This window comes from Chelmon rostratus, chromosome 2 (assembly GCF_017976325.1).
Source record: "Chelmon rostratus isolate fCheRos1 chromosome 2, fCheRos1.pri, whole genome shotgun sequence".
NCBI lineage: Eukaryota > Metazoa > Chordata > Actinopteri > Chaetodontiformes > Chaetodontidae > Chelmon > Chelmon rostratus.
In genome coordinates, this window is record NC_055659.1 from 12,312,899 (window position 1) to 12,449,327 (window position 136,429).

Consider the following 136,429-nt stretch of genomic DNA (forward strand, 5'->3'; position numbering starts at 1 on the left):
TTTCAGTTCACCCTCTGTCTTTATTTCTATCTTCTTTTCCACTAAATTACCCCCCCTTCAACTCCTCCGTTCCTCTCCCTCTCATTACATCTGAAATCCTCTTTCATTTTCTTTGTCCAGCTCTCTGTTCCTCTCATTTTGTCTTGATATCCATTTCTCCATCCTCCCCCTCCCTCACCTGCACCTCCTCCCTCCAGCTGGTGTAACATGACTACAGACAGGGTGAGGGCGAGGTGCTCACCAGGCTAATAAAGTGCGCCGCATATCCGCTCGCCAGTTAAAGAGTAACAACAACAAGTAATTACCACACTACAGTCGGTCAGACCACAGTCCAGATTGTAGCAACACTGTCTGGGATATACATGACTGTTAAGTCAAGTGTGCACTTGAGCAACATGAGACAAATATCAGCTGAACAGCCTCAAAAAGAAACTGTACTTGTACAAGATATTTTATTATCTTTAAGCTCTGAAAAATGTCCCAGTGGCAGAAACATAAAAACAATGCTGTTAATGCATTTTACAAATGTAAGACAGTTGTGATATACTAACATTTCTGTGAATTCTACAGCTGATAAGATACAGAATAAGTTTCATGATTTGTCATTTGGTCCTGAGAGGACAAAAGCCAGCAACGCCTGTACAGTGAAATGAAATCTGATGATAAATACTCAGATAAAAATACGTTATTCAGGAGAAAAGTTATGTTAAAGGCCTTTATTCATTTAAAACTGGTTTCAACCCTCGCATTCGCATAAGTTTTGCTGAGATTCATCAAAGAAAACACGTCTGTACTGAATTTCGGTGGGATGCACTGCCTATATTAAAAAAAAAAAATTAAATCAGGAATAAAAGGAGGCACTGCAGTGGCAGAACAAGCTACTCATTAGTATCCACAACTTGTGATAAAATTAGATAAAACACTGCTGAAATCACAGTGCTCATTATTTAATATCGGAGCCCATCCTCACCACAAAACAACGACCATATTGGTTGACTTGAAGGAGGTAACTACAACTCACATTTAAGTCCACTTTTAGGCAGTGACCTCTAGTGGCCTTTAGAAGTCACTGGCAATTGACCTATTCAGTCGTTTAGGTTGTCGTGAAATTTCTGTTACTTTCTAAGGATCGTGCCAGTCTTTACTTATTATTGGTGATGTGTCTTGCTTAGAGGTTGGTTGAAAGGTGGCAATTCTACAACAGGCAATAGTCTTTGCATACGGGATGTTAATTAAGTCGTTAATTTCTTGCTGTGTTACTCCTTTTCGCCTCATGAAAACTTCAGCATGTTTATGTCAAGTTGACTTTCTCACCATTATTGGAAGTCCCTTCTGCGAAGAGTTTGATGTGATTTTCTGATGAAGTGCTTTGACAGAATGCTGGTCAAGTTTGAGGCCGAGGACAGGTGATTCTGACTTGTACACAATTTTTCAGTGATATTTTTTTATTTTATGTGACAGAAATACAACAACCGTTCATACTGCTCTGTCATTCTGGTCTTCACTTTTACAATGGTAGCCAAAACTCTGGCACGGTCTTCTCTTTTTTTGTCCAACCCTGTTTAAACCTGTATTACAGCGTTTGGCCATTTACATCTGCTCACTCATACTAACGGGATATATCCAATCATTTTTCAGCCAACAGGTAATATGGGCCCATAAAATAATCAGTGATTAGACATGCTCTCTACCCTGGCATTCATGAATGATGAATGAAACGCTGTGGTGGGCTCCCCAGAGCCAGATTAGTGCACCATTAGCACATTGACTCCTTTAAATTGCCTGACTGTCTCTGGAGCACCTGACTGGCGTTAGACCATCTCAGTGCTCGTCTCTTCACCCCGTCTGCTCCTCTGAGACAAACCGCTAGACCAGGCATTATCGCTGGATGTGAAGTCAGCAACAGACACCCACAGGGATGAGCGTATGCATCAGGATGATCTCCACCTCAAATATTCAGGTTTCACAGGAAACTATGCACTCAAGGACTGGGTTTAATTCAAGTCGGGTTAAACTGTTTCATTGCAGAACTCCTCGTCTTCTCAGCTTACGGTTTGTTTGGCTGCACTGTAAACAGAAGCTGTACACATGTTGCTCTTCTTCTGTTGCATTTCTAACGGAGAAGCTGCTCAAGATGTGTTCGCTGCCCCGAATGGATGATAAAAGTGTTAAATGCGATAAAATAGTTGTACCTGTTTTTTGTTAATTCATGTGCAGTTACCACCTGTAACCACAGGTGTCACTAACTCCACCAAGACAGCATAAGTCCAATGTTACTCACAGTCATTTCCTAACACAGCGGAGGATTCTAGTTTTAAGCAAACATTACTCAAGGAGGAGTAAGTAATGCACTTCTGTGGCACTATTTTCAGCAGTGGATTAATACACATTTAGTGCACGAGTAGGTGTTTACAAAAGCAGAACGGTTTATGTGGGACTGTCTCACTGACCTCAGCGCCCATGTTCATGGTACCCAACGCAACAGTGTGGCTCACTGACATGTTTTTAACAGTTCTTGGGCAACGATGGAGGGCTCAGGTGGATAAGACTCAGTATATCAGGCTTGTTAGTGGGATCAGTTCTTTGTTGGTTTGGTCTTCTCCTGGGATTTGTTGACAATGAGGACAATATCACTGACCTATCCCTTCAGCATTAAAACATTATCACATGACACCTTCGGATGATATTTTCAGTGATGCTTCTTTTGCATTATGTCTCTAATGTACTAATGTACTAATGTTTGGTGGCATTTTTACACAGAACAAAGACGCTGGGCCATTCATTGAAGAAACATCTCGTCGCTGCTTGAACACTGAGCTACAACACGTCGCCTTCCTGTCTGCAGGTTGTGTTACAGCTGCTCCTCTCACGCTCATCCTTTGCTCTGTGTGCGCCTCTGTTTATTTGCATCAGAAGCTTTGTTAAATATTTGCAAGCAACGAGCCTCCGATTGTCTTCGTGGTTTTATCTCGTTTCAACTCCTCTCACATTCTTTGAAACGGCTGCACACTCCAGCTGCAGTGTGAAACCCATGAGGACACTCAGTCCCCTGGTTATATGAGGCAGAGCGATGGGGAAGTGTAGATAAAAATAATTTCGCAGCCCAATCCATCTGATGATAACGGAGTTCTCCTTTACTGTTACCATGGTAACCAGGAACAGGAAGGAAGTGGAATTGTTGCAGAGCTCAGCAGGACCGGCTAAACCACTGACAGAAATCAGAAAAGTGATTACAGCCTGTGGAAGATCCTTATGTGTGTGTTCGTGGTATAATAAAACACACAACTTTTAAAGCCACGACCAGCAGAAAGTCTCTTCTTACTGGGTCTGCCTTATTAGCGTAGCAGCATGTTGTGGTAGTAGTGGTGAGCTCTTATCAGCGTGCTCTGGACTCTAGCCAGAGTCTTATCTGACCCCGTTAGATTATCTATTGGCTTGCATAATCAGCCTCTGCAAACTCCCGTTGACCTGAAGTGCCCCGTAGTGAACCCAAATCAGCTGAACTGAACTGTGTGCACGAGACTGCGCCCTGATTACTGAAGTGGTCAGCAGGGTGGCACAGCGATTCAGTGCCCCTTCACAGTAAAAGTGCGCCTTGCTGAAGTGTCCTTCAGCAGGAAAATGACTCTGTTTCCACTCAAACGGTGTGATTCAGTATCAGAGAGTGTACTTTGAGCTCGCTGTAGACAGGGCGAAACACACATTTCTCTTTCAGGGATCAACAGTGGAGCATGGAAATATCTATTTACTGTATTTACTTGGTAGAAAAGCCTGTACAATCACATTTACTGGAGATTAAGGGCCGTTATGGTATGTAACTCAGTATGTTTACTCAAGTACTGTGGTGTACAATTAAGGGAATTTTTGTACTTCTTACTCAAGTACACTTGTTTGACACTTGACTTTCTGATTGAAAACCAAGCTGTTCAACTTAGTGCTCCCCCTAAAGGCCTGTTGAACGGCCTACGTGTTGACTGGACATGCAGCCTTTTTCTGTTGTCAGAGTTTGTGTGTTTTAGACTTTGTATCTTTGCTGTATTTACAACACATTTCTGTTGTATTTGTTTTGGATTTTCGTGTGTGTTCTTGAATTGGCATCATTTCTGAAGCTGCAGCACGTTTCTCCGAATGAAAAAAGTTTAGCGTGTTGCAGCACATTTGCCCTCGTAGGCCACTGTAGCAATGGATCTATTAAACGCAACCATAGAGTCCACAAGAACAAAGAGTTCGACAGAAAATGCACGGAACGAAGAAAAACTGTGGATGTAACAATGTCAATTAAACTGCAATGGAGCTGCGCACTGTAGTGGTGGCTACTAGCAACAGAAAGTTTAACTGCAGTTTTGTCATAGTTTTACATTTTGGGAAAGGAATTTTGTTATAACAACAATCTGTGGTTTTATAGGGCCATATTGGAATTATTTCTAGCGACAGCCAGCCACAGTAACATGTGAGAGTTGTTATTAGCATGAACCATCTTTGCCAGATGGTTGTCCTCACTAGCCTGGTAACAGGTCCCGGCCACTTTGTGAGCCTTGGTGCTTTTTGTTTCTGCTGCTTTCGAGTTTGCCTGATTTGTCCGTCTGAAAAATGCTGTTTTAGTGTCAGAAAGTTTGGAAGATATGTGGCTTGTGAAAAATGGGTCCAATTCACTTTGGTGACGATGAGACGGCTATCTGCTCACACTCACTTCCCCCATTGGAGGAACAGACTCAGAACCCGCTGCTGGTCTCCCAAGGGGGCGGGCCTGTGGCAACACCCACGTGACACAGATACAGGAAATTACTCTTATGTGCGACATCTCGTTTCTGGACGTCTCTGGCTAGGCTAATCCATCTGACTTTAGTCCATTAACGTCATGTCATTAGCTATTTTAATGCACAGACATAGAGCGGTATCAATCTCTTCATCTAATTCATAACAAGAAAGCAAATAAGCTTATTTCCCAAAATGTGGAGCTATCCCTTCAGCCTCTGCTGAGGTGCTCTTGAGCAAAGAACTTATCACGACCTCTGTGAAAGGGTTTGCTCATTGACATTTAGAGAGTGTTAAATTAGCCTGGTTAGCTCCAGGTTGAAAAGAGTTCACAGCCTGTACTCAAGACCTGTTCCCTGAGTGAACGAAGATTTAAGAAGCTACTCTTTAATCCTCCAAAAAGCACTTCTCCCTAATGTGCTGCAGCCAAGAAACCATTCCTCCTCTGGCCTAAATTTCAAAATCCATGCTCTGTTGTTTGTATTGTATGAAGGCTTGAACTACATTGAGTTGTGTTATATAATGCTACAGGGTTTCCTGTAGAGCAGACTTCCAGCCAGGTCTGATTCCCACAGCGTCAAACGCCAATGCTTTGTCTCACCCCTCGGTGTCTCCACCCTCAGCGTCTGTATGATAACTAACTACACTGTGAGCCCACCCGCGGCAATATTAGACGCTCAGAACGAGGTGACGTCGTGTAAAAGAAGAAAGAGAAAGTCTGCAAATGGCGGAAGGGGGAGTGGATGGATGGATGAAACAATCACACAGCTTTCAGCCAGAAGACTGGGGTTCGTGTCAGGTGAGAAACCACAAGTGAAACCAAAAGCGAGCGATCTTTTCCTAAACCTAGCCAAGTGGTTCTGGCGCCTAAATGTGATTGAACTGCGACCGTTGAGCAACATTAATTACATGTTAGAAATTCTTGCGGGAAGGAAGACTTTATATGTCGCTGGGATGAGAACTCTGAGCCGTTACTTTAAGTATGTCATGTTGCTGCAGATGGGTTTTACAGTGGAGTTAGTTGAGAGGCTGCTGCGTCTCATACAGATCTTCTTTATGAGACAGTGAAGAGCGTGACAAAGCTTCAGTATCTGACCAACGTTGAGACTTCACACGAAGAATGCAAAAAATGCTAATTAGTACAACTTTCACTAATTATTCAGATTTTACATCTCAGTTTTGTCTGTTCCTCAAAGATTTAAACTGATTCATATCCAGGACTTTGAGTTTCATGCTGCTTGAATAAATGCGTTTCTACTCCAAACCAGGTTCTGCCTGTTGCAGCGAAACCTTTAGCTTTAAATATCATGTTTGACTGGAGTCAAGAACACGTTGACAGAAAGGCTGACCTCGAGCTGCGTCCTTCACAAAGACTCACTGAGGGCTGTTTATTCATAGTGCTGTTTTAAAATAGCAGCTCCGATGAAAAGACAGAAATGTAGTATTGCGCAACCATCTCGGCTCCACTCGCCAAAAAAGTCATACAATACGTAGATGGTTGTTTTTTAGATTTAACTCCAGGCTACGAGCAGCATGTGTGTTTGTCTGAAGCTCCTACAGGACGACAGGTGGAGGACATGCAAGTCTCAATATGACGAGCCTGTATGAAGGAGAAATAAGATTAATTTAAAGGGGCATGCCACCATTTTTACACATCAAAGTCTGTCTTTCTTGCAAAGTCTGAGACAATGATATCGCTTGGGTTTTTTGGCTTTGGCAGAAAGTTTAACAGAAAGTCTGGGTGTAGTGCAGGAGACTACAGAGCTGCATTATGGGAAGTGGGGGTTTTATCACTATATGAATGACTAAACTTCAGGACATCTTCGCATTAATCTTGTCTCACATGTCCACGGTCGGATTAACCTGCTAGCTGTGTACACATGACATCAATTGCATGTCTGTGCATCCTGGTAGAGGCAAATCTCCTCTGTCAACAAGTCATTGAGATCACAGCGTACGAGAGATGGTTTTTCATTTAGTGCCTAAACATAACCAGAAAAAACATTATTCAAAGTTACAAGACGACATAACAAGAGCATGCACGTACTGCTGGGGAAACAGAATACATTGTGAACATGTTGCAGATATTTTCAAGAAGATTGTGCAACTTTGTAGACACACCCCTCAAAAACACTTCCTCATCAGTCCGTGGCCAAATGGCGTAGCGAGGCGGCTTCATTTCATTTTTCACTTCTGTGAACACTGAGAGGCAAAAACGAGTGAAATGATGAGCGGGTATCAATTCCCTCCTTGTCTTAACTCTGTCTTTGTTGTTCAGACGAAGCAAATGTGCACAGACTGCATGTCAAGTGCTTTATTACTGAAGAGCGTACGCGCTTTGGTATCAACGGGGATGAGAGCTCTCTGGTGGATTCAAAATAATCATGAATGTTCTTTCCACATTGTAATCTCATTATGTGCTCACAGGGTGTTCTTGTTTCATTCAAATGCTCTTAATTGTCTCTGTGGCTAATTCATCCCATATCTCTTTTCTTTCATGTGGTTAATGCTTTCGTCCTCTCTCTCTCTCTGTCTCTATCTCTTTTTTCTTCTCTTCTGGTGTCCCTCTCTCTACTTGTCTCCCTGTGACGCTTTGCCTCTGTCTGTCTCACCTCATTAAGTGTCCATTATCTGTGGGGACAGCAAAAGATGCAGCGCTCAGAATCAGGATGTCAACAAGTAATTTCCTGCAGAAGACACCGTGTGTGTGTGTGTGTGTGTGTGTGTGTGTGTGTGTGTGTGTGCGTGCATGTGTGTGTCAGGGCTACTAATGATCTACAAATCCCCCTGGTCTTGTTGCGGCCCAGGCTCTGTGTCAGTGCTACTTATTCGCAAACATGAATCTGGGCTTTACAGCACAGCAGCTACTGTGTGCGCGCACACACACACACACACACACACAGAGAGAGACAGATAACTTTCTATCATCACGCCAAGTGGAATCCCTTTAAGTAGAAGAGGGAATCCTGGACTAATACTCAGTAAATTACACCTGCTAAATGGAAAAACTACATTTAACCATTGACCACAGTGTCTTAAAATGCAGTTAATAAGAATCCGTTTTTCATCATGAAAGAATTGCATGAAAAAAACTACAAACAGTCTGACATTGAACGCGGGTCAAAGTAATGGTGCTGTGGTCCAAGTGGTGAATGTACCCAAATATTTGTTTTCACCTCAGTTAACCTGCGTCCGCTCTCCAAGTCATGTCCACTGGCAGCATTGTCTTTATTTTTTTCATGCCATGACTGAAACAACCCACCCAGATGTTCCTAACCTGGGGCTTGTGGACTCAAAGGGATCCTAAGACTAATCTAGTGTAGGGGTACGAAAAGATAATTGAAGTGATAAAAAAAAAGGGAAAAAGATCTGCGACACAAAACGCGTCAATTTCTTCCCCTAATTTTTTTCTTGCATAATTCTGGAAATTCATCTGCATTTTATATATATATATATCTACAACTAGACATTGTTATAAGCCCCAAAAGGTTGGAAAGTACTCCACTAACCGTAAACTGTGTTTAGCTTGCCACCATCAATCAAAGTTTTGGTGACCAAATCTTAAACAAGCTTGTTTAATGTGTCAAAACATAATTATGTGAGTGTTCAGAGTTCACCGTAATGGTTAAAAAACTGGATGCTTATATACTTATAATCAATAACTGGCTTTTGTCCCTGTTTACCTTTCAATAACAGACAACAGATGCAGCTGACCAGTTCAACAAATAATCAGATGTCACTGTAAGTGACACCTGCATTTCCCACACTGTGTAATACATGTGGAGCAGTTTGGCTTTTTGATGCTGATTCAGCGCAACATGTGAATGTGAGTCTCTGCCTTCTCTCTCAGAGGGCCGATGGTCGTCATATCATCTCTGCCTCGCTGTGTTAGCGGCAGCATGTGACAGGGTCAAGTCAAATCTGCCCTGTCGCTCTCTCAGCTAACAAGCCACACACACACACACACACTGTTGACAGTGACACATGGTGTGCTCTTTGAGCTGGAAACAGATCATTATTGGAAGATTTTCTGCTGTGAGCAGGAGAGGAGGATCCATTTGTCACACCGTGCAACAGAATAGCTCTATTCTTGTGGTCATTTTTTGTCCTTGGTGCTTTTGTGCTTCATTTTGTATAGGTCTTGTCAATGTGTCTGTCCCTCTTCTGCTGTCACCCTGTCTCACCTATTCTCCTCTTCACTTCAGATGTCAAACTGACATTTCCTTTATTGGCATGAGCACAATCAAAGTGAAGATGAAATGAAAAATGCCTTTTTGCCCATTCTGGACATATTGTGAACCTATTTAACAATACATCCCAAAAAATACAAAAATCCATGTCTTTACTCTCACATCAGAATCCTAGAAGCCAATATGGCCAAGAAGTCTTTAAAATGTTCAGAAAATTGGAAACAAACAAACGTGTGATACAATCGAAAGCTTCAGAACAGCTGCTAATGGGCCTGGTGGTGATGCCGTTTTGCAGACTGCTGTTTGCCCAGTCAAAAATGAATCACGAATAATAGAAAATAATGAAAAAATAATATATATGTGGAGAGAAATGAGACATATGAAAAAATTCTGGTTTTATTTTGGTAAACAACGTGGTTTTTATGTCATGATACATGCTGCAGTGTAACAGGAAGTGCTACTGTCTCTACCTTGTGTTTTCGGCCAGAATGACTCTCTCTCCCTCTGTCTGTCTCTCTCTGACTAATTCTCTGACTGTGGGAAAGTCTTGGCCTGTCCTTGGCCCGGTGCGACAGATTCCACCATGTGATCAGAGGCGACAGATTCCCTACATATCAGACGACTCGGGTGTCCACGTCCGCTTCCTGCCCTCTCAGACACACACACACACACACGTACTGACACCTAAACCCCAGTGTCCAATCTGCCTTCCTGTTCTGTGCTCGTGGCTAGTGGCCCAGTCCGGGTCCACACAGCTGCCAGTCGTCTCAGGTTGCGGCACTCAGCCTGAAAATAGATGCTATGACCATTAACATCCAACATGCTAACCATCGAACTTCCTGTTAAAGCAATGATGGGCGCATAGGGTTACAAAGAGAGCAGAGGAGCCACTCGGTCAAACAGAGGAGAATACAAACAAATAGGACAGAATAAAAAAAGACGGATTTACACTTAAACAATCAGTGATTTTTCTCTTCTACTGAAATGCTGTGGCATAGAAACACTCCAGTTTTCCTCAAGCTTTCTTGATCACCTGAACTTCACATCCACATACAAACCTGCTCCCAATAGCCTCATCAATCCGCCTCTCACGCCCAGGCCACGTGCACATGGGTGTTTCTTAAAAAGAGGTTTTTCTTCCTTTGTTTGTCCGGCCATATGAAAACAGTTGTCAGGAGCACGCCAGACCAAAAGGCAGCGATGTAACCCTAACACCAAGCCATGTCGGCCAATCAGAAGCCAGAAACAGAGCTATTACTAGTAACCTTCCTGCAAATAAAGAGCCTTATTATTTTTGGGTCAGAGTTCAATCAGACTGAACCCTGAGTGAAGCAAATGAACTGGGGCCATATTTATTAATCTCTAAATGTGGAGCTCCATCAGTAAAAGTTTATATGATCAAAAAAGTTTTTCCACTTATTCATTTTTAAAACGTCACCTGTTTTTTATATATGTCCAAAATAAGTCTTAAAATTTTGTGAACACTTTAAATTCAGGAACCAAAAGAACAGAACAGAATAGAGCTAACTACACAAAATCATCATCATCATCATCCTCATTTTGCTGAGTATCTTTCTGAAAACAAGCACAAACCCTGAGTCCTATAGGCTTAATTTTAATGTGTGGCTCTGCATGCAAAAAAAAAAAAAAAAAAAAAAAAAAAGGCTTAGTTGAGTATTTTCTCCAAATCATAGTTAAAAAGTAAAAAAAAGTAGACAATAATTTCCAAAAGTTAGCAGCTCTCAGCTGGTTGATTCAGGGGAAGAAAATGAGTAATGTTTTAGTCAGAGTGGTTCGAGTGATTTTCAGTCTGGGGCTCAATGGAAAAGAGGCTCTTATCTGGTGAGTAGGTGTTCATAAGACCTATTTCTGGTCAGAGTGCCGACAGACGAGCTCAAGTGTTTCCTCTGTTTTGTCATTCACACACACACTCAAAGACACACATTAACTGACACACACACAAGCACACACACACACACACACAGTAGTGCTCTGGCAAAGCACTGATGAAATCCTCACAAATCAACACTCAACACGATCTCGGAGAGGGTGAAGTGTGACAAAACACGCACACATACACACACATAGAGCTCAATATTCTGTCACCCTGTCTCTATGGCAACTGGGGCACAGCAATAACTAGTGTGGTGAAGTGTGAGTGTGTTTATGTGTGAGACTGTAAGTACCTCGATGCATGTACACACTTGTTTGTGTGTATAAACATGTGCTTATCTGTTTAGGTGTTGGCGTATGTGTGGCAGCGATGGTGGGATTAACTGTTGTGGATATACAGTGACATCTCACCTCTCTTTAGGCCTGTGAGTGAGATATTCAAGGGGGGGTTTCATTAGATATTGCAGCAGCTACTGTGGGAATCCTTTGATCCCACATATAAAAAGATGAGAGTGTGCAACATCTGCTCTTCCTCACAGCTGATGTTGTCACGTGTGGCCGAGCTAGCCTGGTCCCGAAGGTGAACGAGGCTCTTATGTTAGGTAGCAAAGAGTTGGATTTTAACCAGGCCTTGAATTTTGACTAGCATGTCAAGGGCTCGAGTGGCGCCTGTTTTTTATCCAGCTCAGGAACATTATGAACAAGTCCCGTCGGATGGCTGGGGGCGAAACTCTGCGCAGTGATACAAGAGGAGATTTCCTGATATACAAAAATAAGGAAGGCGAAGTTTTAGATGAGGTCATTTTGGATTCACCATTGAGAGTGAACTAATAGCGCACTCAAGTAAGTGGAAGTCCTGTTGCTATGGTTACCTTCAATTTCATATACAGTAATCTGCACACTGATTTAGATCAGTGGTATGTTTGAGTTGACCTGTTATATGTGATTTTTTAGAGGAGGACCACTCTGCTAGTAGCAGCATGGATTATGTTCAGTCGCTCTGATGCACCTCCGTCACTGGATTTGATGTCGCTGTTGTGTGTGTCGCAAAAAGTTTTTTCTTTCGCTCAGATTTGAGCGGCCGGAGCTCTTTGTAACATCTCTTCTTGAAAGGTGCATTATAGATAATACAATATGCAGTCTGTCTGTCTGTCTGACTCTCTCTCAGCTCTGACAGTAAGGATATACAGCAGTTCGGACGTGCCTGGATCATTAAAGTTAAAGTGGGTGAGAAGGACTGGGTTACAAGGGGCTCTCCCTGCTTCATGAATAATCCATTGGAGACCAATTCACCTCCAGACGGCAGGAATACTAACCAACCTCTTCCTCTCCCCATTCACAGACTCTCCCTTTCTCAGTCTCTCTGTCTGTGCATGTGTGTGTCTCATATGTCTTTGGGTGTGTAGGTATGCGTGGACTACCTTTTGCATCTTTGTGTGTGTGTTTTTTTTTATAAGCGACCTCTAGACGAGACAACCTGTCCCGTCTAGAGGTCAGCTGGGCGAGTTAGAGGATGTCTCCTGTTTACCATCTAATAGCTTTGCTTAATTTAGCAGGTGGCTCCTGTTGTGTGGATCTTCCTCCATCTCTGTTGGTCATATGAAAAATATGGTATATCATTTAAAAAATGAGTTGTGCCACATTGATTGTGTTTCAGGCTCTGAGTGCTTCCAAAATGTGTGTGACCAACACTGTGCCTGAATGCATCCTGTGTAGGCAGATGGAGCACTGAAGCTGTGGAACAATAGCAACTGTAGCATTACACATAGCAGTGTAGTCATAGTCATAGTTGTACAACAGTTGGATACTATAGCACTGTTGGCAATCATATCTCCAGCATGGGGAAGTTACCTTTGACATGTAATATATTACACACGTAGTTCATTTCATTTTAAAGCAATGTGCTACTTTACAATATTACTGTCTGTGTAGAGTAATGCATTGCTGATTACACTACTTTTGCATTACTTTCACCAAAAAAACCACAGTACGCAAGTACAACTAGCATTGTATTTGGTTGTATATTCTGGCTATATTATGGTTTGTAATAATAACGCTACCCGCTGATAGCTAGCTTCGGCATAATCTGGTCCCTATGGCAACGTTGCCGAATGATTTTGCTGATAAGCTTCATCAGACGTGTTTTTCTTGCCGGCACGTCTCAAGCAACAGATGCGCTCTCATTTTAATCTCTGCCGCCGTCTGCACCGGCTCTGTGCAGGCTCGTGTTTCAGCTGGCTGTAATCGCCACCTGAAGAGTTCATTTACGCTTCAGTTTTAATTTTCAAAGATCAGACAATATGTTAAGTTTGCTGTTCTGTTTAACAACATGCAAATGTGACTTTGTAACATTGGTGTTTGTACAATAGTGTTTATGATGTTGCAGTTTTAACCACTGGCGAGGTGGTTACATTTCTTGACCCCAGATATATTTGTTGACCATGTTTTTGTCTCCTGTGTTGAATATCAATAATAGTTCGCATCACTGAGAGCTGTCGAACACCTCATTTGGAATGGAAATGCGCCACTTGGTAATGTAAATTATTAAATATAACAATATTACCAAAATCCTACTAGTAATGCACTTTGTTACTGCTAAAAGTAGTATTCTATGTGGTAATATTAGTACTAGTAAAAAATAGGAAGAGCTAATGTCATCACCTTCAACCTTGTCTCATAGGAATTATGTTTCTACATCTGTTCAGCCATTTTTGTGTTGACTGGAAACATAATAGTTGTCTTATTCTAGTGAGTTTTGCTTGATTGCAACGTGTCACAGGGAGTTGGTTGGAGGGGATGGGCGGGTGTACAAAGTGCAGGGCTGTGACTGCGTTTTGTGGTTGATTGACCATTTTCAGTAGTATTTTCAGCAGTAGTAGTAATGGTCTGTAGTGTACAGCTACGTGTTGTTGAGTGTGTTTTGCTCCATTTTTCGTAAATTAGTTCAACACAACAGCAGCGTTTGAAATGAGTTGTTGTTGTTGTTGTTGTTGACACGCTGCTTGGCTTGAAGGTGCCCTGGCCTGTAACATCAGACTGGACTGAACCAACGTAGAGGGGTGGATGAGAGGACCACATTAATGATTCATGGCCGGGGTCTGGCTGTTGTCGGTTACTGGCAGAGCGCCTGATGTCCCTCCAGACCGGCTAAACGATGATGTCATGCTTTAGAGTATCGATTAAACTCTCCCCTCTAACACATCACTCTGTCTCTCTCTTCTCGATTGTTCTCTCTGTTTTTCTCTTCTACCTCCCTCTTTCTTCCTCTCCTCTCCTCTCCCCCTTACTCTGACCTCATCAAGTCCATCATCAGAAACCAGATGCGGCCACTAAAACAATAAAGCTCCCATCCTGAGAGTCATAAAACACATCATAATCAGATGGTCCGTGCCAGGATCAATAATTTCCAGTTAGACCTGGTACCCTAGAAGGCAGTTTTGGACGCTGCAGTGGGATGCAGAGGGGGCTGAGAGGATTGATGGGGGCCGAGAGTTGGGTTACATCTAAAGTGCAGCAGAGAATCGATAGTTTGTGGAGGCCCTGGCACACAGTCAGAGTTATGGGCCGGTCTCTCGGGGGATCTGAAGCACACAGGCCTGCTCGACAGAACAGCCCTGACAAAAACAACAGACTGTGTTTCACTTTCAAAAAGCATGAAACACAGCAGCGTTAGTAATCAATAGTTCACTAGTTGGAAAAAATACATGCATCTGTTTTTAAAAAACTGTGAAAGGCTGTGTGATTTTTTTTTTTTTGGATATGATACAGTGAGGCTTTGTGATTCCAGGAGCCCGTATAGAGCAGCAGCTGCCATTCGTAAAATCCATCACCAAATTTAAAAGTTCTTTGCAACCTTTAGCTAGTTTCAAACAAGTCATTTAGGCTACTGGTAAAAAGTGATTTCTAATTCAGTTGCTAGGAAATATATATAAATATATATAATATATAAAAAAAACATATACTCACAAGCAGTTTTAAAGCGGCACTGTAGCATTACAAGCTGGAACAAAACAGCCAAAAAACAACCGTTTTAGGGCCAAACAATATTTTAAAGCTAACTACCAGTCCTTTATAAATATAGGTATCACTATGTCATATTTGTATCTGCATACATAGAGAAATATTTGTGTGGGATCAGGATGAGTGGGTAAGTGTCAGGTCAGACAAACATATTCCAAAACTTCAATATACACTCATATTTAGAATAAAGACAGTATGATGCAGTCCTTCAAGGTTGAGCTGACCAGAAATGAAAGAATTAAAAAAAGAAAATATATTATGCTGGATCTGTGTTTTTTCTTCCAGATGGACCATGGCCTCAGGAGAGGCTGCTGCTGCCTCCCTCACAATTTAACCCCCAAATAAACACACACAACCCTCTGCTTTGCAGTGCCTCATCTAGGACAGCAGAAAACAAGGTCAGCCGCCACCATATCACGTTTATTGTACAGCCCACTGTGGAGGCCTTGCAGACCTTGCTACTCATGCAACATGTCCCAAGGCTAAATAATTTAATCTGTTTGAGGTTTGAGTCACTTAGTCACTAATAACTAAGACACAATCAGCATCAGGATCCTTATTCTTCTACTTCTGTCTGGGTCTTGATTTTTAGGGTTCAAGCCCTCCTGAAAAAAGTCCAACTGACTTGAAATTCTACACACAGGTCCGTCTCAATGTGCTCTACAAAAAATCCCCTTGGATCACTAAAGTCCACCATGATGGATCTTCCTCCACTTTGGTTTTTTTGAAAGACAGTAACATAGAACTTGTTGGATTTTGACACCAAAATTAACATACAGCATCAAGGGACGGAGATATACATTTCCATTATAAATAATCAAGATCGGTCAAAAACATGGCCACTAAAAATGCAAAAAATTTGCTTAGCATGAAAACGGTCATAACTATTTGCAACTATAACGATTTGTCCAATGGGTCCATATCTTACCTCGTACCTCAAAACCCAGTGGACAGAATTTCATCAATGTAAGTGTACATGCTTTGGTAATAAGTTTAACCAGTAATCCCAATTAAACTCACTGGAGACATCCTGTGAAACCTCCTAAACATTACCACCGGGTTTTGTTCAAATCAGATGAAGAGGAGACAAATATGCTAAGATATTTCAGTCTGGACTAAAGCGTAGTATGCACTTTTTCAGCACCGTTCAAGTCACTTTTTCCATCACCTCTTATACTCCATCAAGTGTGTCATTGAAAGCAGTTTAGCTCCACATCAAACAGATTTGCAGCAGCAGTGACAAGCTAAATTCATGCAAATTTGCTCAGAATTCATTCATTCAAAAAAAAAAGCAGCAGCAGAAAACTGAGACTACTATGAGACTAATACAATAAAACTGCTATGGCAATAGGCAACTCATTTGTATATAAAGTACATATATATAGTTGATTTTGACAACTTAATTTCCCCGACATGGGATCAATAAAGTTTTAGTTTCTGTTTTTTTTTCAGTCCATGTCGGGTCTGTGCTGTTGCCTGTTACTGCCTGGAGACAGCGAAAGGCGACAGTACAAGCTCTTGTTCTCGTTGGTAAAATCCTTGTTGTTGACCTTGTTTTCTTTCAGCAGTTCCTGCTGGAGAACTGACTACTAGAGTGTGTGCTCCTCACAGCAGAACCGATCATGTGACTCCAGATCACTGTGCTTCAGTCAGGACATTTGGACACAGCTAGAGATCCGAACCGCACACACACACACACATACACACACACACACACACACACACACACAGAGTGAGTGCCCTGCATTTGCCTTGCTGAACTGCACTGCTGAGCTCCATTCATAGTTAATCAATGGAGAGGAAATGTAGATCCTAGATTCTAATTATCCTTTGCAGTGGCCTCTTTCTCCTGTTCTGTCTTTCTCTCTATCCAGTTACATCCCTCTCCCTCAACCTCCCCCCCCCCTTCCTTTATCTGCCCCTCTCATATCTTTATTCTTCCAAATTTGTCTCGTACCGCCTCGCTTCATCTCTGTCAGCGCCACTTTTCTGCCTTGATCCCCACAGTTCTCCTCGCTGCTCCCTCCCCTCCGCCAAGACTCATTTTTAGCTGAATGATATATCAAACAGTAGCTAGCTGCTGAATGAGAGGGATTTGCTTACACCCCCTCGCTCCTGCACTCTCTCTCTCTCACACACACACACATGCATAGCCATCCATGGTACTGAGTGATCCGCAAGAGGGGATCAAAGGGAGTATTAACTCCACCATACTCAAGACACACGCACATATGCAAGCACGCACACGCTCTGTGCTGAGAGCTATTCATTCATTAATGGAGTCACATGCTGCACATCTCGGTTTCACACATCACTGGCCTTTAGTTAGTGAAAGAGATGACTGAGATCGTCGGAGGGAGTGAGCAGGCTTGTGTGCATGCATGTCTGTGTACACTTTTCTAAATATGTTGCTCTTCCTCGTGCATGCACACGATTTTGTCTGCACATCCGCATCAGTGTGTCTGTATCAAGGAGTATGTGTTAGTAAACATGTTCGCTCTCATGCATGGAGAGATGCGTTAGCGTGTGCATGAAAGCATGCGTAATCGCGCGTGCACTCTCCTGTGCATTGTCGTCTATGCAGTTGCTCTCCGCCGCCGCCTGCTTGCTTGGATCTGCTGTCACATGGCCTCTGCTCAGAAACACATGAGGCAGTGCAGGGGAAACTGATCACATCTCACATTGTCAGGATTTTCTTAACTTCACCTGCACGTGGGAAGCATTTTGGTGGGAGAGGGGGCTTTTATTCATCAGCCTTGTTACAAATTGTCTTTGGCTATAAAAGTGAGATGCTATTAGTAATGTTAAGCATCACTGCTGTAATTAACCAAGTGAAAAACCCTCCACGGGGCCAGGCAGTGTTTTTATTTTCAATATTTCACACATTTTCACGCTCCCACCCACCCCCATGGAGATCCTGATCACTCCCACCCGCACCAGTGTTTTCTATTGGAAATCTGTCTACCTCGCCCTGCAAGAAAATAAGACACATGCAGCCCTTATGGATTCAACTTGAAGCTGCAAGACCTAAAATTGGATAAAAATGTTATGGATCAGGTCCCTGTTTCTCTGATAATTTGTGCTGTCTCCCATAGCAGCAGATACAAACCAGATGCTGGAATGCCCGATTTCCGAGAAGCAGAGATAGTGTAACTGTTTACAGATCAGATTCGGATAAGGGATGGCAATTTTCTCGATTATTGATGGTTTAATGAAGTGTATATTGTGAGTGCACATAGAGTGCCAGAGAGGTAGAGTGAAGGACAAACTAAACTTTATTTAGTGCATGTAGTGCATATTGTGGATGGTGTACTGGAAGGCCATGCATTTCAGACCAGTCATTACAGATGTCCATGTTGTCATATGTGTAATATTTCATATATAATGCTGATAATGATGCTGACTGTCTGCTGACTGAGGGATTTTGTACTTGATATGAAAGGATCTGTTGTTTTTATTCTAACTTGGGCCTTATTCTCAGTGTTACAGCCATCATACATCCTATTCTGTGTAACAAGGCATTATTACTGATGTTCTGAGTGTGCTCAGTTTTACCTCTAAATAAACTGGTGTGGAAAATGTATGCTTCTATTATGCTAGTTCTTCCCTTCCCTTACAGACATTACAAGCACACAGACATATGTTATCCTTGCAGAAATGACCGTATTTTCATATATTTTGTTTAAAAAACCAAATCTGTGAAATCCTACAGCGTAAGAAGATGAAACCATCTGATCAGCAGAGAGTCTTTGCACTTTGGACTTTTTTGACCTGAAAATCCCCTCACTGTAGAAATCCTCAGGCAGAGCTGCAGCTCTCTTATTCTGTTACCAGCGTGTTTAATCAACACCTTCATCTAGCAGCGAGCTGCATATGTGTGATTAACAAGATGAGAGACCTACTTTTTCCTCATCACACAGACAGCAGCAGGGCTCCAGCTGTAAGCACCGCTCTCCCTCTGCATCCTGTGCGTGTGGACATGTACAGTACAGGCCAAACACCAGAGCGCTTCCACTGTAATTATATACGCACCTTGACAGCAGATTAATTCTTGCTATGAATAAAAAGAGTGAGTGTAGAAGAAAAAGGAGAAAACAGAGAAGAAGGAATCAGGCAGAAAGGTGCGACTGTACCTCATCACTGATTTGTTTAAATGTGTTATTGTGAAGCCAAACATTGACCCACAATACTGGAGAACACCTGCCTTTAAAAGGCACCCTGTGGTGGCGCTGTACAGCAGATGAGATGGTCGCCATATTGTTTGTGTCACATGTTCAGCCAGCATGCGCTGCAGAGACGGAAGACGGAAGGAATGATTTGATGCACAATATTGTTGGCTGCAGAAGTGGTGACAGCAACGTGCTGTAAAATGCTATAATGTGGCAATAAACAAGAGGAAGAAGACTTGGAAGAGGAAGAAGATTGAGGGAATGCAGGTTTCAAAATATTTGATTTGCATATTTAGTTTCTCTTCTTTTTTCTTTTTTTTCCAGAACAAATATTTGATGTGTATGAATATATAGATTATTCATATGTACAGAATTAAAAAAAAATGTTACAAAATGCATTTCATTAGAATTCAGAAGGTGTCAAATATGATAGTTTGTTTGTTACAGAAGAGTAGTAGTACAGCTTATTATTGAAATCTGAGACTATTTTTTGTGAAACTGAAGGCAATTAAGATCTTACACAAGTCTCAGCTGATAAATTATTTGAAATGTATGAAGTGCCACAGCAAACCTTTTCTCAGAATAACTTTTTCTCAGGATTTACTCAAACCAAGTCACTGAGGTAAAGGTCCAATACTCTTAATTTGAAGGGGAATGTATGCACGCTGATCTGCTTTGAAAGCTGCAGCATGTTTCACCAGCTAAGCATAACTTCAAACACAGCATATGTCGTATATTAGGCTGTCACATAATCATGATGTCTTCTTGTTTGGTGATTAACGCCGTTTTTAGCCGTTCATTCTCTTTGCTATCACGTAGTAAGTTGTTAAATGACGATGGGGCACAACAGACAACAGAGCAATAAACACTGTGCCAAAAAAAGTTTTTTCATGACTGACCACAGGATGTGAAAACGTCATTTTCTGCAACACTATTTTGGTTAGTTTGGACTTAATGCCGGAGTAGTTAAGATGAATCTTACATTTCTGTGGTGCTTTAGCATCAAACTAACAAGTTTCAATGTGTCGTTTAGTGTGGAGTTCACTTTCTAACTTAAGAGAGTCTTTGTTTCTGGTTCTGCCGTCTACAAATGCTGCAAGATTCAAAACAAGAATTACATCTATTTATATTTTTGTACAGCTGGATTATTATTTTTCTCCCTGTTAAACACGCATGCTTTTCTTCACATAAACAAAGTTTTAGCACAGCTCTGATTTCACTGGTGATCTGAAACAGCCTGGATAACGTAACATTTCTTCGTGGCCTAAAAGCCAGGATAATTTTAGCCTTCAAAGCAGTTTGAATAAATTAATTAGAAAAATGGTCCAGTATGTGGGTCCTTAGACAAAGGGCTTGAAAACCACATCACTGAGTGAGACTGGCGAGTGGTTTTGTTCAGGCCTGAAGAAAAGATGCAGGATAATAATCAGAACAAACTAAGAGCCAAACAAACCCATCAATAAACATGACTCAACTCTCCAAGGAGCCTGTCCTTGTTAGATACTCTGTGGATTTCTTTTACATTTTACACTGTATCTCTTCACAGTTCAATTCAAAGAATACTGAAGGTCAAAAACACACCCAGGCATGGCCATCAATGGACTTTTTGGAAAACAGCTTCATATAATAGTGCTCTTATAATTTGTTTTTTAAACCAGAAAGGTAAGAGACGGTGTCCAGAGAGAAATCCAAACATACGGCATTTGCAGTAATTGACAGTGATTCATGAGACTGAACTCATCTCGGAGCAAAAACATTTTTCATTTTATTTATTTTGGGCAATCCGGCTTCAGAGGAGCTAACGAGACGCAGCCACATTATTATCAAACAAACAAAAATTAATAATTATTAAGTCAGAGACTCTTAAGACTTCAGCCACCTTTAGGCTTCTCATATGTGGACTATATGCTGCTTTCACTAACAATGAATTAACAATTAAACAGTTTCAGCAGAGTGAAACCTCAAATACACATCTATTTTATCATATAACTTTGTGTAAATGTAAGAATACGCACACTTTTCTCAAAAAATCTTACCAAAAATATACAAAAGTGTCTTGATTCCACCTGAGCTGCTTATACAGTATGTCTCATCAGAACTGCTCATCAGGTGGTTGAACAGCTTCGCCCCTGAGGCAATAGCACGCCGGTGTTTGTTGTGTTATAACTTGCGTACGATAACTTGATAGAATACAATCATTGTAAGCCTCCGGTCTAACAGTTTAGCATATCTCAAGTTCTTCTTTTTCATTTTTCTGTCACTTTCTAAGTGAACAGCTGAATACAACACGATGAAGATCGTACAGGATCCTCATATTTGAACAATATCACATTTCACCTGTCTCTATGACGCCAGCTCTTCACTCTGTTTTCTAGCTTGGTCTTTTGGAACAACTATAAACTTTCAGTTTGTACAAACTGCTTCACTGTAACCGAACCCTCAGGCTTCATCATCTGGAAACCATGAAGAGATTTTTCAGTCTGGACCAGAGTGGTAGACTGACAATTTAAATGATTTCAGCAGACTCAAAACACAAATGCACATCCATTCATTTCTTTTCTTTCCTTGATAATAATAACAAGATCTTATGAAATGACAACTTATTGACATTAAGTCCCATTCATGTCAAATCTCAGAGGCCCATTCATATAACGAAGCTGCGAAAGTAAAATTAGCAGCAATGAAAAGTGTCAGGAGCGGCGTTACGTAGACTCTGGCTCACTGAGGGTTTAGTAGCTTTATTGTATGGACGAGTTCAGAAAGTGGGCCATGGTGTGAATTGGTGTTTAAGTGACGCACATGCTTGCTTGTCACACAATTCCTCTGCTAATCACATATGCTTATTTTGTAACAGTGTCACTTTATGCCTTTGAACGTTAGCAGATCACCCACATTATGTAAAGCATGAAAAAATGACTTATTGTTGCGTTATGTATGTACGTATTTAGTCAATGTCAGAATGCCCAGAGGCCATGTTTGTAATTAACTCACATAATAACACATAGGACAGGTGAGAAAGAGTGTCTGTTATCTAAAAAATGTGAAAATGGTTGAAATGATTGACAGAACTGGCACAGCCAGTGAAGAGGTCACAAACAGGTTGTTATATGACTATTATACATCCAGACCACAGTTTAAATATGTGATGTGACTGATACGATGGTGTTTCATAAGTGATTACATACTATAAAATAGCTGTGGTACTTCACTTTGTTTGCATTTAATAACTCCCATTCCTGAAGCTTTTGCTCAAACATCCTTTGTTCGCTCTCCATCACCGCTGCAATAGTTTCCTTTTCTTGTGATGAAGCAGCAACATTTTGTCTACACTGAGCCAGAATGAACTGATGCAAAGGGACACTGAGGGACTATTTTCTTATTGGGGGTGTCATTGTTCTGGTATCAGGCAATTGGATCTAAATGCAGATACGACAGCAGGTTTGGAGAGTAAATATTGTAAGAACTGCTAAGACAGCTGATCCCTACCCCACAGGTTTAACTAGTTCATATGAGATTTAGAATAACTTCAAATTGATGCAGATTCTGTTAGATAAAACTTATACCCAGCTGGTAAATTTGGCTTTGTGTCAGTTCTTTCAGCAGCTGGGATCGTTCCCTTGAAATGACTGACAATGTCCTCACTGCTGTATATTTCCAACAGGTTACTGCTGTTTCTGAAAGGTCTTTCCCTTCTCACTGCTCATTTCACTTTTTAAAATTTTTTTGTCCGTTGGCTACGCCGATCACCAGGCGTCACTGAATGTTAATCAGAAAGCATAGCTCTCTGCTAGCCTGAGGGAAGGTTGGCTGACTTTAAAGGCTCAAAATAAGTTGGCCTTTATTTTTGTGAAACTATCTAATGAACTTAAAGACTGACCCAACAGTATGAACCAGTCTTAAATATCCACTACGGCCCTTGTCTATACTTTTTCCAACGTTAGACGTTCTGTTTAATTACTACAAAGTGGGCTTGTAATGCAATCAGTTTATCATCATGTGCTGAGCCTGACAAACAAGAAGCAAAAAGCTGTTTTTTTAGAAAGGGAATGAGGAACTGCTGAACAGGTCAGATAAATTCCAGAAGAAACTCACTGAGGACGCCTAGAGGGCAGGTAGGGCATGACAGCATGTGGAAACTGCAGAACAAGTTCTCAGATGCTGTGTTGGAAATGACTTACTTGCAGCCTGGCACACTTTATCCTCTTTGTGTCATTTTAATGCCTGCAGCAAAATAATGATTAATAATTTATTTCCTAATTTAATGCTCACTATGTATGTATGCAGGAAATACACATAATGAAGACAGCAACTTAAAAATAGCATAATACATGTTGTATTCCAGCAATAATAACATCAACTCAATATGTTATTTAATTCAAAACCTCTTTTTCGAGAGCATCAACACTTTAAAATTACATTTTCAAATCAAATGCACCTCACATCACAACACCCCCTCATGTTGTCTCTCTGCAGTTGCTAATTTTCTGTTTGTTCTCGTCTCTTGTGAGTATAAATCAGTGAAAATGCCCCGTGGCGGGGATGATAACTTTTCATCTTCATCCCTCTGTCTTTCCCTCTCTGTCTGGAAGGACAATAGTGAGTCGTGCCTGTTTGTGAGGCCAGTCTCTTCCCACTGAGACAGAAAACAGGTCAGAGTAAGACTGGCTGTCCCTGAGACACATATTGTATAACAGGCTACCCAACAACACTGTGTTCAAAAATACCCAACGCTGAGCTGCGCTGTGTGCGAGTGTGTGAGTGGGTGTGTTGTGAAAACACATATATGTGTGTGTACTGTATGTGCAATAAATGTGTGTGCCGTGTGAATGTGAGCGAGTGTGGCGGTGATACGAGTGAGTCACCAGAATATGATTAATACACTTTGTTTGCTTCAGTTTTTTGGTCAGTTATTTAAAGCTGGAGTTGGTAACCAGCAAGAGAAAGATAGATTTTAAAAGCATACAACTGAAAAATCCCGTCCCCTCACTTCACACCTCCCTACAAAGCCACTCCCCCTAAAAACAGGGATGCTCACTGCCTGACTGCTGCTGGAGTCCATGAGAGATAGCTGAACAAAAACTCTTACTAGTCACTCTTTTCCAGCAACTTGTGGCACTTTTGACCAACTGGTTCCGGCAGAGGCCTCACTAGTACCGCCCTGCCCAGCACTTGTAGCACCGAAGGCCCAAGTTCTCATCTTTTCCAAGCACTTGTGGCTCTCGGGGCCATGGTGGTACTAGTTTGGTACTTGTTTGCAGGCTTCTGTTGGAACTAGCCCAACAGAACAGCATAATAAAGTTATGTCTCATCTTATCTTATCTCGTCTCTCCTGATCGAACTGCACTTATAATAATGCTGAGTCTAACTAGAATAAACACAGAAAAAATCCTAAACTTCAAAGTATTTATTGACTTTCGCTTAAACATCTAGAGAGCAAGCCAATGTGTCTGTGCAGCATGCTGATACAAGTTCCACCTGGATTTCAGTTTGAGGTAGAGGTTTGATATGCTGCTGCTAATGTCTCGGACGTCAGGCGACTGTGGTAAGGAAAAACTCCCTTTCGGAGGAAGAAACCTTGGGAGGAACCCGGCTCTCTGGGGTGGCCCATCCTCCTGAGGGCTGGGGGACCAGCTGTTGCTCCTGGCTGTGGGACATGCTCATCGTCCATCCTCTGCTGGACGTGGTCTTCATCCATCCTTTGCTAGGTATGCAAGTACGCTATCTCAGAACTCCATGTTCATCACGGGCCTGTAGTAACGACAAAAAAACACTTACCTTTTCCGTCCGCTGGGATGGTCCTTTGAGCTCCTCCGTGTTATGAAGCTTGCCACATCATTTGTTCAGCCCAGCTGGAACAGAAAGTTCATTGTTTTTATTTTCTTTCTGAATTTCTCTTTTCAGGGCTACCTGAGGAAATGAAAGAACATCAGTGTTTGTACTGTGTGTGTCTCTCTCTGCCACATTTCCTGGATGTGTTTCATGTCAGTGCACATGTGCCTGGTGTTTTCCACTTACGTGTCTTTTGTAAAACAGGATGCAGGAGCTTTTATTCCGCTGCTCACACGCAGAGGCACCAGTTGTGTCGGTGACCTGAGCATCGTTGTTTGTCAACCAGCAGTCATTCGGGTCAGTCTGTCCAACATCTCGATCCAGCCCATCAGAGACGTAGTGGCCTAACGGGAGAGGAATCAGTGTTAGGTGGGCTGTCACAAGACTCATTGGGTGGGATGTACGTTAACTGACTTTAACTGATGCCAGACTACAGTAATTCAGTGGAAATAAAAAAAAGAAAAGGTTCATATTTGTGTCTGACTTTCTCAATGGAAAAGAACAGATGGTAAACAAAAAAAAAATCTAAATTAAATAAATATAAGAACAAATTAAAAAATCTTTTTTTTATGCTCAATGTGAGTGTAAGTAAAATAATACGTTAGCTTACCTCTTTCTGTGCTGGAGCCGAGATGACTGACGATGCTGACCAGACTGTAGCAGCCACCACCCTGAGACGGAGCACAGTTCATCAGAGTCAGTACACACAGTCCACATACTGACTAACAGCCACCACAGTCTGGTAATTATTTTCTTTTTTGCTCTCAAGGTCATTTAGTTTTTCCATAGCTGGTTAGAGGAGATCACAAGGTCTCTGCACAGGACGGTGGACCTTTTGGAGCTGGAACTTCTACGTGTACCTGAAGAGCTTCAGGTGCAAGACGAGCACCCTGTAAAGAGAAAGAAGATGTACGGGCACCAGATGATGGAGAAAAATGACAGAATACACCATGACTAACTCCTTCTATTTCAATAAATCACAATTCAGCCTGAGGGCCAGTGAAGTTTGACACCACTAGGTTAACTCGTATTAACACTGTGCACTGTGGTTGGGAATTTGGCCATTTGTGATGGATGTGATGATACTCACTTAGGCAGGTTCACAAATGCTGAGCAGAGGTCGTGACAAAGCTTTCAGTTCCATTCAGTGATGAGACCTAATTCAGTATTTAAAGATCTCCTTGCTATCTGCAGTGGTGGAATGTAACCAAGCACATTTACTGAAGTACCTTACTTATGTACAAATTTGAGGTACTTGTAATTTGAGTATTGTCTTCTCGTGCTGCTTTAGGCTTCTATCCACTACGATTCAGAGAGCAATATTGTACTTTCTACTTCACTACATTTATGTGACCGCTTGAGTTAGTGGTATAATGATCTGAATGCCTTCTCCACCTCTGCACATGAATGTGTGCTTGATGTGTTGGACTGTGTTGGCATACCTCTTGCAGGTCCTGGTTTTCTGTATTTTAAACACCAGCTGATCTTCCACTGGACATCTGTAGCTCATGTCCATGCTGGCTGCCATCACCTGAAGCTCCGTGCCCAGAGATCTTATCTGGTCCAGCACGGAGGTGAGGAACTCATGAGCACCCTGCAGAGGTACACACACAATCATACAAAGAGGTTGTGGAAATGCTGAAACAACAAACCATTAAACTAAGCTTACGTACTTTCTGTTGGAAATCGTAGAACTCCAGACAGAGACCACCTCTTGAAGTTCACGAGGAGGCTCAATTTCTGACGCAAATCACTGGAGAAGTGAGACGCTTTGATGTTCATGAATGCCCTGGAAAAAGGGGATAAAAGGGACAAAGGCTTTGTGTCCTTTGTTTGTTTGTTCATGGTACAACTTGAGAATAAACTGAGTGTCTGTTTGTGAATGGTGCTGTACCTCATGAGTTCAGCCTCAGGGAACAGACTCCACACCTGCTCCTGAGAGCTGATGGCTGTAACGAAGTCCTCAAGTCAAACACTTCTCAGTATGTTTGTGTGTGTGTGTGTGTGTGTGTGTGTGTGTGTGTGTGTGTGTGTGTGTGTGTGTGTGTGCGCGCACATGCGGATGTACTTGCCCAAGACTTGCGAAGCTGACAGGCTTTACAGTGAGGACGCTACCTGGGTTCTTGGCCTCATCTTGAAGAACCTCCTTGTCTTCCGGTGCGTCACCCTGCTTGTCCTGGTGAGGAGGGGGTTTACTCTGGCTACTTCATTTTAGACAAATACATACATAAAAGTAATAGAGATGAATAAATAATCTAGATGTTAAAAAGCATTTCTATAAAATCAGTAAAGTTAAATGTTGCAGTCCAGAGTGAATTTAAAAAAAAACTATAAACAGATAAATCAATCCACAGTCCACAGTGTCCACAGTGAACACATGAGAAACATGGTCAGCTCACAGTGGATAAGGTTGTCTGTCATGATCTTCCACATTAGCATGCTAGGTATATTAGCACATATCTCCATGGGGTAGCAACTAATGTTGCTTTGTGTGGGCAGTGTGTGGTGATGATATAAAATAATTTAAAGCTCAGACAAGCTCAGAATGAGTAAGAAGGTTTATTATGAGTAACTGTGAGCGTTTTTAGTGGAAACATACTGAATGTGCTTCATGGACAAACAGAAATCTTCCCAAAATAAGAAAACTGTCTCCTGTAAATAGTTTGTTTGGTTGCAATCACTCATGTTCAAAGAGTCAAAATCAGACATTGTGCACTGGCTGACTTTCAAAGCAGATACTCTGCTTCTAATGTGGATGTTAAAACATGAGTGTTGTCCAAAGCTCGGTTTTGAGTATTTGATTTGTGACATGAGTTCAGTCAACATCCAATGCAGCTTTAGACCGAATGACTGTTTTAATTGCTCACAGTTGAAATGAAATAAACACAGTTGCCATGACGTAAAAAAGCATAATTGCAGACAGCTGGGGTACATATTGTTTGAGCTAATAACACTGGTGAAGCCGAACTTTTTATCCATTTCATTTGTAATGTGTAATTTACTCAACAAGACTTCTGCACCTGTTACATTGAGTCTAAACTATAGTACTACTAGTGACGTAAGATACTCTAGCAGAAGTTTAGTTTAGCTTTTTCTTATACAATCCCGCATTCTCTCTTGCGATTTGATAAAATTTCACTAGTTAACATGTGTAACAGTTGCAGCACTTTTCTAGTTAACTAGTTGCACACACATGTCAACTAATGAGCAGTTTTGTTGAATTAGTTAGATGAACGTGGGTCCTTTCCTTGTTGCCACTCTCCCTCACCGTTGTGACGGGGGGGTAGAGGATGTTGAATGTTTTCCAGACTGTAAAACCACTTTAAGCAAATCTGTGATAATAGGCTGTACAAATAAAGATGGAAAGATTGCATGGAAAGATTTGCTGCTTAGTATTATTAGCATTAGTATAGTGTGTGTGTGTGTGTGTGTGTGTGTGTGTGTGTGTTTGTGTGTGTGTGTATAGTATATTTGAATATTGCAAATGCACAGAAACACTGCTCTATATTTGTATATACATTTATGTGTATTGTATTTATTACAATATTTTGCACAGTTTATACACATAGTTTCTTGTCAATATCCAGTATGTTGCAGCAGTGGACTCTTTATTTTTTCCCATGTATATTCACACAAATATTTATACAATTCATTTATACAGTATACAGTTCTGTAATGTAAATACTGTATAAGGCTTTTGTTTGAACAGCATGTTTTGAATTTCTCATTTTATTCGTTTCATCAAGAAAGTTCTTAATGTTTCCCTTGTAGTCTGTCTCTTGTGCTGCTGTAACATGTGACTTTCCCCACTGGGGATCAATAAAGTTTTATTTCATCTCGGGGGGGATGTTCTGACAGCCAGAAGAAGGAGAAATTCGGAGAAACACTTGAGGCAAAGAACAAGAAAAAGCACAGTTGGTGCGGAGAGAGCTCAGGTAACCTTTAGGCTGCAGATAGTGAAATGCTGTTGAGTCTAGACCGAGTCTCCAATAATGAGACAGCGTCTGATCCCCTGATACTGTCAAGAAGCTACAGTAGAAGGTTCTGCCCCGAGCTGTCTCTTTTAAAAATAACAATGAACATGTATCGTTAGCAGAACTGCACTCATATCGCACAGCCTGGCAGTGTAATGCTTTGGTAGCTAGAAACAGAACTTTATAATCAATATGTGCATTCACAATGAGCCAATGAACAGAGACTGAGATAATGTAATCATATTTACTGGCTCACATTCATTTTCTGGCTGCTGAGGTTTAAATTAGTTTGATTGAGAGCGGAGCGGGGACGCCGGAGACGAGTACATTACAGTAATTAATACTGGAAGAAATAACAGCATGTCTCAGTTTTTCTAGGTCATACCGTGTAAGTAAAATAAAAGCTGCAGCTTGGGTTTATTTCTAAGAATAGTGGAAGTGCTGGAGATCAAGATTTTTGTTAGCCGTGTTTTGATATTTAAGTGTTTCATATTTTGTGTTTCATTCGTTTTATTTTCATTTTCAGTTGTTTAGCAGCATTATTGTGCAAGAAAATTAACATACACCCGAGCAAAATATGAAGAGCAGCCATAAAATACATCAAATGACAAAGGAGGATTTAGGATCTAGTGGTGAAGTATGAACAAAACCAGTGAACCCAATGTTCATGCCAGATGCGTGTTGTGTCAGTGATGTTGGATTTTATGGCCTTTAGCATGTTGTTTTTCATGTTTCCATGCCTCCTCGCTGGTGACTTTGCACATCTCTTCTGTTTGGTGTCTATGACGTTCTGTTTGTGTTGTTGCACAAATTGCTGTATTAAGTGGCCTTTACATCTGTCAGATGTCCTCATTGACTGTTTAATGTGGACTGACGTCTGTTGTTGTTTCCATTTGCCTGAAGGAAATGGACACACAAAGTCAGATATGATGGGAAAAGTCAACCAGCAAAGACTGATATGCAAAGTCAAGCAAAAAACAACGACAAGTGTAAACAAATGTGAAATCCAAGACTGATACGTGCTGTTCTGTAGAAAAACGTGTCAGGTAGTTACAGTGGTGTTGACAATCATTTGATATCAACTCAAATGTTGTAGCATTGAAAATTGTTGATTAGCGAGTTGTGAGAATTGGACTCAATGTTTAGTCACATACAGTAAAAGAAACATTTTGTAGAAAGATGTGTATATTTCTCAAAGTGTACAGTATTGTTTTATTACACTACATTAATATTACACTGAAAAAAATGTAATCAAGGCTTGATGATGTCAGATTAAAGATGTTGTTTAATTCGAGCTTGATAAGATGGAAACTTTTAATCATACAGTAATTACCAGAGTTAATTTAAACACAAGATACTTGTGCTCAAAAAGAGGATTCATTCTCAGTGAAGAACCTTGGAGCTCTAATCTGCCTCTATACCTGCCAAAGAGCAGTGATTCCTAACACGTCTCTGGGGGTCATCAGGTGGAAACCTCCCTTCAACAGTGTTTCGCCTACTTAGTCCCACTACACCTCCAGGAGGTTAGGCAGTGAACTCCGGCGTCCCAGAGTCACCCCCCCTAGTGCCAGTTCACACTGCTCCTACACAATCCAAATAGCACCGCCACGTTCAACTGACCCAGAGATGCTCCAGGTAGTGGCCAGTACCGATGCTACCATTTAACTATTGCTAATGCTACTGCTAACCGCTAGGAAGAACAGAAGAAGACAATACAGTTCCGATGCTACCATTTAGCTAATGTTATGTGCTAACCGCTACCTGCTAAGAGGAACAGAAGAAGACAATAACGCTAGATTCACCTATACTGTTAATGTTAATTGCTAGCTACCAATACTAACTGCTAAGATACTATCATACTCTCACCGCTTTAGCTATTGTTAGCTGCTACAATGCTACCACAGGCCTAGATGCCACATGTAACTGCCGATTGCCACACTACCATCATCTACCCCTGCCTCTCACCAACTGCACCAAGAAAAAAGCGGGGTGGGAATACAAACCCTGGTTCGGGTAGGGGATAGAAAATAAAGAGGTAGAGTCAAAAGATGAAAGTAGGGATTGGATACAGACCCTTGTTCGGGTAGGGGGTGGAAAATTTAGAAGGTGCTGAAGGTGGAGGCCTAAACCACAGACTAGATTTAACAGCCTCTTCTAACATTTCCTTCAAGAAGCAGCAAACCCTACCATTTCCTTCAAAAAGCAAACAGAGCAGGAAAACAAACCCTAACATTTCCTTCAAGAAGCAGACAAAACAGGAAAACAACCAAAAAGATCAAAAAACAAGCCAACTCTGTGTCTTACCACGCAAACTCACCTGAACAGGCCGCATGGTCCCAAAGAGAGACTCTAGCTGGCCACACCCCCCACCTTATCTAAACTTCCTGGTTCTCTTCCTATTGGCAGAGCGAGAAGATGGGGCGGGGAAAGCAGAGCAGAGGAGAGGTGTCTTGTTCAGACTTTAACCTCTTCTCTTGCCGGGTTAGGCATGCATGTCCTCTGCCTGCCCCCCCACTGTCCCTATTTCACCCCCCAACTACTATTATTTCTCCTGATCCATATCCACTGACTAGACCTAGCAGCCTCATCTGACATCTCCCTCACTGTCTTTCTTAAATTTTGCCCATGCACTCCCAGCTCCCTCAACAGTGAAACAGCTGACCCTGCAACAAAACCTCTACACCCCACTTCAACCGGACAGACCCTGGTCTTCCATCCCCTCTGCTCAGATTCTGTCTTTAAATCTGCATACTTAGTCTTCTTCCTTTCATAAGCTGCCTCCACTGAATTTTCCCAAGGGACTGTTAACTCAATAAAATACACAGTCTTTTTACTCATGGACCATAAGACAATGTCTGGCCTCAGATTACTATAAACTATTTCCTGGGGCACAACTAGCTGTCCTCCCAAGTCGACCTGCATTTGCCAATCATCAGCCCCTACCAGGCAGCCACCTCCCTGCTTTCTCCCTGACTTAGCAGCTTTATTTTTCTCCCCCTCTCGAACAAACTGCACATCTAACCTCTCCTTTCTAGAACTTCCAGAATTCACCTGCTTCCTTCTCTCCTCAATGCCTGCGGCTAAGCTTCTCAGCACCTGATTATGCCGCCATGTATACCGGCCTTGTGATAAGCTAATTCTACAACCTGACAAAATGTGCTTTAAACTTGCTGTACCTGAGCAGAGTGGGCACGATTGATCGCCCTGTACCCAGAGACTTAGGTTCTGCGGGGTTGGCAACACATCGTATGTCGCCCCTATCAGAAATTTAATACGGCCTTCCTCCATATTCCACAGGTCCCTCCAACTAAGTTTCCTCTTCTCAACACCTTCCCAATTCAACCATTGTCCCTGTTTGGCTTGACCAACTGCTTTTGCCCCTCTTAACAACTCCTCCTGCCTACGCACCTGTTCCACTACAAGCTTTCTTTTCTCCTTTAGACCTGCTTTATTCCACACTGGTTTGCCTGGGCCAAGCCCCAAGCCTCCCCGGCCAAATTGAACATTTCCTACTATTTCTGCATGCCTAAGAGCTGCCTCTGCCTCCTGCACTGCTGCCCTTGGGTTCCATTTCCTCCCCCCAGAAGGATTCGGAACCACATTGCTAACTAACATGTCCTTACTCCCAGATAATAAAAGTTCTGTCCTAACCTTAGTGCATTTAAACTCCTCTGTTAGACTGGATACTGGCAGCTGAAGCATTCCTTTCCCATACAAAGCTACATTGCTTAAGCACCTGGGAGCACCCAACCATTTTCTAATATAAGAGCTAACTAGCCTTTCCATTCTCTCTGCTACAGATAATGGGACTTCATATACTGACATTGGCCACATTAACCTAGGATACAAGCCAAACTGCAAGCACCACAACCTCAGTTTTCCTGGGAGCCCTGATTTATCTATTCTCTCCAGCCCTTCTGCAACATCCTTTCTAAATTGCACAACCTGTTCAACATCATTCAGGTCCACATTGTACCACCGTCCTAGACTCTTAACTGCTTTCTCCCTAATTGTTGGGATTTCCTCACCATCTATCGCAAACTTTCTATCACTTACTTTCCCTCTGTATATTGAAATACTCCTTGACTTACTAGGCTTAATCTTCATACTAGCCCACTTGAGATTCTGATTGACTTTATCTAACAACCTCCTTGTACATGGCACTGTTGAAGTTAGCAGTGTCATATCATCCATATAAGCCCTAATTGGTGGAAGACGCATTCCATTCTGCCGTCTCTCTCCACCTACGACCCACTTGGAAGCCCTAATAATTACCTCCATAGCCATTGTGAAAGCTAGCGGGGACACTGTACATCCTGCCATAATACCAACCTCCAATCTTTGCCAGCCTGTTGTGAGCTCTGCGATACTTGCACACAGTCTGATGTCTTGGAAATATGCTTTCACCAAGTTAACAACTATCTCCGGCACTTTAAAGTAGTCAAAGGAACTCCAAATAAGGTTATGTGGCACTGACCCAAACGCATTAGCCAGATCTAAAAATACAACATTCAAGTCTCTTTTCTCCCTCTTAGCTGTCTGAATCTGATGCCAAATCATGCTAGTATGCTCTAAGCATCCCGCAAATCCTGGTATCCCTGCTTTTTGCACTGTCGTATCTATCATACCATTCCTTTCTAAGTATTTAGCCAGCCTCTGTGCTACGATACTAAAGAAAATCTTTCCCTCAACATTTAGGAGAGAAATCATCCGAAACTGGCTAAGGTCCGATGACTCCTTCTCCTTAGGGATGAAGACACCTCCTGCCCTGCGCCATGCTCTTGGAATACTTTGTTTCTCCCAAACTATTCTCAGGTATCTCCATAGTGTCCTTAAGATGCCAGGTGCACTCTTATAGACACGGTAGGGGACTCCATTAGGCCCTGGGGCCGAAGAAGCCTTTGCACGCCTAACCACCTCCACCACTTCTCTCCACCTAGGTGGGCTCACATCCATCTCCTGCTCCACTTCCCCTAATGGTGGCATGTCAGGTGGAAGACCTATGTTCCTATTCTCCTTTGAATCTGAATACGTCGACTTCAAATACTGTTCAATCTCTGATTTCGTTGCCTTAAGTTGCCCTCCTTTTTCTTGATTAAACAAGCCTTTCACAAAATTAAAGGGGTTCCTAAAAAATGCTGACCTTGCACGTTCCTTCTTCTTTCTCTTCTCCCTAAGGTGTTCTGCCCTTCTGAGTACTGCTAACCTGCTTCTCAGTTCCTCCTGCAACACCTTAATTCCCTCCCTTTCTTCTTCTGTCGCCTTCCTCCACTGCTTTCTTAACTGCCTCCTTTCCTTTACTAACTTCTCTATTTCTCTTTGCCGCCTAGACTTGCCGACCTGCACCCTCTCGCCTTTCCTTTTGACAAGCACCCCAAATCTCTCTCGACCATAGGAGTAGATCACATCTCCAATTTTATCCAATTTCTCCACTACATCTCCTCTAAGCCTGCTTAATATGACTGATAAATCTCTATCAACTGCCTCCCACTCTTTGCTATCATTAGCCCTCGGCCACTTAACTCTAGCTTTCTGCTCCATGCTTCTCTCCTTGGCTGGCCTGTTGCCCTCAACACCAACTGCATCCCCTCTCCGTACCTCCTCCTCTCCAGGGATAGTGTTACTGATATCCTGCGAACTGTGGTTTTCTACCTGTCGCTGGACTTCATCCGACTGATTCGACTGACTTCTCAAGAAATACTGGTCGATGCGGCCACTCTGCCCTTCCACCGCTAAACACTTCCTCCTTCCCTGATGAGTTCTAAGGCCTCGGATTGATGTTATTTTCTGCCAGCCACATGGGCAAACTTGAAGCTTCTTATCCTCTGCTGCACAACTTTTGCTCTCCTTAGTTGCCTTCCCTGTCACCTGAGTACTGCTACCTCTGGCCCTAAGAGATGGGTCCGTGCCCCCATCCCTCACTGAGTCATGTATCCAAGGCATAGTCATATCCGTTATCCTGTTCGTTACCATGCAATCCACCTGTGAGTCATCTTCCACCCCTGCTCTCGCTGACTCTTGGGGTATTTTCCTTATATTGGTTGTAGCTAAGTCTGGTTGTAGCAAGGTTAAGGCTTGCCACTGCTGCCATGGGTTGCTAGCCCATACCAGCACCTGTGGGGTCTTTTCCCTCCTGTCAGCTGTCTTTCCAAGCAGTCACATGGTCTTTCCCATGTTGTCAGCTGCTCTATTCACAACAGTCACTAGCCAAGCTAGTTGTGAGTTAATTTAAACACAAGATACTTGTGCTCAAAAAGAGGATTCATTCTCAGTGAAGAACCTTGGAGCTCTAATCTGCCTCTATACCTGCCAAAGAGCAGTGATTCCTAACACGTCTCTGGGGGTCATCAGGTGGAAACCTCCCTTCAACAGTGTTTCGCCTACTTAGTCCCACTACACCTCCAGGAGGTTAGGCAGTGAACTCCGGCGTCCCAGAGTCACCCCCCCTAGTGCCAGTTCACACTGCTCCTACACAATCCAAACAGCACCGCCACGTTCAACTGACCCAGAGATGCTCCAGGTAGTGGCCAGTACCGATGCTACCATTTAACTATTGCTAATGCTACTGCTAACCGCTAGGAAGAACAGAAGAAGACAATACAGTTCCGATGCTACCATTTAGCTAATGTTATGTGCTAACCGCTACCTGCTAAGAGGAACAGAAGAAGACAATAACGCTAGATTCACCTATACTGTTAATGTTAATTGCTAGCTACCAATACTAACTGCTAAGATACTATCATACTCTCACCGCTTTAGCTATTGTTAGCTGCTACAATGCTACCACAGGCCTAGATGCCACATGTAACTGCCGATTGCCACACTACCATCATCTACCCCTGCCTCTCACCAACTGCACCAAGAAAAAAGCGGGGTGGGAATACAAACCCTGGTTCGGGTAGGGGATAGAAAATAAAGAGGTAGAGTCAAAAGATGAAAGTAGGGATTGGATACAGACCCTTGTTCGGGTAGGGGGTGGAAAATTTAGAAGGTGCTGAAGGTGGAGGCCTAAACCACAGACTAGATTTAACAGCCTCTTCTAACATTTCCTTCAAGAAGCAGCAAACCCTACCATTTCCTTCAAAAAGCAAACAGAGCAGGAAAACAAACCCTAACATTTCCTTCAAGAAGCAGACAAAACAGGAAAACAACCAAAAGATCAAAAAACAAGCCAACTCTGTGTCTTACCACGCAAACTCACCTGAACAGGCCGCATGGTCCCAAAGAGAGACTCTAGCTGGCCACACCCCCCACCTTATCTAAACTTCCTGGTTCTCTTCCTATTGGCAGAGCGAGAAGATGGGGCGGGGAAAGCAGAGCAGAGGAGAGGTGTCTTGTTCAGACTTTAACCTCTTCTCTTGCCGGGTTAGGCATGCATGTCCTCTGCCTGCCCCCCCACTGTCCCTATTTCACCCCCCAACTACTATTATTTCTCCTGATCCATATCCACTGACTAGACCTAGCAGCCTCATCTGACATCTCCCTCACTGTCTTTCTTAAATTTTGCCCATGCACTCCCAGCTCCCTCAACAGTGAAACAGCTGACCCTGCAACAAAACCTCTACACCCCACTTCAACCGGACAGACCCTGGTCTTCCATCCCCTCTGCTCAGATTCTGTCTTTAAATCTGCATACTTAGTCTTCTTCCTTTCATAAGCTGCCTCCACTGAATTTTCCCAAGGGACTGTTAACTCAATAAAATACACAGTCTTTTTACTCATGGACCATAAGACAATGTCTGGCCTCAGATTACTATAAACTATTTCCTGGGGCACAACTAGCTGTCCTCCCAAGTCGACCTGCATTTGCCAATCATCAGCCCCTACCAGGCAGCCACCTCCCTGCTTTCTCCCTGACTTAGCAGCTTTATTTTTCTCCCCCCTCTCAAACAATCGAGTTACCATTGAAGAAAATTAGGTCAAGTCTTCTGAACTTGTCTGGGAATTATGGGGCCTTAGAAATCTGTTGCTTTGTGAGTTACATTTAATCAAAAAATGAACATTTGCTGAGTGGTTCACAGGCTGATTTCAGTCATTTTCAATATATTTAAATGAGATTGCTTTTAGGCCAATATGTAAATAAATAAAGGATTCAGTATTTCTTCACCAGAATGTTAGTACTGGCAGTGTGGACTAACAATCAGCTGAGGAGGATGAATGATTCATCGTTCCCTCAGCTCAGTGCAGCTTGTCAGCATCTTTCAGCTCATTGTTTTAGTTTTTCAGCAACATTACTGTTTTGTCTCACTCTCACCACTCTCACACTGCCTTTTGGTTGTTGAAAACACTATAAAAACACCTGCTGTACACTGCCTGCCCAACACCAGGACGATGACAGACAGAGTAAGCAGCTTGCTGGTGAGCAGAGTTTGGCAGTTCATGCCCCTCAGGAGTGAGTGGAGAGTAAACCAGAGATAATTTATCAGGCTGCCAGAAACACAACTCCCAACGATGCTAATGTTGCTGCCTGCTGGTTCACCAGATCAGCTTTTACAGGTAATAAATGTCATTGGGAGTTTTCAGCTTGTTTACGCTGCCCCTGAGTGGCCAAAAACATCTGTTATTGCAGGTTTAATATTCAAATAATAATAACAGTAATGACTTCGTTTTCAGTGTCTGCCTACATTTTTTGGGGGGGTTGCTGCTTGTAGTGGGAGGACTTGGATTCATGAGTTCAGTATTTCTAGATTCAATACGACCTCAGGTTTACCTCTAATAAAATAAAATGACTTTATTGCAACAATTTGTCTTTTTAACTCTATTTTTTCATTTTGAATGCATCTGTCTGAATCTGTCTGTCTGTCTCTGTTGTTCTGTACTGCAGCTTGTACTGATGTGTGCGCCAGCTGAGCCACAGTGAGGATGGAGGGACGAGAGACGAATTGACAGACAGACAGACAGACAGACAGACAGACAGTAGGACAAAGAGAGGGAGAGAATGACTCATACTTCTGCCTCCTCCCTCCATCTCTCTTCCCTCCCTCCTGTCATCCCAGCGGTGCTTCGTATCCTGATGGCTTTAATTCAAATCAGCATCCCTCCATTCATCCCCTCCCATCAACCAATGGGAAAAGTCGATCTTCACGAAGGCCGCCCACTCGTCTTCTCCCGACACCAGTGCACACTCTGCTGCCTTTCATTCTCGAATCCTGATCCCCGTCCTTCCACCACAATGAATGAAGTCAGTGCAGCAGGGCCAGTGAGGTGTCAGTGCCATCATACATAGAGATGTGGACGTACAGTGCAGGAGAGAGACTTTGTGCATTGGATCATTGCCCACGCTGCAGGTCGGAATAACAGAAATCTCAGACACTGTATCTGCCTTGGTGCATTCAGGACACTGTGTACATCCAGGACAAAACACAAGCTCGCACGCACACATGCACACAGCAAGAGAGAGAAAAATCACTCAGTGAACAACTGTCAGTCTTGAAGAGGAAGTGGGGAGGTTTTAAAAGTGTGATTGTCTGTGATGGAGGACAATCAGTGTTTTGTTGTGCACTAGCCTGCACTGCAAACTAACAAAAATGAGGGCATTACAGCGGTAGTCATTTTTCATTTTAAGCAGGCAGGAACACATTCATCAAATGTGCAGCATCTGGTGAGGGAGGATTTGCACAAATACACACCACAACTGCTGCATATTCCCCCTGCTAAACAGCTAAACTGGGCGATCAGTGATTCACCATGTTGCTCAAGGGCACTACTGCGAGAAGGGCACATTATTCTCACGTCCGCTATTTTAGAAGGCTGTGCAAATGTTCTAGTTTTGCACCTACATTTATCTGTTTACTGACATCTTGATGGCTCCCTGTGACGAGAAGTAGCTTCTTCCTAAAACCAGGGGCGTTCCCAGGAGTGGACAAGGCAAAGCCCAGACCATCTGGGGCTGAGGTCAGTGCACAGAGCACGCACCACATTTTCTTGGGTGGTGTCTGCGACTCTCATCTCATTCACTGCATTGTTTGAATATTACAAACTTTCCCTTTTGTTTGAAATCTATTTTTTAACAGTGATGTTGGGACACTGGAAAAAAACCCTAAAACAGATGAGGATTCTCAAACTTATGGCACCATAGGTTTACTTTTTTATTTTGTTTTTACATTTTAATTTGACTGCTGTAATGTTTGTGTTGTGTTGTACAAATATAATAAAGCAGCAGCCTGTTGACAGTGGACTAAATTGAAATAGTGGCGTGGACAGCGGGTTTGTCTGAGCTTTTTTGCTGAAAACACAACAACCTTGGATGGAAACAACCCCGATGAGTTCATGCATGGAAAACTTTTAATCAATTGTATCAGGCCTTTAAAGAGCGGGTTTGATTAATCGCACAAAAAAGACGGCATTCGTTAAGCAGTTAGATTTGCCATGGCCCCCCTCATTAGCTCTCATTCAGGGTACTAAGCAGAGTTTATGGTAAACAAAATCATACAAACATACAAACCATTTATGAGCTTACAAAACTTCAGCTCTTAATTTAAAGCCAAACAAAGAACACATCACATATTCCTAACTCCTTCAACTCTTCAAGTCTTCAATATCCTTGTGGGTTTATTTTTTTTAGCCTAATACATATTAATTTGCACTTTGTATGTGACACTTAATGGATCTTCCATTCTGTTTGGAGGTGCCTGCCTATAAAGCCTCCATAATCCAGAGACATAATAAGCAGCCTCTTTCATGTGTTGAGGTGAAGTGAGTCCCTGAGGGATTGACTCTGTGCCGCTCAAAGACGAGATTTCCTCTCGTAGATGAAAAGGAAACGAAAGTGGGTGGGGAGCAGCGCAAAAGAGACAGCAGGAGAGTAAGAGAGGGAGTTCAGGGGTAAAACTGAGAGAGAAATGCAACGAGAGGAAAGAGCAAAAGACTGAGCTGGACTCGGTGAAAGAGAGCAGGAGGAGGTGGAAGTGAATGCAGCAGAGTACAGCAGAGCAAAGGTTAGGAAGATAATTGGTGAGCGATAACAACAATGGCGCAAGTAAAAGTCCTGCATTCATACATTTAAAGTAAAAGCCGCAATAAAAGCATTATCAGCAGATATACTTTATTTACATGCCTGTAAATGTGTTCATTATGCTGAATAGCTCCTTGCACCCCTTAGACCAGTCTGATGGATTTTTTTATAACCTGACAACCCAAGAGGTCGAGTTGGGCCAGTCTTGGAACCCATTTTGTCTGATGATGGTTCAGCCTCTGGGGGCAGCGGCCGTTGTCTTGGGACTTCCGCAGCCATCGGATATCCAGGCCAAGACTTCTTTTGTGTGCAGGTCATTATTGACAAATTCAACATTTTGGTTAATCTTTCTAAACAGATGTCAATACAATCAACAGCTTTCAATACAATCAATACAATACAATACAAGCTTTCGCTCTCCACACAGTTTACCTTTATGCCACCATAGCCCATTCAAATGTGATCGGTCAGCACCACTTGGACAACAAACGATTACAAATGGCAGCTAGAACACTTCCAATACCAAAATCTTGTCCCTTGCCTACAGATTCTGTGTTCATATGCAGGTATGTGTTCATAGAGATAAGCGGTTGAGGTGATTTATGGTGAACAGGAGGGGTTAATACTGTAAGAGTCCCAACGTAGTTCCACCATGTCAAATTTCTCCAACTGACAGCAGCACCACAACAGTCGACGGATGTATTGTACGTCATCTGTCCGTGACTGGCTTTAACCATACATCCCACAGTAACAATCTGTCATTCACGTTGTGATAGGAGCGATGGTGGGAAGGTCCACATTGTTTCATTAATAAATATCAATGAAACAACTAAAATACTAGACCATGCAGTGCCATAATTGCATTGGAGTGCAGAGATTGTGGTGAGCAGCAGATTTGCGGTGGAAAAGGCATTTCAAGATGTGCGTTACCAAAAAGGAGAAGATACTGGAACGTTTTTAAACCAAACAATCACAGTTCTTTATCACACAGTCAGTGATTACATTATTATGTACACCTGTATAGTTTAATGCAACCCAATACAACTGCTCTGGGAAGGACAAAAAAATACCTCTCAATATAAGAAGAAGTTAGCGTAATTTATTTTACATATTTTTGCACTTTGCAGAGATAGATGTCATGGCGGTGCTGTTGCATTGGATTGCATTAGATATTATAGGTGTACCTAACAAAGGGGCCACTGATTGTATGTTGTAAAGTGAGTAAACATATCTCCTTGTATCTACTTGAGTATTTCACTTTCCATCACTGGGTAACAGCAGAGACACGAGTGCTCAGAGTGAAACAAATAACAGTGTGAGAGCGAAAGAAAGAATGACACAGAGAGGATGTCAGACACAGAAACAAAGCCGCACAGAGCCCAGCAGCAGTGACAGCAGCATGTGATGTCTTCTGTTCTCCCAGAGGGAAACGGTTAAGTAACAAGGCAGCACTGGTGGTTTATTATAGGAGGGATTTCAAGTACAGCATCTCTGAAGATGCTCACTGTGCAAAACCATCATTACTCGGTATATACTGTAGCTATGTGATGTTAAATGATGCCTTCAGGTCATACTTTACCTTTCTAACCTGAGAAAAAAAGCCAATTACAACAAACTCATCATGACATCAAACAAAGACGCAAAAGTAATTGAATTTCTCTGTGATATGAAATGGGCAATGCAATGTCAGGGAAGCAATAAAGAAAAATGTTTAATAAACAGAAACAATTATGGATGTGCAATTGTGCATGTGTGTTGAGTTTTTTTTTTCTCATATGGAAAATCTGAAAATCCGAATCTCAGATAAGATCTTATATCAAAGATCAGTTTAGCTGGCACGCAAGACCTTCATATTCTGCAATTCAATTAGAGTCGGTCTTGGGAGAACTGAAAGTGTGTGTGTGTGTGTGTGTGTGTGTGTGTGTGTGTGTGTGTGTGTCTATGTTTGTCTGTATGTGTATTACTCATTGTAATACACATACAGATGTGACTGTGTTTACACAGTCACATTGCGGGGACTCACAAACCAGCCACTCAGTAACTGCTATAGCTATCACACTGTATATCTGTAACTGTAACTTAACCACCCCAACAGCATTTTAACGCACCTTTTTAAAGAGGGGCGCTCAGAGAAATGATGTGGTCTTGCTGATTGGAGTTTGGGATAAGAAAACACTTTATTTGTCGTTGTAGAGGGCCTGGACAGGCAAAGTGTTTTATCATTTAATTTGGAGGATGTTCAAAAGTTAACTTTGTTGTTTATAAGAAGATTGGTATCATTTTTGTGTATGTGTGTTAAATATGAAGTAACAGCACAAGGACTGGAAAAAACCTCCTAATGGAAACTTTATGAGCATCAACGTTGAATATCACATGAGCTGTCGGATCAGTTTGTGTTAGCTGTGTAGCAGTGTTTTGTTTGTTTGTTTGTTGTTTTTTAATGAAAAATACTGTTTTAAAACACTTCGGATTAAATGTAACTTCTCCAAGGATTTTTTCTTGTCTTCTTTGCTTCACTGTGATGTACCAAGCTGTAATAACCTCATTACTGCCCCCTCAGGCTGTAGAGCATAAAACACCCACTGGTACCTGACGGTTGGTGAGAACCGCGAGAAACTGCACTGCTGCACCACCACCTGCAGAGCCAGAGAGCCCCCGCAGTTCTACACGCAGTAGGTCCAGACCATTATTAGGAATAATGATTCAGGTGTGGCTCTTGTTTTGGGATCAGCTCAGTAAACCCATTGCGTATTGTTGATAATAAATTTTAAAAACAAAAAAAAACAAAAAACAAATGCATGCTTAGGTCTAAACCTGTGGGTCTTGGCGGGGACATGGCGTTCCTGCAGGTCGATGATTTTTTGAACCACATTCATAGTGGATGTTTTTCCCCCAGCGACCACAGGGGGCAACAATGAGCCCATTCAGCTCTCAAAACAAGTTTCTTTCATCCAGTTCTGCTTGTTTTCAGCAATTTTCTAACATTGTCGCTTGTTATGTGAGAGCTATGATTATTGTGAATTTCAGTGAACCATGTGAAACGATCTTGCTTCATTAATAAAGTCTTCACACAGATAATACTGAGAAAATATTCACAGAGGTGTGTTTGTTTTGCGGCATAAAGTCACACTCCCACACCATCAAAAGTACCATGTGTGAAAAATCTCACAGGAAATCAAAAGCAGTCCTCACTAGACCACTATCAGATCAAGGAGAATGTATAAAGAAAAAAACACATGTACCCAAATCTGTAATTGACTGAGCAGAGCCGAGTGCTGCAGAGCGGAGAGGCTCGGACGATCAAACGGGGGTCTAAATATAGGACGCTGCTGCATGATTTCTTCTGCTTGAGCAGGGAATCACCCAACCTCAGCTGAGAATGAGGGGAGAGATTCAAGGAAAGGATAGGAAGAGAGAGGAAGACGAGAAGTTAGGGCCATGTTTAGAAAAATCTTCTGGTTCTGTCAGTGTGTGATGAAGTGTGTGTGTGTGTGTGGGAGAGAGAGAGAGACAGACAGAGATGTAAGCTCAGTCACATGCCTGTACATCCTTTCACATCCATCACAGCACAGGGGAGGGCCAGCAGCCCTGTAATCTCTGTGGATCTCTCTATAAATGCTGGCTGCTTTACAACATGTCCATCATCTCACTGTGCTGGCTGCTGTGGCCTCGCTGAAAAGTGGCTAAAAGAAGCAGTCGGTCCATCTTTGATCAGCATCTTTGACAAGCGTGTCTGAATGAAATCTCATATCATCTCCACCAGACTTCATTCAGATTTTTGACAACTAAACCCACTCCATTATACTGTCGTTCTTTATCATCCAAAGAAATTACATGCAAGCTTATGATGTGAGTGTTTTGCTTTAATAATCACACGTACACAGAGAAATGCAAAGAAACCAATTTCTATTCAGAAAAAGAGAAGAAATTGATTAAATATTGGACAATACTCACAGTAAATCTAAATGATTGCTTATCGCATCAAGTAAACAATATCAGATATGAAGTTGAACGTTAATTAAATTAATTAGTCAATAATACTTTACTGTAAGCGGTTCTCTTAGGGTGTACTTAGACACAGTGATGCTTTGAGCGAAACGCTAACATCAGCCTGCTAACATGCTCACAATGGCACTGCTAACATGCTAATGTTTAGCACAGTGGAGGCAGTGCTACTGCCCAATGTTTCGATTAAAATGAAACATTATGATTATAATTTAGCTAGTTATTTTTATATCTGCATGTGCAGATAAACAATGTCGGTCACGACACATCATCAGGTCGAGAGAAATGTGTTTTGACGTGCTCTCGGATGCTGCGATACAGAATGGATCAGTCTGCCAGCTGCTGTCAATCAAACACAGAGGACAAGAAAGGACCATCCTGATATTTCCGCAAAAACTTTTTCTTCCTTTCAACAATAAAAGGCAATTAACAATACATATAAAGGACATTATTTTTCTGAGAAATAAGGATTACTGAGAGTGATTTCAGTGGGAAGCTTCATTTTAACATCTGTTAGAATTTTAACATTTCCTAATTATGCTAAACATGAGTTTGTGTACCAAATTTTATGACAAATCAGTTATTGAGATATTTCACAGAGAAGTACACATGTGAATGTCATGGTGGAGCCAGAAGAAAAGGACATGAGGAAACATTTTATGGAAACTGTGAATATCTGGACAAAATTTGTGGCAATCCATCAAATAGCTGTCGAAATATTTTAGTCTGGACCAGAGCAGTGGACTGACAGAGTGACATCACCATCAATAGAGTCACGCTGCTAGTGTGACTGATGAGACTTACAAAGGCAAAATCAAGAGATGTCCAAATTCTAATTGAAACACGGTGAATTCTGACTCACCGTGACCATTTTTTATACATTCCTGCTATTTTTTTTATTATCAATCAATTATTAGCAATTGTAGCCAAGAGATGACAGTGTTGATGCATGTTTTGTTCCTCACGGTATGTCATGAAATGACCACATTTGCAATTACCTCACACTGCATTCAGAGCTCAGATATCAGTACTGTGTGCTGTCTTCTTAGAGGCAAACCTGCGTTCATTGCTAACACTGGGCCACAGACACATGTTTCTTGTTCATGGGGCTCATGATTTTCAAATGATTCCAAATGCAAGCTCTGTTGCGATCAAAAGCTAATGATTTTTGTTCCAAACGTCACAAATCGTGCTAAACGGTGTCTGAAGCACATGTAATCACTTGAGGTGAAGAGGGTAACATTACACTGCTGATGAGACATTAACAGGAGTAATTTATGCAATAGAACAAATTATGAAACCCTTTTCATCTTATGCGTAACCACAGACCTCATTCAACTGGGAATAATTAGAAGCGGCTGCTGATAACACAGTAAACTGGTCAAATAGATCATAGTTGGGTAGTCGTGTTGAGGAGGCAGAATGACAGAGAGGTAAAAGGTATTAGAGAAAGAAAAATAAGATACTTTTTTTTTTATTTAGGTCCAGTGGTTCATAACCTAGAGGGTTGCTTATTTATTTATTTTGCAAAACACAGTCTTAATCTGCAAAGTAAATAATAGTACAGATGTGAAATAAATGTAGTGGATTAGAAAATACAATATGAGGTGATGTGAAGTATAAAGTGGCAGAAAATAGACATAAAGTACAACGCTTGTGTCAATAAACTTAGATCACTTTCCACCTCTGCAGAAAAGAAAATAAATGAACACAATGCAAAAGATAGAAAGAGAAAATAGTTTGGTAGGTAAATGAACGTATGCTCCGGACAGGAAGCTGTGTATTTTCCACACTTTTTATTCTAATGAAAATTTCACTTATGGCTGTCATAAACTGAAGGGGTGTCATATTATACCAGAGGGGATGATGTTATGTTCCCTATTCTCACCAACAGGCCTCAGGTGGTGAGAATATAGGGAACATAACATCATCCCCTCTGGTCCTCAGCACGGGCATGCCACAGGGTTGTGTGCTCAGCCCAGCCCTCTTCACCATGTTTACTCACGACTGTGCTGCCATCCACCCCACCAACACAGTCGTGAAGTTTGCGGACGACACTACAGTAGTGGGTCTCATCTCAGATAACAACGAGACCCACGACAGAGAGGAGATACACCAGCTCACCCAGTGGTGTTCAGCCAACAACCTGGTGCTGAACACAGGGAAGACCAAGGAGGTCATTGTGGACTTCAGGAGGTCCAGAAAGACAGATCACGTCCCCCTCCTCATGGATAGAGAAGTGGTGGAGCGTGTGGACAACATCATGTTCCTGGGCCTCCACATCTCATCTGATCTCTCCTGGTCCATGAACACCTCCATCCTGGTGAAGAAGGCACAACAAAGGCTCTTCTTCCTCAGGAAACTGAAACGGGCTGGACTCTCCTCTCAGTTGCTTATCAACTTCTACAGGGCCACAAGTGAAAGTATCCTCTGCCTTAGTGTGACAGTGTGGTATGGCAGCTGCACGGCACAGGAGAGGAAACAACTGGCACGGGTGGTTAAAACTGCACAGGGCATCGTGGGCTGCCCCCTTCCTGACCTAGACTCTATATATGAAGGCCGGGTCAGAAAGAGGGCAAGATCCATCGCCACAGACCCCAGCCATCCGGGCCACAGACTGTTTGTACCGCTTTCATCAGGAAAGCGGTACAGGAACATCCGCACCACCACCAACAGACTGAGGGACAGCTTCTTCCCCAAAGCTGTCAGAGCTATCACCCCCAGCAGCCCCTCACTGCAGTGAGAGACTGTGAGAACTGTGAACCACTGCACACCGCACTTTTACACCTACACCTCCACCTGCACCTTCTGTGTACTTAACATTTAAGTACACACACACACACACACTTAACTAAATTATTTACATTTTAGTATATTGGCACATTTCATTTTCATTGGTATTTCATTTCATTGGTATATTTTATTGTTTGCTGTTTATATACATTTTAGTATATTTCAGCTGCTGTCGGTACATTTTACTGATATATTTTATTCTGTTGGTACATTTCACTGGTATATTTTATTGTTTAGTGTATTTTTATTGCCTTAGTATATTTTCATTATTTTATTGTAGTTATCTTAATTTTATTCTTTCTAATCTTTCTTATCTTTCTTATTATCTTGTTTCTAACATGGGGGTTGCAATGCAAATTTCATTGACATGTCATGCTCAATGACAATAAAGAATCTTGAATCTTGAATCTTGAATATGAACAGAGGGCGACATCATGTGGCCAGCGGCCACCTGTCATGTCAGACGCCACCAACAGGGGGCAGTGTCATTAGATCGACCAGTCTTTCCCCACTGGCTTCCTCTCTTGACCCGACTCGTCTTCTTGTGTGCTGGGTTTGATTTTCTTTCTCTTCCGGTTGTCGTCTGTTCGTGTGGCAGGTACCCCGTTTTTCTACCTAAGAGGACTTTTAATATCCTAATCAATCTTCGTATATTTTACATTCCCGCACATATATAGCATCTAATTGTGGTTAATCACATTACTGAGCATGTTTCCAGTGCAGTATATTTTAGATGTGATCCTCATTGAAAGCAGAAAATTACGTTTGAAAAATGCTAACGCCGCCCTGAGTAGAATTAGCTTCATATCAGCTAGCAAACATACAGTTGTTCCTGTTATAGCCATAACCTTTTCACTTTATTCAATAAAGTTGTCTAAATCTCTGGTCCGACATGAAATTTAGGTTGATATATGGCTGCTACTGTCTAATTACAAGGTTTCGTTTTAAACGTAGCAGTGTTTACATTGTACAAAGCTTCCCAGGCTGCCGGTTAGCAACCCAAACCTTGGCTAACATGGAAGTGGATAGCAGTAAAAGTGATGCTAAATTAAGATTGCCGTCTAATTTTTTATTACATTTTTCTTTCCAGATTAACCAGTGTCGAAATGGCCAAGTCCAAGAACCACACAACCCACAACCAGTGTGAGTACGACTGCCGTGATTAGTCGCAGCTTAAGTTTACTCATTGTGGAGCTAACTTTAAAACTGGAAGCTATTAAGATAAAAGTTTGTGGCACATTGTCAGGAATATTTTAATGTCAGCTGTTAGATTTGCATGCTTGTTCATTAAGAATGTGTTTAGGTGTACTTTCCAAGGACTTGGCCGAACCGATAAAGTGATGTGTTGTTTCGCCTCTTGTCTGAACAGCTCGTAAAGCCCACAGGAATGGCATCAAGAAGCCCAGATCTAATCGTTACGAGTCACTGAAGGGGGTATGTACAGCCAGTTCTGTGTTTTTGGATGCTATGTTTGTATGTGCACAAGATACCAAGTAACTGAGATCAGGCAGATAGTTCGACAACGTGTGTGGTAGTATCTTGCTTCGAAATCGCGTGTTTACTTGCAGCAGGTCAGTAACCACACTTCTCCTCAGCTGTGAGCTTAATTGATCTATAGCTTCTCAATTTAGGTGATAGGCCTCAACCTGGATTTTTGTGTGTGTCAGAGCACTTGGGTTATTAGTGCATTGAGGGAAGGTTTTGTGAGCACAACTATCTGAGATGATGTGCCTGTAAAAAGCAGAGTAGAACACTTAGGGCCAAGTCAAGATGTGTTTTCTTGTTTCTTTAAAAATGCACTGAATGAGAGGGAGATCCTGAGTTGCATTCCTGCTTTTGTGGAGACACTTGAATGAAAGGCAAGCCTCACCTTACATTTAGACTAGCAGTGGGTTTTTAAGAGATTATTCAGAGCTGTTCGACCTGCTGCTTAATCCAAACATCGTTTCTTTCTTTCTTTCCTTTTTATTAAGCTCTTGCTACATGGGCAGCTGATATTTTGAGTAAGAGAGACAGAATAAAAAACGCTGGAAGCATCATTGGCCCTGCGGTTCATTGTATTGTGGGAGGGTGGCCTTATTTGGGTTGTAAATGTGTCAGCAGGTTTGACAGTTGCAGCTGGTTCTTGTCAATGTGAAATGCAGTTTTGGTCAGTTGACGCTAGATCATTGCCTCCACTAGAACAATACTAAACACATTCCCTCAAGATATTATGTAATCTGTATAGAGACACATTATGAGAATTGTAGAAAGCTAATCTGGTTTTGATAAACTGCATTCACTGACAGGGAACTGATTTATTTTCATGCAAAGTACATACAAGCGGAGACAAACCAACTGCTGAGTCTGTGGATAGGAGTTTGTCGTACCTTGGCCACTGGTTACTGTCATAGTTCAACTGTGGCAACAACGGCATGTTTCTGATTTGTATAGGGTGGGTGCCGGTGTATTACTTCTGTTATCATCTGGTGTTTTTTTTTTTTTCCCTAGTTAAACCAAATACCCAGATATGTAACTTCACTACTAATAAGTGTTTGGTTTGCAATCCCCCCCCCCCCCCCCATTTTGAACCCATGTATGTCTTTTTCCTTTATTATGTTATTGCTTTAAAGAGTAGCTCTTAGAAATGCACCACCTCACTTCACTTTGTTTTCTTTCTTTGCTGCAGGTGGACCCTAAATTCCTGAGGAACATGCGCTTTGCTAAGAAGCACAACAAGAGGGGCATGAAGGCGGCACAGAAAGCAGCTCAGGCGAAATAAGCCATTGTGCAGTCACCTCCATGTCTGTCAGCGTTCCACGTTTCCAACCTCACAATAAAGCTATGCTTTGTTAACAAACCCATATCAGATTTTTTTTTTCCCTTTTATTGAAACTTCCCCACTCTGATCATATGGAAAAAAAAAACACTTGATTAGGTGCCTAGGGTTTTCTCCAAGGTGATGTTGACTGTCATGTTCATTCATCAAAATCATAAATGGGAATAAGGATTCAATTTTAAAGTTTCACAGAGCAGCTGAGTGTCAAACATCTTTATAACAAAAAACATTTGAAGGTTCACATTGAAAGTAAGTAAATTTAGTTTCTGACATTGCTTTGTGTTTTTCAGCATGAGATGGAAATACACTTTTCCACTGTCTTTGTTTCATTGAGCCAGTTAAATCTTAATTATAAAGTTAGATAAAAACATAAGGTTTGGTTTAGAAATCCCAGTCTGTCAGTCTTGGATAGTATATCGGATGCAAGATGACATATCTGACAAACACCGTCACTGACCAGGAGAGAGCTATTAAAAGTGCTTTTATGAGTGGGAGAGTATATAATTTCTCTAACATCCTCAGACGGCAATTTACATTCCAGTGTTGTCTGAATGTATTTGATGCATTCAGCAATCAGTCGAACTTTAGTCCATTCTACCCACCTGTATGGTGGGTAGTTAGACCTAATCTTAGGCCTTTCTGGCCAAACAATACAAAATTCAGTGATTGTCTGGTCTGCTGACTTTTGAATTGCTTTCTAGATTTTTAATCTAATTACATACTTTGGACACAAATCTACTGGTTAACTACACACACACGCATTACTGGGGTTTTCTGTCACTGCATCTGGCATGAAAAGACAGCCCTCTCATTCATTTGAGTTAATTTTTAGATCTTCTCAGTTTTCAAATTATTTGTCTATTTGCATGGACAAAGGTTAAGACAATAAAAAAGAAAAAATACAACTATGTAGACAAGTGGGCTTAAAAAGCATCCCTGGATAAGTGCAACATTTATTTTTATAAAAACAGTTGTGATTTCTATATGTCCAAAAAGTGAAAAGTATAAATACTGTAGAAATAACATTAGATTAAAACAAAGTATTGCAAATGAAACACTGATGAAAAAGCATAAGTTTACAGCGTGAATACAGAATGTGGCTTGATGCACTTCATTTGCATTTAGGCTTGGTTTCCTCTTCATCTCACTTGATGTTCACAGTTTTCTCCATGTGCCGTTTGTACTGTAGGCTTAACTCATGTATTGTGCAGTGATAGATAACAGTGAAACAGCCTTGTGAAAAATGAAAGAATTAAGGACTAAACTGAAAGTACTGGGGTGGAGATGGGGGCCGAATCTTACATTTCAGTTTATTTTAAAAAGCGAGACCCTCTGCAGCCTTATTTATATTTTGATTGGTATTTCCAAGTAAGAATAATACAACCAAAATACTGCAAAAATGACAATGAAAGAAAAAGTCTTTAAATAAATAAATGAAACAAAAATACAAAATTCAATAATGAATAGATAAATAAAGTGCACAGTTTCCATGTGTGTCAGAAACCTTTCACTGCTATCAAGGAATGAATCAGTGATTTTTGCGTGTGCTTTCTCAGCGATATCAAATAAATTATATCTTTGAGTGGGGGGATCATAAAGGTAATCAACAATGTCCATGTTACTCAAATGTACGCTAAACGTGTCCCTGTCTTTTATTTTGATGGTCATTCAGATTTAAACGTCCGCATTTTATTTTCATACATCAGATCAGCGTCCGTTAGTCGTCACTTCCGCTCACGCTGACTCCAGCTTGCATCATTTCTTGTCTCGGCGGCCGGGGGCAGACAACATGTGAGTATATCCATTCAAACTGAGAAATCACAAGCTAAAGATTTGATTACAGTCACACTTCACTGTACATCTGCTGTTATATGTGAGCGTTCAAACGCTGCCTTTAACAAACTTTGTTGTCTGTTCAGCTAGAAGCTAACTAGCTGGAGCATTGAGAGGCTAGCTCAGCCTGCTAGCTAACAACAAGGAGGCGTCATTTTAGTGAAGTGACTGCAGTGGAAAAGTGACTTACTGGATGTAATTAAGGAGTTTGGGAAAAGTTTCTGCGGTTGCTTCTTCGACGTGGAAATACTATGTTAGATAGACTTGACTTTACCATGAAAATGTTGAAAGAGACTATGTTCCGCTGACAAATAATCGACAACTGACATGTTTTGACAGTTTTGCTATAATTAAGATACAAAGTGACCTGTGGAGTGTGGGAGACATCCAATGAGGAAGATTTATCATGCGAACTTCGTGACATGAACTCTTAATTTTCTTGTCTTTCAGCACCAGTCTGTCTGTTGAGTACAGATGAATACAGTTTTATTTTCCATGTTTTGACAGACACCATGGTGGAGCCAGTCCCTGAGTCCATCAACTTTCCCTCTGAAGAGGAGAAGATCATGCAGTTCTGGCAAGAAAAGGACTGCTTCCAGGAGTGTCTCAAACAGTCCAAGAACAGGCCCAGGTACATCCAGCTGTTTCTGCCTTATCATTATTCAGCAAAGCTAAGAAAGAAAAAAAGAAAAAACTTTTCAGTCAAGACAGGTGGAATTAGTTTGGCTTTGTTTGAGATGTGTTTTATGGGATGAAATTGGAAAACAGTTTAATATGACACCGTCACATCAACACGAGTCTTTTTAACCCACTTGCTAAACTAGTCTTTAAAAGATAATCTGTGTTAAAATATGCTTTACATGGTTGTTCAGAAAATGTGTGCTGATATTTTTTGTTTAGAAATGATTGTGAATTGATCGTGGTTTAGAACAGCAGCATTGTGATCTTGTTGAAGCTGAAAATGCTGGCAGTTGATTACTGATTGTCATTCCAGTTGTTGCACTGCCAAGTAAAGAAGTTGCATTTCCTGGTTAACCAGTTGTTAGACTCCATTGTATCGTGTCATTATTTGATCTCAGTGAGTGTCAGTACTGGCATCTGTTTAATGCATTAATAGCAATATTATCATGTGTTAAGTCAGTCAGCACAAACATTTAATGTTAGGTAACAGGAAAATCCTGCAGTTCAGAGTGACTTTGGTCACAAGCAGACCCTCACCAACACTGACTAATTATTTGTACCACCAAACAGTACACTAAGGCAGTCAGTTGGGAACCCATGGGTTTATGCATATTTCTCCTTATTGCATTTAATGCTGCTTGAAATATGACCAGTGCGTTTAGACTGTAGCTGAAGTTAAGTACCTTAAATACAACCACAGTTCCTGTTGTCCCATGTGCTTGTGTTCCAGGATAGAAAACGGCTAATTTTCTGGAAAAATCCCTCGTGTTCAAGTATCTGTTATCTTGCACGCCTGGTTGAGAAAATGTTTTTTCCAGATCTCATGGTCATCTTGTATATCCAATTATTTTTTGTATCAGTGAGAAAATGCTGTCCAGACCTTTTAAAAGATTTTGTTACCCATTTCCCAACCAGGTACACTTTCTACGATGGTCCTCCTTTTGCCACGGGCCTACCCCACTATGGACACATCCTGGCCGGTACCATCAAGGACATCGTTACTCGCTTTGCCCACCAGAGCGGCTTCCATGTGGACCGGCGCTTTGGCTGGGACTGTCACGGCCTGCCTGTGGTAAGAATCTGTCATCCTGACTGCTGTTAAGATTTTACTAAAAGCAAAAGATTTACAGATTAATTTGTCTTGTGTTTTGTGTGTTTTTGTAGGAGTATGAGATTGATAAGACCTTGGGGATCAAAGGGCCTGAAGATGTGGCCAAGATGGGCATCGCTGAGTACAACAAGCAGTGCAGAAACATTGTCATGAGATACTCCAACGAGTGGGAGGTGAGCATAGAGGACAGAATAATATCTCCATGTGAGATCATTTTGAAGCCGTACCTGTGAGACCAGTTTGTACGTCTGCTTAGGGCTGTGCATTGACCCTGGTCTAATGCATAGTGAGGCTGCGTCATACGTATATCTCACATGTGCAATGTGTTTCATTCACAATGAAATGATTCAAATTGTTTCATTGAATCTGAATGAATGAATGAATGAATCTTAAACTGGAAACAAAATCTTAAACTGGAAACGGACACATTTTTTTTGCCTTAGTTTAACAGTATGAAGTAGATGTTCATTGCAGAATATAATGATTATTGAATAATGACACCATCTGTATTTCGATTGGTGCCTCGCTTTCACTCAGTCGATTGGCTTTCCAGTCAGGCTGCCATGTTGGCATCTGCTTTCATGTTTCCGTTATAGACTAAATAATTGAACTCACGCTTTTTTCTCCTAATATTTTCTTTTCCTTTCCTCTCCACCCCGATGCCATTCCCTGCTGTAGTCACTTGTTTGTGTGAAGCAATACTCAAACTGTGTTATTACTCCATATAGAATAATGACATTCACACTTTACCTCTTCAGAGAACGTGCTTCTCTCTTCTCTCTCATTTCCAAAGTGGTGTTGATTGTTTTTTCATGGAAATGTGGAAACAAAAACTGTGTCCTGTGTTGTTTTTAGTTGTTGAGGTCTGAGGAAAATGGAAAGGAATCCACTTATCTTTGTGACAGTGGCGCCAACACTAATACAACTTAGAAGTGCTGGAGGGGCGTTGAGAAGTTGTTGATTCCACTTCATACCGATCTAAAGATAATAGTTTATAAGGATAAGCCCTGCAGGATTTTGGCATATGATTATTATGTTTCTTTGATTTGTTATGTTTTTCTTTTTGTTCCTAGACTTCAGTGAAGCGAATGGGAAGGTGGATTGACTTCAAGAATGACTACAAGACTCTCTACCCATGGTTCATGGAGACTGTGTGGTATGAATGTAAAATTTTCCACGTTATGTGTACACATTTAGCTAAAGGACGCGTAATTTGCATGTTACATGTATTAAGAGAATTCGGCTAGGATGCTATTTGATGTAGTAATAGCACAAAGTCCTTTTCACCAGAGATTTAAAGGATTTTAGGTATCTGCTCCACTTAAGAAGTTCTTCAAGTTCAACTTGAACTTTATTATCATCCTGATGGAAGTTCAGTTTGCAGCCAGCCAGGCTTTGAACATTTAGGTCACAGGAGTACACAGATGACAATGAATAACCACAGTCGACTTAGAGAAAAACACTTAAAGCTATATACAATAAAAAATGCAATACAAACCAGACTTAATCCTTGTTTGGAGTCTGTCCTCCTGTGTGCAGTGTGCAGTGCAGTCTCATTCCCTCCTAAAGTTTTTTCATGCGTCCTCTGTTGATTCAGGTGGGTGTTCAAACAGCTCTACGACAAGGGTCTGGTGTACCGAGGTGTCAAAGTCATGCCTTTCTCCACTGCCTGCAACACCCCCCTGTCCAACTTTGAGTCCCACCAGAACTACAAGGTCAGCTGAACTCACAGCCCTCTCACGCTTCTACTGGTCTCATGTAACTACATATTCTGTTTAGACATAAATACTGCATTGACTTAACATCTTGTTTCATTTTTGTCTCCAGGATGTTCAGGATCCATCTGTGATCGTTAACTTCCCATTGGTTGAGAATGAGGAAGTGGCTTTGATTGCCTGGACGACCACACCCTGGACACTGCCAAGCAACCTGGCCCTCTGTGTTAACCCCGAGTTCTTGTATGTCAAGGTCAAAGGTGAGAGACAAAGCTTGACAGTAGTGCTGCATATACTAATTATATGCTAATCTTTGTACTATACAGTTTTTGGAGTTAGTCTGCAAGAAGTCAGCATATTTGACCATTTTATGCTAACGGGACATTACATAATACTGTGGTCGCACGATAGTCGTTCAGACTAGTCGGTACCTAATGAAGAACTAGTGGCAGCTACTGGCTAGCTGCGTGGTAGAGGTGTGACGACAGCATGAGTGTTCTTTCGAAAACAACAATGGTGGTTCCTGAGGTGGTTAGCTTAGTTGCTGCTGTAGCATTTGTTATATCAGAACTGGAGAGTCGGAGACTCCTCAGTGACGTCATGTGGTTGGTTGATATGATTGGTTGAAGTTAGCCAATGACAGATGGCGATAGACAGATGGTTCATCCAGTCACCTGTGAAGTACTTGTTGGAGGTGCCTGCCCTTTTCCAAACTGTTTCCATTGACAAGTCTCAGTGTTATCCCCTGGACACTTTCAGATTATTGTCAAGAAGCACCATTGTTTTGTTACTGTCGCCTGCAATTTTTTCATTACATTGTAGGGAAAAAAGGGAAATCTGCTCACATATGTTGCCCACAAACATGTTTGTGTTGTTGGTTACTTGAATTATCAGGATTGGTAGCTTTGTTGATGACGTTGGTTAAATGTTACAGCCTGAGGCCAAAGTTGTCTGACTGAAAATACTGTTTCCCTTGTGGGTTTAGTGTTCTGGACCACAGTATTGGCTGATGGGTGTTTTTATTCAGAAAGAACAAACAAGAACAAATTAACAGAGGAGGACTGCTGCCTTGGCAATTTGCACCCAGAGGAAGGGACGTCTGGAGCATAATGTGTAAGTGGACTTTCTAGCCTTTGGCTATGTGTTGGCTGATGAAATAAGGGATTCTCTGTGAGAGGAATTTGTTTTTATCTACAACTAACCAGACGCTTCACATTCATGAGCAGTAACTTGATGCTAAGGCATAGCTGATGTTCATGTGGGCTCATTAAAAACATTATCTGTCCTCCAAGTGCCTGTAAACTCACCCACGTAAAATGGCCCCATCAGATTTAAACAAACTACCATTGAATAAAGCTATGTATTTATTTTGCTAATGGTTCCTGTACAGATTGCACCCAGAAGTGTTTTTGTAATGTTAAATGCAGGCTTCTTAATGGTGCAACTCAGAATGTATGTTATGTGCTTGTAAGACTAATATAACCTGAAACCTGCTGTCTCTCTTAAATAGAACGGTCTTTAATACAAGAGAACACACCAACAAAACAAAACAAATTAAGTTAAGGATCACTCTGCTGTCACTTAGTTTATTAGATACATCCAGCTAAAACTAGTGCAGTCTAATACAACAGACCTGCAGTCTTACCTTCATTAAGGTTATAATCGGTTATTATTGAAACTGTGCTAGAGAGGTGTTGATTTAACTTTCTGTTCATTTTGGAAACTGTCATTTGTGGTTCTCTAGAATTACATTTTAATCTTTATAACATCGTTCAATGGCCAGACCAAATTATTGAACACATATATCACACTAAGCAGCTGGTTGCCCAGGTTTGGGCCAGTCAGTCTTGAGTGGAACTGATTCTTTGCAAGAAGAAGAACTGCTAGTTTGTTGCTTTGTAGCTCAATAATTTCATGTTGTAGGTTGTCGGGCACATCAGCTGTCTCCATATTAAATGATGTCACAAATATGTTCAGTTCCTTTTGTTAACTTTTCATGTCCTGAAACCTCTCACCAAATGCCTGAGGAGTTTTCACACTCACCAGCATATTCACTTGAATTGATTTCACATTTGAAAGCAGAGAGCTGAGAAGCTGCTGGAGCTTGAGGTTCAACAAAAGGTTTTCCTTAATCTCTTTGAATTATTCCAGACAAACTGACACTTTGGAGCAATTACTTTGTCTCCTTCTGAATGAGGTTTCAGCTTCTTAGCTATTAGCATGCTCACCACAAAACCTGCCAGAATGTGGTCTTGTTAAAGCTGCTTGTTGTGCACCCAAACTCTGTAGAAGAGCATTGACACACATTTGTCATTACATTTGTCCTTGCAGCTCATCCAGTTAAGCATGTTTGTAGCTGTAATGACACTTGATATTAGCCTTTTTCGTGACTGCGAGCAATGTCAAAATGTCTTCTGTGAAAAAGGCCTGTCGCTGTATCTTAAAGCAGCAGTTTGTGTGTGTGTGTGTGTGTGTGTGTGTACGCACGTACGTTTGTGTGTGTGTGTGTGCACGTTTGTGTGTGTATCATGTGCGTTTGTGTGTAGTTCAGACCTGAGAAATGTAGATGAACCTCAAATCAGGTCACTTAAAAAAGTGTTGTCCTTGTTCAAATATATAAAAAAAGATTCTCCAGAGAGGTGGCTACTGTTTTTCTGTTACCCTCCTGCTGTAGCTTTTGGTTCCCTGTGAGAGAAACTGGTGGGTTTTAAAAGGGTGACCTAGATTCATACCAGTCTGTCATAGCCTCTTTGATCCTGCAGGGGGCACTGTTGAAGCACAGTCTGTCATGCTTACTGCACCTCCTGTGCTGTGCTGCATGGGAGACCGCCTTGGAATACCAATGAATGTTTTTTTTTTTTTTTCTTCTTCTTTTTTTTGTATCAGCTCAGTCTTTCTTTTTATCTCCTGTCCTCTCTCTCACTCCATCTTCATCCAAATTTTTGTTCCCCCTCATTTTCTTATCGCTCTCTCTGCCTCCACGTCCACCTGTTTTTGTCCTTCGTTGTTCTTATTTTCTGTCAGTCTGTCTCATTTTGCGTCTGTCTCTCTCCCTCGCTGCCTTTGTCGCTGTTTGAGTTGAGGGCTGTCAGCAGCAGCAGGTCTGAGCTGTGCAGTCATTTGTCACACCACTGAGGGAGAAGAAACATCTTTTATTGATGCTGCCCCCCTCTCCCTCTTTTTTGTGTCAGGCCATTTGGTTTTTGCCCTCTTCACCGCTGTCGTCCCTGCTGTTCTCAGCCTCTGTTATTTTTCCTAAAATCCCCGTTTGGCCAGTTTTCCAGGAGGGTTCACTTTCCCAAAATGTCATGCAGTTATCGCACATGAGGCGGCAACTTCTCAATAAGCTGAGGCCCTGGTTGAAAGGTTGTAGCCACATGATGGATTCCTTACCTGACCTTGACTTTATGGCTGACTGTATTATTATAAAGGGGGACTTGAGGTTCAGTAGACTTGCATGTAGCACGGCTATTAGATACCTTGATTTGAACCAGGCCTGATGAGTTGCTGTTTATCATACATGAAATTCAGGTCAATAGACATAAGTCATTCTGCAGGGGCTATTTATCTGACAGACTTTAAAAAATGCGCCCCCCCCAAACAAAATAATTTCACATCGCATCGATCAGTGTCTTCATTCCTGTGCGGTATGAAAGCTTTTCAGTTCGGAGTCAGTCTTCAGCTATGCCACAGTCATGTGATGAAGACTTACCTCATATTTATATTGTTAGACTACATCATAAATGTTGCATTTGGAAAATGTTACTGCACTGTAGCTTTTCTGTTATGCTATTCAGCAAATATTGTCATCTTTATTCTGCCAGTGCTATGCCTTGACTTTCCTTTTGGCCTCCCCTGTACATGTACTGTATCTAAATGTTTGCTATGTCATCTTATTTTCATTCATTTTAATCCTACTTGCCTTTTTATGCTTTATGGAACAATTAACATGCACATAACAGCCATGACATTACAGTTCTTGGTATGTTTCTGTGAGTTGTAAAAAAAACAAACAAACAATAAACACACATAATAAAAAATATAATGGTAAATAAATTAAAAACACATAAGCTGGTCCATCAATGAGGAATCAATTTCTAAAATATTGCACATCTTAACAGTTATTTTATGATTTTTAAATCGACACCTTTCAGAGCTTTGCAGTACAACTGGAATTTGCTCTAAAAAATATTAAAATCATTAAAAATCTTTCATGAATTATCTTAATGTCATTGCTCTGCTGTATGCATCCTGAAATGGGATGTGTTCTTGTTTTAAGTGCATATAATCCATAAAACAGCAGCACAGGATTTAATATACTGTATTTTTATATATATATATATATATATATATATATACAGTATTTAATATGTAGGAGCCTTGGGTTTATGGTAAGTCCAAATTTATTCCATACATAGGCCTGGCAATAAAGTGTGAAAACCTTCGTCAACAAATGCATTCACACGTGTTTCTTTGTTCATATCTCAGATAACACCACAAACAAGATCTACATCATGATGGAGGCCAGGCTGGTAGCTCTGTTCAAGTCTGAGAGCGAGTACACTGTCCTGGACAAGTAAGTCCTAACAAATACTTCAAGAGTGCAAATGACTAATACCAATCCGACAAATCTGTTCTGTTTTTGTGTGTGTTCATGGTTTTTCTGTCAAATGCGTAATACGTGTCAGAAATGTTTTTGAGTATCTCTGTAAAAGAATGCCTCTTTTGTCTTTTTGTAAAACAGAAATATTTTTAATGACTCATCTTGAACTCTGAAGCGGTTACATAAATTATCCAATCAATTGTGGTTTTGGGGTGACTAGCTAAACCCACCTGTCATATAAAACTGCACTTGAGCATTAGCGAGGGGGAAGCATGCAGAGAAACACCATAGTAGGAGGTGTGTGTTTGGATTCAGCTTGCAAAAACTTGGTTCACATTTCCAAAGAATGTGGCTGAGTTCTGATTTATCAGGCTTCATCTCTGGGCCCACACAGCCTCATATCTTTACAGAAGACATTTAAGACACACACAAATTGTAGATACTTCAGCCTGCAGGTGCCAAAGTAGAACAGTCCTTTGCTGAGCTGCAGGGGAACAGTACTGGACAAAACAGTGAAGTCTTGTCTCATTACTGTTAAATCTTCAGGGCAACCACACAAAATGCAACCCTGATTCCAGAAAAGTTGCAATGCTGTGTAAAACATGACTAAAAGTCCAATCATTTGCAAAGGAAAATGAAAAGTGTTGCTGGCATCAAATTCACAATAGAATTTTAAATTTACAAAAATCAATGAAGTTGATGAGGTAAAACATTTGAGTACATGTCAAAAAGGATGAGCAAGTTATCACGTTTTGTTTTATTTAGTCTTATAAAGTGTCCCAACTTTTTTGGACTAGGGGTTGTAAGGCCGACTCCTGCAATAGCGTTGTAAGTGTTAAAATACTTTTTCCATCAGGTGTTTGGTCACCCACTGTCTCTATGCTTTAATATTAGTTGAAATAAAAGTTGTGAAACTTGAAACCTTAATAAGTCTAGAAAAGCAGGCGGGCAGCAGTGGACTTGTTTCACATTCATTGTGAATGATGATTATGAGTTATAACTTGTCTTCTGGAGTTAAAAGACGAGAATAAAGTTATTCACAGGAGAATTAGTAGATATGTATTTTACCAGCTGTGTGTTGTTTTATGCAGAGTTTCCCTATTCTCAATTTCCCAGTTCAGTGGATGATTGTGGAGCAAAGGGAAAGTGCAGAATGGAAAAATATGTGTGGGGAAATAAAGGAAACGTCTGAGTGAATAAATGACACATAATGTACTGAAACCTGATGGAGGACATTTCCAGGCAGGATTTATACCCACTCATCTCATATACTGGACAAATTAGCTGCCAATAAAGACAGCATGTTGGAAAAATGTCTTGACTGGCTGGAACCTTTTCTTTTACAGGGACACAGTTGTCATATTCAGGGACTTAATTTGAATGATAATTACGAAAACAGTGTATGATGACTGACTGCAACACAAACTTAAAGCAAACATTGAGATCTGAGGAGATCCTCAGGCAGTTGTTGTCCTCTCCAAAGAAAAACAACAAAAGTGTGGATGGTCAAGGAGGAATTGTGTCATAGTCTAGAAATTCTCTATTTTCTTACGTTCTGTGGTTGATTGAAGCTGTTCTGGTTGGCTCTTGGTTACGTAGCATCACAAGGTGGAAGCTTTGGTTTCAGAAGTGGGAGTTAGGGGTGCAACAGTATGAGGTTTTCATGGTATGATAACCGGCGCTGAAAATAATTGACGGGCACAATGACCCTTAAAGGAACAAACAATTATTATTTCCCAAAATATTATGTCCTGACATACAGGAAACCTGTGTATAAACTTGGAATATTTTTTAAGTAACACTGATATGGTAGAATTCAATAACGTAGATACTTAAGTGTAAAAAAAAGTCTACCATTGCAGCCCAAGTGGGAGGTCACATGAAGTCTGAGTTTCTTTCACAAAAGAAAATCTAAATAAAATTAAACTCTCTAAATGCTGCATTTGACATATTTACCTCAACTGTGAGAATGACACATTAATGGTTCTCATTCTTTCCAAACAGTAGTATAATAAAATAAATTTGAAATGCCATGTAAACTGTTTTATTTTTGATACGCTAACCTTTACTCTTCTTCTTTATTCTTTTCTACTTTATGTAGTATTTGTATAGTTCAATTATTTTCAACTCTTATCTTTTCAGGAGAGAAGTGACTCTATATGCAAAGATAGATTTTAAGATTTTTTAGCCACATTTTCAACCAGCATCATTCATGAAATAACAATATGACAATAGCTCAACAGCTACTGGATAGACTGTCATGAATTCATGGTTTCCAGGGGATGAATCTTACTGACTTTACTCTAGCACCACCACGAGGTTGACATTAGTTGAATGAGATATCTCAGCAATGGTTGGAAGGATTGCCTCGACATTTGACAGCCTTCCTCGGATGGAATTGTTTGGCGATCTAACTTTTTATCCAGCATGCATCTGGTTAAAATTATAATTTATCCAGCATTTTGCTGTACGACCAAATTTCCATCATTCATCAGCTGTACTTGTGTGCAAATGTTAGCATGACTAATAGTAAAGATGCATTTTTGTCAGTGTTTTCTGTGTTTGAATGTTGTCTGAAGGTTGTTGGTTGTTTTCTGCAGCTTTGCCGATGCATAGAAGGTGAATTACAGATATTGAATGAACTTTGTGTTTTATGTGTTATAGATTTCCTGGAAAGGTCCTGAAAGGGAAAAAATACAAGCCTCTTTTCCAGTACTTTGCCAAGGTTTGTAGACTCTGCGCTCTTGTCCCTGGCTGTTATGCAGTTTTATGTATTGTTTGTCACAAAGTGAAGACAGACCTATGTCTCACTTTAATTACCTGTCTGACCACAAATTGGCATCTTAGCTTATGTTCTCTAAATCTGTCTCTTAATCTCTCTCTTACTATCTGTGGCTCTATTTGTTTTGTTTCTTCACCACTCGCTCCTCCCTTCATCGAATTCTCCTCATCCTCATTTATTTCAGTGTGGGGAGAAAGGAGCGTTCCAGGTGGTGATGGATAACTACGTCAAGGAGGAAGATGGTACAGGAGTGGTCCACCAGGCGCCTTACTTTGGAGCTGTGAGTGAGCCGTTTTCTTGCTTTTTGCTTTGTCTCTGTTGTAGCGACAGCGTTACCTTGTTATCTGTTTTTTAATGCAGAGAATAATCATTTGGTTTATAAAATCTTAGTAAAAAATACCCATTGCAATTCTCAAGATTACCCTGAGAAACCCAAAGACATTCGAGTTACATTGATTTGAAACAGAAAGCAGCGCATTCTCACATTTGAGACAGTCAGCAAATTTGTATAATTTTGACTTAATAAATCACTCTGTAATTGTCAGTAATAAGTTAATCGACTAATTGTTTAAGCATTACCACTGTAGTTTACCAAGAGCACATGTCTGCAAGAGGTGTGAAATTAGCACCTATTAGCAAGTGTTTTCAAATACTGAAGAGTAATGGATGTACTTTGACAGCTGATGAGAGTCACGGGCATTGGCCTGGAAGTCAGAACTCTGTATCAAGTCAAGACCCAGAATTGAAACTTTTAAAGCTTTAGACAAGACAGAGATGAACGGAGTATAAGATATACATGAAGCTCTTTCAAAGTGTAAGCTTGCATAGGTATATTGTACTATGGTAGCTGAGAGCATGGAGGGAGAAGATGGGGTCCTGTGTGCAGCCCTGAGCTCCCTTCTGTCACTGGGCTCCACCTTCCTCCGTCGGGCTCCACTATGCACACCATCCTCCTTTTAATTAGAAATGTACTTCACTTCCTTGAGTTATTTGGAAAATCAGAAGCTGACAAATGTTGCTTTCAGTTAACTTGATTGTCTGGTGCTGCAGATTCTGGTTCTGGAGGAAAACTCTGTGGAACCTGGGGTAAAAAGACTCCATCCAGAACTGCTCAGTCTTTCATGTCCCGACTAGAGGCATTCCCTTTAGTGTTATAAGTCAATTCTATTATGTTCTGTTATGTTTTCTGAATTTGTGCAGGAGTTTTTTATTCGTGTCGCCATTGCTTGCGGTCTCTTTTGTTGCATTGCTTTGAGTGCCTTTAGCCATCGTAAGTGTAGCTTCTGCATACTGGGATTAACACATGCAGACATTGGTCAATATATAATATATTTATACGGTATGTCTTGCTGTACAAGAGGGCGTAGCGCTAAATTTCATCCTAAACGTGTTTTTTTATTAAACATTAATTCATTTGGTGGTTCAAAATTTGAGCTCAAGACCAACACATTTTTCAAACAATACAGGGCCCACTTGAGAAATATGACCCATTTAGTTAAGAATCTTGTAATGATCTTGTTTCCTTATCATGTTCACATGTTTAATAAAGGTAGAGTAATGTCTCGCATGTGAAATACTTTGAGCCTTGAAATACCATGTTGCTTTGTGTACTCACTGCTTGCTGAAGATAATTTGTATTGTATTGAGTGCTACAGTATAAAGGTAATCCTACAGTCTAGAAGCCAATGTTGCAGTGCTATCAGAGGTATTGGGTCAATGCTAATAGGTTAGATGCCCTTGTCAAGGGCAGATGGATGCTCCTGTGGCTGTAGCCAGCTGTGGACACTCTCTGGAGCTCAGTCCCCGTGGGGCTGTTGAGTAAACACTCCACATCAACACCTCACTTACATTTGCTTTTAACGTTTTGATTTTTTTCTGTGGCGGTCGTGTTATTTAGCGATCACATTCACATTGATTAGTTGCTAAAAATCTGAAACAAATGCATTTGCTTTGAAGATGTACAGTGAGGAGAAATGCCTCGCTGAAGTACATTTTTCAAATTTAATGTTGTTATGACTAGATGTGAAATGACCCTGTGAGCCATCCATCTTGGATCTTGACAGGGTGTTTGAATACAAAATACATCTACAGCTGGACAGGACTCAGATCTTTCATGCATAGCTGTCACATACCAGTAGTGCTTGTTTCAACACTGCAAAAAGTATCCAGCTCAACAGGAATTTAATACAGAGTCATAACATACCTTTAAACTAGTGAAACTGGCTACCAAAGGGGTGATATAATTACTTATTTTCATATACAGTTTGATCTATTTGGAGAAACCTGTTGAGACAACTGAGCTTGAAATAAATGGATCACTGTATCAAGGCTGTATAAAATAGTGATACTTTAATAATGACGCATTTTAAGACGTAGTAATCGGCTACCCTACATGATGCTGGAATTGGGGCTCCAGCGAACAGTTATTTTTGTTATTGATTAATCCGACTATTAGAGGCCATGATAAGAGAGATCATGTTTACTATCATAAATGACTAATGAAAGTATTTATATATGAGAAGCTGCAACCACTTGTTTCTCTGGGCATGTTTCCTTAAAAAGTGAAACAATTAATAGATTAGCAATCAATTTTCTGTCTGTCAACTAATTGATTTATTGACTAATCATTTCAGCTGTAGTTAAAATGTTTTTTTTTGCTGTGTATTACATTAGGAATAAATATAGATAACACCTTCACCCACTGCACCCTGTAAACTGTGGATTATGCTCTCTGCAGGATGATTACAGGGTGTGCACGGAATTCAACATCATCCAGAGGGACCAGGCTCCTATCTGCCCCGTGGACGCCTCGGGCTGCTTCACTTCAGAGGTCACTGACTTTGCGGGACAGTATGTCAAAGTGAGTGACACATCAGACGTTTACATGTAGATTAGGCTAGCAGACATTTAAGGCACTCTACCCCTTGTGACAGCCACTGGTATGATACTGGTTTAATTTAGCATTCTGGTCACCCACTCTCCTATTCCTCCCTTTTTCCTCCGTTTATATCTGTAAATACATCTTTCTGTAATGACTTTTTCCTCTTTCATTCTCAGCAGTATGTGCCCTTTCCTCTTGGTCCAGGTTTTATGCTTTTTAGAATTGTGTTATGTGGCAACTGAAATGAGAATATTAAGTATTTTTTAATATTTGTCCAAATAGATTATTCCTTAGATACACAACTTGTTCATTGACGTGACAGGAGTTGAGGGGACCCACGTCAGAGCAGTTTGAGAAAGTTAAATAGGAAAACCTGCTGCCAAAGCATATTATCTCTGTTTACCAGTGTACTGGGTGCCCTCTTCCTCCCTGTCACACCCAACTTCACTACCATCCTAAGTGAGTGAGTGCAAAATAACCGCCATACATGATCTGATCACTATTTCACATCCTTGTGCAAAGGCCTGGGAGTGGACTTGACCCGCCTGGCCACTAACAGTACAGCGTTAGCTAATAAAGAGCATGCAGCCACAGTTCACTCAGAGTCTGGCATAGTTCACGTTTGAAATATGTTAAATCCAAGCGTGAGTTTCAAGACTGTCTGAGACATTCTTTATTGCCATATAAAAACTCACAGTTGATCTGGGGGAGTGTCAGTCACAACACGAGCGAGAGAAATTGAGAGAGCAGCTGTTCCTCCGTTAACTGCAAAACAAACCCAGTATTTTACGCAACATGAGAGCCGCATCTTACACCCAGAAGAGCCTGCAGGTTAGTGGCTCCAGCGGCAGAGTAAGGGTTCAAAGCCCTTCGCCCTCCCGGTGCCGTGGATCCTCATATGACAACCGTGGGCGCTCAGGTTATCGCGGCACTGCCATCGAGTTGGGCACAGAGATACACCAGCACCATGCCAACGAGAAAGAGGAGATGCAAGAACTCAACGTCAAGTTTGCAGGATACATCGAGAAGGTCCAGGCACTAGAGCAGAGAAATGCTTCTCTCCAAGCTCAGCTGGCTGAACTGCAGAGCCGCTACAAAGGAGGCCCCGCAGGCATCGGAGAAGAATATGAGCTCAAGTTTAAGGAGGTGCGGGAGCTGATTGAGACACTGACTAATGAGAAGGGAGCAGCTGATATTGAACGAGGCTACATCGAAGAAGAGGTTGAAGTGTGGAGACTAAAGCTGGAGGAGGAGCTGGCCCTCAAAGAAGAGGCAGAGATCATACTGAGGGAGTTCCGCCAGGATGTTGATAATGCCACACTGCAGAAGGCTGAACTAGAGAAGCGTATAGAGCAACTGGTGGCCGAGATAGAGTTCCTCAAGAAGCTGCATGATGAAGAGGTGGCTGACCTCATGAAGCAGATTGAGGACTCAAAGATCACCGGAGAGCTGGACGGCGATCGGCCTGACCTGGCTGCTTATCTGCGCAGCATGCGTACAGAGATAGAAGCTGTCGCTGCCCGCAACGTCCAGGAAGCTGAGAAGTGGTACAAGACCAAGTTTGACACCCTCAAGGAGCACGCTGGCAAACATGAGCAGCAAATGAAGACCATGAAGGACGAGATCACAACTTTCCACAACCAAGTGACAGACCTGCAGAACCAGATTGACGGGCTGAGGTCTAGCAACGCGGCCCTGGAGCAGCAGCTGGAGGACATGGAGATCGCCCACATGGATAAGGTGGGGAGCCTCGAGGGTGTCATTGCTCAGTTGGAGGCCCAGCTCTGCGAAACCAAACTGGAGATGACCAAGTATCTCCAAGACTACCAAGAACTGCTGCACATTAAGCTCAAGCTGGATGCGGAGATCGCCACCTACAGGAAGCTGCTAGAAGGGGAGGAGCACAGGCTTGGAATTGCCAAAGATGTCTAAATATCTGGGATGAGAGGAGGCCACAGAGAAGACCAGAGCATCATGGAGTGGAGAGATCAGCTCATTCTAGTTGAAAAGACTCTCCCGTCACACCCATTCTTTCCCTGTTTTCCCCTCCTTACTCCAAGGGCTGGGTGTTGTTTGAAATATTTCGATACTAGTGCTGATTTGACACCCAAATTTCAGTGTGGATACCAAAAAGACTTTTCATGAGACCTTGCCAATTTTCTTTCACAAGAACTTTGTCTTAACAGAATAATTTTCCGAATTTTGATTCAAATTCACCTGAAAATATGAAACAAGATAACAAATCTGACCAAACATTTGATGTCAGCTTTCTGTACTTGAGAATTTTGTGCGCCTGGTGCTACAGAAACATTTCACCCCATTTGAGTTTCAATACCCAGCCCTACTTATCTTACCACACCCTGACCCCATTATCCTTACATCTGCTTGCTTCCCAATTCTTCCCAGTCTGCTGTACTTCAAATTTTACATCTTTTTCTCCAAACAGCCTTCCTGCCTCTTCCCTTGCCTTTTCCTAACCAGCTCTGTCACTCTGTCACCTCCAGTTCTTGTTTTATGGCAGCCCTCAGGTCTCCTCAGTCAAACATCTTTCCTTTACTCCCTTTTTTCCTGCCGAATCCCCCCTGCTGTTAAACCTCTCTCACCATTTCTGTCACCTCCCTTTGCTACATCTGCTCACTTTTCACCGCCACTGCTTCTCGTGATCCAACTTTAGGATCCCACCTTCTTCAGAAAAACGCACGTTTGTCCTGCTGTGGTGTGTCACATCTCATCTGAAACAAAGCAGAACAAACATCATTAGTGTTCTCACCCGTCCTTACAATGCCTCCTGATTATTATTAAATGTTATATTGATCATTTACACTAATGTTGACCAACTATTACTTAATAAAGATTGAAGTGAGTGCATACAAAATAATGCATTGATCATTTTTCCTTTCTCCTGTGAGTTGCCTGTTAATCCCGTTAATGTCTTTTCTTACTGATCCACTTTATCTCTTTCTGTGATAACTATATTGTTGTCTATCCATCTCTTCACCTTCTGCTACCATCATGTCAACCTACAACCTGCCAGTTAGCTTTTTGCTTTATCCTATAAAGAAATTCCAAATGTGTCACTAAGAAATAGATCAGCAGCCTTGGGTTGCTGTTTTCTACAGCTGGCAGGCTGGGTCTGGTACCTGGGCTAGTTCAAATTATTTAACAACAGAAAGATGGCTGTATTGGAACCAGTAACTGTGATCAGTTATGCTGTGTACAGAGAGATTCTAAAGGACTCACAAATATGTGTAAGTAATCTAATAATATATCTAGTAGCCCTTGTTTATACTCAAGTGGCCAGGTGGTGAAATGGATTTATTCATATACTCAGTGGGTTGGAGGCAGAGTTCCAATGAGTCTCCACATCACAGGTGTACTTTCATGTTTTAATGAGCCTGGGTCAGGGCATAACAAAATTTACTCCTGGCTGAGAAAGTTTAAAACCCCTCTCTCTACAAAGAGGTCACGACCAACAGTCTGCCAAACACCTCGCTGAAAAGTCATATTTATGGGCTTCCTGTGTATTGCACTGTGAGCCTGGTTAGAGGGAGGTGAAATAGTGTGCGATAAGGCACAGGGCTGATTGCATATTAGATTGTTCGCCATAAACAGGGAGCTGAATGACAAAACAGACAATTTCTCCCTACCTGTATGATGGTATTTATCATAGCTGCACGAGCACACCATGACCTTGGCTGTGAATTTACCTGTTTTTTTTTTCTTAAAGGGAAGCATAAAGCCAAGGTGTGTTCAAGGATCCAAAGTTTTTCAACCTGAAGGAGAAAATTCATATACCGTATATATACATTTATATATAAAAGTGAATAAGGACACGTAGGAGGAAGGTTTTGCCTTAACTGTAACCATGGCTGGGGAAACACAGTGCCAGTGATGCAGTGTAACCATGCTATACAAGAAATAAATAAAGTAAAAGTATAAGAAAATGTTGCTGTTTTGTAGAACGTGTACTCGGGAAAAACAGTTTTATATAGAATATATTGTAATATACTGCCTATATACAGTAACATCATGAAATACAATGCAATATATTCCAACTAATACTATAATAATAAGTTCAGCTTCAGTTGAGCTACTACACATTAGAAATACACAATATTGTCTTAATTGGAAGAGCTTAACAATATGTTGCATGACAAATGTTTAAGTTCACAATTAAAGACAAATGTTTTATCATGTTCTTAATGAAGCACTGTTAAATTCTGTTCACTTCTGAGATGCATAAAATATGTGCAGTGTCATCCAGAAGTTATTTTTCTCCACTGCGGTGTTAAATACTGCATGATTAATACGATATTAATATTGAGCTAAAAATATCATGAGCAATGGATGAAGAGGCAGAAAATACATCATAAAAAACAAATTGTGTATTTAAGGAGAAGATTTGCTGCATGAAGAATTGCTTCACTGCAGGTTACAGAACACAGGATCCACTTGTGGTGAGGACGGCTCGAAGCTTCCATTCTAAAGTGGTGAGAAAAATACAGTGAGATGCAAAAGAGCCTTATGATTATGTGGCAAATAAGCCACTAAAAAAAGACTGAGAGCAGTGAAACGCTGTTTCAGCCTAGTATTGTTGCTCTTTGTGTCTCTTTTCTCATTGTGTGAATCATTTTTTAAATTGTTTTGGTGTTTTTTTATAGGATGCTGACAAGAATATCATCAAGTGGCTGAAGGAGAATGGTCGCCTCGTCAATGCCAGCAGTTTCAAGCATAGCTACCCCTTCTGCTGGAGGTGAGACATGCACAGAATTCAAACTGTGAACGGATGTTAGCTCTGCGCCATGTTAGCGTGGCTCCTTCAAACTCACTTTAACTAACGGCTTCACTTTGAGTCTTCCACTGCTGACCCTTAAAACAACGGTTATAGAATAACCCCACCTGCCGAAGATCAGGGTTAGAGGTCTCAGATGTTAGGCCTGTACAAATAAATATTATATTTTCTACTTGTACCGTTCAGCGTTCAGTACAGTGTGTGCTCATGCCTCCCTCAGGAGCATCAGTGCAGGACATCAATAGAGGTTTTGTGGTCTCTGCCACAAACAACCTCTCAAGGTCTGACATTATCACATAACTGACACACGCACACACACAAACTTACTCTCTGAGCAGACTAACCCTCTCTCACGTGGAGCAGCTGCAGGCTAACCTGAGCAGGATTAATTAACCCAGTAAATATATGCAGAGATGTGCTCTCTAAGCCATGAGGAGACACGCTCGAAGAGATGAAATTGTTGTGTTATTAACCACTCAGCACCTGTAAGGTTGAACTCAGTCATGGTGGAGGAAGCTTTAGACAAAACTTAAAAAAAAAAACTTGGTGGTTGAGATAAAAAAAAGTGCAACACTATTAATACATGAGGTAGCAAGGAGTTAAGCAAGTCAATAGAATTACGATAGTGAAAACCGAGGCTTACATTTTTAGCACATGTACGTTGACAACACATTTTTCAACTTTATTGGCCTTGCTTTTATTTTCCTCTACTTTTCTGTGGTTGGGAAAGAGCAGATTTTTCTCAAGATGGAGTCTACAGTCGTGCTAACAGCTCAGTGGGGTTGTACTTTGGCACAGAAGAGCTATCAGCTAAATATTAATGTTCACATGCTCACAATGACGATGCTAACAAGAAGACCTTATGTTTTATGTAATGTCTTTATGTACTTTTAGGTCTGACACGCCCCTGATCTACAAAGCTGTCCCCAGCTGGTTTGTTCGAGTGGAGCACATGGTGGAGAAACTACTGGACAACAATGACAAATGCTACTGGTAAGCTGTGTTCTGAAACAAGTGATAACTAGCTTGGTGTAAAGTGGCAGCAAATTGGCAGCTATGAGCGTCATGCCAAACAAGTGGTCTAAAATCCTCCCAGACAGTCCCAAAACAATTACAGCTACGACTTTGCAGGACCACATGAAGTTGTTTGTCGCAGTCAAGGGCCTATCCCTGCAGGACAGCTACTGTATGTGTCACTGGGCAAAAGTAATTTTAAATGTGATGTTGTTGCATGAATTTTCTTCATTTGTCGTTAAATTGGGTTCAAATCTTCTCCAAAACATTTTATTATGACACGCTCAGCACTAATGTTTTGTAGAAAACATTAGCATGATGCTAATTCTAATGGTGAAAGAGTAAGTGTCAGTATGATGGCTTTGCTAAGTGGTATTACCCCTGGTGCTCCCACTGCTCTTTTCTGAGCCACAGTAGCTGCCTCTGGTAATGGGACTGTCAAACTGAGATGAATGACTAGCTGCTGGGGAGGTGAAGACTCGCGGACACACATGTACACTGAGACCAGCTCAAACGCACACACCACTTTAAAGACTATATTCCTTATCTGAGCGGTACTACTGTTGCAGGTAATACAAGGCAACTGCATCCGTGTGTATGTTAAAGCAATTTACTGTATGTGATGGTGTGTTTTGCAATATTGGAAGCAGAAAAGGGCTCCAACTAACCATCATTTTCACTATCAGTTAATCTGTAGATTATTATTTATCATGAACCAATCACTTGGTCTATGAAATGTCAGAAAATACCCAAATATATTAAATTTACTCTCATAGAAAACTAAGAAACCTAGCAAAGACTCACATTTGAGAAGCTTGAACTAGCGAATATTCGTTTTAGCTCTAAAGTTGATTGCAGAGAGATGTGCAATATTTAAAGACATGATGGAATAATTGTGTTACTGTGCTGTGTGTGTCTAAAGAATTATGATTTTTAATGATACATTCGGCTGTTACGCTCGCATGTCTCCACACATATTTCCTCCCTGCGTCTGTGTGGCTGCACACTGAGGGTGATGCTCTTATGCAGCTTTCTAATTAAGCTCATTCTCCAGCCCTAATTATTTGATTTCGTGAAAAGAAGATTTTTTTTTTCACTTTCTGATTAGACTCCACTTTCATACTTGAGTTCTAGTCTCTGGACGATTGTCTGTCTGCCAGTGAGGGTTGCCAGCTCATCAGCATCTTTAAAAGTGAAATCCTTGCAGAGTTCAGTACCTCTATATGAAGTTCATGTTAGCTGATGAGAGACTTAAAAGAATCCTTCAGAAAGCAAAGTGCTAGTTACCATACTCTCAAAGTGATTTGTTCATTTTATCTGTCTTTACTCACATGGTGCAGTGCATAGGCTCAGGATAAGTGTCTGTTGAGAAAGTTCAGGCTGATTTCTCCAGATGTATGTCTGTCTGAATAAATTAAGGACAGAATTAATGAGTGCTCTCAAGGGGAGCTGGTCTCTTTTGAGGCTCAAGGTGCAGGAAGCTCGGTCACTAGGCGCCTGATCTCAGAACGTAGTGTCTTGGCCACGAGGAAGAAGACAATGTGGTGTTGATGGACTGCAATCAGACATGTTTTTCTCGTCCATTTCTTCCCTTCGTCTTTCTGTCTGTCATTGGAAATGCTTTGTAAAATTTGAAACAATGAGTCAGACACTGGTAGACAAATGCAGGCTTCTCACCTCGAGTCGGCATCTGTGGCTTTTGTCATATGAAATGACAGCAGTTGGTAGCAGCTCATTTCACTTTATTATTTCAGGTTTAACTTTACATCAGAAAAGGCTCTTATGAGGACTAATCAACGAGTTTGGCTGAGGTTGCTGAAGTGTAAACTTCAGAGCTGCTGATGTTGGCCTGCACTGTAATACAGCAGCAACCAGGAGAACCACACTGCCTCAGCATATGGATAAATCCAAAGCCTGGCAGACCTGCTGTACATAGTTACAGTTGCTAAGCCGTGATTGGACAATCACTGTTCAGGAGGAGGGTTTGGCAGACGGTCAATTGCCTGATTAGCTGCATTTTGTCCTTTAACACAGTTTCTGTTTTTCTCATTTTCTCACCTTCCTTACCTTTTCTTTTTCTCCATCCCGAACACACTCAGCTGGTCCCCAAGCCGCCACAACCTCTGTCCCTCTGTGTCGTATCCATCCCCAGCGTCTCTGCCTTATAATAGAAGCCTGCACATATTAAATGACTCTTCTTGGTGTCTTGAGCATAAGACAGCACACTTTAAATTCTACATTTAGCATGAAGCAAAAGGAGGGTGAAGGGTGGAGGAGTGTTGAAGTGGGGTTGGTGAGCAGCAGCAGCAAGAAAAAAAAATCATTAAATTGATATATTAGGGGCCTAAATAGAAATGCCTCCTACAAATGGGAATTGATGAACTCGTTGCTTAGCGCGTGGATCCTGACGACGATTTATACCCCCCTGCACTATTCTCCTGAGAAACACAGCCCGGCACAGCAAGAGAGCGAGGACAGGAAAAATGAGAGGAAGAGGAAGAGATTGTGAGATAGTGGATTAAAGCTAGAAATCGGTCAAGGCAAAATAGGGAAAAGAGAGAGCAGGAAAGGGGTACAGAGGAGGAAGATGCCTTGAAGGGAATGTTAACCTTTGCAGTTGAGTTTCATGAAGAGAGCAGTGGAGTTTATTTTTAGGGCTAAAATGAGCAAGTAGAGGAAATATAATAATAATTCAAGATTTCAAGATTTCTTTCTTGTCATTGAGCATGACATGTCAATGAAATTTGCATTTCAACCCCCATGTTAGAAACAAGATAATAAGAAAGATAAAGATTATAAAATAAAAATAAGATACTAGAATAAAATAAATCAACATGCAGTAACAATATTCCTAAATGCAATAAAAATATACCAGAAATAAAAATATACTAAACAATAAACAATAAAATATACCAGTGAAATGTGCCAACAGCATCTGAAATATACTAAAATGTACATACTGAATGCAAATGGCTCACAGTTAGTTGGACATGATGACGGTGCTTGCTATTGTTGTGATAAAATGTAGCACGTTAAATTAAAGGGACTCTGCAGCTCTTGAAAGTCATGAAAAACATTGAATTCAGTCTCCTACAAATAGAAAAGCCTTAAGACAGGCATGTCCAAACTATTCCATAAAGGGCCGTGTGGCTGCAGGTTTTTGTTCCAACCAAGGAGGAGCACACCAGGCCAACCAATCAACATCAAGGGATCATTAGTTATCAGCTGAAGACTGAGATCAGCTGATTAATTGATTCCAGCCTGGTGTGCTCCTCCTTGGTTGGAACGAAAACCTGCAGCCACACGGCCCTTTATGGAATAGTTTGGACATGGCTGCCTTAAGAGGTATTAAAAAATCTTTTATCTAATTGCAGGCTATTGAAAAATATTATGCATTGTAAAATAAAAAGAGCCTATGAAGCTCATCAACTCATAAGGGGCATGTGTCGAATTTAGCAAAAACTAAATAAATTAATTAGTTTTATATATCTTTATGTATTAATTTTGGGCTGTTTTTCCATCTCCAGGTTGCATTAATTTAAATAGTTATACTGTATCATTATTATTTTTCTATTATTATTATTTTTATATACTCCTGGGAAATACTAAAAAAGTGTGATACAATATTCCTCTTCTTCTTAGTATTAGTGCTAGTACTAGTATTAGTATTACTAATATTATTATAGGTCATATAGTCCCTACTTGTTTTCTATTGTGTTTGCATACTTTAGGTCAACCAGGTATTTAATTGCCTTTTATGTGGTATTAAAAAGATATTAAAAAGTCTTAACTTTAACTTTAACCCTGCAGAAACTCTGGTTAATGGTTTCAAGGACAATCGATGATTTAAAAAAGCTGTTAAATAAGGTTTGAACATGAGTGTGACAGCAGTTTTCCTGTTGTGTTGTCATTTCAAGCAAAAGTAGACTTCTATCTTACATGCAGACGCGGTTGTCCTTGTGGTTGAAATCATGCTTTATATTTTGAAAGAAAAACTGAAACCAGAGCATGCATCATAATCTCTCTGTCTCTGCAGGGTTCCAGAGTTTGTGCGTGAGAAGCGTTTCGGGAACTGGCTGAGAGACGCACGAGACTGGGCGATTTCCAGGAACCGTTACTGGGGCACGCCAATCCCTCTCTGGGTCAGCGACGACTTTGAGGAGGTCAGGAAAACACAAAACACACAAATTCGCACTTGTTATGCTTTAATAGAGTACTTAATGCTTTTAATGTGTCTTTGTACTCTGCAGAGATCACACAATTTGTCTGTGTCATGACCAAATACCAAGTCAGTTCCTCTTTTCTCAGGGAGCTGATTGCAGCCTTGGCAGCACTCACAAATCAATCCGGGCTAAGCATGAGAGGGCATAATTGAAAAGTTGAACTCTCCATAACTCTCACTTTTATTTACCATATAAATGAGTGCGGGGGGAGGGGGGTGGATTCTTGTGTCTCACCAAAGGCAAATAGGTCCGCTGCGAGGGTACAGAAATCCAGCTCTTCTCATAAATTGGCAGGGTGAAAATTTTTCTCGCTGACCTCTTTTTGACACTCACATAATTGAGCATATCTGGCCCTTTGTGTGTGTGCGTGTGACAGTGTGTGTGTGAGAGTGTGAGTGATGTGACCATGGTGTCACAGCAGAGAGTGTAGTGTGACTCTGTACCACGGTCAAAGTCGGCTCCCCTCAGGCAACATTACAGAGTGCCTGCGTACACTCAGCACATGAATGATTCATTAATGTAAACAGCAAATAAACACAAAACCAAAATGTGTTTGGTTGCTCTTCATGCCGGTTAAGGCAACTTCAAAGGTCCTTGAGACAAACAGCGAATGGAGGGGGGAGGAAGGAAGACACGGAAAATAAGGGAAGGGGGAGGATGGGTATAGAATAAATTCTCTGGTGAAGAAAATGAGGAAGTGAAAGATGTGAGAAGGAGGGGAAAAATAAGAGATGAAAAGAGGAGGAGGAAAATAAATGGAAGCGGAATAAGAGACAGACGGCGTAGAAGCCAGCCAAACTGTAAATGTTCGTCTGGTTGTGGATATTCTTCGCCAAAGCTGTCTGACTACGTGGAGTAGACTGAGCTGAATAGAGATGTCAGAATTGGGTTGTTTGAGCGTTTGAAAAATGAAGCGTCGGTCCCCTGGCTGAAAGAGGGACAGCCAGCGACCTGCTTGCTGGAAATAGCGTTGTGACTGTTTCCAGAGCACTCGCGCTCCCTGGTGCCTCCCTCACACACCCCTCAGCGGCAAATCACACACCCAAAACTAAACGCGTGTGTCTGTCTGTGTGTGTGCTTCTCTGTGTGTGGCAGTACAGTGTCTATCTCCCACTATCTTTTCTTTTTGTTCTTCTCTCTGTCCCTGTCTTTTGTGCATGTGTTTCTTTTGCTCTGCCTTCTTTTGCGTATGACGGTGGTGTTTCAGGCTGTATCTGGGCCATGTTACCTGGTGCTTTGGTAAAACTAGAGCAGAGCCTACAGGTTAACTCTCTGAGGAGACCAGATAACACACTTTAGCATACTTTCTTAGGTAAAGTTACTCAGGAAGTGTGTTGAAGTAGGCCTACTTTTAAGTTGTGTTGTAGTGTGATAATACAAAAACAGGCAGAAAAACACATCAGAATGAGGAGGTTTGACACGGATAGTCCTTTGCAGGCTTTAAACAAATAACTTCACATTAGGGTAAATACAACTGGCTTCAATTTCTGTGGATTAAAGGAATAGTTTGACATAATTGGGAATACGCTGAAGAGCTAGATCAAAAGCTCAGTGCCACTCTTCAGCTACAGCCAGCAGCTAGTTAGCTTAGCTTAGCTTAGCATCGGAAATGGCTAGCCCGGCTCTGTCCAAAGGTAACAAAATCCTCCGACCAGCACTTCTAAAGCTCACTAATTAACATGCTGTATCTTGTTTAATTCAATGGATTTTTTTCCTCATTGGCTCAAAAGCTTGCTTTGCTTGCATCAAATGAGAGCATTTCTGTTTAATGTTGTACATAGTCCCAAACAATTAGAATAAATACAAAAAAAAAAAAAAAAATTCTGCAAGAAAGTAGCAGATCCTCATGTTACCGTCAAATGTCAGATATTTTTACTTGATGATCTAAACTGTTAATTGATGGTCATTCATTTTCTTTTAGATCAACTAATTAATTCAATGTATCATTTCAGCAATATTTAGAGAATTAGTTACTGTGAATGCTGTTTTGTGATATTTCTCACTCAGGCTGAACTGTGTGTGTGTGTGTGCATGTGCATGCGTGTGTGTGTGTTTGTGTGTTCGTCAGGTGGTGTGTGTCGGGTCCATGGCTGAACTGGAGGAACTGGCTGGAGTCAAAGTAACTGATCTGCATCGGGAGAGGTGAGTCACTGATCAAACACAGAGATTATCAGCATCTACCTGTACTTGTACTTATTGGTGTGTGTCTGCTGTGATAGTGTGACACCCTCAGATTCACAGAGTGTGCGTGTGCGTGTGCGTGTTCGTGCGTGCGTGCATGTGCGTGCGTGTGTGTCCCTGTTAAATCTGCCCTCTGCCTGTCTAACGTGACCTGTCTGCCTGAACCAGACGGGTGTTGTGGAACACAGATCACTTTATACTCTTCCGCTCTTCATCCGCTAATTATCTTTAATCACTTCCATGGGGTTGGCCATATTTAATTGAGGGGGGAGGAAGAGGTCGCCTTCATTGTGCATCTGTGTTTGGGTTGCACAGAACAAGCTCCTGAGCAGGTCTGGAAGACTTGGAGAAGTAATGAAGATTGCTAAACTCAATTTTGAGATTAAAAGAAACTCATCTAATTAAAGAATAACTCATTAGCTATGTAACAGTTTATCAGATTTTGAGAAATTTGCTGGTGTGACCTGACCCGAGCAAAACCAGGCACAGGAAAGACTGTTCTTTTCTAAATCCGAAGACGTAAGAATCTCTAACAATTAAAGTCACAGCCTGTTATCAGTTCACATTATAAGGTAATAAGTGGCCAGCTGTTAGCAATAATGGCTCTGCCCAAGTTGTAGGAAAGCACATTTTAGCAAAGTCTTATGCGTGACACACCACAAAAATATATTAAACTACTCAAAATGCACTCAGCAGAGCACTTCTTTTTGGAAAATGCCTGCTTACCACTCTGCCTTTCCTCAATAGGCCCAGGAGCAGAGCTCTGCAGAGTACTGCAGCGAAGCAACTTAGCACGTTACTAAAGGTGTAATCTGCAGTTTATTGGCCTGAGTGCTAATGATTGTGGAGATGTTTGCCAGGTTGTTGCTGGAGGGAAAAATAAATGACATGTGCTTAATCAGCTTTCTGTGGTTATATAATATTGACATTTTGTTGTTGTTTGATGTTTGTTTCCCCAGAATACATACATGTAAATTTAACCTGGTACCTCACACAGGCTCTGACACTACTACATAACCCTGGTTCATCTGTTTTCCTCAGTTTAAGCAACTTCACCGAAGAAACAGTGATTTTGTTCATGGCCTGAATCTGAGTGAGTTGATATATGGAGTAAATGAATCCATATCCTTGAAGCATAAAGCAATAACTGACCTTATTGTAGTGGGTGTCAGCACAACATGAGCGCCACTGTTCTTTTCTTAAACCTCCCTCCCTGGAGTGAAAGATTATAAAATCGCTGTTTTGAACTGCAGCCAAAAACCTTATAGACCTGTGGATCCACATGGTATACAAATGTTTAAGAAGTTCCTCATGGCAGTAATAACCTAAAGTAAAACAGAACTGGCCAAGTTATTATTGCTGCCATTTGCCTTAACAGTTGTACCGGCTCTCTCTTTCCTTCCCTCCCTCTATCCACTCTTTCTCTGCCCAGCATTGACGGCCTGACCATCCCGTCTCGGTGCGGCAAGGGCACTCTGCGGCGGGTCACAGAGGTGTTTGACTGCTGGTTTGAGAGTGGCAGCATGCCTTACGCCCAGGTCCACTACCCCTTCGAAAACAGGAAGGAGTTTGAGGACACTTTCCCAGCAGACTTCATCGCTGAAGGCATTGACCAGACGAGGGGATGGTAAGCTGTGAGTGAATGGATAGATGGAATGAGGTTGACAGATGAGGAATAAAAACCTTCCCTGCTGCGTTCATTGAGGGAAGAAGCAGAGCATGAAGGGATGGATCAGGCAGACCGGCGTGGTCCTAAAACACTTGATAATGAATAGTTTTGAATTGATGGGATGAGTAGTAAATAATGGCAAATGGCTGAAGAAAAAATGATTAAATTACTACATTTGTTTTTCGTAATCCTACTGCAGAGAAGGAATGAACTGAGTGTTTCAGTCCTACTTCTTACCCTGACCTTGTGTTCAATGTGTTTGTGTCCTACTGTAGGTTCTACACCCTGTTGGTACTCTCCACAGCGCTGTTTGGCAAGCCGCCCTTCAAGAATGTCATTGTTAATGGATTGGTACTTGCAAGGTGAGACCATTGACTGATTAACAAACTGCTCCTCCACATGTTCCTTTAATTTGCAAATAAAATTCATGGTCGTTAAAGATTAATGCTGGTGTTAATCTATATTTCTCTCATTGTCACCAAATAAAAAGATTGAAGCCAACTATTTTCTGTTTTCCCTTCAGTGGCTAGTGGCTCAGCCCCCGAGCCCACTCGTTTTAACAGAAAGCAGAAGTCTTTACAAACTGATCAGAAATATAACGTTATTTAAAAAGAGGAGAAAATGGTTAAATTCTTTGAGATGATTTTCAGCCATGGATTTGGTGCGTAGCGAGTACAACCCTCATTCCAAAAAAGTTGGGACTCTGTGTAAAACATCAATAAAACAGAATGTGATAGTTTACTAATCCTTTTTGACATATACTCAATTGAAAACAGTTCAGACAATGCATTTAATGTTCTATCTCATTAACTTCATTGATTTTTGTAAATATCTGCTTATTCTGAATTTGATGCCATCAGCACATTTCAAACAAGTTGGGACAGGAGCAACAAAAGACTGGGAAAGTTGTGGAACGCTCCAAAAACACCTGTTTGATCATTCCACAGGTAAACAGGTTGATTTGTAACAGGTGATAGCATCATGATTGGGTATGACAGGAGCATCCTGGAAAGGCTCAGTCGTTCACAAGTGAGGATGGAGCAGGGTTCACCACTTTGTGAACACATGATTGTATAAAGAATGTTACTACATGGGTTCAGGAACACTTTGCAAAACCGTTGTCGGTAAACACAGTCCATTTGCAAATGACTGCAATCTGTTGCTACATACGTTTTTCACATTGTCCCAACTTTTCTGGACTCAGGGTTGTATGTACAGCTGCAGGATGGTGTATGTGGAACTCTAAGTAAACTACAGTGCGAGTGCACCCCGGCATCACATGGTAGACCACGTACCATGTATGAAGCCTGAGTCCTTACCGCAGCGGCTTGGATTTGAGTCCAGCCCACGTCAAACGCTGCATGTCGTCCTTCTCACCCACCACTGCCTTTCCTTTCTCTCGCCAGCTGTAAATATCTAGATAAAAGAAATTCCCCAAAAAAAAACGTTAAAGACAAAAAACTTACAGTGCCCATGTTCATAACGATGAAAGAACTTGTGTGCCAGTGCAACGGTGTGGCTCACTCGTGCTTTTAATAGTTTGTGGACAGCAGTGGAGGTCTGTGGCACATTTGAATAAGCTACTGTATATCAGGCTTTCAGAAGCAGCATCTATTTTTGGTTTCGTCTTTAATGGGATTTGTTGACAGTAAGAAAAATACAGGATGTTGCCAACCTTATCCTTTCAGTCAATTTCAGATGAATTTCTAAGCTATTTTCTGCAGACATAATTTTTTCTTGTCTGCCTCCACTAATTGACTCCTTGCCCTCCCCTTTACTTCCATTTTATATTCTGTTTCTTCTCCATTCTTCACCTGCTCATTCATCGCCTTGTTTTTCTGCTGCTTCCCACGATCAGTGTGGTTATGTGTGCTGCTCAACATTTAGCCCTTAGAGCTGCTCTACAATAGGTCTGCTTGTCCTCAGCCCCGGGGTCTAAATGCAGCACTGTGCTCACTGGCCTGCTGACCTGGAAGGACTAATTTGAATACCAAGTGCATGGTTCCTAACATGCACTTTTGTGCATGCGTGCATGTGTATATGCATTAATTCCTTTGCCTGTCTCATTCCTGCAGCGATGGACAGAAGATGAGCAAGCGCAAGAAGAACTACCCAGATCCAGGATTGATAGTGCAGAACTATGGAGCTGATGCCCTCAGGTCAGATCTGTGCTTGAATGTGAAGGAGTGTGAGTGTGTGTTTCTGCAGCATGAATGCCTGTGTGCCGGTGGCAGAATTCTGTGTGTTAACCTACCTTATGTTATTAGCGGCTTGGTATTAAAAGGTTTGAATCACTATACACGCTTAACTAGGCAGGTTCTGTGTCTCTCATACAGTATACACACACTCACGCATACTGTACATACACATGCATACACACGTCGTTTCCCCTCATACATTCGCTCCTTTGCCCGGAGCAGTGAGAGTGCCATGGCCATATGGCCTAATGAATAAAGCACTATGCAGTTGCGCCATATGCTCACATATAGACTGATGAAGAGTGAGTTGCTGAGATAAAGAAAGAGAAGCTGTGGTCTGTTTCTTTTTAAGGCTTTGATTTACAACAGAATATGCCTTTTTGGTGCCTCAAAACTTTAAAGTATAGCCACTTCTCTACATCAGACATTACATTATATGTAAACAACCAGTGAGAGACTGAAGTATACACTGTGAGGGGTTTTTTTGTTTAAGTATCAGTTTCAGTCAGAGTAGAATGAACAGAAGTGACAACCGTCTGTCTTCATGTTGGCTCATTTTAAGGTGCCAGAAAGTTATTTGGCCAACTGGTAGTTTTGTCTATTTTGCATTTTATGTCTTAGAGTTGCTGCTATTCAAGTCACTCGTGGCCTATTGCATGAAGTTGCATCACATTAGCTTGCTTCCAGAATCATCATCAAAACCTTTTCTAACCAGTCTACGCTGTGTGCTGATGCCTGCCACAGACTATTATATTGATGTGGATAATTCTGATTTTCTGTCGTTGTCCTGTCAACAGTGTGTTTATTTGGCTTTAATGAAGAGATTAATTTGTACCGAGATGCTGATGGTAAAATTAGGCTTTGGCCCAGAAATATGTGCAGAACATATTCAAGGTGGACATTTAGCCTAATTGGTTATGCTAATCCAATCCAGACATGTTTGACATCTGAATGGTTTTGCATTAAGAAAATGCAGCCTGCCTCACAGCTTTGCTTTAATGTCCAATAAGTGTCCTGTAGATGTTGAAAAATGACCTAGATACTAATCTTGCAAAGTGGCTTGGGACATCTCTATCATTGTTAGAGAAATCAGGATAAATTGAATTGTTATTTGTTACATTGCAAAATGTTGCCACTTATTAGACTAGACTACTGCTTTCCATGTATAAGACTTGGCCTGATCGTGCCACTGGAAACATGCACAGACTGTTAACATCTCATTCCAAATCTTTGATTTATTGTGCATGCTCTTGATGTACAAACCTGTCACTCTTACTCTTTAATTAGCAAGGAAACAGCAAATATTAATGCATCTATGGCACCATGGTGTTTGATGTATTTCCTTTCACTTTAAGTTATATGTTGCTGTCTCTTCCAGAATGAGCGATTTTGTTATACTTGATTTTAAACTAGCTGTCTGGGTGCAGACTTTTTGTTTTTCCGCAACACTCTTCTTATGGTGCCTTGTTCCTTCTTGTATAGTGCAGTCAAAGTGATTTTGGTGAATGTGTAACTGGGGCAACGCCGTTCAGTTTATTCTGACTGTCACTTTGTTTTTACATCTCTCTGTCTTCACCACAAACACACAGACTTCATTTATGTCGATCCACTTACACATACAGCCCCACTCCTATAGCCCCATTCCTACAGCCCCAATCCTACATCCCCGAACCTACAGCCCCACTCCTACAGCCCCACACATACAGCCCCACTCAAACACATCCAATGCATGCCTTCAACTTGTTACCTGTGTACACACTGTATGCTCTTGCTCACTCATAGTTAATCTTCTTGCGCTGTCTCCCTTTGTAGACTGTACCTCATCAACTCTCCCGTAGTGAGAGCAGAGAACCTGCGTTTCAAAGAGGAGGGAGTGCGAGACGTGTTGAAGGATGTCTTCCTGCCGTGGTATAATGCCTATCGCTTCCTGGTGCAGAACGTACAAAGGTTACAGAAGGTACATGTGTAATGAACAGAATGAAAGGTCATTACCTCCACAACTCCTGCAATATTCCTTCAGGTAGTCCCTGTCTGAAATAACACATCACCACATGATAGTACAGCAGTTGCTATTATTAAACAATGATTATTAGGTAATCATTGGTACAAAAAGGGAACTGGTTAACTGACGGCTGGTCCAAGTGTCCCTCTATAAACTGTCCTGCAAGAACATTTTTAAAAAAGAAGTCAGAAACTTGCTTTAGCTGGCTGATTCTCCACAACGAGTAGCTTTTCAGCTATGAGCTTTTAATATCAGCAGTTTAGATCTGAAAATGTAAACACGTTGATGTTGCCACCTATAGTCAAAGAGGGTAACATACTGCTGCAGCGTGAGCTACTTCCATCTCCTGCAGACAATCAGTGTTGCAGCTGTAGTTCATTCAACTTGTGGCTGCAAAATACCAAATGTTGGAACGCCCTTGTGGCCTAGAGGTTTAAGGCAACAACCGTGAAACCGCAACATATCCAGTTTGAGTCCAGCTGGAGAACTTTCTTGGATGTCATGTTCATCTCCTCTCATTTCTTGTCGTCTCTCTACTTTCAAGTCATACTTTAAAAATAATAAAAGAACAGATTTCTGAATGAATTCACCATTTATTTTCCATTCTTTAGTTATTTATTTTCACTGAATGTTTATGACCTCTCTTAACATCAAGCTGTTTCAGGCACTTGACCAACATGGGAGCCTCAGTGATAATCATCTTGCTAAGCAGTCACCTGTTTAATAACTGCATCACTAACTTCTTTTCCAGTGAACAACAGATATGTAAGGGTAAATCAACACAAAAGTTTAGAATTTACAATATTTCAAACATTACTCACACTGACACTCACAGCAACTACGAAAATAGAACGAACTGCAGTTGTAACTGTTTGCCTGTAGGTGGCAAAATTGCTGCAGAGCTTGTTTTCCTTGCCTGCAGATGGCTCCCATCAGCAATGCTTCATATGAAGGTTCAAACTGCTATTTTGCGACTATTTTTCTTATATTCTTGCTGATATGTGGTTCACATTTCCCATTTCAGCTACTTCACATCAAGATATTTTGTGTCCAATCAATTCATCAGAGGAGTGAAAAAAGGTTGTTTGTGTTAATGCTGTGTTTGTGTACTTTTGTGTGTGTTTGTGTATTTATGTGTTAGGAGGATGACATTCAGTTCCAGTACAATGAAAACACAGCGAAGCAGAGTGACAACATCATGGACAAATGGATTCAGTCCTTCACACAGTCCCTCATCCAGTTCTTCAAGGCTGAGATGGATGGTGAGACAGACCCAAACTCCCACACTGATCATTTTCTGAACAGTGGCTGAGAAGATAACCACTTCATATCTTAAAATCCATCCCATCGGGCAACTTCTTCATGTCGTTTCTATTTTTGGTGTAAACAAACTGACAGCAGTTTTTTGTTGCAGCTTACCGCCTGTACACCGTCGTACCTCGCCTGGTCAAGTTTGTGGACATGCTCACCAACTGGTATGTCAGGACCAATAGACGCCGCCTGAAGGTGAGATAGCACCTCTGAATCAGTGCTTGTTTCTAGAGTTAATGTTGTTTTTATGTAAGGAAGAGGCAAGGTGCAGGTGTTTGACAGCAGCTGAAAGCCAATGACTAAAAGGTATCCAGTCCCAGGAGTGACAGTCACTAGTAGTACTGGGTCCAATGAGTCAAAGTAGAATTGTATACAGCACATAAGTGAATAAAAACAGATGATGCTACTCTTTACCGTTTATGTCCTGCATCTTTCTTTTTTGTTGTTGTGCAGCACATGAATTATTCATTCAGTTAATGGAAACAGTGATTTAAGCTATTGTTAAGTCTCTTAATCGTGGCCTCCATCTGTGGAGCAATCAGTTTCTTGCACTCCTGGTCAGCATTAGATTGTCGTGGATTGGGGATGATGTCTGCTGGAGCACATTTATCTTTTCACTGTTCCGAGGGGGACTGACTGTATTGATGCATGTGTGAACTTTGCAGGGAGAGAATGGCACAGAGGACTGCCTGTGGGCGCTGGAAACCCTCTTCAGCGTTCTGTTCTCCATGTGCAGGCTGATGGTGAGTCATACTGTTTCTGTGTGTGAGTGTGTGTGTGAGACTGAAAAGAGGCTGCATGGAGGAAATTTCTTGTGGTGAGGGTTTACTTTTGTGCATGCAAGACACAAAGAAATAATGCTGGTTTGGAAGAGGTGTGTGTGTATGGTTGCATGGCTATGAATAATGCATGAGCAGTAGGAGTTTTTATTTATAACACACTGAAGATGTTTGCATGTGAGGCAAGAGGCACGCTAAGAGCTAGTTAGCCTAACCCAGATCAATACAGATCAGCTGCAAGCTACACAAATTAATTAGCCGTGGTTGAAATAGACGAGAATCACATTAGAAGTAACCTCGCTCTGGCACAATGCTGTTTGAACTTTTGCACCATTTGAAGGGGGAGGGGGGGGGGCTACGATGAAAATGTGGTTTTTTTTTATGCAGATTTTATAGCTGCCTCTGACTTTAAGACCTTTATGCCAGAAAATGTAAATTAACTACAGTACAGAGCATCTAATAATCTTCTGCTCTTTTTTTCTCTCATGTCTACTTACTTACTTCTTCCTCTCAGGCTCCCTTCACACCCTTCATTACAGAGATGATGTACCAAAATCTGCGTCACCTCATCGATCCCGCTTCTGTCGAAGAGAAGGATGCCAGCAGCATCCACTATCTCATGCTGCCCCAAGTCAGGTTGGAAAAAATCTTTCAGTAAAGCTCAATTTTTATAGACATTGACTGCTTCATGCCACTTTCATTAAAGAGGGATTTTGAATGAGGGGTCCTCCACTTCATATTATCACTCAGTGGCAGAAAAGCCTTGGATAGTCGCTATCCATGTTAGCTAAATGTGGCTGATGTGATGTATAATGCATCTGTATACCTCTTTAGCCTCTGGCCACCCCCGACATAAATATTCTGGGATCAGCCAGGCAGAAATCAGTGAGGATGTACGTATTCCTTAAAGGTCCAGTGTGTAGGATTTAGTGGCATCTATCAGTGAGTTGTAGATTGCAACCAATTGGATACCCCTCGCCTCATCCCTCCCTCTCCAAGAGAACCTGTGGTGGCCACAAAAGGGTCTCGCTACAATCAGTACTTGGTTTGTCCCTTCTGGCTTACTGTAGAAACATGTTGGTCTAACATGGCGGACTCCATGAAAGTGGACCTGCTCCCTCTGTAGATATAAACAGCTCATTCTAAGGCAGTGAAAACCTGACAATTCCTATTTTCAGATTTTCCAATTATGCGCTACTGAAAACATTCTAATGAATATTATATTCCATTTCTACCAGTAGAGCCCCCTAAATCTTACACACTGACCTTTAAACAGAGCTTCCTGCTGTGTTCCATAGTGGAGGCCTGATGCCATGGCTAAAATATAGGAATAGAAAGTAAATTGATCATGAAACGACAAGCATCAGGATGCATCTGACTTAGCTCACAAGGTGACATTGATTAATCATCTCAGGGTATTTTCACTCTGCAGTAATTATTTAGAGCAGCACGTCATAATAACATACCCAACAGTTGGGGAAGGTAGCACAAATTTCTTGGAGGAAACCATCTTTTAGTAATAATGATAGCTTTAATTTGAGTTTTTCTCTGCAGGGAAATCCTCTTTTTTAATTGTCCCCTCTTCAGAACAACATCAGCTACAGAGCAGGATCTGCCCCTGGATCAGTGAGGATGTCTTGTTCAAGAACTCTTGAACTGTGCAGACACTCACTAAAACTGGATTTCAACCAAATGAATGTAACTGAGGTCAACTGCTGCCACACAGTCACCCTGCAGCTCACACAGTAAACCCCCCCCCCCCCTTCTGTTCGCCCCTTTTCTCATAGGATATAAGCAGTTTCAGCCAGTGTGCGCGGCCTTACTTTACCCCAACCATATCACAGTCTGAACTCCTCAGAGTACAAGCTTTTCTAACTCGAGAGTTCACAGTAGTTTGTAGCTAACTGTGAGGCTGCAGCAGCAGCTGTTCTCTTTGTGTCTTAATCATTTTCCTACCGCTGTTCACTACTTCATCTTCGACCACTCTGATGAAATTTTCCAGTTGAATATTTATTATTATACGTGTTATTTTGTGGGATCAATTTGTTCTTTACAAAATCCACTCAGAACTATTCAAAAGTCTTTGTCTGCACATGAGCCAAATGCAAGGTTTTTTGTTTCTGTGTGATAACAGTGAAGCAAATATGATGCATTTTCCACAGCGGTATAAAGTCAGCTCCAATCAACAGCCTGGTTCAAGACACTGAAATCCTTGTGCACAGCCCCCCTCAAGTTCATTAATATGTTCTCTAATATCTAACCCGGTAAAACTATTGATACCTTCTTTAGAGAGTGATAGGAGTTTGTGCACTTTGAGCAGAGACCTAGAAATACCCAACAGAACAGCACAGGGACTCTCTTGATTTTCAGCCCCGAAAATGAGTGTTGCTCACAAAATATGATCTTCTCATTCGTTTCTCTTCAATTACTTCAGAAAGTAAAATTTGTGCCTTGGTGGCTGATCAGTTTTGTAATGCCTGGGAGGAATTTCTAATTGCCCAAACTTAATTGCATCATCTTTAACTATAAAAAGTTCTGACATGATTAAATATCCATTTGATTTAGCAAAAGGAAAATAGTTTGTGTAATGGTTCATATAATCTCCCCCGTCACTTAGGCAGCACTCAGTTCTGCTGCTTTATTAGCCGCTTGTCCTTCCTGCTGTCGAATGGGACCACTTCACCCCCCTCCCAAAGGTCAGCCACCAATCAGGCGGTGGGAACAGCTGCTCCTCAATCAGCTCATTAAATGATTGGCTGTCCCTGGTGTCCTCTCCTCTCTCATTTTACTCCACTGTTGTGTGCACACACAGAGGAACACACCGCAGGAGTAAATGAACAAGCACTGTGCACATACACACGGATGCAGTCTATGTTCCTGCACACAGCTGGGGCTAATATCCTTATTATGCGTGATTATCAGTGGCTGTGCAGCTCTAATTTGGATTCAGAGGTGGAAGTCTTAGCGTACCTTATTAGTGGATGTTCCTGAGTTAAACTCTAGCGCTGATGGTTCTGAACTCTGTCTTTATTTGGATGTGTGCTGCTAACCTTGTCACGCTCTATTATTCATTTTCCTCATTAGAATAGCTATTTGAATTTCTAAACCACAATTAACCAGAAAATGACGAATGCTGCCTGTGAGTTATGGCATAAATGCACCTATGTCCCCTACCTGTGCCCGGAATCGTACAGAATTTTACATAACGTGCAATGCTTATCCTAGGAGTAGAAGATAGGTTGTTTTGAAAGATATTCCTCTCATCCCTCTTATCCCTCTTATTATAAGAAGGCAGCTCAGTCAAATGGCACCCACAACCGCAGAAGTCTCACCAAGTACAGAGTTTTGGATGAAAAGATGGAGAAAGCAGCACTTTAACGCTGTGTGACCCAAACTTAAGAGTTAAAAGGCTATTCAAATGCTCATACCATGACATTATAACCCTATTTATGATGTGTCGAGACTTAGATTTTCTTTGTGTTTCTGTTTTTCAGAGAGAGTGTGATTGACAAGCGCATTGAGAGCGCTGTCTCTCAGATGCAGTCTGTGATTGAGCTGGGCAGAGTGATCCGAGACAGGAAGACCCTGCCCGTCAAGGTGACTTCCTATAGATTTAAGTATATCTGGCTTTTGTCACATTAGTGCCCAAGGTCTAGTATGGTATCAGCATGGTTGTCATGCTGATTTTGTGTTTTTGGTACAGGAGCTATTGACCAACTGTCTGTGTGTATTTCAGTACCCATTGAAGGAGGTGGTAGTTATTCACCAGGACCCCGAGGCTCTGAAAGACATCCAGTCTCTGCAGAAATACATCCTGGAAGTAAGTAAACAGTCTTTTCTGCCAGTGTTCTGTTTCAAGGCAAGAGGTGCATCTTCTTCACATTTGTTCCTGGAAGTGTTTCCCTATTTTAGTCTGTTTACCGTGCTTTGATCAGTGTTGAATTGATAGAGGGGATGCACAACAGAGGAAGCGCATCTTCATACGCCGTTTGTATCACCAGCTGTAATTACAATTTCTGTGCTTGGTTAATTTAAAAAGGGGGTGGAGCAGATGCCTTGGAAAATGGTTTCACATTTGATCTACTCCAGTTGCCACACACACAAACCCCTCATCAAATATAAAGTGCAGCCACGAGCAGTATGTTTTTTTCTCTCTAGCACACACATTATATTACAGATAATCTGTGTGTGTACTTAGTAGTGACGGTAATATGCATCATTATAGTTCACATAGCTGCAACTGGCCGCCCAACTGGTTAGAAAAATTGCTTGATAAATAAACAAACAAAAAAAACTGACAAAATGTCAACAAATGAAATATTATTTTCCTTTTTAAACAGAAAAATACGACCGCACACCATCTGAATTCAAGTTTCTTTCTCTGAACTCAGACTAATGAAGCTTAACTGCCAAGTTAACACACACTCATTCCAACTCGACAGAAGCAAAATAAAACTCACCAAAACTGTCTTGGTTTGTCTTTCCACTGTTCCAACAATCACCAACTGTGGTTTCGTCAAAATGAACCCTTAACTCACCGAATTCAGCCAATCACTGATAGTCGTTATAGTCATCCGATTGCCCGACCGTCACTGGCTGTTTCAGAAAGTTTTTCCATTTAGGTGCTGTCCGAGAGACAAATGGCTACTCAGACATTAGACAGACTTAATTGTCATAGCCCTTTAGTGCAGGAAGCCATTAACCTGACATTATTCCTTTGTCTTCCACCAACAAAGCTCAAAAAGTCAATACTGTTCCACAGACTGACCCCACTACGGCCCTAAATAAGCATGTTAAAAATGCCAAAATATTTAATGACGCCTTACTATGTCCCAAGCTGAGAAATGGCTGATTCATCATTGATGGAATTGTGGCTGTTGCTCCCATGTGATGCTGAGCTAAACACCTTTAAGGTTCATGTGTGAAAAGGTCATCTGTTGCAACTTTCTGTTGGAGCCTAAAAGCTTTATCTTAGCTCAAGACACTTCTGATCTCTCACTGTGTTTCATTTCTGGTGGGTAAAACATTTAACCTTTCTGACTTCTAGCTTAGGTCCAGTAAACAAGGTTTATTTGATCAGAATTGAGAGCAGTTTAAGGTCCTGCAGCCCGGGAGAGAACCTTCAAACCCCCTCACAGTGCTTTTGTGTGATCTAGTTTCAATCGAGCTGAGCATTGATACATTAGTTTGGTGGATTAAGTCTGGATTCGCCTTTCGACTGTTGCTTTTCCTTAGATTCCATTCTTATTATTCTGTCATTGTTACTATTTAACCGGTAAGTCAATGTAAGTGATTTAAATTTATTTTGCCACTACTTCAATGTGAACCAATTGGGTAACTACAGAGAGTTAAACAATTATTAAGCTCTGTCATCCCAGGACCAGGTCCACGGTGGAGGAGTTGATTCCAAAAAGGGGAGCGAATTCGGCAGCTGGTTTGGTTATAGAAGATCAGATGTTTAACAAAGCACAATAATATGTAAGAATACTGTAACAAAAAAAGCGGAGGGGTGGGGGACATATTTCACTGCCTCCAGCAGAAGCACCCGGTTGAGGCGAGCCAAAAAATCCTGCAGGCAGAGCTCAACAGATAGTGTGAGTTCTAAATCAAGCAGATAAACTACACTGGCTCAGCATAGCATCACTGAAACTTTGGCAAGGTGTACTCTGTATTTATCAAGAATATCATTATTGCAGAAATGCCCTGAAATATAGTGATATTATTTTAGGACCATATCGCCCACCCTTCTCACACACACACACACACACACACACACACACACACACACACACACACAAAGCCGTGCATGCCCTCAAGATAAGACTTCCTTTTTGTGCACTTTGCATTGATTCAATCCTATTTTCACCAAACAAGCTCGGAAACAAAACAGAAGTTCCAACTATTTTCAACCCCAAACTGCCCTTAACTTTATTACTCAGCCCACTACAGTATCCTATCTGTGCACCCTGCCAGCAACTGTGCTAGAAGTCAGCCTCAGTCGATTTTTCTGTGTGATTGACTGAAAGAAGCAGTGTGTGACAGGCCAGGGTTGGTGTCAGAAAGACTAAATTTAGCGCCTCTATTGCTTCACCAGGTATGAGTGGATCACAGATATCTCCCTCCATTTATGTTGAAGAATGAAACGTATTGAAAGGCAGAAATATTGACTGAATAGAAGGAATGGCTCACTGACTGACTTACGGGTTGATTTCATGGCTGACTTACTCTTGGAGTGAATGACTCTGTAATCAAATATTGATTATCTCTCTGCTTTACATGCCTGGGGTGTTGAAAGTTTTTACTTTCTTTGTTACATTGAATTTAGTTTTCTGTTATGTTTAGTTTTAGTTAATTTTCAATGTACATTTACAGTTAAAGTTTACTCTGTGTTTCACTTTTTATGTTGATTTATGAAATAATCCTGAACATATTTTATGTTTTTGTGTTACTGTAACTCATTGATATATTTTGGGTCTTGCCTGGACACATTTGGATGCAGGATGAGCTTTCCAAACGTTAAACTGAACAAATGGAGTCGGGTCATTTAATGTCTGTGCTGTTGCTGGGAGAACTTTGTCCATTTTCTTGAGCTAATCTTTTTGCCATTTAGTTTAGCTGCATATGATAAAAATGCTGGGTCTTGAAAGTAATTTTTTGGCATAATTTAATTTCACTGGAGATGGTTTTGCAGTGCATATTACACTTTCATTTGTTTAACGTATTTGTGTTCATTTCAGGATTGTTTTTACCAACAGTAATTACCCTAGCACTCATCAGTATACTTGCATATATTAACACTCTGTACAGGCAACTACAGGACAGTGACTTTATCTTTCTAATACATAGTGTGTGTCTTTTTTTTCATCCTTCAGGAGCTTAATGTGCGGCAGTTGACACTGTCAACAGACAAGGACAAGTACGGTATCCGTCTCAGAGCCGAGCCAGACCACATGGTGCTGGGCAAGAGACTAAAGGGAGCCTTCAAAGCTGTCACTGCTTCTATCAAGGAGCTCACCAGCGAACAGCTAGAGGCCTTCCAAAAGACAGGTATTGCTGTGTGTGTGGCTGTGTGGTTGTGGCTGCAAAAAAAAGGTACAAAATCCGCACTCATGACTTAAAAATCACACTCAGGGTGCAAAGAAATTAAAACTTTCTAGCAGTGTAAATGCACATCAGTAGCTGATAATTTTGCATTTACACATGACATAGTTTATGTATTTTCTCTTTTTACTACTACTTTGAATTATACTATACCAAATGCATTCACTATACAAGTGCCAAACGCATACAAAGACTTAATCAGTCAGCAATGATTTTGTCTACCAAATAATGAATTAGTGAAGCGCAGCAGGTTAGTGTTAGGATGTAGCACACAACTGCATGATTGCTGCATATTGTGTTGAAAAAAGTTGGGATGCTGTGAAAAACGTAAATATAAAGAGAATGTGAGCATTTGCAAACAAACTGTGTTTACTGACAAGAGTTTTATAAAGTGTTCCTGAACCCATGTAGTAACATCCTTTGTACAATCATGTGTTCACAAAGTGATGAACCTCCTTCATCTTTGCTTGTGAACTACTGAGCCTTTCCAGGATGCTCCTTTCATTCCTAATCATGAAACTATCAACTGTTACTAATCAGCCTGTTTACCTGTGGGATGTTCCAAACAGGTGTTTTTCCACAACTTTCCCAGTCTTTTGTTGCTCCTGTCCCAACATGTTTGAAACATGTTACTGCATCAAATACAGAATGAGCAGATATTTACAAAAACTAATAAAGTATAGTTTTGTTGAACTGTTTTCAATTGAGTGTCAAAAAGGGATAAGCAAATGATCACATTCTGTTTTATTTATGTTTTACACAGCTTTTTCAGGATCGGGTCATATTTATTTCACCAAAAACTCAACCATGAGTCCTTCCAATGAAGTCAGGCACAGACAAACGGCCAGTATATCCTCAGAAGGCAAACCCTAACCCTGCTGAAACAATAATCAGAGCTCCAGTATGGATCAAAGCAGTGCAAGGTATCTTGTCTCTCCAATTATAGAAAGACGAGGTGAGCCCCCAAAGTCTCTGGGGAAAGAGGCAGTGTAGGTCAGCTGGGCTGTGGGAACTTAACGTTTGAAGTCCAGCCAATTGGATGGGCGAGTGTGGATGAGTGATGGAAGGAGATCGATGCGGCGGAGGATGGTGTAAAAATGATGCCGAGAAGAGACATACAGAGAATGTGTCCAGCGAAACAGCATTTCATTTGTAATCACAGGCCAGATGTGCAAAACCCGTTTTTAAGGTGCTAAACTGTATCATGCATCATCTAAGCTTGTTTAAAGGAATAGTTCAACACAGTAAATGTGAAGCTAAAGATGGCAGCCTGTTAGATTAGCTTAGCACAAAAACTGGAAGCAGGGGAAAACAGCTAGCATGGCTCGGTCAAACGTAACAAAATCAAAAGGACTGAAAAAGGTGTACAAAAAAAACAAAAACCAAATCAAGTATAGCAGTCAGTTAATGTAAGTTACACTGCCTCTGACGTTAACAGCTCACATGCAGTTGAGAGTCTACTTTTAACCTCTTGAGCAATTTCCAGCTCACGATCCATGACTCAAAAAAAATCTTCCAATTTAGATCATGAGGGTGGCAATTTGGCCAGAAACTGATTATGGTTCATGGCCATTGGTTGTATTACTCATTATTCCTTACCTGTAACTTTGATCCCATCACTTTGCCGGGGCAGAAGGAAACAGGTTAAGAGAGAAGGTAGAAAAGAGCAGAGAAGCAGGGAGGGACACAGGAAATCAAAGCATGGAAATCTCGGATTAGAGAGAAACAGAGTGACCGTTTCACCCAGCCTCTGGGTGTGGAGAAGTGAGGAGAAGAGGAGAACACGGTCATGGTTTTTAGTCAGAACACAGACGTGGGTAATTGCTGCTGCTGGCAAAATGGAGATATGAACCTGACTAGATTGGGTTTGTTTAAAAGCTCAGATTTCGTGCGGACGTGGCCAGGAAGACTGCAGTGTAAGGAATCTCAAAATGCAGGCAAATACGGGTCCAGACCCGAGCTAGTTCAAAACAAAGTCTGGGCCTGCATGCAAGTTAATAGAGCACTTTATTCAGAGCGACTGGGTGTAATTGAAACCTTTTTAAGAATCCTTCGCAAGATACCAACACTGCCAAATGGAGACTGATTTCACACAATCTGTTGGCAGTTTATTCACATTTAATTAGGAGAATAGTGGGGGACTAAATTGTTTATCATCAAATTTGCACTAAAGTCTGTAGCCAGCATTGATTTAATCATACTGGGCTTAAATAATCTATCATTCTCAAATGCATCAACACATTTTCATCCTGGCTTCAGCATTTTCTCTTATCAGACTGGTGCTATTTTCATTTATAGATAGCTCCCTATTAGCGAGACTTGAGGATCCTTTTAGATTTTCACAGGAAAACGTTTGAAAGTCAGTGTGATACTTGTCTACTTGAATTATTATTTTATTGTCTATTTTAATTATTATGCTGTGACGTTATTGATCTTACAAAAATATTGGCACTTCCAAGCAGTTCAGCCGTCTTCACTCAACATCAAACCGACTATGTACCGGAACATTTTTCATGATTGGCTCTTTAGGCCCTGCCACGCATTTGTCCTACATCATTCTTACCAAGAACATCCCAAAACAAGAGGAAAATCTTGATATTTGTGCTAGCAGACATTTAATGAGTGTATATTGACTATGCTTTGTCTCATTTTCGTGCCCCCTGGTGAGCTTTGTATGGGCTGTATAATTTATGGCCGTTCAGACATGTGCTCTGTTGGTGCAGAGACACAGTGGGGTTTCATGATGTTGAGTTCTGTATGAACAGCATGTTACCACGTTAAAAGTGTTGTTGCTGTTTTTCCATGAAATGATAAATGTTGTTGTATGCTGCTATATAATGATGTTTATTTTTAGGTTCAGTACCAATACTGTTCTGAACATTTTTTATATTGTTGTGGTTCTTTGTAAGGATCCATCATGGTGGACGGCCACGAGCTTCATGAGGAGGACCTGAGGCTGATGTACACCTTCGACCAGAGCTCTGGCTCAGCCGCACAGTATGAGGCACACTCTGATGCACAGGTAAGATAATCATTTTGGCATAAAATACCTTAGCATCCAAATTTAAGAGCTTTTCAGGAAAAAAGTTTAAAAAAAGATTTAATAATAATTTCTCTGGACATACATAGACTGGACTAAAGGCTACAGTTGTTCATAATCCAGTCTTTATGGTATGCTAAGATAATCACCTCCTGGCTGTAGCTTTATATGCAGACATGAAGATGACTACACACATAATGGTGGTGTCATTCTTCTCATTAAGCCTCTGCAAGACAGAGAATGAGCTAATTTCCTAAAATGTGGAACTGTTTCTTTAACCTGGCAGCAATCACCCCGTTTAATTTCTTATTAAAATGGATGTAAATTTTTAGTTGATGTTATATTTTTTATCCATTTTATTCTCTTAACCCTAAAATATGTCTCACATATTATTGTAACTTGTGGAAATTCTTGGGATTTTATTGCACACAGGGAATGATTTGCAAAATGACCATTCTGTTCATCCATTCTTCTAAATGTGTTTGCACTTGTTGGAACAAGTGAAAACATATAAAAATGTGTGTATAGAAACCCACACACATTCCCCCCACCACTATTCTCCTTACTGCTACATTACTAACTGTAGATTGAGGTATGAAGTGTAATGTAAGTGGATCTAAAAAAAAAACAAAAAACAAAAACAAATGCCCCTCTGCTGCTGCACCAAGCTGCCATATACTGTAAATGCATTTATGTGTCTTTACTGTGAGTGTGATGTATGAAATCATTTCACGGCTAAGTGCAAACCTGCATGTATGCGTTTCCCACAGGCCCCCTCTAATCAGTGCTCCTCCAACCGTACACACACCACACGGCTGCACCTTAATACCAGTTTACAGAGCTGGCTTTTTAATTCTCTGTTGCTCTCGCTTGCTTGCACCGACTCTCCTGCACCCATCTGTCGGTCTCTCTGTTCTCTCATATACTGCTTCTCTGTTTGCTTTGTGTACTTCTCTCTGTCGCCCTGTCATCGCTGTCCCTCCTTCTTCCCATGGTAAAGTGTTCATGGCTGGCAGCAGCCCAGCCTTACACAACATGACACCCATTTTACTTTAGTGACTCACACAGGCGACAATATTGTCATTATTGCTGCTTGGTTGGTTGTTTTCTTCTTTTTAATCTTTACATTATGCAAATTTGGATTTATTTCATAAAGGTTTCTCTTGCTGTGTCTGGATTTTACCCTGCCTTTTCTGTTCTGTTGTGTGCAGCATGGGGCTGAAGGAGTCTCAGTGGCTACAGTGAACACATGATATCAGAAGACGAATGCTACGTTAATGTCTTCATACCATGTGCAGTTCTGTCACTCCATGCTATTATTCTGTCAAATGCATATTACAATAATTGCAGGGTGTACATGACTAGAGTAAAAGAAACTGATTTTAAATTTCCTCCATCACCATTAAAGAATCGTAGCACAAATATTTAATGCATGCCTTAACTCAAGGGTGGGGAACCTTTTTCCTTTGAAGGGCCATTTTAATTTTATAACATCCTTCGAGGGCCGTACTTAATTATTGAACACATATATCGCACTAACCTCTGTTGACTGGAGCTGCTTCTCTTTGGCGAGGCGTCAGATGGTAGTGATGCTGATGATGCTACTCGCAGCAGGTTTTCCAGGTTTGGGTCATTCACTCTCGAGTAGGACTGAGTCTTTGCAAGAGTCAGTTCTGAGAAGGGCTGCTCAGAGTAGGAGGTCGTTGCTTTGCAGCTCTATGATTTCATGTTGTAGGTTGTCAGGCACATCAGCTGTCTCCATGTGAAACGATGTATCAAATATGTCCACTTCCTTTTGTTTACTTTTCATGTCCTGAAAGCTCTCACAAAATGTCTGAAGGAGTTTTCATGTTCAGAGGTCATAGCAGGTTTTTGTTCTTTCAGAGTAGGAAAATGCCCAGTGTTTCCTCTGTCCAGTTGCACTAGTTTAATTTCACTTTGATTGATGTCACATTTGAAAGCAGAGAGCTGAGAAACTGCTGGAGCTTGAGGTTCAGAGGCTCTTGGTAATGTCCACCATGAAGGCCGAATCTCACAGACACTTGCTATCACTGAGTTTCCATGTCAGGTTTTCCTTCATGTTTATGAGTTATTCCAGGCAAACAGACACTTTGGAACAGTTTTTCTTTGTCCAGTTCCAGCAGCACTGCAGCAGCAACAAGGCTCTCCCTTCACAGGTTCCCCCTCTGAATGAGGTTTCCGCTTCTTAGCAATTAGCTATTAGTATTACCTTTTTTATGACTGCGAGCTCATTCACACAAGCTACTTTAGGCACGATGATTGCTGTCTAGAGACTTTTTTGCTGGTTGCTTTTTTTGTAGCTATGAATTGCCTCGCCTTGCCTTGCCTAGGCCCAGATTCATTAATAATAATAACAACAACAACAACAACAACAACAGCAATAATAACAATAACAACGACAACAACAACAACGACAATAATAATAATAATAATGATAATAATGACAATAATAATAATAATACTCTCTTTGGAAACATCACAACCCTTTTGTGATCAGGTCAACATGTGGCTTTAACTCTCCTGTTGTCCTTTAGGTTCTGGTGTTGCTGGACGTCACCCCGGATCAGTCCATGCTGGATGAAGGCGTCGCCCGAGAGGTCATCAACCGCATTCAGAAACTACGCAAGAAGGTGGGGCAATTATTTCAGGAGCACTCCTAGCTCTGGAAACAAGAGTGACACATAACACACCACCCGTGAATTTTGCAATCCAGTGTCTAATTAATAGAAGATGACACAGTTGAAACCCTTTGCCAATACATGTAATCAGTGCTGTGCCAGGGTGAGCAAAACATACCACTGATGCTGTTTGAGGAGTTGTACTGGAAGACATTCAAGGCTGTTGCATGGTGAGTAATGTATGACAGTTAAGCAGCAAAGAGGAAATTGAGTATGAGTATGAGAAGCTTTCAGGAGCCCGGCACCTCAGGACTGAAAGATTTACACAGCATTCTGTTGGTATTTTCAAGTATGACGACAGCAGCCTGCATGTCCTCCCCTGGCAGAGGTGTGTGACACTGCAGGCTCTCTAGAATTAGAAATACACTAATAAAATGCAGCATCTTGAGCTGACGCTACTTTAACTTTTTCAGGAGGTTTTCAGAATATTCTTATTCTTTATTATTAACATTCTAGTCCTGCCAGTGCCCTCACCACAACCCCCTTCTCCTCATATATTTTGATCAGTATAGTGGAGCTAAAAGTTGAGTTGATCAACAGAAAATGTATAAGCAACTATTAAAATGTATTGTTTAAATTATTTATTAAAGGTCCCGTATGTAGGAATTATGGGGATTCAGGATGGCAGGAATAGAGAATAACATTCACATTTTCAATAAAGTATGAATTGTTGTGTTTTCGTTACCTAGAACAAGCTCTTTATATCTACAGCGGGAGTGGGTCCTCTCCCACAGAGCCTGTCATGTTGCACACTCTCACATTATGATATACAGATTAGAAAAATTTGAAATGTGGAGATGTGATGGGGAAAATGAGAAATGTCGCGTTGGAAAGTAGTGAATAGATAAATGATTGAATGTGCACCGAAGTAAAGGAGTTTAAAAATAAAAAAATAGATCAAGTCATACTTTAAGTCTGGGACCGGAAAAAAAATATGAGTTTTTATGCTCCATTTTAATTATTTAACCAAAAATTATTATTGATTGATGTATTGAGTTATATTTTTTACTTTTAGACTTGATTTACTGCAATTTGTCACTTCTGGACCTCCATACTTCACCGTCTGCCAGGCAAAAAACTAATTTGATGACATCATGTTAAAACTGATAGTGAAAATAATCATTAGTTGCAACTCCATCATGTTCCCTGAGCATAAAAAATTAGCTTTATTGTTTTTGTTACATTTCCCTCCCTTTGATCACCCCGCCCTCCCCCCTTCCTCTTTATGTCCCATGCTAATTTTGTCGGGGCAGTTTTGAAATCTTTCCACTGCAGCGTCACAGTTAGAAGTTTCTCCATCATAAGGCAGGCTTAATGGAAGCTTAATTACAGTCTGGCCCCTTTCAGATTCTAATGTTGGAGCTTTGAAGTGGTCTGGGGAGTAAAGACGGATTAGCCAACAGCCCCTTGTTTTCACAAGCAACAAACAGTTTTTTCCGTCCCCCTATAGCAGTGGTGTGCATTGGCTCCCGGCCAGGCTAAATTCCTCCAGTTATTTCAAACTGAGATCTGTTAGGAATTTTCCACCCCGGGGATGGGAATTAATTTTTAACAATTCTTTTGACATGTTTGGTCATATTTTCTAGGTGTGCATGTGTGTTTTTATCAGTGTTTGCGTGGGTGTTTGTATTTTGGATCTGAACATATGCAGGGTTGAGAAACGGGAGTCAGCATTTCCTTTTTTTTTTGTTTGTTTTTTTTGTGTTATTGGAATGCTCACAAACTGGAGATCTCTGTAGCTAATCTGACGAGTTTACACACACACACACACACACACAAAATGTACCAGCCCCTTCAGGGAAGGGTCAGTACCTTGACTTGGCAGGAAAAGCCTATAAACCTTCCTCCATTGATTGACTGCTCCTCTGTATCTGGCTAGCGTTATTCCTCTGCCCTTGAGCCACATACTGCAATTGGAGTGTGTGCACGTGTTTGAGTGTGTGTGAGAGCGCGTACTACACAGTCAATCCAAATGTGTGCGGCTGTGCACACGTGTGCACGGCTGCACACTGCAGATTAGGATGAGATCAATGTGTTTGAATGTGTCAAGGTTAGAGGAAGCTGGCAGCACACAATGCCAAAATAGATGGGCTTTCATCCAATGAAAAACCTCCCTGTGTTTCTGCCTTTATTTGTTCCTATACTGTCTGCTTTTTGCCTTTTTAATCCCTACCCTTTCTTCTTTTGTCTGCTCTTCCATTTTGTTTACCCCCCCCCCCTCCTTATGGCCTTTGTTCAGGTAACTGTTTCTTCCAGATTGCATTTTCGTATAGAAGAGAACAAAAGCTTTCAAGAGATTTACTTGTCAGAAAATTGTAATTCTTCGTGTCCTTGAGAATCATTTGTTTTCATCAGAAACAGCTTTTTCTTCTAAATCAAATTGCAGATTATTGTGAATTGTTGTTTGAAGCAGTACTTTTAGCATGTTTACTCACTTATTGTTAGAAAGTTCTGGTGTCTTTTAGCCCTTCTGATACCGTAGAAACTTTCTTTCTGAGAAATACTGTGTTTGGTAGAAATTAACCTATCTGTCAATCCCTTGTCTCAGGGCCATTTGGTGCCATCAGATGAGATAACTGTGCACTACCGCTGCCAGCCAGAGGGCGAGTACTTGGAGTCTGTGATCAAGGCTCACACTGACTTTATCCTGGCTACCACCAAGGCTCCACTGTTGCCCTTCCCTGTCCCCAAGACGGCCAGCGTCATCATAGAGGAGAAGACTCAGGTATGAGAGGACACCTCAGGGCAAACAGGGTTATTGGTCGCTTGCTGTAGTTTGATAGACAGCTTGTTGTGTACCGCAGCCTTTCAACAATTATGAAACATGTTGGGAAAAGACCATGTGAGCTATCCTAAGTGTGAATAATACTTTGATGGTTGATTTTAGAGCTGAAATTTATTTTTAATGGCGACAGATTTTATCTCATTCCACTTATTACTGCTCTCTGAATGTATTTGTGAGTTGATACAACTGTTAGTTTAAAGTACACTTCTGTAAAGAACATAGTTGATGTCCTACTCTCTCTTTTTTTTTGCAGCTGAAGGGCTCAGACCTGGAGTTAACCATAATAAAAGGATCTTCAGCCCCTCTGGTTCCTCTAAATGGTCCAGCTTGCAGCTATGTGAACCTCCGGGTGAAGGTCAACAACAAAGAACAAGGTAACATGAGGGGAGACCAAACATGAAGTCTCTTTGTACAGCCAGAAAAGCTCGAACAACAATATGTTGAACAGTCAAACTGACAGTAGGAGTTTGTCTGTTTGCAAATTGAAGCTGCTGATTGAAGAGACAGTAGGATGTGCACCTCGCCTGTTAACTTCATTAGCAATCCTGTCTGACTTGTTTCTTCTTCAGAGGGCGTGGTGCTGCTGGAGAACCCCAAAGGCGATAACAAACTAGACTTGGACAAGCTGAAGAAAGTGAGCAGCAGCATCTTTGGAACCAACAACACCCAACTCAAATTCTTCAACGGCGGGACTGGTGAGTGATTAGACTGATTTGGTTTATCATTGCTCTCAATGTACTTTCTTAGGAAGAAGAAAAAAGGAGGCACAAAAGACCAAAAAGACTGAACAATAAGTAAAGTCTTGCAAAAACATAAAATAAAGAATCATGAGGCAATAAACAGTATATACAATTACATTTACAATGTGCAGGTATTTCTTTTGATCGTGACAGTGGACGCTGAATGTACATGTAAAAACTGTATCAATGTATCAATACTTGAGGGTCTGAAGATCCCTTTAACAACAATGATTTATGGTTGTATTCCATTATATTTTTTGACTTGTCTTATAACCTCGTCTGATGATTTGTCGGTTTAGGTGCTCTGTAGTAACACAGATTAAATTCTAAAGCTCCCCTGTGTGTTTCTGTGTACATGTGCTCGTTTGTTCATTTGTGCGTTCATTACAGAGTTGACCAGCAAAGTGGACCTCCAGTCTCTGAGCGGCAAAACTTTGTCAGTGACTTCCGGCTCTGCCTCGCCTGGCCCCACCCCCACCACCGACGCCCCTCTGTGTCCTTACATCAACCTACTGCTATGCAACGCGCAACCAGCTGGTGAGACACACACACACACACACACACACTGTACAGCCATGCACGCCTGATAAGTTGGTCCCTCCCATTGTTATAAGGCTGCCATTGCTCTTTTTAATTACAATCAACAAATGCCTTGGAGAGACCAAAACCAACAGCGAATTTCTCCTGCTGACAAGTTTTGTTTATGTTATTTAACGTAAAGGATGAAGCATCATAGCTCCAACAGCTGTCTGACCCAGACACTTTAAACTTCTCAATGGTTCTAAGAGGAAAAGGTTCTGTGATCTTTTTCTTCAGTAAAATAAGCAGTGCCACAAAATTAATGACTTGTATTCATGTTTGAGATGGAGCCAATTTCAATTAAACAGTTTTTTTAATAGAATAGTTTTTAATAAATGAATTGTTGTATGCATATTTTCCAATTTTGTGTTTATGATTTATGTCACCTGGCTGCCAACCAGATATCCCCTTTGGACCAATAAAGATTAATTTATTGATTAATAACAAACCTGTACCACTTTCATGCCTGCGTAGTAAATATGAAGCAAGTCAGTTAAAGTAGCAAAGAACAAAAATCCAGGGAAACAGCTAACCTCGCCCTGTGCAGAGAAATAATCCAGCATATAACCTCATAAAACTGAAGCTTGTCGTTTAGCTTTGAACTATGTAGAAACTGTATAGCACTGAAAAAAATATATGAGAAGAAAATAAATGGGCAGCTGTGGCTCTGGAGGGAGAGTGTGTTGTCTACTCATCAGACAGTCGTTTGATCCCCACCTCCTCCAGTCTTGGGCAAGACCTTGAACCTCAGGTTGCTCCCCAGCCACTGGAGATGCACAGGCCAGTGCATTCCTAATTACCGCTCCCAGCCCGGATAAATGGGGAGGGGTGCATCAGGGAGGGCATCCAGCATAAAAAGCCTTCGCCAGATTGAAAAAAAACAAATGAGATTGAACAAGTTAATTAGTGAGCTCTAGTGCAGGTAAGCGGACTCAGGCTAGTTGCTTCTGCTGTTTTCAGTCTCTATGCTTTGCTAAGATAACCGGCTGCTAGCTATAGCTTCATATTTACCATACAGACAAGAAAGCAAAGTGTTTTCCCGAAATGTGGAACTGTTTCTTTTATACATATACTTTTGGGTACTTTAAACTATAACATCATATTTTATAAGTTGATGTATGAAATCAGAATCTGTACAGTAACTAGAAACTGAAGGTGTCATATAAATGCAGTTAGCTGTTTTTCACCACTGGAATCGGCTGCATTGATTGTGCTGATTCAAGTGTTCATTGTACTGAAGGAAATCTACTAGAATCCAGCTTTATCCTTTAAGTCATTCACTCTCTCACCTCTACCCCTACATCTATCAGTTGATCAGCCAGGCTTTCTCTCTCTCGTCTTCTCTCTCTGATCCATCATTCCTCCTCTCCCTCTCCTCTCTTTTCCCATGGCTAGGCTTAGCTTGGTCACCTCCCTTCCCAGGACTTGTGAACAAACCTCACTAACAAGCCAATCATTTCTTAATTTGTAAAGGAAGTAAAGTCTGTCTGGTTCGCTTCTCTTCAACGCTTCTCTGTCTCCTCCAGAGTGCCAGACAGGAGAGGTGGGCACCCTCCTGCTGCTGAACCCAGTGGGCCAGAATGGGCTCGACTTTTCAGGCCTGCTGTCTGAGGCTGCCAAGGTCTTCGGCCTCCGCAGCAGATGGCTCAAGCTCTACCTGGACCAAGATCTCACCCAGGGTGAGATGAAAAGATGGATATCGTACTGACTTTCACACCCCATTTACACCTGGTGTTAAAATGCGATGCATGTTAATGCAAGGTGTAAACGCATCATCTGGCAGTAGTCTGGCTCGCATTGTGTTTCAGATTTTAGGTAGACGTAAACACAATCCATACAACGTGCTGGCCTCCGTACACACCATAACATTGACACAGATATGTGTTTTCAGCTAGCATCAAATAAGGTTATCTTTCAAACTTAGAGCGCGAGCAAGCGAGAGGACCAGAAGAGACACGCCTGTAACTCCTGATTTTATGTCTCCATGAAAGCTCCAAAAGATTGTTATTCAACAGAAGTTTGTGAGAAATGAAAGCAGTACGGGTGGGAAATGAATGATACACAGTAAGAAATAACAGTGTGTGCGACACATCACGCTCATCTGTGCAGCTGATCTGCTGTTCACAAGGCATTACATTTATGTAGTCTCAAAGTCGCCTACACGCCAGCACAACACGCCCAGGCAAACTGACACAATGTTTTTTATACAAGGAAAATAGTTACTTAATGTATTACCGACAGCGTTTCACAAAGTTTAGAATGTTTCCCCTAACTCAACAACTCACACAGCAGGTTGTCTTCTAGAGGACAGAGATCTGATCTCAATGAGGATAACGTATCTGGATACAGATTCCAGTTTAATACCTGCCACGTTGTAGCATCCATTTAGAAGGCTTTTAAACTGATTTAAGGTCAGTAATTCTGGGGAGATGTACAGAGGGAGGGAAAGATCAGATTGATTAGAAATTACTGAGGGGTGAAGGCTCTTCTGTCAGCTAACACCAATATATGATACATTTAAGACAATATTGGTTAATTATGGCTATCGTATTCAGGGGTCGTGGCCGAAGTAACAGCAGTAAAAGTGTAAAGGGCGTTCCACTCTCTGCGTGCCGTCATTCTTTTACTGGCGCGTGCAGTCAGCTGTCAACCTGAATAATAAAATGACTGTTTCACTGAACAATGAAAAAATATGAATATATGCTAAATATGTGGTTAATGTGATTTCTGCTCCTGAACCTCAGCGCACAGCGTCTGCACATCAGCGCTGTGCGCCGTCACCTGCATCTTCACGCAGGATAAGCTGTCATCTGTGAGCGCGCAATGTTTGTTTCAAAACGAACAAACTAAAACAAAATACATTTTAAATAAATGCTCATTAATTATTTTCAGGAGCCGCATGCGGCTCGCCGACCCCTGATCTAGTGGATGCATAACGCAACCCAGACACCACAGTACGGTACTTTCTGTCTATGCGCCTTATAATGCGGTGCGCCTTATATATGAAAAAAGTTTCAAAATAGGCCATTCATTGAAGGTGCGCCTTATAATCCGGTGCGCCTTATAGTGCGGAAAATACGGTATATTTTCTATGTATTTAATGAACGTTTCCATCTTGCTCCATTTGTCTTCGCATCTCACAGTTTGTCAAAATTAGCTGAAGCAAAGAAAGCCAGGAGAGCTGAAGCCACTTAATTATTTTTACTCACTTATAAATGTTTTCAGTAGACAAAGACAAATCAATTTTACTTCACAAAAGTGTTCCACATATAAGAAATGAAAGTGACTGTAATCGTTTTGTCTGCATAGTCACACAATGAATATCACTTTCTCTTTGTTTCGTCAGTGTGCTTCAGTTCTGGGCCTGCAACTAAGATAACATTAAAATTAATGAAATGCTAGAGGAGGGTTGGATGTCCCCTCATCCATAAGTGAACAGGTCACTTAGTAAGTAGCTCTGATATGATGGGACAAATTGGATGTAATAAAATGGTGCATTATGGATGAAACATTTACTGCACATTGCTTCATGACACTAAGTGTTTTTCATTATTATCTCCACCACCCTTCCAATTTGAGCATCTTAAGATCCTCTGAGATTTTTTCGAAAACTGTAATCTTCTGTGATTGCTAAAATGTTTTTCCACAGTTAATTTTATCCAGAAATATAAACAAACATACTTTGTAATTAATTTAATGTCTCTCTGTTTTTCAGAGCTGCCAGCTGACTCATCGGTAAAATCTCTAGACACCAAAACTCTCTTTGTGAGAGTTCTTCCGACAACCGCCGAAGCATAAATCCAGAGAAGCCGTCTGAGGATCTTGGCATCAACTTTTGTCCCTGATGCCTGGCAGGTTCCCTGAATTAAGTTTTTTTTACCACTAAAATCCCACCAATAGGCCCTTTGATGTACAGTGAATTAATGACATGAAGTGGTGTCAGTCGTTTCGGTCTTTTTTTGGAAATCCTGATGCAAAGCAGGCTTGTCTGTCAAGTTCACAACTGTTAATCCACAGAGTCACTATCACACACGTCTTGAAATTTCTAAAACGACTTCAGGCACAGAATTAGTGTTCTGAGAGAAGTCCAGAGATTTCGATGTGTTTCCGCACATTCAAAGATGTGATGATAACTGTAGTTAATCATCGTGTTTAGCCAAGACTTCCAGTACTGTTCTCCCTGTCGCGCTTTCTTTCCCTCATACTGTCTTTAATTTGTCAGCACGTGACAGTTTTCTAAGAAAGCACAACGTGTTGCCGGCTATATTTATTCTGGACAGAGAAGAGATTTACATGATTTCTTCACTCGAAAGTGGATGCTCTTCAAGAACAGAATTATTATTCATGCATAACAGCTGAATAGACCAGCTGGGTATATGTGTGAATGTCAAAGTGTGAAGTGGCTCGTTGTGGAAAGTGGGAATTGTGTATTTGATGGAAGGAAAAACCAGACATCAAACTACACCACAAGGTTCATTTACCTCAAAATTAAAGATTTTTTTCACTCATGTTTCAGTAAATCTTCTTGGAAGTAAAGACTGTCAGGAGCCGTCTCGCCCGTCTGGCTGTCAACAATGGATGTGGTTTCGTTATTATGCGAATGATAAAAATTATGCCAGCTACTTTCCTTCAAGATTTGAGGCAACCTTAGACCAGAGTAATTATTGCTGTGGCTCATAATTGGGAAACCAATTTGGCCTATTGTGCTTACGCACATTCTTGAATTTAACAGATAAACCTATTCTGTTCATTGCATTGGGAATTCTCAGACAACTCCAAAGGCATTTAAGAGGTGAAATGGATTTTCAGGCTGCTGTACCTTCAGGACAAAAGGGTTCTCTAATAAAAGGAGCAACACATGGATAATGTACTATTTCAAGTGACAAATGGAATAAATCAGAGGTGACGAAGAATCAGCATGTTTTCTTTTTGCTCACTCAGACCTCTTAATGACAAGAAGAAGCATCATGTCTGTGGAATAAAACTTTGTTTGCCTTTGTTTATGTGGCACCTGAGACATTTTGACAGACTTGTGGTACTTTCTTTAACTGCAGCAAATAAAATACAAAGGATCATAAATGTCTTCAGCAGCTATAAATGAATTTAAAGAAATAGTCTGACAGTTTGGTAAGTACGCTTATTCACTTCCTCACCGAATGTTACATGAAAAGATTGATACCACTCTCAGATCTGTCTTTTCGATATGTACCCGTGGCAAGCGGCTGCTTAGCTTAGCATAAAGACTGGAAATGGGAAAGCAGCTTGCCTTGCTCGGTCCCAAGGAAATAAGATCTGTCTACCGGCACCTTTTTTTAAAATGTAGAAAAGAGAGTTTGTAGTTTGTTGTGGGGTTATGTGCCAGACTGTTTCTTGAACATGTGTAGCTACCAGGAAGTCACTGCACCTGCTCAAGAATTTCACACACAACCACCTGAAAACCACAAATTGTTGTTTCTACACTTTGGTTTTTGTTTGTTTTGATTAAACAAACCAGACATAATGTGTTAACTAGTGAAATTTAAAAATGCTGGTTTGCTGCTTTCCCGTTTGCAGTCTTGTGTTAAGCTAACTAACTGGCTGCTAGCTCCTGGCTCATAACAAGTGGACAGATGTAAGACTGGTACCAGTACGTTTATTTCCCAAAATATCGAACGATAGCTTTCAGAAAATGTGTGCAGCACAACTGAACAAGCGGAGGAAATGGACAGCCTGTTTTCTCTTTTCAGAAGGTTTGCTACTGACTTTGCTTTGCCAACACTCAGAGGCTACTAGGGTAAGATGGATAGTGGTTAACTGGTAAAAATAAGGCCACTTGACTCCATCATTGTTGGGAAAACCCAGTGTGAAATATCGGGCTTCTCTGGCTTGAAATACTACCAGGTGGTGTGATGGTACCATTCTCCCCAACGACAGGCATTTTTTGAGAAACTTTCATGGTCCTGTTAACCACCTGGTTTCTCACAACCTGAGGGTTCTATCAACAATAAACGGGCATGGCGCTCTTTCTACTTTCAGGTTTTAGTGATGAAAAGCTAGTGCCTCATATTTACTGCCGACAGCTGACCCAACAACTTGCTGTCCATGCGTCATTCTGCAAGCTCCATTTGTTACTGTGAGATCTGAATGAGCAATTCAGTGTAAACGCGACTTGACCATGGATAAGAATACAGAGGCACGGAAGCTCTGTTGGAGACTTGAGGAAAAAAAGACAGTTAATAATGTCACCGTACTCAGTGTTGAACAAAACATTATTCTCTAATAACGTGAGTGACCTTGAGGTCTGGTTTGAATGCTGATTAAACACAGTCTTAGGCTGACTTGGCTTTCCAGGGGACGTTTATAGGGTACTGACTTGTTAATTTGTGTCTGTGAAACCTGGTTCCCACTGGTCTGCAGCAGCCAGTGCAGTGAGAAGTTCTGTGTGTGTGGATTAATGAAGTGGCCAGGAGGGAGAACTGCCTCCTGGCAGTTCAGGTAACTCTCTGTTGGGGGCACTGCTGCAGAACCTCTCCTCTGCTTGCATAAGACATGCATACATACTGTAAATTACACATATTGTACTGTAAATTTGCTATTCATTTGCAAGTTCAATACATAAAACAGTATATATCTTGTAGTATACTATTAGTGTCTGTAAACATTTGCTCACTGCAGGCTGCTACACCGTTAGCACCAGCACAGTATCCTACAGTAAACCGCTTCTCTGCTCAAAAAGGGTAAAGCACAAAAGTTAACCCTGAATGTATCAGATTAGTACCAACTCATCTGTGTCTATTTACCCAGTAAACCTCACTGTGATATTTTACCCAAAATACCCAAAGTGGATTACACACAGAGGTCAAACAAGTACTCAACTTATTCACTTTAGTTAAAACGTTAAATAAAATACTCCAATCAAAGCAAAACTTATGAGTTCAAAGATTTACTTGTATTAAGGAATCAATCAGGTTTATTGCCATGTAGGTTTTCAGATAAAATGAATTCCTGTTGGTATTTTGGCGCATAATAATAAACATAGTAAGAGAAAGGAATAGGAAGTAAACATGCTATAAGAGTCATCCTGGGCCTTGTTGATGAGGCCAGCTGCAGTTGGGGAGACATTATTCTTGTTGCTTGAAGTTTTGGTCTCGATCTACCGTAGCCGCTTTCCAGAGGGGAGTGAGGTAAAAGGAAGTATTTGCAGAAAAATTAAAAAGTACTCTGATGTTGAAAGGTAAAGGGTAAAGTCTCCTCAACACTTCAGAAAAAGCACCCCTTCAAAATATGAGTAGTATAGGATAATACAGTACTTAGCTTTCCACCTGTGAATTCTAGCATCTCTATAATCAGTGTCACTTCAGTGTGATGGTTTTATCCTCCTCCCCTCCTGAGCGGAGCAGCATGCGGCTTCACTGGTTAAATATTAAGCACACAGCTCCGTCTCATCCTGCTCTCATCCGTCTCGCTCCCATCTGCTCCTGCTGCTCCATTTGTGCCTCTGCACACCCCGGGCCCGGGTAAGAGAGCAGGTCAGCGACCCATCTGCTGATAGACTTCATAGAAATACAGTATGCAGCCCGGGTGAAGTGAACATGACCCCTGTCATCTAACTCTAATAATGGACAACACAGCTCATTACAGTCAGCAGAGAACAAAAGTTTTGCCACAGTGCAGGACAGAGACAGGTGTGTTTTCAAGAATATATAAGCCAATAAGGGTTGTTTCCAACCCACCCACCCTGGCAAAGCAGCGTGCTGTGTAATGGAAAAATCAAAATCTCTGCCAGTAAATCAATTGTTAGCGCCCTGCATGTCGCTCGCTGCAAAATGACAGCAGCAAAAACAACCTCAAACAAGCGAGAACTGTAGGTAAGAAAACGTTGGCACGTTTGGTATTGTGGCTGTAGGAGGTGTGTAATCTGAAGAGCCAAATGAGTGGAATTAACCTGGCAACCAATGCAGTGGAGCTATAGGCCAACTGTCTCTATAAGGCTGCATCTATAATGTGTGTGTTGTCAAAGTGAAGTTAGGAGGATATACAGAATTTTCTATCAGGTCATTATTACCTCCTGTGCTGCTTCTTCACGTACTTCTCATTATTGCAACTGTATTTAGAGTTGAAATAAAAGATTTTTTCAGCGACGTGTTTAACTGTGTTGACCGCATTTCTTTCAACATGAAAGTCTGCATGCTGCTTCAAAGCCCTCTCTACTGGATCATATTGTTTTCGTTGTCTTAAAAGTTGCCAAAATTGAACATGTTGAGCTTAAAAACACTGGACTCAGCCTTCAAATTTTCCACAATGTTTTATTTATTTATTTTTATCGTGAAATGCATTGAATGTAATTGCCCTAGAGTACTAAAATATTCTAAAAGGTAAAAATACGCTGAGGACATGACTTCAGTATTCACAGCCATCTGGCTAAATGAGCCATATGTCCATCAGTTTTTTTAAATTCCAAAACATTGATTTCAGTATCAGTCTCAACAATCTTTTGGACTGAAATGTTGGTTTAGTTGTCAGGTTTATTTATCTTTTTTAAATGTTAGTTCATGTATTTATTTTTGTCTTGGCTTCTATGCAACCAGCAAGAACTTATATTTTCTTCTTCTGATGTTTTGTGGCAGTTGGCATGTCTCCTCTGGCAGCCATGTTTGTTAAGTTTATGAACCAGTTTTTATATTCATTAAGCAGAAGACTGAGGCTAGAAGAATCTTTGAGGGATCTGTACGACTTCTATCCTGTGGTAAGTGTTTGTGTTTCAATTTTGGCTTGAGGTTTGTTATTGAGAAAATCAAATGCTCGCAAGCTAGCACTGCACGTTAGCTTGACACTAGCTAACGGCAACTACAGTTTCAAATGTTAAAAGGAAGTTTGTAGCTCTTAAAATGAAATGAGGAAAAATTAAGTTTAAGACACAAAGCTGAAAAGTAGTCTAACTCATTTTAATTACCCTCTGTTTGATTAGGTAATTCTGTGTACAAGGCTGACTGAGAAGCAAAGTTACAGTCAGTTGTTGATGTGATGTCACCGGGATGTACAGGACACTGCAGTTTGCTTTAGCTACTCTTTGCCTCTGTAACAACCGTTAATTCAGTTCATGGTTCAAGCTTTTTTTAATTACATCACTGGTTAGAAGCTTGTCTTAAGTAGGATGCATTAAATCCTCAATTTCAGCTCAGTTAATATTGCGCAACAAATGTGCTCCTCATTCGCCTGCATGTTGGTGGGGCTGTGCGCCAAAAGTAGCTGCTAAGCGCAAAGTGACGGGACGTGCGTCGTGACTGAAGGAGGGAGCACCAACACGTCCCTGCCACATCTCGGTTTCCGTTATCCCCTTATCTCCCAAATGCGGCACCTATCTTCATCCTGATGCGCCTCCTCCTCCGCCTCCTCCTCTCCCTCCAGGAACGGCAGAAACAGGTAGGGCACGCTTCCGATTTGGAAAATGTCACATATCCAGTTAGTCGGGGTGGCGGTGGGAAATAGTCCTTTCCTGTCTAGTTTTTGCGGTCCCTTTAGTTTGTCCATGTCGTGGTTGTTAGGAGGCCAGTGTCAGAAGAGGAGTCGGTGATAATGGGAGATGCCCTTGCATCCATAGTGAGATGCGTCGGCAGGAATGACACACTGTTGCTACCCATTCTGTCTGCTGTCGTTGCCACAGAGACGTGCATTGTGCCGCAGGTATGCGGTGGAGCAGAGGGGACGGATGCACCCAGTTAGTTTCTGATGTCCCACTTGTGTTTCTGTGGCTGTATGCTGCACATGCAACATAGTGCCTCTAAGTTCTTCATATCACGCAGTTTGGAAACATAATGTCTGGTTGATGATATAATAGAGCGACCTATTTTCTGTGTTTTATACTATTCACAGAATGCATATGACTCAAAGACCCAGTTTGTGCCTCTTATGTGTTACCATAACATTTAAATCTTAGAGCTAAGCATTTGATTGTTTAACAAATATTTACTGCATTTCCAAAATCCTCAGAAACTTGTGTAATGCTCTGGGCAAAACAAACAAACAAACAAACAAACAAACAAAAAAACATATCAATGATATGACAGTACAGAAAAGATTATTTACATGTTACCCAATTTGGACTTTCCTTATAGCCAAACAAAGATGGTAGCTGGAAATGACACCTGTCTTTCTCCAATTTGTGCAATGTGAACTAAAATTTAGAATGTTATTATTGTGGTATATATTGGTGCGTCTTTCTGATATTTTTGGTTTTCTTAAAAATACATATTTTTTTTTTTTGTGACATTTACCTGTATAGACCCCAGGTATTTATTTCTCAGAAAATTGGAGCTTAGTTGTGTGACTCAAATGTAATTATAATACACTAAAGGCATTAGAGGCGGTGAAGTAGCTCAACTGAAGATGTAACCAGGGATAAAGTGGTTGTTGACCTGTCTTTTTGGCTAACATTTACTTTACTTGTTGTAAATCCTTAGTGATAAGTTATGTGTTTAGTTTTTGCTAACTGTGTGCTTATAATTGGAGTAGCTTTTCTGATGATGGGCAGCTTCACACTGCTAGGAGTAATAGAGACCCTGACATTAATATTAATATACTGTACGTGTAATTGTTGACACCAGTCTTGGCTCATGATTTGAGTTTTTTGCTGTGAACAAGGTTAATTGTTACAGTTGTCAGCAGTCAAAGTGTCCAAGGTCAAACAATGCAAATCAAGATGATGCACTCCACATCCATGAGCCTGCACACAAGGAAGAAATACATGTGTTAATCTCAAAATATAATTTAAAGAGTTTCATAATCAAAACAGTTTTTTTTTAACTTTCTTGTTGTCACTTTTCCACAAATGTTAAAATCGCATGGTGCTCCATTACAAATGCAAATTTAGGGTCTTGAGTATTTATTTTGCTCATCACCTTTTCCATCACCTTGCCCAAATTTCCCAGACTGGGGATGAATAAAGTTTTATCTCATCTTATCTTATCTTTTACTAAACAAATAGCCTTCAAAGCTGCTAAAATGCTTTTGGGTTGACCCTGAAGTAAAAGTGGTTATATAGCAGCTTCTTAGTCATTCTGTCTAAAGTCAGAATAAAGGATAACCATGGTGGATACTGTAGTTATTTCCTATATCTGCTGTAAATAATTGTTAGGCCTTGTGTAGTAACTTAATACTGTAGTTCAACTTTGGCCTACTGTAATTTTACAGAAATGCATATCTTTCATGTAGTGGCGGTTTACAGTTACATTTCAGGTGTCTCCTCCCTTGGGCTCACCCCCAAATATGTATTTTAGATGCCTGTTTCTTTTTTCTCCATTGTAAAGCTGTGGCTACCAGTGTTGCCATTTTCCCTGAACTCAGCAGTGAAACTAGTGAGTTGCATTCTATAATACCCAACAGAGTATTGGCCTAAACTATGAAAACAAGACCCACTTTGAAAAAACAAATGCAATCCTCCTTTAGGTAATGAAGTTGTAAAATATGGGTTTGAAAGAGACAGGCAGGCCATTCTCTTTAATCCTCTACACAAACAGTGGCTCCATTGGTGCTGCTCCTTTGACACTGTCAATTAATAATGCATACATAATTACTTTGTTTGTATTTGCAATGCAAGAGCTGACGTAGTAATGTGTATGTGAAATGTAAGGGCCTGGGGAGATTGCTGCATGCAGGACAGCTGTCCGGTACTGTAACACAGAGGGGGAGGGGGGCAAACACTTTGGCTACAGTTACAAATGTCTTATAGAGGTATTTTAAGTCTTAAAAGAAGGTTAGTTGAGTGATTGATCCAGCTGTAGAAATCTCAAAAACAACAACAACAAAAAAAAAGATTATGTTTACACAAGCATCCACACATAAAATACTTGATTAGCTAATAAAATCATGAATTCTAATGAGCCATTTAGGACGGTTAATTACTACTGCAGATTCAGTGTTCCCTCTGTCTGTCATTTGCATATCATGGCGCAGTGTTAGAATTAATTTAACCATGACAAATTCTCGCTGCAACAATCAAAAACACTATTGCAGGCTTTATGGTCCTCACAGAATCTCTGGACAGATGGATGAGAATCATTCTCTGATTATGTTTCTTATGTGTTTTCTCTCTCTTTCCTCCCCCCGCTCTCTCCATCTTGCTCAGTACAGTAGCTTGATTGAATGCATGTTGTCCACGCTGCCATCTGACAGTGATAAATAGGTTTGTTGTTTGGCTGTCCAGATGTTGCAATTAAAAACTTGAGATCACAGCTATGTCATATCTGTTTCTCAACCTTTTTACTGTTCAGTTTTATACCAGTAAAGTATGCACATGCCACTTTTCACTTAAAAAAATCATCTTTATGTCACTGAATAGACAATTGAAATTGTTGACAACAAGGCAGCTTTCTCTTATTCTGCATTTGTAAAATATGACATTGGCTTAGGCCTTCTTCAGCTGAATTTGAACCAGGATATTCTCATATACAGTGAGGTAGTGTTCATTGGATGAACACAGCCACATTTTTTTAAATTAACAACACACCTAACCCGAACAACTGTTACGTGTTTGTTGCACCATTTTGATGTTCGCAGTACTGCCTCCAAAATATCTAGCTGTTCGACCTGTAAACTGACTCATTTTATGCTAATAAAATAGAGATACAAATACTTAGGTGCAGTGTTTAATTGGGCCAATTGTAACTACCAACATGCACTAAATGCATAAAAATTTGTTTTTATCACCCAATTCAGCTATGTGCAACTATTTACCTTATTATGTAAGGAATGTCTAATTGTGCTGTTGTTGTCCATGCTGTGTCAACTTTCTGAGTCTTGGCAAAAGTGGACTTTCAGCACTTGTTGTTGAATAATCTAGACTCCAGGGTAAACTGCACATTAGAGGGCTTACAGTGGGGTGTTTGTATTGGGTGCATTCAGGTCAAACCTTTTGCTCAACAAAGCCTTCACTGAGACTAAAGGAACTTGCAGGATTTCATTTTCGAGGAATTATGCATTGCAACAATCTAAGTGACAAACTTGTAGAACACTGACTTGCAATAGACTATAAAGTGATCTATATATTACTTTCAAGTGTTCTTAGTTACATATGTTTCTGTATGTTTTACACATGAATTGTTTTTAGGATTTTTTTTCATACTCCAACCTCCTAGGCTTAAAATTCCTGCCACGTATGAGACACAGCAGGTACCTCCTGAGTGGTCACCTAAGTTCCTTCCTGCTGACTTGCTGTTCTGTGTTACACTCCCCTACAATTCATTCGGCATGTCTGTGTGGCATTAGAAAGGAGTGGGAGATTATTAAGTTGCATGTTGGGAATGCATATTCTGCGTCTGAGAAGGATGGCTAATTGCTAAATGCTCAGTTGCAGGGACGAATTTAATCGCTCAAAAAAAGAGCATCTGCAAACAAAAATGTTGTTGTTATTTTGGAGTATGATAGACAAATAAGAACCAGAAAAAATAATAAAACCATTCCAGTGAGCTGTTGTTGGAAGATAAAGCCTGTGTATTTGCTACTGCTTGTACTTTGAGAACTATCAAGATTCAATATTCAAGTTTCTTTATTGTCATTGAGCATGACGTGTCAATGAAATTTGCATTGCATCCCCCATGTTAGATCAAGATAATAAGAAAAATAAGAAAGATTCTAAGATAAAATTAAGATACTAGAATAAAATAAACCAACATGCAATAAAAATATTCATAAATGCAATCAATCAACATCAACATGCAGCAGGATGCATATGTCTTCAATCAGTAATCAGTGTAAATGCCAATATCATAGAATATGTCAAAGAAGCAATTGGTGGAACGGAAGTGAGAAAAGTAGGGTTAGGCAATCTAACAGTATATAAATGTGTCCACCTGTAAAGATTTGTCAATTTTCTACCATTTCCACTTCAGAAGCTATCCCTTAGTGTCTCTTGCTATATATTCGGGCAAGCGATGTACCAAATCAGCTCTGGATTCTTGCATGATCTCGCGATTCTGGCGTGATTTTTTATCTTATCACCCACCCCTGGAGACAAGTAATGTGTATTGATAAGGTAGTTAATGAACTTACATTACCCAGACTTTTTTCCAAATCTGTGTAAACTTCTTAGTGTCTGCTTTGAGAATAATTTGTTTCAGTGTTTGATGTAAATACATTACAATGCCAATTCCCAAGACCCAGAATTTACCCAAGAAACAAACTCTATTAATTCTCAATGAAAGACCTCTCTGTTTTTTTGAAACGTGGGAGGGCAAAATGTTCAATAAATTCAGGTTTTATTTGTTATGCTATGATTGTAACATTATGTAAGTAGTGTCTTAAAAGTGGAAACTGTCAACCTAAGACAATCAACACACTCAGTTGATTCAGCAACACTCAAAAACAAAATATGTTTACGTTCGAGTGACAGAGCCTTCTATTTGCCATTTGAATTATGACTTGTGTCCATTTGTAGTAGAAGAGGAAATTGAGTAATGTTGTTTAACAAAATGTTGGACATGGGGCACCACTGTTTCCTACCGACAGTTAATGTTGGGTTCTTTTAACCATGATCATGACCCACCCACCTTCAACCCATACCAGTTTGCTTCTAGAGCAAATAGGTGTACAGAGGATGTAATTGCCACTGATCCACCTTGAACACCAGGAGAGATATGTGAGGATGCTTTTCATAGACGTTAGCGCTGCCTTTAACGCCGTCATCCCGGGCAGACTTATTACTAAACTTACTAACGTAGGACATTCCCAGCCCACCTTCCACTGAATCAAGGACTTTCTGACCAACCGTCTGCAGACTGTTGGACCCATGCTTCGCCCTCACCCTTATACTCAGCACCAGTTCACTCCAGGGCTGTGTGTTGAGTCCCATCCTCCATGCCCTCACTCATTACTCTGCTCCCACTCATTCCATCAACACCACCTTTAAGCTCGCGGACGACATGACTGTGGCTGGACTTATCTCAAGAGGAGACAGCCTGCAGGGATGAAGTCCAAAGACCGAAAGCGTGTCGTTCAGAGAACAAGCTTATTCTGGACTCTTTAAAAACCAAATAACTTACAGTAGACTTCTGGAAGAACAGTGCAGACTCTGACCCACTGTACAACAATGGGGACTACGTGGATAGGGTCCCTCCTGGAAAACCAACCTGCAGTGGAAGCTGCTGGTGTCCTTCTACCACTGCTCCTTTGAGAGTGTGCTGTCATACTGTATCCCTGCGTGGTATGCCAGATGCTCAGCAGTGGACAGGAGAGCCTTTCTGAGGGTCACTGGAAGACTTATTCCGCTCTTGCTGCCTCAGTCGAGCAGCCAGTATGAAAGACCCATCCCATCCTGGACATCATCTGTTTGACCTGCTGCCCTCTGGTTCTGGTCCATCAAATTACAGACAAACAGAGTTAAGAACAGCTTCTACCCTAGAACCATGCAGAAAGCGAACACTTCCCAATACTGACACTGACTGTCTGGGATTTGTGGGACTGTCAGCACTATAACACTACAATATTACAGTAACTTATATTTCAGTTTAGGGATGTTCCTAATGACTAATTTCCCTGATGTTTAAATAGAAGTTCAAAACTTAGACAAGTCAAAGAGTCTAAAAGTTAGAAAACACTCACTGAGCGCAATTCAATCTGTAAGGTTAAACGGAAAAAAATATTGTGCACAGTAGAGCCGTTTGAAACTGTTAATGCCATTCTTCAAAATGTGTGCCATTTAAAATAGGATTTGGTTTGAAACCAGGAAATGATTATTTTAACCATTTTGAAGAAGGACTCCTAACTTTAGTAGCTGTAGTAGTACTTGACCTCTACCAAATCAGCAACTGTGACACCCAGTTAGTAGTTATTTTAACCCAACCTTGATCTTTACCCAACCCTAGCCTGTTGTTTTTATGCCTAATGCTGATCAAATTGTCTAATTGTGTAATCCCATGTTAACCAGGGACACTTTGGTATATGGCTCTCAGTTAAAAGTGTTCATTCATTTATGAATAAACAGCTTCTGATGACAGTCAATGATGGTAAGTTAAAAGTTGGGGATAAGAAAAAAAAACGGCTATCATATTAAACACAAACACAAGTACAACACTAGTTGTAACTCTGCTATTACAGTTAATTACAGGCATGCTGATATATGCTATACACAATCAAAGTAAATAATTACTTAGTAGATAAAAAAAAAGGTTTTGGAGAAAATTTGATCTCGTTTGATGAGATTTCTTGTACCAACATGTTTTGGAAAACTGTTTCCTTCAACATGTGTGGGACCACAAACAAGCTGAAGGCACTAAGAAATAAAAGTCAGATGTGGGCCCCACGGGTGAAGAGTGAATCATCAAAATGAAATGTAGAGAAACAGTTTAAAATTGGTTTGCCATGCCAGCGTGGGTAGATTCAACATCTGGATTGAATGGGCTGCTCTTTCCACACCTGTGTATCAGCATCATGTTATTTTTAATCTTAAAGGTGCGTTGAGAGCAAGGTTGGAGGATTTACTGTCTGTTGTCCAGTGTGTAATAGATGTTGCAGAAGTCATTTAAACCTACAATATAAACTGGGATGGCGATATGGGATTTTATATGGTGCTGACAGTATCATGTTGGTAATAAAGACATACTGTATATGGAATGATTTTGGATAGGTGTCATGCGGCAGGTCATGGGGTTAACATATTAAAGGTCATTTAATAGGAATGAAGGTTTGAAGGACCTTGATCTCTTGCAAAAATATCAGCAGTAGTAGACCAGAATGAAACAACAATGTACTGTGGGGGTGTGCATTCACAGTAATATACCGTGGAACAGGAAGGTCATCCAGGAGTCACACTCCTTTGTTATTGTGTGGAACTGTTGTGGCATTGAAGTTGTCCTTGTGTTGTTTTTGTACAGGTTCAGTTTTTTTTTTTTTTGTTTCCAAAATTCTATGTTTTCCATTTCACTTTTTCTGAATTCTTTGTTTTACAATTTAACCACATTTTGTCATCAGAAAGAATGTTTAATCTTGAATGATGGATGAATGAAAGTTCAATGATTCAGTCAGAAAATATTCACAATTTTCTGAATATAAATTATTTAAACACAACATTGCACTATTTTTTTTTATCAAATGGATCTTCTGCAGGACGGCCTCCATTTGTAAGTCGAACTCTGGGTTAGTGGGTCTGACGGAGGCTGCTCTCATGTCTGGCCAGTGCTCAACAACATTTTCAATATTTGATAAGAAACGGATGTAGCTTTTTAATTTTTTCCAGCAAAATATCTGCCTCCACACAAACAGCCGCAAAGTCTTCAACAAACTCGTGTCTTGTACCTGCAGATGTGGTTGCACTTCTGAGAGTTTATTGAAGTGATGGACTCTTGCTAATGTGTTGCCTCTCTCTCTCTGTCTCTCAGAGGACAGCTTAAGCAAAAAATATGCTTATAAGATAGGGAAAACCCTGATTTTTATAAATTTGATCAAAGTTTTAGAAAATTTGGCAATTCTGCACGTTACAGTTGATTCTGTTTTATTATCAAATTCTTTATCTTGTCAAATTATTTCCCCTTTTTGGGTCTTTTATTAAGATTTAAGTCCAGCCATCATTTCCACTTTCCCTGCAAGGTCACAGTACTGCAGGAAATGCTGCATTGCAGTGCTCGTCTTGTCAAATCTTGTTAAAGACTAAATGTTTTTTTTCAAAGACCAAATGATGTAATTATCAATCAGTGGTTTGTTTGTTTGGCTTGGTAGTTGCAAGCTTGTTGCTCACTACTACTAAGTTTACTTAAAAAGTAATAGGCTGCATTGGCTGCCACAGGACTACTGATGAATAGATACACGATGATAGCGATGCATCTAAGCAGTTTACTATAACGTCCGTGCCCCACCACAGAGCGGACAAGTTATTTTCTTCACTGCCTCTTGATGTCAACATGGCTTCATTTTGTTACTTTTTTTTTGCCTTAGTTTCACTGGCGTTCTGTCCAGACAAACTAAATGAACTAAACATTTTTGGAGTGCTTTTTGGCTGCAGGGATTTGATTATATGTTTGGATTTGTACACATCTTTCCACAGTGCCTAGTTTTTCTACAGCCACTAGCAACAATTACACCCCCCTGAGGAGCTATATCTCAGACTACATGAATTTACTGTATTTTACTGTAGGTTCCTGTCACAGTGTTTTAAAACAGTAATTTACTGTGCAATCTTTGAAGTGCCTCGCTCCTGACAAATAGTTCAATAAACCTTGTTTTTGTTCAGTGGTATGGCTATTAGAGCCCTCCTGACATATCATAAACTATTACTGTGATCTGTTTGGACATTAACGGTTACATATGTTCCAGGAGCTTGCCAGCAAGGCTGGGGGCTGCGCTGCATGTGATGAAATCCTCTGTGCTACTGTACTTTATCAAATCTAAGCAGGCTAGTGTGTGCAGAACTTTCCTAAGTTGTACTGTTTCACTTTAGTCTTTAAACAACTTTGTCTGTAGTGAGAGGGAAGATGTCGTCTCATTTATGTTTAAACAGTCAAGCTGATGTGCCCCATCTCACTGTGGCAGTATATGGTGGCGGGCCAGAATAGGCATCTAAGTATAGTTCTGTGTGTGTGCATGTATACGAGTTTGTATATACGTGTGTGTGTGCGTGTGTGTGTGTGTGTGTATGTGTGTGTGTGTGTGTGTGTGTGTGTGAAGGTTTTGGGGGTACTGTCTATTTACAGCTCAGCCTGTGGGAGATGTCCAAGTCTAACAGAAAGGGCAGAGGGGCATGGGAAGACCTCCACTCTGCCTCATGTGTCATCCTTGTGTGTGTGTGTGTGTGTGTGTGTGTGTGTGTGTGTGTGTGTGTGTGTGTGTGTGCGCACACATTGTGCATTGTGTCAGGGTTGCTGAAAATAGTCTCAGTGCACAAGTAAAAGAATATGACTCTGCTGCATGCTCATGCACACTCACAATTGTTCAGGGGGAATTGTCTAACAAGATTTTCCTTGTGGCTCACCCCACAGCCAGTTGTTTACAAGGCCAAATACTTTCTCTTCCACTGATTGTGATTCATTATTTTCAGAGAGGGAGAGAGAAAATAAAACAAACTTTAATTTTACTTTATTTTGCTTTGAATTGAAGAATATTTCAATACCCAGGTTACTTCAGGAAAATAAATGTGTTGGGGTATTTCCAAATCAACTAAATATCAGCCATTAAATCCTTAGAGTCCCCCTCAGTAATCTTTTTGACAATGCAAATTACAGTTTTTTTTCCCACACAAGGGACCTTTCAACCACATCTCACTGTCTCTGTCCAGAGGACGTATTGCTCAGTTGTTGTGATGATGGCTTAGTATGATGAGATGGGGTTGAAAGGGACAGAAAAAGACTGATATTGGGATATTTTTTGCCAAACTACTAGTTCCAAGGTCAAAAATATACTTTTACACCCAGCTGTAATAGAATAATTTAGCTGAGCTACAGTAGATGAATTGGCTCTTGAGTAGATTCTTCGTCTTCCTTTACTTACCGAAGCTAATGGTGCTTTTTGCTTTCACTAGGCCTTTAAATGCCTGGGACTCCCTGCCAGGCCGTAGAATTGATGAAGCTTTACTTGAGGATCTCCTTGAGGCTCTTTGAGATGTCTAAACATTTTGAGCTGCCCAGCACAACAATGGTGTTCTATTGTTTGGCGACTAGGCTCCCACATGAGAGCAGTTGTGGTTTACCTGCTCACATTCATTTCCTTCAAACCTTGCCCTTCTATTTCTCAGGCAGTCAAGCAACTTGAACCTGGAATGCTTCATTAAAAACTATTCTTCTGTAACAAGTTGGAAGCCTTGTAACAATTCGGATATCTCTCAAAATAAGCTTTGTATACTGTGGAGGAATAGACAATGTAATGTACTGTAGTTACTGAAGAGCTAGTGAGCCATTTGATTCTCCTCCCACTATGGCGGCAATTAATTGTTTTCTTTTAATTAATTAAATGGTTGATTATTTTTTGATTAATTAAATGTTCTAATATTTTGTTTTTTTTTATCAGCTGAGTGGCTTAAATTCTGAACAAATTCTCAATAAGAATTATTGCTGGCAATGTATTTTTATCTGAACTAATAAGATAAGATAAGATTTTATTAATCCCCAGCTGGGGAAATAAGTGTATTACAGGCCACAGGTAATAGCAGTTGGGGGGAAAAAAAAGCACCAGAAATAGAGAAAGCCAAAATACAAAATAAAAGCTGAGTATATATAAGTAAGTACATGTTATACAAATCATTATTCTACTAATTATTTCAGCTCTGCTTTGCAATATAAACACAACTGTGTTATAGCACAAAAATAGAAATAAAGTGGCAGCGCACTCCATTCCTACTGCTGTACTTTAACCAAGCAGCAACTAATGTGGCATAATGCTGCAGACTGTACTGATGTGCTTTAAGATGACAGCTTCTCTAATACCCCCCTAACACAGGAGACACGCATATGACATGGGGTCATCTGACGTGTGTTGATCCATTCAGGCGGCTGATGTGGGTTTGACCAGCATTACTGTGACAGTCTGAAGAAGGTGTAAATCTGGGTGCCCATCACATTCCCAAATACAAATTACACCAAAACACATTTTGGCAGGGACTAATAATACTACCACTACTGAAAAATGCTCAAATTTGCTGAAATAAGGACCAAATGAAGTTTATGTTTAGCTTTACCCTTTCACTCTTCCACTCTCTCATTTATGCACTTTCTGTAACTGAAGGAAATGAAGTTCACATCATGTTAGTGGTGTACAAAGCAACATTTGGGTGTAGTAGCGCTGAGGTATATGTAATTCTGATTTTTCTGAGAAATATTGGCGTTGCGACTTTTCTCTTGTGATTTTCTAGAAATAAAGCTTACTTGGTCTTCTCTTCACCCTCTTTCATCCATAGTCCCTGGTAAATTACTGAGATAGTCATTCAGGCACTGCTAATGATTCTGACTATTCACACATGCAGTTATATTCAGGTACATTCCTGTCGTGTGCATCTTCACATATACAACGGCAATGCCACAGTAGATGGGCCAAGGGACAGTCCTTCAGATGTTGGTAATGCAACACTTGTGGATGCTGGCCACCATAAAGGCTGGATGTACACGTATGCAGACCTGCCGTCGTGGGCGGGCTGCACCTGGCCTCGCCTGCCCATCCAGGAATTTGACCCTTCCAGGAGAAATATATCCACTTTCTTTTGTATGGAATATCGTGCTTTTATTGTGGGATAAAACTCTGGAAGAATATTGGCTCAGTTTCTAATACGGTCTAAGTCCACCCTCTGCTGGTGATCTGCTAGACTGGTTTTGGGTTGTGTGAGACAACGTGAGTGACGATATCCAATCAAGAGTTTGGCATGTTTTGTTTTTTTTTTAAAGTCAATATGATGCTGCACTTCAGCCAGCATCTGGCTAGCTTGATTTAAGTATTAGCAATCGTATTTCTCCGTGGAAATGGACGTAAGTAAGTGGTTTACCAACAAGAAAAGCTCACCTAATGATAACAGTCACACTCAGAAGAATCAGCTACTGCTAGCAGTTTTGTAGATTCTAATAATGAAATGGGAACGAGTGCTGATGTTACCACCAAGCTAGCAACCTTAGCAGGAAAAGTGCAGCCACCACCATCTCCTCTCCCCTCTCCTCCGCCACTACTGGGTCCTCGGTCTTTCCCCGACTGCTGCCAATTTTTAAAGTTCTTGTTTGATTAAGAGAATAGTAAAACTGAAAGAGAAGTATGTCTGAGAGCTTGTTTAACTTGACTGACAGGTCCTTTGAACTATTACTTTTTGCTCTGGGGGTTACGGCTTGCTTGCAGCATTTAGCACCAACCCTTTTGTCGAAATTAGGTTTTTGATTGGAAAAGTGATACATTTCAGTCAGTGATAAAGCTAAACTCTGAGTAACACATGGAGCGTTACTCAGAGTGTTTCTCTACAGTTTATGATTCTATCTTAGCCTCATATCAAGAAACCGCATGCAATGTAAACCAAACACATACTCATCTACTGCAGAGCAAGAGGAACCCCTTTGAGTGCAAAATAGTTGGCTGTCAGTTCATAAAGTTTTTCAAGATTGACTGAAGTCTTAGGCTATGTGTGTGTGTGTCAGTGTGTGCTATCATCACAAGAGGTCATGGTAGCAGGTCCTATACAACACCAGCTCTATCCCTCCCTGCCTCCCCCCCTCTCTCTCTCTCTCTCTTGCTCTCTTCCTTCATCTTTCCTTCCCTCCCTCCCTCCCTCCCTCCCTCCCTCCCTCCTTTCATTTGTTCTTGACACAGCCCTAGTGTGAAGCTTCTTGTTCTTGTACTTTCCCGTGCTGTGCAGCTTTCCAGCCTTTCAGAATGAGTTCGCCTATGGCCAATACACTGACCATGCAACGTGGGAAAGCCAGATTTGGCCTGCCGTCTGGTCCTGCTACAAGCTCTCTAGGTTATATTTAGTCTTGGACAGGCCACCCTGCTTCTACAACTATCATCAGCACCAAAAGGGATATCTGGGGAAACTGTACCTAGCACTGCCACCACATTCTCCTCTCTCTACAGTTTCACTGTAAGTAAATCCTTTTAAAACAATGGCATTCTGTTAAATTTGAGGGCTGTTTTTGCCACAATGGAGAGAGCACAAAGGGATTAGTTGAAAGTAGTTACACTGCACTTGACATGTAGTGAAGTACTTCAGTTTTTGTAATCCTTTAACACGGTTCCACTTGAGCCTTCCTGTAACTACTGTCGTAACAGTCAACTTCGCTGTTTGTTTCAGTGTATCAGACTGCCTTTGAAATGGGCTCAGTCATCACCACTGCTCTGGACCGTGGTGTGGAAAAAACACGCTGTTAAATTGTATATTAATTCTTTATTTGTTGTTCAAAGCCATAAGAAGAGACTGGCCTGTAATTGACTTTGTGGAAGTGTATGTAGAGCAACAATGTTTGGTTATGACAGTCAGTGTATGGAAGTTAAGATTAAACTTGATGTTTGTACAAACATCAAGTTTCCCCTTTTGTTTAAACACAACCGCGTATTACTAACATGCTTAGTTGAGACTGTCTTTGCAATGTGTTTAAATAGGGAAATGCTGCAGTTTGGTACATATTTGTGCCCGTGGAGAACATTTATCTTACTCATCAGTTACAGGGAAAAGGGAGGGGGTTGGGATATGGGCCATGGTTGTGCTTGTGTTTGACAGAGGAAGCAGACAGCAAGACATGGAAAGTTTAAAAGTGAGTTTCTCATCCCTGAAAATGGAAAGTCAGAGAGAAGGCAGATGTTAAAAAAAAAAAAAAAAGAGCGAGAGACAGGATGGTGGGAACATCTGGAGAAACAAGACCAGTGCCAAACCCTGTGACAACATAAAGGGGCTGGAAAGTCTCCTGAGAGAGGCTTGAACACACACTCTCATACAGTCACATACATACATACATACATGTCTTAGTACACACTAGAGGTAGTTGGTAGTTTGAATACATTGGCTAATGGAGATGAGCTATGCCAATAGACTTAATTTTCACTGATTTAGAAGTTTCTTCTTACTTACGCCTTGTCAGTATTCAGGTACTTAGGTGTTAAATGTACCAGCCTTATATTGCTCTAACACTAAGTCTAACCCTAACCCATACAGGCTGTTGCAGTGGGTTTCGCAATACCGGGCCTCATTCATTGCCTGTGCCAGCACAATGATCTACACAGCTCATCTGCTGCGTTCCACGATGGCCTTTTAACAAGACATCGTGTGGCTATACGTTCTGCTTAAAGGCTTTATAATCCCATGGCATACTGCAGTTTTATACTGTAATCCAGTGGTATACTGCAAGGGGGATCCTCAATGGCAACGAGAGTCATCTTTAATCAAAATGTACTTAATTGCATCTGGTGCAGATGTGTATTTTATTGTTAAAGTAACAGAGAAAGCATGAACGGTTTTCAAGTGTTGTCGTGAGTGGCATTTGACATACCTTTAATTCTCTCCCAGTCTGCAGGCAACTTTCTATTTTTTTTTAGGATTTTTCTTGTTGAGTGCCATGAAGAGTCACTGGTTCCGGACAGATTTGTGCAGTATAAGGACTGAGGAAGCTCAAAAGGTGCAGCACCGAATACACCCGAGGGATGGGGGTGGAGGGCAGGAAGATGATGGGGTGAGATGCGGGGTCGGGGTGTAAGAGAGCACTGCTACCTTCTGGTGGACTGACAGGCTAGTTTTCATGAGACCAATTACCTGCAGTGGAGAGTGTGTGTTTGTGTGTGCATGTGTGTAGAATTACCCCAAGTAAGTCATCCCCTCATCCTTTACTGCAGGGGAAGAAGCTGCCTGATGGAGCACTCCCACTTGGATTCTCCCTCTCCATCTTTTTCTTCCTGTTTCTCGATTCCTACTTACCCTCACTCCCACCTTCTCCTCAGCTTTGAGTATATTTTTTTACTTTTCGTCTACCCATGCGTAGGAGATTCAGAGATTAGATACCTCTGTCTCATGGCCCTGTTAGCAGTACAGTGTGCAGAATGTATTCTATTTATCTACATTTCTGGAAAAAAAAAGAAATTGGGGATTTTATTTCTGTTGAATGATGATGGGTATTAAAATTACCTTCACATACGATCAATATTCTGGGATGAAAGTGGAGTAAGATTGATAAAAGTGAACTTGAAGGTTTGTTATCGACCTTACAAAAAATTCTAAGCACAAAGTCCACTCACTGGACTGGATGAATGACTTATGACCTTAATTCTTTTTCTTCTTATTATTATTTTTTAATTCTTTGAGAAACCTCCTGGCTGGAACCTCTGGAAAATTATACATACAGTAAGCAGACCTTGTGCTAATAATCTTTTTACAAGAGGATCTTACATACAGTACACACAGAATAGCAAATACCAATCTGCACTTGAATGTATGCAATCACTGCTCACTGCACAGTCTGGGGTAGTGATGTCTTGAAGTACAGTTCACAGATTTAGAGATGTATGCAGTTTATAATTGAGACAGTTAGGAGACACTTGTATCTACACTGACATTAAATCGTTTTTCCCTTTCACTGTTGGAAACACACACTGTATGTCAGCTGCAATGCAAACTGCGTGTGTGACTGTGTGTAGGTTACCAAATAGATGGTTTACTGCTTCAGTGATAAGAATGAAAATGCAAAAGCCTGTTGTGTTGCCAATAAATACTTCAAAGCACAGTCACTTCTTGTTCCCTGCATCACCAGACAGTGGATGGGAAATAATGGAAAAACACAGCTTGCCGTTTTCTTACACAAGTTTGAAGGAGTGAACGGAAAAATCCTGTTCGGTCAGTGGAAATAGCCCCTGAGAGGAAATAACTTGACCATGCTAATGCTGGGTCCAGAGACGAGCGTACCACAACCATTAAAGTGCCAGGAGAGAGATACAATCAATGAACCCACGCACTCAGTGCACCAAAGAACAGTGCAGGACAAAGCATAGTGAGGAGCTACCTGCATGCCTGTGCTCACTCAGTTCCTGCTCCACAGAAATACAGAGACACGGATATTCCTTTCTGCCAGCTATCTCTGTTTCGATAGGGCCGAGGGGTTGTGCCCATTCTATGCATAGTATCTCTATGCTGCCTGAACAGCAAACTTTTCCTAAAATAGCCATCTGTCCCAGTCCGCTTGTGGGGTTACTCAGTTCAGTCATTTGTCTGAGTTAATTAGCTTCTTGTAATGAGCTAGAAGTAGACAGAGGATATATGTAGAAAGAATGGTATGAGAGCCTGATGGAGAGAGAGAGTGGAGGTTAGGGAGGAGCAGAGGAGGAGAAGGAGTAATCATATTAGTGTGTCACATCATCTAAAAAGTGACGACTCTTAACAGGGAGTTGAAAGTCATTATGTATACTATGTCTATAACTATCAACATATGGTATGATAACAGTGTTAGGGGCCTTTCAGATGTGCACAATGCTGTTTAATTGAAAATGTACACAAACAAAAATGCTGTTTTTCCATTTTACTGTTTGAACTTGTATATTTTTCACGTTGAGTCAAATAGTGACGATGACATTAAGAGAGAGCACAGGAGTCATGCTACCAATTTTGGGGAATTTTTGATTAAACAAAGATTTAATATTCAAGTACATATGTGTTCACCGAGGAAGAATTTAGTTATATATTCATTATTTTTTCCAGCAGATTCCTCCTTGTTGCTCAGATTTTTCGAGAACTGCTTCAGAGAGTGTAGCCTTTCCTGCAAAATCTAACTCTATTACCATGTCTTCTAAATGGTTTAATTCCATGTGCCACTTAATAATGCCAAACAGTAGTAGTACAAGAAAGTTGGGCGTATAACAAGCTAAAGACAGAAACTTTACTCAAGAGTTGATGGACTAAACTGGGGCTTTGGCATGTGCATGGATACTGTATAAAAAGGCCTGCATTAAGATGATAATGTTGCTTCATTTCAGTGAAGTGTGAAGAAAGGCATTTGTTTGCATACATTCTGATACAATCTAGTTGGTCATTTGGCAGCAGGAAAGAGTTAATTGTAGGCTTTATAAGAAATTACCTGTATATTTGTGTTGAATTATCCAAAACCTCTCTGTAAACCTTAAGAACTCAATTAATCTCTTGTATAACAGTGAAAATCTTGACAGCTTTGGCAAACTCCTTCATTTGGTCCATGGGGTAAACTGCCAGACAGGTTTTTGTGGCAGTAATTCATTGTAATGACATGTAAATAGGGATTACAAATAATTAATATGACAGTTTGAACTGTAATGCAAGTGTCTTCCTTTTCCTGCCTCACAAATAACAATCCATTTTACAACCTAAAAATCATTAACAAGAGCAAGAGAATCAGACACAGAAAATAATATGAACTTTTCTGACAAGCTTGTCAGTCTTATCTCTTCATGGAATGACTTAGCTAAAATGCAAAACACTGCACCCCACACTGTGTCAGGTTTGCCATAATAGAGAAAACACCTTAATGTCTGTGGTAGTAGCCGGTGCTGCAGTAAAATTCTTTGGTTAAGATGTAGGAAAAGGCCTTTCAGAGGTACTTCAGGTTCCTGCACCCTACAATTAATTGGGACCCAACATCATCTGAATATTGAGTGTGAATGGTTTGAGCCATGGCCCTGAGGAAAATCATGATTTGCAAGTGACATTAAAACATGTCAGTGTTGTGAATTCAATTGGTTTGCATCTTTCTGGATACATTTGCTTGGTTAATTTTATTCACTTGTTGATTCTAATATACTGTATAAAAATATAAATTGGGTTTGCTCAAATGCACAAGACAAGCAGGTTCAACATTATTTGCCCTCAGCAGTTTACTTGTGGTACTCTCTTGCTGTGATTCTGCCCCATCTGACGTAGGAAACGTAGTTTCCTGCTGCTCTCTTGCAACAACATATTGCCAGGGCACCACAGTGGAGAGCACTCTGCTTTTGACGGAAAGATAAAGAAGTGATTTTAATGGTCATAATTAACACCAGACAAAACACACATACTATAATGTAGTCCCCCTAATATGACCCTTTTTTCCAACTCTGCTGTGCACCTGTGGTCATAGCATGATCAAAAGTAAGCCAATGTGCATTGTGCACTTGGGCCATGTTCATTTTAATGTGCTTAGAAGTGTGTGTCATTTATACATAGAAATATAGTGTCTTTGATGAGTATGTGTGTTTGTGGAAGAGGTAGAATATGAAAGAGTTATGTATCACCCTATTCTGCTGCAGAGGTAATACTGGATGCCTGCCCAGTTTCTTCATGCAGCATTGTTAAAGCTCTGTGGTGGAGGGGCTATAATGTCCGTACACACTTTCTTGCTAGTAATCCCATTTCCATTAAGTTAAAAATAATGCTTTTCCTTGTCACACTCACAGTTCATTTTGTTAAATGAGAAACTTGATATGAATTATTTTTCATAGTTGGTCCACTGTCCCATTTAGAGTGTCAGTGTAGGATTCCTGCATGTATTCCTCTGGGCATTACCCTAGTGCTAGACTGGTTCCAATCCTTCAACTCACCGGTCACATCTCCAAGTTGTTTATTGACTTTCTAATAGGTCCAGTGTTGTGCTTTTTAGTGACTTTCTGCTGGTTGGAGAAACACTCAACTAACCCAAGGTTCATCGTCATGATTGAGAATGCTGACATCATCCTTCAACATAGCTAGCTATGTACTTAGCTAAATAATTGGGAAAAAAAGTGACAAAAACGTGGCTGCAGTGTTTACTTTAGACAGAACAGCAACATCCTGTGTATCCTGAAGCCATAATCTTATGTCTAGCAATTCTTACTTAGTCCTTTATCTCTTCCTCCGTTCATTGATTCCTTCACCTCATCAGTCCATCGTCTCATCAATTTTTTTTTCTCTATTCTATCATGCTTCATGTCTTAACTTGTTTCTTTCCTCGCTTGTGTATATGTTAGGATGTAATATGGCACGCATAGCCTCTATCCATCTCCTGCTCTATTTTCCATCCTTTCTTATATTCCTCCGTTCAACTCTCTCTGGCCTCGCTCTGTTGTCTTATCTAAGGCTTGTTCTCATTCCTTTTTATCCTAAGTCTTTATGTTTCTCCCTCACAGTCTCACCCCATCATCTTTCTCCCTCCCTGCTCGTTCCTCTTTTCATTTTAGTCTTTGAACCTTTTCTCCCCCTATGAATCACCTGGAGCATACTGTAAGTGTGTATGATATGGTGTTGAAGATCAAACATAAGACATACACATGAAGATAAAATGCAGATTATTGAAATCAGACAAAAGGCTCTGCCAGACCTAATGTTATATATGATATATGATGTGATATAATGCAGCACCTCAGCTTCAAAGGACTGTGAAGTGTTTACCTATTCTATTGCTGTTTTTGTGTTGCTAGGTGTCAGTCAAAACATTGAACATCCTCTTATTAAGGCACTACTTCACCTGTCTTGGAAATATGCCATTTTTTTGCCATCTCACACACAGTCAAATGTCATAACATTTTTTCTCTATTTGTGCAGATATGGTGCTTGGAGGTATTTATCTTAGCTCAGCTCACACACTGGAAACAGAAGAAAAGCATTAGACTTATAAAAAATGGAAAAGTACTGATTTGCATTTGGCATCTTCTTACTAACAGGTTAGTCACCAGTATACCCAGGCTGGCTACAAGGTCTGCAATACCTGTAGGAAGAAGCAGTTGATCACTGAGACAGTGCTTCTCTAACTTTATGCTGTGTATGCCTATGCAATGTATGGATAATGACAGATAATGAATTTTGTTAATTATTATTTGATTGGTGATATAGTCGATGTGAAGTAGAGGAGAAGGGAAAATGTTCTCAAGTTGTCCTTAGGTCATATCTTTATATTTTGGACTTTTGGTCTAACAAAACAAGACATTTGAAGATGTCATCTTGGGCTCTGGAACTGTGACGGGCATTTTTTTTTTTTTACTGCTTCTTGGGATTTCAAAGACCGTTAATTTAAAGAATTATCTGCATGTTGCAGCCCCACTGAGGATATAGTGTTATTGTGGGTATGTTTACTGATGACTAACAAGAAATTGCCGTTTGGGAGTGCCAAAGATATGTTTGAGGCAGAAACTGTTTGGCTTACGACTGAAGTTTATTTTTCAATTGTAAAATGCCGGTGATTGTACATATCTGCTTCATAAATATTTGTGATTCTTAATCAAAAATATGTTCAAGTGAAAAACATTACTCTTGGCTGATGTGTCACAGTCGTAGCATTTTCCTTTAAACCTCACATAGTTCTCAAAATCTGAAGTAAATGAGGTGTTAATGCACATTTTAAATGTGTTTGTGTGCTCTTTTGCACTTTGGTAAGTTCTGGAATGACCCTATTTTGAGCTTTACTGAATCATGGTATCCTTACATAAGAATGGAGCAGCCATCAACCCACCAGACATTCGTGGTATGTGGGAACAAAAAGAAAACAAAAAGTCTTTGGTTCTGATGAAGCTAGCAAAAGGATTGACAGATGATTGCAACATCCTCACTTACAGCACAAGCAAACACGGTTCTTACATCCAGTATTTAGCAGGTTTTCTGTCTACTTTGAAACACCCTCCCTCTGGTGCTGCCACAGAATGGTGAATTAATTTTGTCCTCTTCAGTTTTCCTCTTCAGATCATTTGGTGTTTTGCATGCTTTATTCCTCTTTAATACATTTTTTAGCTGTGGTGGCTGGTTGAATGTGACATACTCAGGCTTTATCCCAAGCCACAGTGCTTGTTGGACTCGCTAGACAGTGATCATTTTCATTTACAGTATATTTTTGTGTGTCCTCTGAAGTGAGATACTAAGCATTTGACTTTCACCTGAACTAACCCTATGTAAGAGTAACATTTAACATATAAAAGAAAACCCTATAGCCAAAGGCATGTTCAGATGTTAGTCATTCATGTTTGATGTGAATGGTCCATACTACAAAGACCTTACCTCTTATGTCATAGTCACACTAAAAGCTCTGAATGAAAAGCCTGGCTTGCTTTGGGCCAGACTTACATCCTTCATACTGTATGATAAATGTACCGCATATCTAATGGAAGGTACGTGCTAATAGAGCTAAAGATAAATATAGCTGCCCCTTTAAAGACACGCTGGTGTGCATTCTTTGTACGTATTGGCATTACAAGGGAGCTGCTCATTGGGGTATGAGATGATGTTCTGGCTTTATGAGGTCGTGAAAGATGTGTCACGCAATGGGACACTCATGGCATTTAAATAATGTATATTTTTGACAGCACTGTCTTCATTGCGCTGGACTTCAACACTTTTAGGCTTTGATGAGTACCTTTAAGTTCAAGCAATAGAGCCTTTGCAATGTAGAAAAATATGTTTGAAAGTACCCTTTGGTATGTGACTCTACTGGTGATATTCTGTTGTGAAATAAAAGGGATTGGTCTATGCGATGGAAAGCCTTTTGGTGATCTTGATATTGTGTTATCCAAAACTATGCAACTGCAACAAAAGTAGACAGTTTACCACTGATGTTTGTGGTGGCTTTATTCTTGGTTGGACACTTAGATGGGTATTTCATATTTCTTTTAATACACAGTGTAGCACAGTAGCACTGAACAGACAGAGGGCTAGGCTGCATGCTGACTCTTTCATCAAACAGTTTATGACAGTGGGTTGCTTCCTTTGGATTATGCATTTTCTCTACTAAGAAGCTGTGATTGTCATTTATGTATGTTGTGTGTCAAGGTTCAGCTGGCACACGGCAGTTCCTTTCGAGGTGTTTTTCTCATGGTAATGGTTAGGTTTTACATTTTCGTTCTGTTCTGCTTTTTTCATCATTCCATCTTTTAATGGAGTTGCGCTGTTATTTTTCCTCTCTCTTTAGTCAGTGTTTAGAGAGCAACCACACATAAGATGTTTTGCAGGTTCAGCCATAGTTAAACTGTAACATCAAAGATGCCTTCATGTAGGAAGCTCTGTGTCGAGCGGCCTCGTTTGAAGATTGTGTGTGCTTTTTTTGTGTAGTTGGACAGTGAGCAGTGATGGGAGAAGGAACATGGCTTTACAAGCTGGAGTCATGCTGACGATGTTGCAAGTACATAGCATGTGACTTGGAAGCTGGCCATTTCATGCTTCATGCATTCATTATGAACAAGAGCGCAATTTCCAGTGTGTGTATTTGGGGTTGAAATAAATTATGGAAATGATTCAACAGATGAATACGTGAATGTGTCCTCATAGGAGGCTTTTCAAACCGTTTAACTGTGGCCAGAAGATAAATACAACAGTCTGTAATTCAGCTTTGTGTGAAAATCAAAGTTGCTTTGGTTAGAATATAGTGCTGGCCTTGTAATCCAATCCTAATAGCATCATTATAGATTCATCACAGACATCAGTATCCGTTTATTCAAGCATCATTTTGCTGCACCACCAGCCTCATCGAAGTTCAGATCTTAACATCTTCCTCTTCCCCTTTCCTTTCCTCTTCCTCCCTTTCCGTTCTCCTCCTTTTCTAATGCATATCTCCTTATCATCTCTCTTCTTTTACCTCCCCCTCTTCTCCCTCTTTTTTTCCCCACTACCCTCTTCCTCTGCCACCTCCTCTTCCTTCTATTACTTCTCCTTCTTCCCTCACTTTGCTGCAGTGCATCACTAGCAGGCACATTAACATCTCATCTCCATTACCCAGCAACATCCTGCGTGCTCCCTCTGCTTTTATCCACCTTCAGTTTTCTCTTCTTCCTTCCTTCACCTGCACCATTTCCACCGCTCTGCCTTTAATTTTCATAATATTTTTAATTATCGTTGTTTGGATATTTTCTTTACCGATGTTGTTCATTTTTCTTTTTTTTACCCATCTGACATTTCATCCCTTTGTCTTTTTATAGTACTCATTCTTCCCCCTATGCATATGATCATCATCATTAAAGGGACCACCTCCTCTCAGCTCTTCTCCTCTCCTCTCCTGTGATGAGCTGTGCTGTACTGTTTCAGGGGAGTTGATGCCCTTGGTGTGACCGTGAGGGAGATGGTCTAAAGCTCTGCAGTAGCAAGCCAGTGAGTGAGCAAGTCGCTCTCACTGTGTGTGTGTATATTCAGATAATAAGAAATGGAGAGCCAAAGAAGCACAGTGTGTGTGTGTGTGTGTGTGTGTGTGTGTGTGTGTGTGTGTGTGTCCTGCACGGCAACAGCCTGTGTTATTCGCAATTCAACCAGGCAGGTCTGGTTAACATGCAGCCTAGTCTATCTGTCCTCTGAAGCTCACCATTCCCAATTCAGCCGCGTCTCTCCTCTCTCCTCCATCACTCCTCATCACATGCTCCCTGGTCACCTAATCTGACTCTCTTCTCCTCCCTTGAAGGGAGTTTCAAGGTAATCTTGCTCATGGGAAACAGGTTTTTTTTTCTACATTTACTGACACTTTACCGTGTTACCCACCAACACAGTTTCACTTCATTGAGTTTTGCATTCACTGTCCACTGGAAAGGATTTAAGGCCGGTTTTGACTAATAAAGCAATGCAGTATCAAAATGGCAGAACGTAAATGGCAGAGAAAAGGATATTGCAAGGGCTTTTTTTTTTTAAACTGGCACTGGAAAGGCAACAAACTTGTATTTAGACAGTATGTCAGGGACAGCCGTCTTCAGCTGCAGTCTTTGGCCAGGAGTCTTATCCCGGGGACTTCCATTTGAATACAAATGGTTAATGACAGAGCGATAAATTTTATTACTTAAAAGGATTGGGGCTCTTGTCTGATTACTTCCTTGAAGGTGTCATTCAAGATTGATTTATCCCTCTATCTTTGTTCCTGTCTTTCCTTCTGTCTCTCTGTCTGTTTTACCATCCTTCTCTCTTTCCCACTCTGTGTGTGCCTCTCTGATCCATCCATGACTGTGACCAAGTGACCAGGACCAACAAATATTAGCATGGTTTTAGTGAGAAATGTGTAATACAGGAAAGCATTTAAACTGCATATTTTGCATATTTGAGTTCAACATAGATTAGTCAGATTTGTTTGAAATTGCTTGCTTCACACGTTCTGTAATGTACCTCCGTTTTGGAGGAGATTGTTTGAGTTTGAGCAGTGAACCTGCTGTCAAACGCAAACATTTCTAACGCAACCATATTGTAAGTGAATATCTAAATTAATTGTAGATCATGATTACAAATTGTTACTGTAACTTGTAATGTCATGCTTAATACCAGCAACCCTTTTGTGATTAACAGTAATGCATTTCTTATTATTTGTAGCAATATGTTCTTGTCTGTATTTGTTCTAGCCTGTCTAAATGTTAAAGCGTGTAGCAGGAGAGAATGAAAATGGCTGTAATGCAAAAGGCTTATTTTGTCAAAAACAATACAGATTAAAGATGTTTTGTTCGTGCTAGCTTAATAGCCCAATCTTTTTTAACAAGCACAGGATGTAGGCTAAGAGCTGCCTTGTGTGTGTGTGTGTGTGTGTGTGTGTGTGTGTGTGTGTGTGTGTGTGTGTGTGTGTGTGTGTGTGTGTGTGTGTGTGTGTGTGTGTGTGTGTGTAGCCTATGTGAGCTAGCATTATTCTCAGTGCCAGGCAGATCAGTTGCATAGCAACAAGAACTTTTTGAGGGCAGGAAATCTTTCACCAGTGGAATGTGTCAAGCACAAGAACAGTAAAAATGGAAAGAGAGAGATACATAGTGTGCATACCCCAAAATTCCCTTATCCAAGTTTAAAGATAACCTAAAACATAAATCCAAATTGAAGAAATCATAACCAAACTATTAATGCTATAATTCTCTGGCCGTAAATCATAATACAGCAGAGGATCTTATTTGAGTATAACTCTGAAAATAAAGACATAACGTGACAGCCTAACGTTGTCTGTGATATGCATTACTTACACAAAACAAACAAAATGGTTCATATATCCTTTTACATT

At 40.9% G+C, this 136,429-nt stretch overlaps 3 protein-coding genes across 3 annotated transcripts; all 3 read left to right on the forward strand.

Moving 5' to 3' along the window:
* The first annotated feature begins 47,137 nt into the window (after window positions 1-47,137).
* On the forward strand, window positions 47,138-49,421 carry rpl29 (ribosomal protein L29). The gene is made up of 4 exons (XM_041959457.1): window positions 47,138-47,180; window positions 47,673-47,725; window positions 47,952-48,016; window positions 49,251-49,421. The coding sequence occupies exons 2-4, from the start codon at window positions 47,689-47,691 to the stop codon at window positions 49,341-49,343; spliced, it is 195 nt and encodes a 64-aa protein (XP_041815391.1). The 5' UTR covers window positions 47,138-47,180; window positions 47,673-47,688; the 3' UTR covers window positions 49,344-49,421.
* Window positions 49,422-51,140: 1,719 nt separating this feature from the next.
* On the forward strand, window positions 51,141-107,134 carry iars1 (isoleucyl-tRNA synthetase 1). The gene is made up of 34 exons (XM_041945817.1): window positions 51,141-51,191; window positions 51,741-51,864; window positions 52,830-52,986; window positions 53,079-53,198; window positions 54,099-54,181; window positions 54,623-54,740; window positions 54,853-55,000; window positions 59,229-59,316; window positions 62,008-62,068; window positions 62,310-62,405; window positions 64,863-64,985; window positions 69,668-69,759; window positions 70,693-70,791; window positions 74,849-74,975; window positions 77,104-77,177; window positions 78,649-78,843; window positions 79,161-79,247; window positions 80,961-81,044; window positions 82,896-83,040; window positions 84,227-84,347; window positions 84,500-84,591; window positions 85,062-85,139; window positions 85,690-85,811; window positions 88,670-88,772; window positions 88,912-88,995; window positions 92,048-92,222; window positions 95,186-95,298; window positions 97,872-97,967; window positions 100,564-100,740; window positions 101,054-101,174; window positions 101,370-101,495; window positions 101,931-102,077; window positions 103,646-103,798; window positions 105,835-107,134. The coding sequence occupies exons 2-34, from the start codon at window positions 51,746-51,748 to the stop codon at window positions 105,915-105,917; spliced, it is 3,807 nt and encodes a 1,268-aa protein (XP_041801751.1). The 5' UTR covers window positions 51,141-51,191; window positions 51,741-51,745; the 3' UTR covers window positions 105,918-107,134.
* Window positions 65,802-66,938, forward strand: LOC121612752 (vimentin-like). Its single transcript, XM_041945830.1, has one exon. It carries the CDS (start codon window positions 65,802-65,804, stop codon window positions 66,936-66,938), a length of 1,137 nt encoding a protein of 378 aa, XP_041801764.1.
* Window positions 107,135-136,429: the final 29,295 nt, after the last annotated feature.

Coding starts and splice junctions, on each gene's coding strand:
- rpl29 (XM_041959457.1), top strand. CDS start 47,689: ATGGCCAAGTCCAAGAACCACACAACCCACAACCAGT. Junction 47,726..47,951: donor CCACACAACCCACAACCAGT/GTGAGTACGACT, acceptor TTGTCTGAACAG/CTCGTAAAGCCCACAGGAAT. Junction 48,017..49,250: donor GTTACGAGTCACTGAAGGGG/GTATGTACAGCC, acceptor TCTTTGCTGCAG/GTGGACCCTAAATTCCTGAG.
- iars1 (XM_041945817.1), top strand. CDS start 51,746: ATGGTGGAGCCAGTCCCTGAGTCCATCAACTTTCCCTCTGAAGAGGAG. Junction 52,987..53,078: donor ACTGTCACGGCCTGCCTGTG/GTAAGAATCTGT, acceptor GTGTTTTTGTAG/GAGTATGAGATTGATAAGAC. Junction 100,741..101,053: donor TCATAGAGGAGAAGACTCAG/GTATGAGAGGAC, acceptor TTTTTTTTGCAG/CTGAAGGGCTCAGACCTGGA.
- LOC121612752 (XM_041945830.1), top strand. CDS start 65,802: ATGAGAGCCGCATCTTACACCCAGAAGAGCCTGCAGGTTAGTGGCTCC.